Raw genomic sequence first — 120,525 nt, forward strand, 5'->3', positions numbered from 1 at the left:
GTGTCGGGGGCTGCTGCGCCGCGGGTCGCTCACCTCCCCTGTCCCCCTCCGCCGCCTCCTCCCGCCCCGACGTGCCCCCGCGGCAGCTCCGCTGGGCCGGGGGAGAGGCGAGCAGCACCCCTGCGCAGTGCTGCACCTGCAACTAACTTCCCTTTCCCCGTCCTCGGCACTCCCCTCTCTCCCTTTCCCCTCTTTTCCCTTCTCCTCGCCCATTCCCTTTCCCCTCTTTTCTTTTTCCCTCTCCCCTTCACTCTCTCTCTTTCCCTGGCCTTTCCTTTCTCCCCACCTTTTCCCTTTCCATCCATTTTCTTTTCGTATTCCCGACCCCTTCTCCCTTATCCCATTTTTTCCCTCTCCTCGCCATGCCGCCCCCCCCGCCCATGCAGCGCACCTCTCTCACACTCTCTCGTCCCCCAGGAATGCCATTCCCGTTCGGCCTTCGCACCTGGGGGCTGCCCAAAAGACCCTTTCTCCGCAGCCAGACGCGGGGCCCGCCCGTCCCGAGACGCGCCCCGGGGACGCACCAGCGATCCCCCACAGATCCTCTCTGCTCCCCGTTTTCCCAAAATTTTAATTATTTTCCCTCCAGCTTCTGCTATTTCCTGCACAGATTCTTAACGCGATGTGCGTGTAGCGGCGAATCCGGCACATACAAATAATAACAGTAACAATAATCAGACTAAAATGCCAGGAGGTAAATATGATTATCTGGGGCGCTTAACTGACCTGCTCCTCACTAAAAAAAAAATAATAATAAAAAAATTAAAACTGTAATCCCTCGCCGCTTCTGAACATCGCCTTTCTTTAAATCCCAGACGAGGGTAAAATGTGACCTGCTACAAAACGAGGGATCCGCGAAACGAAGCGATCTCGGCGGGAGCAGCCGCGGCAGAGCGCTGCCTGCCGGTCCCGCCGCCTCCGGCTCCCGGCGAGCTCCGCTCGGATTATTTATCTCTCCCTCTCTTCGCCCTCCCCCTCCCCGCCATCCCCTTAAAAAAAAAAAATTAAAAATTAAATAAATAAAATCTACGAGCTCAATCAGGCTAAAAGCTAAAGGACGAGGACTGCCAGCCCTTTGCGAGCCGGCGCTGCTCCCGGCGCCCTGGCGAGCCCGGCCACCTCTGCTTGGCTCCCGGGAACCGCCGGTTCCCTCCCGCCTCCTGCCTAACGAGAAACGGGCCCGGGGGTGCTCCGGCCGCCCCGACCGGGCTGGGGAAGGTGAGGAGAAATATTTTCTCCGTCCCCAGCCCCTCGGTGCCTCCCCCGCGGCCCGGAGCCGCTCGGGAGGGGGCTTGGCCGGCGTTTATTTTAATCTATTCTGGAGACAGGGGTAGGAAAAAATTGCCATGAATGGAATCTCCTTAATTTTACGGCCTTGGATTTTCTCCTAATTTATCGGTTTCGCTGTTAGGGTGGTCGCCGCTAGAATGCTCACGGCTGGGGCGGGGGAAATCGCCCGTCCGCCCCGCTGCCTCGGAGGGCAGCCCGTGGGTGCGAGGACAGTGGCGCCGAGCGGGCACGGGGGGCTCGCCTGGCCTTGGACCAGCCTCTCTTTGCCCCCACGGGGGAGGCCCCGTTACTCACCGCGGGGCCTCGGTGGCGGGGAGAAGCTTGGGGCGCCGCCGACAGCTTTCCCCACTCCCGGGGCCGTTTCGGCGGCGATGCGGCCCCGCTCCAGCCCCGTTGTCCCTGCGGCAGCGGCGAGGGGGCCCAGACGGGCAGAGCCAGCCCCGCTAAGCCGCAGCTCTGCCCGGCTGCCGCCGTGCGAGGTCTCCCGCCCGCCGTGCCGAGCCCCCGGGCCGCCGTGTCGCTCAGGGGAGGATGCTGCGGGTAAAGCACCGCACCTCGCCGGGCTGCTCGGGGCTGGAGAAGGGGTCCCCTCTCTCTGCCGGTTAGAGGAGGTGATTTTCTTGGCAGAAATATATATGATAACATTTTTCTTCCCTTCTCCTTTTCGGCAATGTCTTGCTCTGCTCGGAGCTCTCGCCTTGACCCTCTCCGTATAGGCAGAGCCCCAGTACCTGGGAGAGAATACCTTGTGCTCGGGGTATTTCCGTTTGTTTTTAGGCTTTGGGTTTTGCGGATTTAAAAAAAAAAAAAAAGGTTATTTTGTTGGGGTTTTTTTGGGGGGTAGGGTTTTTTTTGGCTTTCTTTTTGGCGCAATTTTAGCAGAATGCGTACAAAATGGCTCCTTGGCACAGCGCAAAGCACCAGCGAGCAGCCTGGGGAGGGATCGGCGGGAGCTGCCCTGGCTCCTGAGCTCCGGTGGCATCGCCCGAAGCCAGCCCGCTTCCTCTTCCCCTGGGCCACCCACGGGGGCGGCGGGACTCTCCTTCATCTGCACGAGAGAAAACAACCCACGGCGGCGGGCGGCCCGACGGGACGGGGAGGGACGGCGTGGCTCTGGCCATGGTGCTGCACCGGCCCCGGCCCTGCGGACCTTCCGCGCCCACCCGCGGGCAGGACGGCCCCGCTGCCCGCTCCCTCCTCGGGTGACCCCGGCGCCAGGCAAGGCGGGCGGCCCCGCCGGCCGCACCTCGGAAGAGCCCGGTCACCAGGCCGGCCCTGAATTATTTAACGTGATCGCCCAGGAACGAGTCCGCTGCCTTCCCCTCTTCTACGTCCCTCACGTCTGACGTCACTTTTCTTTAATTAGGAGAAGTTATTTTTAGCCAACCTGGAGTAACCCCCCACGCCTCGCAGCCTCGAGCTGCATCTTCTCCTAAGTGTTTTTCTGGGCTGGGTTGTTTTGTTTTTTTTTTTTTCTTTCCTCTCACCATCGGGCCCTGGCAAAGAAGCGGCAGCTCCCGACGGGCGTGAAGCAAACGAGTCGCTTTGTTTAGTAATTAAAAGCCGCCTCTGAGCAAGCCCCGGCGCCGAAAAGGCAAAGCGGCGGCGTCTCACCCCCGGCTGCTCTTTTATCTCCGGCCGTCGGGGCCGGGACCCAGGTGGGGATAGCCCCGGACCTTCCTCGCTCGGCGGGGCGAGGTGCTGCCCGTCCGGGGGCCGGGGGTGGAGGCACGTCGATGGGATCCGGCCAGGTGCAGGCTCTCAGGCCACCTGCATTGCTATGATTCAGGTTTCCTTAAGGCTGAGGCCTAAAATGCGTTTCACTTCCAGGGTGATACAAGGAAAAAAAAACCAAAACAAAACACAAAAACCAAACGACAAACCTCGAGGAAATAACCATTCGCGGGAAGGGAGGGAGCAGAAAGGAAGAATGAATGCGGGGAGAAAACAAAAAAAGAAAAGAAAAAAAAATAAGGAAAAAAAACGGAAAGAAAAAGAAAATGATAAAAAGGCAGGGATGAAATAAAATAAAATATCCTCTTTTTTTTTCTTTTTTTTTCTTTTTTTTTTTTTTTTTAGCAAAGAAAATGGATACAGCAAATGAAAAATGAAATATATCCTCCAGCACTAGAAGCCGGTGGCAGATCAGGGCATGAACAGCGGTAGCCCCGTTGCTGGTCCTCAGGGGTAAATCCGAGCAAGGGAGCAGGACGCCTCCCCCTCACCCCTAAAAACAGGCCCAGTAGCAGCACCCGCTGCACCGGGAGGATGAACTTCCTCGGGAGCTCGGGATTTCTCCCGCGGCCTAAAGCCTGGGTGTCCCGGGAGGCTCGGCCTCATCCGGGCGTTTTGTCCGGTGCCGCTTCTCCAACCGGCGAGAGGGGAGGTTGGGGGAAACTCGGTAGCCCCCCGGCAGCGCTCGGTCCCGGCTCCCCTCGTCCCGTCGGGGCTCAGCCTGCCCCGAGCCCCACTCCCGAGCTAAAACGTCCCGGACATCCAGGGAGAAGCTGCCGGAGCAAACGCGTCCCCGGCAGCAAAAGGTCCCCTGTGTCTCCCTCTCGTGCCCCGCGAAGGGTGAGCCGGGGCCAGGGAGCCACGCGGGGCCGTCCCTGTCCCGCGTGGTGCCGGCACCTGGAGGCGCCCAACTTCCCGGCGGGGACCGGCCCAACTTCGTATCCCCCCTCCCTCTCTCCCTGCCTCCCTCCTCCCCCTCCGGCAGCCGGTGTGTCCCCCCCCGGAGGAGACTCTGCCCCCGCGCCCTCCCGCCTCCCCGGGGCCGCCCCGCCGAGGCGGCGATGCCCGGCCGCGACACTCACTCTGCTGCCGTGCGGAGGGCAGGACGATGGTCCCCGGGAGAAGCGGGCGGCGGGGCCATTCCCCTCCCCGGGGCGGGCGGAGGGGCGGGCAGGGCTGCCCCCGGCCGAGCAGTGGCCCCCGTAACCCCCAGCCCCGGGCGCGGGCCGGCGGGGGCCGCGGAGGTGGCTCTGCCCCGGCTCCGTGCGTCTTCCCGGCTGCTGCCGGTGCCGGCTCTGGTCGCTGGCCGGGAGCTGCCGCCGCCGGCAGGCTCTGCCCGCACTGACGTCAGCCCGGCAGCCGCCTATTCACTCCAACCATGGCGGAGAGGAGGAGGAGGAGGGAGAGGGGGAGGGGAGGAGGCGGTGGGAGGGAGGGGGAGAGGAGGAGGACGGGAGGAAGGCGGCGGTGGCGGCGGGGGCTGGTGGCTGGCAGGCTCCGCCGAGCAGAAAGCGCAGCCCCTCCGCCTCACCCCTTAATTACCCCCCGAGGACGGGGCTGCGCGGGGAAGGGGGGCCGTGTACCCCCCTTCCCCCCGGTGAGCCCCTCTGCCTCCCGCTCCCCCGGGGCGGCCGTCGCTCACCTGGTCGCCCCACCGGGCACCCCACTCTTCCCTCGGCCCCGGGAAGCGCTTCTCCGGGGGGAGAGAGGGGGCAGCTCCCCTCACCCCCGCCACCCGAGCCCCCTCTTGGTGGTGCCCCCATCCCTTGAGGAGCGGACCCCGTGATGGCGGACAGGGAAAGGGCTGCGCCGCCCCTACCCTCCCCTGGCCCGGGCAGCTCCCACCGACCCCCGGCCGCCTTCCCGGCCCCGCACCGCTGTCCAAATGCTGAAAGGACCCGTGACTGCCCAGTCCGGCCCGGCCCGGCCCGGCCCGGCCCGGCCCGGCCCGGCCCGGCACGGCACGGCACGGCACGGCACGGCACGGCACGGCACGGCACGGCACAGCCCGCCTGCGGCCGTCGGGCAGAGCCAGGGCACAGACTGTCCTCGGGCCGCAGCCCCTGCCCTGGAAAGGGGGTCCCTCCTGGGGCCGTACCGGGCCGGGCCGGGCCGTGCCGGGCCGGGCCATGCCTTCTCCGACACGGATAGGCCGAGTCCGGAGCCCGGTTCGCCCCGACAGCCGCAGCGCAGCGCCCGGCGGCCGCAGCGAGCTGGGACCGGGGCCCGGGCACGCAGGTACCGCCGGCGCGTCCCCCTCCTCTCCCCTCCGTCTCTATCTTCCTTATCATCTTCACAGAATCACACACACACTGCACCGCCTGCAGCTTCTGCTGTAAGACTCAAAAAGCCCTCCCCAAAAAACCACAATCCCCCACACCCCAATCCCTCCTGGCACATCTTTACTTCGCTTCCGACCTCTCCTCTTCCTTCCTGCATTTAACCTGGCTCCTAATTTTTATCTCCAATTCACTCCACCGATGCCCCGGAGCGGCTCTGGGGAGTCTCTCGCCGCCCCGATGAACACACAGGGATCCCCAGACAGGATTTCTATGTAGGAAAAAATACACCGATCGAGCCCGAGAGATCTGCAACAGCCGAACACGCCGCCTCGCCTTTACATTCGTGTTTTTAAATTCCCCCGTTATTTTCCTTTTTTGCATCTGCGAGTTGCCACGAAAGGAAACACAACCCCAAATGCCACCGCCAGCAGAAATCGGAGCTTGTTGCCAAATTCCGTAGTATTTTATTTTAAAAGCAATTAACGCCATTTAAAAAAAAAAAAAAAAAGCGCGTCTTCTCCTCTTGCCGGGGAGTGTAAGAAATCCTTTTGCTCACCCAGAGTCGAAAACCTAATGGCATTGTCGTTAAACACGAAAAGGAGAATATTAAGAAATTGCAACACTCCCTCCCGAGAGCTCCCCCCCCTCCCAGTTTATTTGCCCTAATAATTAATTCACAAGAGCTTAACTTCGGTGTAACCCCGGCGGTCTTTTCATTAAAAAATCCCCGCGTTTCCTATTGAATTAGCTCTGCTCCATTGTCGCTGAAATGAAGACGCCAAACCAACTTTTACCCTGAGCATTTTCTCACCAGCCCAAAGAAAAGTCTCTCTCCTTTTTCTTTTCTCTGATTTTTTCTTTTTTTTTTCTTTTTCTTTCTTTTTCTTTCTTTTTTTTTTTTTTTTTAACTCAAGCACCCAGGCGATGGACGTGTCCTGCAATTTAACTACTTTCAAATTCTTTGTTCGGGTCCCACCGGGGCTCTATTGTCACCCTATTGAGAGAGCTTATTGCCAAGTCAAGCCTGAGCGAATTGAGACACGCACGGGAGGAGCCCCGGGGGCTGGGAGCGGGATCCGTGGGCTGCTCGGCCCGGGGGGACCCCGACCCAACCCCGAGGGAGCGGGCACAGCGCGGGGCAGGGGCTGCCGGCAGCCCTCGGGCCGGGATAACCGGCACCGATTGATTCCACAGGAGCCGCAGCCGCCAAAGCAGCTCCGGCCCCGCAGAGCCCGGTGGTTGGGATGGGGCAGCCCCGGGAATGGGCACTCCCCGGGACCAGGCTCCTTTGAACCCTCAAAGCATCCCCTGCAGCAGCGCCCTGCCTCAGGTACCACCGCGGCGGGCAGGAGAGGGACTTACCTCGGATGCCCGCGGTGCCGCCAGCTTCCCTCCTTCGCTGGTTCTCCCTTAATCCCGAAAAGGAGGGTCCTCCTCTACTCTCATCCCACCCCCGACCCCTCCACCTCGGAGCCGGCTCCCGCCTGTCTCCCGTCGCCCTCTTCAGCGCTCACTTTGGGAGCTCCGGGGCTCGCTTCCCGACCAGGGAGAGAGCTGGATGTCGGGGGTGCTTTTCTTTTCTCTTTTCCTTCTCTCTCTCCCGACTCCTCCCCAGCCTGGAAAAGGGGTTGAGAGCTGGAATAGGGGGGTACGAGCTTCACGGAAGGGTTATTTCAGGAGAAAAAAAGCTGAAAAAGCAGTGCTGGGCACGGATTCCCACGTAAGCCCGTACGTCACCTATAAAAATCGCCCGTTTCTCCCGTTTCTTGGCTTCGGGGGGGCAGCTGAGACATCTCTACCTGTGGAGGGCGGGGGTGAAACCCCATTAAAACCGGCACCCCGTTAAAAACGTCCTGCTCAAGCTGGGAGGGGAAAGCAGAACCGGGGGATGCTGGAAGGCAGGGGCCGCCTCTCTGCATCATCACCCTCTGCCCCGTGGTGATGTTTGGCCGCCCCCTGCTCCCCCAAAACACCCACCTGGAGCCCTTCTCAGCGTCTCGACGCCGGGGAGAGATGGAGGTTTACGGGATCCCCACGCCGATCGCACAGGGAGGGCCGCGGCGGGGACAGGGGGACACTGCGGCCATCACATCCCCCTCTTCGCCACGGTCCTCCTGTTGTGACCAACGGCGTCTCCGCCGTCTCCGTCGTGTCCCGGGGGAAGAGGAAGCCCTTGACCCCTGGCCCCGGGGGCAATGGGGTTAAACAAAGTCCCACCGCCCCATTATCCGACAGACATCATTGAGTTCCCGGCTGGGAGTGGGGTCTCCGAGAAGCAGGAGAGAAGTCGCAGCTCCCACCTCTGGTACCGGACCCCGACGGGGCACACCTGGATGGGGATGCTTCTCTGACAGACATAAAAACAAAAAACCTAGGGAATGAAAAAAAAAAAAAATACTGTACACATCCCATTCCGACTTATGCATTGCATCCAGCTCTGCTGAAACGGCGGATTTTTGAGGTTATTTCGGGTTGTTCACAGTGGTGATTTTTTTTTTTTTTTTTTTTTTTTATAGCGATGCGGTGCCTTGCCGAACCTTCCTGCCCGCACTCGGGTGAGGCACAGGCAGCCCCGGCCCGGTCCTGCCTGCGGACAAGGCAGCGGAGCTCGTTGTCATCAACCCTCCCCGAAGCGCTGCCGCGGGAAACATTTAGAGGAGAATTTATTTTTTTCTATTTACGCTTTGGAGAGAGGAGAAATTTGTTTGGTGGGGCGGGTTTGAATTTTTTAAAATTTCAATTTTTGCGAACACAATAAAAATAAGTAGATAAAAGACGTCAAATAAGAGAAATCGGTGTTAACACAATGCGTCGGAGGGGAGAACAAGTGCACCCGGCTCCTTTCCCAGAACCACCCCGGAGCCGGGGGTCCCTAAACCCTTCTTCCCTTCACTCCAGGGCAGCTCATGGCTCTTCCATCCCGGCCAGAGCACCCGCGGTCTTGGAGCATCTCTCCCCGCCGGCTGCGCACCCGGCGCCCCACCAAGCTCCCGCAGAAAGACCGGGAAACCTCAAATCCCCGGTATGGAGGTGGTCGAGGACAGGAGTCCCCTGTGGCTCCTGGCAGGCTCAGGCAAACCGGGTACCTCCTGCTGCTGGGTGAAACACGGCGAAGCACAACCCCCGATGGAATCTCAGGCTGGGGGGCAGCAGGGACTTTAGGGGCATCGAGAGGCTGTGAAACGCATTCAAAGCCTCAGAACCCTTCATCGCGCCCTGTGTGTGTGTGCGCGCGTTCCTCACATCCCACACCACTCCCATGCTGGCTCTGCCTTTTTGGAGAGCGGAGAGCAGCGGTTCCTCACCCTCCATCCCCCCAGTCCTGCATCCCCAAGAGGAGGGTGATGCGGAGCTGGAGTACCGGGGCGGAGGCGCACCCGGGGTTTGGAGCTTCGCAGGGGCCAGGAGGGGCGAAGGGGAGGTCACGGTGCTCGCTGCCCCTGCCCGGTGCCGCACGTGAAGCGGGGAGCGGGACGGGACCGGAGCGGTGTCCGCGCCCCGACGGCCCCGCGGGGCCCGGCCCGGCCCGGCCCGGCCCGGCCCACAGCGGCGGGGCCGCAGCGCCACCTGGCGGCTCGGCCCGGCCCGGCCCGGCCCGGCCCGGCACGGCACGGCCCGGCCCGGCCCGGCAATGTCAGCGCGGGGCTGGGCTCTGCCGGGAGCCACCGTCCCGGCCAGAACAGCTCCTGCGGCGTCCAGGGAGCCTGCACACACCTGTCCGGACCTTGGCAGCGCCTATTTACCTTCCTTGTCAACCTACATCCCACTCCTTGCACCCTGAATCCCCTGCACCCTGCATCCACCTGCTCTGCAGCTGGCATCCCATTCGCTGCACCTGTGACTTTTCCTCTGCACCCTACATCCTATTCCTAGCACTCTGCATCCCATTCCCTGCACCCTACATCCCCTTCTTAGCACCCTTCATGCCACTCCCTTCACCCTACATGACTTCCCTGCACCCCACATCCATATCCTGCACCCTACATCCCGTTCCTTGCACCCTGTATCCCTGCCCTCCATTCTGCATCCCATTCCCTGCATCTATGGCCTTTTCCTTCCCTTCAACCCGCATCCCCTTCCTGGCATCCAACACCCATTCCCACTACCCTACATCCCACTCCTTGCACCTGTGGCCTTTTCCCTGTACCCTGCATCCCATTCCCTGCACCCCGCATGCCATTCCTCACACCCTACATCCCATTCGTTGCACCCTGTATCCTATTCCCTGCATCTATGGCCTTTTCCTTCCCTTCAACCCGCATCCCCTTCCTTGCACCCAACACCCATTCCTACTACCCTACATCCCACTCCCTGCACCTGTGGCCTTTTCCCTGTACCCCTCATGCCATTCCTCGCACCCGACATCCCATTCCTTGCACCCTGCATCCTCCGTCCTGCACCCTGCACCCATTCCCTGCGCCTTACATCCCATGCCCTGCACCCTACACCCATTCCTTGCACCCTACACCCCATTATCCCACACCCTGCGCTCACGTTTGGCTCTCCAACCACTGCTCCACCCTCAACCCATCCATGAGGCTTGGTGCTTCCAACGTGACAAGCACCAGCGCGGTGCGTCCTGGCCCCGACACCGTGAGCATCCCAGCCTGCTCGCACGCAGCCGCTTCCCACCCCGCTCCACGGTCAGACGCGGGACCAAAAGGCTGCACCGCGGGTGCGGTGACGCCGGTACCGGGCCCGCGGGAGCCCCGAAGCCGCCGCGCGGGTGAGCGCATCAAAAACAGCGGCGCCGGCACAGCGCTCTCGGCGCGACCGCGGCAGGACTCGAACCTGCAATCTTCTGATCCGAAGTCAGACGCCTTATCCATTAGGCCACGCGGCCACCTCCACTGCCGCCTTCCCGCGTGCCTTACTGAGGGAATCCCGGAGGGCCGTGCCGTGTGCGGGAGGGGGGCGGGACGGGACGGGACGTCACAGCGGCCGGAAGCTCCCCCGGGCGCCCGGATTTGGATCTGCCCGGCGGTCCAGGCCCTTGCAGCCCGGTCCAGGTGGGAGCCGGGGGCAACTGAGGGGGAAAACATCTGTACGGGGGATAACATCTGTACGGGGATAGCATCTGCACGGGGGATAACATCTGTATGGGGGGTAGCTTCTGTATGGGGGGTAACATATGTATGGGGGAAAACATCTGCGCGGGGGATAGCATCTGCACGGGGGATAACATCTGTATGGGGGATAACATCTGTATGGGGGATAGCTTCTGTATGGGGGGTAACATATGTATGGGGGAAAACATCTGCGCGGGGGATAGCATCTGTACGGGGGAACACATCTGTACGGGGGATAACATCTGTGTGGGGGAACAACATCTGTATGGGGGGCACGGCTTTGTGGGGGAAAACACCGGTATGGGGGAAACCATCTGTTTGGGGGCACCGCTGTGTGGGGGAAAACGTCGGTATGGGGACACAGGTTTATGGGGGGCACGGCTGCATGGGGGCACGGCTGTACAGAGGGGTGCGGGACTGTACAGGACAATGCGTGCATGGCGGGGGTGGTGGCCGGTGCTGAGCTCACCCCTCGCCTTTTCTCCGCCCGCAGCTCCAGCTGCCCGTGCTGGGGCACGTCCCGGAGCAGGGATGGCGATGAGACGCGTGCCCTGGGTGCGCTCGCTGAGGGGATGCAGCCCCCAGCCCCGGCGATGCCACTCCAGCTCCTCGGCCAGCAGCCCGCTGCCGCAGGAGCCGAGCCAGGAGCCGGCCGCGGGCCAGCGGCGCATGAACCCCCTCAACATCCAGATGCTGTCCAGGACCCTCCACGAGCAGATCTTCCGGGGCGCCCGGGTGCGCTACTCGGCGGAGGAGGTCCAGCGGAGCGTGGAGCACCTGCAGCGCCACGAGCTGTGGGGCAAGGAGACCTCCACGCTGCCCGACGTGGACCTGCAGCTGCCCCGCATGTACGGGGACAACATCGACGAGCACTTTCGCCTCCTGGCGCAGAAGCAGAGCTTGCCCTACCTGGAGGCGGCCAACGAGCTGCTGCGCTGCGAGCTGCCCCCGCTGCCCGAGCAGTGGGCGTGGAAGCTGGGCTGGACCCGCTACGGCCCCGATGGGCGAGTGGAGGCTGTCGACTTCCCCGAGGAGCGGGCGCTGGTGTTGGATGTGGAGGTGTGCGTGGCTGATGGCCAGTGCCCGACGCTGGCCGTGGCGGTCTCGCCGCACGCCTGGTGAGATGCCGTGCCAGCAGCGACGCTGGGGTCACAGCAGGGGTGGGGAGGAGGCAGTTTTGAGAAGGATGGGGATGCTCCTGAGCGGAGCCTCTTCCTGCAATCCACTGCTGGCTTGCAGGAAAGACACAACAAAGCCCCAAAGCGTGGCTCTGGAATGTGGGATGTGTGTACTGCTTGGCAAGTGCAGCGCTCCCCAGGGTGGGTCAGCTCCCTCCCACAGGTGGGGTCCTGCTCAGCGCCCCATGGCACTGCAGGTGCTCTGTTTGTGACAGCTGCCGGTGCCACATGTCCCCCACAGGTACTCGTGGTGCAGCAGGCGACTGCTGGAGCAGCGTTACTCCTGGTCCAGCCACCTCACCCTGGCTGACCTCATTCCCCTGGAGAGCCCAGCAGGTGCCAGCTGTGCCAGCAAGCAGGACTGGATGGAGAGAGTGGTGGTGGGACACAATGTGGCCTTCGACCGGGCGTTCATCAAGGAGCAGTACTTTATCCAGGTAATCCATTGAGCCTTTGCTTTGTACTGGCAGCTGCAATTCCTTACCCACACAATCATTTGCATTGGGTCTTGAGGGTTATTTTGATAGATGCTGTTCTGCACAGGTACCCCAGGTTTGTGTTCACCTTGTTCTGCAGAGCAGGTTGAGGTTGGATCCCTTTAGAGGAAAATGTTCCTGCATCCTGTAAGGCTGCTGGAGGCTGCAGGGTGACAGCTGGGGAGGTGGCAGGAGCCTTTGAGTAGCTGACAGCCTGCACTGGGCATGCTTTTGGTTCTCAAAAGGGGAGTGTGGGAGGCAAAGTTTCCCTTAGCAAAAGCAGCTTGAGCAGAGGAATTGCAGCTCCTCCAGCATATCCCAAACCCTCACTTTTCTCCCACTGTGTTGTGTCCCAGGGCTCCAAGATGCGTTTCCTGGACACCATGAGCATGCACATGGCCATCTCGGGGCTGACAGGCTTCCAGCGCAGCCTCTGGATGGCTGCCAAGCACGGCAAGAGGAAGGGGCTGCAGCAGGTCAAGGAGCACATGAAGAAAACACGCAGCAAGACAGAGGGGCCAGCAGTGAGTGAGGGAGCTGAGCTGCTGGCAGCAGTGTGGGTGGCAGGGGACCGTGTGCTCCTGTGATGGGGCTGTTTGCTCTTGTACTGGCAGAGTGGGAGCTGTTGGAGCAGCTCTGCTGAGTGAAGCTCTCGCAGCACATTTCAGATAAGGTGGCCTTGGTTTAAACTGGAACAGCAGCATCCTCTACTCCTCCTGATCTTGGCTGCAGCTGGTCCTCCTCCCACACTGCCTGACCCCCCTGTTGTCCACAGATCACCTCGTGGGACTGGGTGCACGTCAGCAGCATCAACAACCTGGCCGATGTGCATGCACTCTACGTCGGGGGGGAGCCGCTGCAGAAGGAGGCACGGGAGACCTTTGTGAAGGGCACCATGGCTGACGTCAGGAGTCACTTCCAGGTGCCATTCCACCATCCTGACAGGCAGCAGGAGCTGGAGAGGGGAGCAGGGTGGTAGTAGCTGCTGGGGTAGTTTCTATTTTGCTGCCCTCTCTTGCAGCTTTGTGTGTGCATGGGGCTGTGACCTGCTCTGTGCTCCTGCAGCCCCCATGCCTTGCCCTGTGCTGGCAGAGGGGTGGCTGCTTTGCCTGCTCTCACCTGCTGCTGTCCTCAGGACCTGATGTCATACTGTGCCCGTGATGTCCAGGCTACCCATGAGGTGTTTCAAGAGCAGCTGCCACTGTTCATGGAGAGGTGAGAGCTGCCAAATTCTGGCTGGCATTGGCCAGGTGGCTGTGGGCTTGGTGGGCAGTGGGGAGGGTCACAGTCCCTCTGGACATGAGATGTGGCTCCTCTTGTCCTTAGGGTGTCCTGAACCTCTTTTCGGGAGGGACTTCAGACCCCTCCTGTGTAGGTGAGCAGGAATAAACAGCAGCACAGTGGCTGGGGAAGGTGAGCAGGCTTCCTGAGGCAGCCTGGAGCTATACAGTTTTGGGGTTGTTGCACAGGGCAGGCAGAAGATACAGAGATCATTACAGTTTAGGGGAAGAGCATCGAGGTTTGTGTGAGGCTGGGAAACTCTAGATGAAGACACATTCGTATCTATTGTAGTCTGGTGGTTCCAGGGCAAATCCTCTCTGGCAGATACCTAATTCTTTGCTGCTTTGGGGCCCAGGTGCCCCCACCCTGTGACATTTGCAGGGATGCTGGAGATGGGAGTGTCCTACCTGCCAGTCAATGGGAATTGGAAGAGGTACCTGAATGATGCTCAGGGCATTTACGAGGATCTGCAGAAGGAGATGAAGAAGTCCCTGATGAACCTGGCCAACGATGCCTGCCAGCTGCTGCACGAGCACAGGTGCCATGGGCTGGGGCTGCAGGTCCTGCTGGAAGGAGCTCAGGCACCAAGTGGTCCCTGGGGGGCTGTGGGTGGGTGTGGGGGACAGAAGCAAAGCTGTGGTGTGACAACCGTGTGTCATCAGGTACAAGGACGACCCTTGGCTCTGGGATCTTGAGTGGGACACACAGGAGTTTAAGCAAAAGAAGAATCCAGGGAAGAAGAAGAAGAAGAAAGGTCAGGATGGGAACAGCCAGGTCTCCCTGGCAGCAATGGATGCAGAAGAGTCAGCGCAGGAGTGGCAGGAGGGTGAGCACAGGTGATCCCTGGGGAGGAGGGATGCTCCAGGGCTGCCTCCCCAGGAGTGCCCAGACAAAGGGACAAAGTTTGTTGGAGCTGCAGGGTAAATCACTGCTGGCCTGTGTCCCATGCAGCTGCATGTGGTGGGGGAGTGGTTTGATGTCCCTGTCCCCAGAAGGGTGGCACAGAGGACCCTTTGCCAGACAGTCCTTCTTGCCCCACCAGACCCTGGTCCCCCCAGTGAGGATGAGGAGCTGAAAGTCCCTGCGAGCCAGCTCTGTCTGGAGCGCCTGAAGGAGACAGTTGCACTGCAACCCAAGAGACTCCAGCACCTGCCAGGCCACCCAGGGTGAGTTGGGGACCCTGGGTGTCCCCAGGGCTTGCCCTGCACTCTCTGACCCATCCCTGCTGCTCCCCAGCTGGTACCGCAAGCTGTGCCCACGCCTGGAGGAGGAGGGGTGGGTGCCTGGCCCCAGCCTCATCAGCCTGCAGATGAGGGTGACCCCGAAGCTGATGCGCCTGGCCTGGGATGGCTTCCCCCTCCATTACTCGGAAAAACATGGCTGGGGATACCTGGTGCCAGGACGGCAGGACAATTTGCCAGCAGCCCCTCTAGAGACCGATGGCCCCTCCTGCCCACACAGGTGAGGGGATGTAATGGGGTGCTGGGCTGGGAGCTGCCCCATGGGGATATCTGTGGGAGCTCCCTGGAGCCCTGGCACTGTGCCCAGGAGCTGCCCCAGAGCCTTAGGCCCTGTTGTGGATGCATCAGCCCTGCCCTCTCCTCTGCCAGGGTGATTGAGGACCTGTACAGGCAGCACTGCCTGGAGAAGGGCAAGGAGCAGCCCCCGAGGCTGGAGTCTGCTGTAGAGGACGAGCTGGTGATGGACAGCAGCACAATGTGGCAGAAGGTGAAGGAAGGGATGGAGGGTTCCCTGGTGGGAGGGAGGGGTGCGGCTGTGCTTCTTCCTGAGTGCATGCAGTAACCAGCCCTGTGTGCAGCTCCGAGTAAGAAATTCCCTTTAATAAGGGTTACTGGAGGATTGGTGTTTGATCTGGTTTCTCCCACGGTTCCTCTCTGCCGCAGATGGAAGAGCTGAGCCAGATTGAGGTGGATCCAGAGGAGAAAATGAGCAAAGCAGACCAGAGCCTGGTGCTGGTAAGGAGGGGTTTCCTGTGGAATGGGGTGGTGGATTGGTCTCTCTTTCCTTGATTTCCCCCTCCTGCCATGCCTGAAAATGTTCCTGGCATTGCTTCACTTTGCTCGTCGCAGGAGGAGATGGAAGAGCTGAGCAAGCAGCCAGAGATGAGGAGCCAGCCCTCGTTCCACCATGGCAATGGTCCCTACAACGATGTCAACATCCCTGGGTGCTGGTTCTTCAAGCTGCCTCACAAGGCAAGCTGGGGCTCCTGGGGCTCTTCCTGTCCCCACAGTGCTGCTGGGACCCACGTGATCTCATCCCGTGGGGTTGGGTGGGGGAAGTCCATCTCTGTAGCTGGGACAGGAGGATGCACAGAGCTTTGCTGATGTGGCGTGGTGGCTTGCTGAGCCCTGACACCTCTTCTGCTGCTAAAGGATGGGAACGACAACAACGTGGGAAGCCCTTTTGCCAAGGATTTCCTGCCCCAGATGGAGGACGGCACCCTGCGGGCTGCTGTGGGCCGCACCCACGGGACAAGAGCCCTCGAGATTAACAAAATGATCTCGTTTTGGAGGAACGCTCACAAGCGGATCAGGTGAGCAGCTGCTTTCATGGTGACACCCCTGCAGGTGGAGGCTGTGTTGAGACAGGGGAGTTTGTGTGGATGCACAGGGGAGCTCAGCATCTCACCTGCCATGTGTCCTCCCAGTTCCCAGATGGTGGTGTGGCTGAAGAAAGGGGAGCTGCCTCGTGTGGTGACCAGGTACGGGGCGGAATGATCCAAACCTGGACTGTTGTTCCCTTTACCCCGCGCCAGGAGGGCTCTTGCAGGATGATGCTCATTCTTGCCTCTGTCCCAGGCATCCTGACTATAATGAAGAGGACAGTTACGGAGCCATCCTGCCGCAGGTGGTGACTGCAGGCACTGTCACCCGCCGAGCAGTGGAGCCCACCTGGCTGACAGCCAGCAACGCCCGGGTATGGCCATGCTTGGATCCTTGCCAGGGGTGTTTTGGGGCTGCCTCTGTGTTTTGGACTGATGGGAGCTGCTTGGGTTGGAATAGGAGTTGGATATGGATGCTGGGATTTGGGGTGGCAGGGCCAGTGCTGGGGTGCTCTTGTTGATGTGCTTTGCTGTGGGAGAGGGGAAGGAGTTGGCAGAGGCTCTGGAGCTTGAGGATGTGGTGAAAGGGAAAGAAAGTACCAGTTTCTGTCCTTTCTCAAGCTCCCCTTCTTCTGTGCTGGAGTAACCGAGTGGGTGATGCTCCAACATGGGTTAAACCCGGTTTTGACATTGAGAAACAAAACTTAGGAGCACGGGGAGTGCTGTGCCAGCACACTGTGGCTGTAGGAGGAAGGCTGCTCCTGTGCCATGGAGGAGGAGAGGGATGTGCTGAGCTGAGCATCGTGTCCTGCAGGCCGACCGGGTGGGCAGTGAGCTGAAAGCCATGGTCCAGGTGCCACCCGGCTACTCCCTGGTGGGAGCAGACGTGGATTCCCAGGAGCTCTGGATCGCCGCCGTGCTCGGCGAGGCGCAGTTCGCCGGCATGCACGGTGAGCCGGGGCTGCGCCGCGGGGGAGCGGCTTTGCCGGCCAGGGCGGCGATCCCCCGGATCCCAGTCCTGATCCCGCGTGGTGCCCAACCTCCGCTGCGCTCCCGCAGGCTGCACGGCCTTCGGCTGGATGACTCTGCAGGGCAAGAAGAGCAACGCCACGGACCTGCACAGCAAGACGGCCGCCACCGTGGGCATCAGCCGGGAGCACGCCAAGGTATTCAACTACGGGCGCATCTACGGGGCGGGGCAGCCCTTTGCCGAGCGGCTGCTGATGCAGTTCAACCACCGGCTGACGCAGCAGCAGGCGCGCGAGAAGGCGCAGCAGATGTACGCCGTCACCAAGGGCATCCGCAGGTGGGTGCTGCCCGGGGACAGCGGGGACCCGGCTGCTGGCAGTGTGCCACGGGAGATGGGTTACTGGCTCTCCCCTCCAGGTTTCATCTCTCTGAGGAGGGGGAGTGGCTGGTGGCGAAGCTGGACTTGGCTGTGGACAGGGCGGAGGATGGATCGGTGTCGGCCCAGGATGTCCAGCGGCTCCAGAGAGAAGCCGTGAAGAGGTGAGATGGGCTGACCCTGCACGGCTGTGTGGCATTGGGATGTGGAGAGGGCTGCAGCCCGATGGGCAGTGGGCAGAGAAGGCAGATGGGGCTGGATAGTCTTGGTCCACCCTTCCTGCTGGGCCAGGGAGGTTTGATCTGGGGGGTCTCAGCCTCACCCACTCTCCCAGTGAACAATTAGCAGGGTCTCATCCTGCTGCCCCCAAACCAAGAGGGAGTGTTTGAGGATCTCAAATGGGGACCTGCAGCCCACTCCCACACTTCGAGCAAATCTCCCCTCTGCCCCACAGGTCCCGGAAGGGGAAGTGGAATGTGGTGGAGCACCGAGTGTGGGTTGGAGGCACCGAGTCTGAGATGTTCAACAAGCTGGAAAGCATTGCCTTATCCCCCTCCCCACAGACCCCAGTGCTGGGCTGTCACATCAGTAGGGCCCTGGAGCCTGCCATGGTCAAGGGGGAGGTAAGGATGTAGCTCTGGGCTGCTGAGATTTTGGCTTTACTCCTCCAAAATAAGTACCTGATGTTCAGCCCCTCTTAGATTGCTGGAGACCCACTAGGCTCTTGTAGCCATTCAGGAAACCCACTATTCCTTTATCTCCATGCCATCAAGAAAACTCAAGCACCCTGAGTTTAAGAGATTTCTCCCAGGAACTGTCCTGTAAGGGTACCGTGCCCTTGACTGCAGCGCTCTCTTACTGTCCATCTGTGTCTCCTTTCACCAGTTTGTGACCAGCAGAGTGAACTGGGTGGTGCAGAGCTCGGCTGTTGACTACCTGCACCTCATGCTCGTTGCCATGAAGTGGCTCTTTGAGGAGTTTGACATCAAGGGGCGCTTCTGCATCAGCATCCACGACGAGGTGCGGTACCTGGTGCAGCACCAGGATCGCTACCGGGCAGCCCTGGCCCTGCAGATCACCAACCTCCTCACAAGGTGAGATGTGATGGCTCTGGTGTCTCCTGGGGAGGGGCAGCAGTGACTCTGGAGAGGGACAGGCAAGCCCCAGGGGCTGGAGTTGGCTTTGCCGACAGCAAGCTGATACAGAGCAGTTTTCTTCTGCTCAGGGCAAGTTAGCAGCACTGGAGGCTGCAGTTCCTTCATGTGTGACTCAGGTGGCTATAAATGAACCTCGGCTTTGATTTCCAGGGATAATATACTGGCAAGAGGGGGATATCATCAGCTTCTGGCTCCTGCAGTGATGGGGCCATTCATTGGCTCTGCTGGGATGCAAGTGAATCGCCTCCTGCTCCTTTCAGGTCTGCAGCTGTCACATGGCAGCAGCCTTTGGGCTTGGTTGAGGAGCTGGGAGCCTGAACCTGTCCCATCCCTAGTCCCCTGCTGCCTTCAGGGGACAGCAAGGGGCACGGCTCATCTCTGTTGTGAGCACCAGCACTGTCGCCCCTCCCACAGCATTCTTGGGGTGTTCCTGCTGCTTCCCTGCCCCATGCAAAACTAAGCTCAGCCTAGAAAGCTCCTGACCTCAAAGGGCTCCTGTTGATCCAGCTGTGGCACAGGCAGCTTTGCCAAATCCCCCTCCCAGCACCGTGGGGTATTTGGTTACACGAGAGCTGGCCAAGGTGAGCTGTTTCTCCCGTGTGGAGGCAGGGATGCTGCAAACAGCCTTTCTGCAGCCGCAGCGGGGACAGGCACCCTGACGTTCCTGCCTTTGTGCCGGCTCCTGCGAGCACAGGGCTTCCTGCTGGGAAAATCCCGCATCTGCTCTGCCTGCCAGAGAGGATTAGCCAGCAGTGAGGGGCTGGATTCTTCCCTTCTCCCCAGGAGGCTCCATTACTTCCAAGGAGGCACCGTTACTGTTCCTCCCATGCCCACTTTAGCAATACTTGACTCTCTTGCTACCCAGGACTTAGAAAACATCTTGTCCCCCACCTGCCGAGTGATGTGGGTGCAGAGTACCTTGTGAGGGGTGTCTGGCCAGTGTTTGGTGAAACTGGCTGGTCAGAACTGAGTGTGACCAGGCCAAGGGTGATGTCCAGCACCGTCCCACCTGCTTTCTTGTTCTCCAGGTGCATGTTTGCCTACAAGCTGGGCCTGCAGGATCTGCCACAGTCAGTGGCTTTCTTCAGTGCGGTGGACATTGACCAGTGCTTAAGGAAAGAGGTGACCATGAACTGTGTGACGCCATCAAATCCCACGGGGATGGAGAAGTACGGCATCCCTCAAGGTGAGCGGTGTCTGTGCAAGCTGCCCCCTGTAATTGTCCCTGTGTGAGCCTTCCCAGCTTAAGCAGAGCACTTGGCCTAAGTAGTCATTCCCTGAGGGCCCCTCTGTTCAGCTGAGGCACCTCATAAGCCCCTTGGTTCCTGACCCATCATCTGACCTGCGGGGCAACCACCGTGCTGGAGCCTGCCCCTCTTTCCTCAGGCCTCGAGCAGTTTGTGCTGCTGCTTCCAAGTATTTGTGACAGTGATGAGCCAGGCCTGGCTCTGTTCTCCCATGCTATGTTTGCTTTGTGCCCCTCAGTGGAGCCCTCCTGTGCACTTTCAACACAACCCAAATTTAACTTCTCCTTCTCTGAAAGGATGCACCCTCAACAACCTTGGCTATTTTGCCCTGCAGACCCAAATCTTTCCATCCTTCATTCCTTTCCCTCCTTCCCTGCTCTCCCTTAGCCCAGCACAGCTCTTTTCAGAGAACTGCAGTGGTGTTGCTGGGTGCTTTCTCAGCAGTCCCAGGGCCTCAAGTCATCCCTGTCTGCACTCAATGTAACCCTCTAATTGCTGCAAGCAAACATTTAACTCGTGGCTGGGAAAGCAGCTCCTCCTCACTGTGCAGCAGCTCTTTCCCAGATAAGGGAAGAACCTGCCCTCAGATTTGTTCTCTCAGTCACTGCACACATCAGATGCTCCGCCCTTAAGTACCCTTTATTAAGAGTCTTACAGGCAAAGGGTGCTTTCAGAAACAGGATTTGTGCTCTGTAGGCAAAAAGGGCACTTTTCACCAAGAACAAGGCAAATTAAACAAGTGCATCGCAATCAGGCTCAGCAAAAACGTAACAGCAAAAACCAGTGTCAAAACCAGCCTGGGCAGAGGAAGCTGTGGCCTCTCGCTGCTCAGGAGCTGCACACAGCAGCTTCAGCTCCAAGGCAGAACAGCACACGTTCCCAGCTTCCTACTGCTGCTGGTTCCTTCACTGTCACCACGACCCAAAACAGAAGTTTGAATAAATTTAGGGCTTTCTGTGCTACATGCTCTGAACTAAAGCAAATCCCAAGCATCGCTGTCTTACGTTGCACAGTCTGAGTGTCCTGCAGGGAACTGACTGTCCCCTTGTGTTCCAGGGGAAGCACTGGATATATATCAGATAATTGAAATAACCAAAGGTTCGCTGGAGAAGCAGTGACGACACCAGAGTGCCAGGACAATTCTCCAGACAGCGTGCCAAAGCCTCACTGTCCTTTCAGAAGCAGATCTTTTGGCAGGGACTGATCCCAGTGGCTCCCTTTCCTTTTTGCTGTAAGAAGGGATGTTCCTGGGGAAGATCTTGTAGCAGCACATTTGAATAGCAGAGGCACTTCTGATGGCAGCAGCCAGCTGTGAAACCTGAGACAGGGGCCAGAGTCAGTCCCATGGACTCAAGGGAAGAAGTCATAAGTATTTGGCAAGAGAAGCAATAAACCATCATCTCTGGATCTGCAGCCTGCGACCAAGGCGAGTCCACCATGGAACAGGCACTGTGAGAGGAGGCAGCAGCAGCAACCCCCATTTATTTTTTTCTCTGTCTCTTCTTTTTGGGTTCCTGGTTCTCATCTGTCTGCTCCGCTGTGCTGCTCTGGAGAGGGGAGGGAGAGAGCAGCATCAGAGTGTGATTGTTTTTGTGTGAGTAGTCTAAGGAGTGTTTACCTAGAGCAAGAAGCCAGGTGTACAGAACAGGATTTAGCTTTTTTTTCCTCCCTAACATAAGGACCTGAAATGGAACTCCTGTCAGCCACTGAGACTTTCCCCATGGACCACCCACCTTCCTAATTCATGCTTAGACCACAGGCTACCAGTGGCACAGAACAGGGACTCTGTCCTGGGTTTTGGCTTGTTGAAACACTCAGGAAAATATGGACAGAAGCACCAATAAAAACCTGGACAATCAGCAGAGTAAACTGTTTATTTTTCTTAGCCAGCACAGGTGGCACTGCTGTCACTAGCACTACCTAGTAGAGATGGCTCTGAGAATGATGCCTTGCAGAATTTGCCCTGCCAGGTCTTTATCTACAAAAACCTGTATACAAAACCACTTTGCATCATTCTGCAAAGGTCTGATCCTGGCCAGGCAGTAGATCCTCATGTGTAATGCTGATAGACCTCTCTGCTTTCTGAGGCAAAGAACAAGGCCTAAGAACAGTTTCACTTCCCCAAGACTAGGGACACAGAGCTGGTACATGAAAATAAAAGGCCACTCAAGGCAGAGGGTTGGGGTGTAGGGGGTGTTCTGAGATAAACTGTTCACTCCTTCCTATCAGCTTAGTATTAAAGTGAGAGCTAACCCAGGGAAAACAAGCTGTCCTAACTTCACACATTCCTGCACAACTCACAGATACAGCTGGCTTCTAAAGAGGAGGATACCTATCAGTAAAAGCAGCTAAATGAATTCTGACCTGGTCATTGTGTGGCTCGTTCTCAGCATCCTCCGAGCTGCGCTCCTGCAGGGCACTGTCCAGCACGGACGCGTTGATGCGGAAATCCCGGGAGGTGCTTAACTTCATGTACTGCATCAGGTTCACCTGCAGCAACCAAGGGGGAAACAGGCAGGGAAAACATGAAGCCATGAGCATCTTAGCTTAGTGTTCTACCCTGTCTAGTCCTTTGCACAGCACTGGGAGAGTCTCTCACAGTAATAACGCAGGATTGAAGCACGAAGTGGGTGAAAAAGCACCTGCCCCATGCAGTGCAGGGGCCCATTTACATCTTCCTAAAAGCCAAGTGATTGCCAGTTACTCTCACTCTCATGTAGGACCTTGTTGTGGTACATTTCACGACACAGACCGGGAGAGAGCGAGGAAAGCTGGCACGAGGTGTGCGTGTTCCTGCTCCACCAGAAACCACAGGTCACAGGCAGGACTGATGTGGACATGGGCTGGCATCAGTGTGGCAACAATTCAGCAGTGTTGGGCCAGGAGCACGGGCAAGGGCTGAAAGGTCCTTACACCTTCCTAATTACAGAAGATGTCTGCTTTACATTACCTTTGACTTCTTGGAGAGGTGGATAAGGAACTTCTCATACTGCTCAATTGCAAAAATCAGGTTTGGGATTGGCTTGGTCTCCCGAAGCACCTTGGCCTGAAATGCAGAGAGGAGTGAGATGGGTCAGATTTGGGAGGGAACAGTGGCACTGTAGCCTGACATGGAAGACCATAACATTCCCAGTTTAGTGAAGAGTCTTCAGCAGCTTTGCTCTGTACCAGTGCTGCCCCAGCAAGCCTTGCCAGCTTTGTCACTAGTTTTAAACTGACTCCCAGGATGGTTCTGCAGTGAGGCTCTGCTGTGCATTGTTTTGTGCTCTGCCTGCAGCCCACAGCCCTGATATCCCTGCCAGCAGCTCCTCTGCTCCAGCTCCCCCAAGGCATCACAAGCACAGGCCATCCAGGCAAGGAGCACCCTGACATTTCACCACATTGTTGTCCTGCTTATTCACCACCACTGGTGCTCGTTCCCCATGGTGACAGAGGGGTAAAGGACATGCAGCATTTCAGCCCATTCCCATACACTCAGGGAAGAGCTAGGCAGATCATGCTTGTGGCTTTTAAACCCTTAACATCACAGGAATGTCTGGGACAGCTGAAGAGACAGAGGAAATGCTGTCTGGGAGCAGAGACAAAGGACATCAAGGACCAGGAACCTGCCAGCCTGTTCACTTGCTCCCAAACAAATAATCCAGTTGTTTTCAACTGCCTTACTTGAGTGGAATCCATTCCTTCTTTCATCTTTAAATGTACTGATAAAATTAAGAAACACTTAAAGAGGATGCAATATTGGTTCCAATAAATTAGCCCATATCTGTAATTTCATAGCTTACCCCAAATGGCAAAAATACCAGACAAGGCAACTATCCAGATTGACCTTTGTTTCATGTCCATGAGATTTTAAGATCCATTTAGTGAAGATGGCCCTTTTGTTATGTTTTTTTTTTTTGGTTGCATTGTTTGTTTGTGCTTTTTTAGACTTTTCTCTGAAGTTACAGTAGATTAAATTTGATTTTCACTTAAAGGCCCAAATGACAAATTGTCTGGTGATCTGTAAGAAGCCACCAGGTACCACAAGCCTCGAGGTACAATCCTGCAAATACAGCCCATGTTCTAATGGAGTGAGTCAGTCTTACCATGACTGTGGAGACTGCAGCAGCTTCATCCTCTTTCTTCTTCTTTTTCTTCTCTTCTAAAAAGCTTAAGCTCTCACTGTGGATGTTCTGAAGGAGGATGCCAAAAGATGTGTCATTAGAGGGTAAGCAGGGAAGAAATGCCAGCCAAGAAAGGCCAGAGAAGTCCTTGCTCTGGCCAGCTAACAGCATTACCAGCTAGGTAACAGAAAGGTAATGATACAAGGGTGGAATTTGGGATGATCTCAAAAAAAAAAATAAGGAAAGAAAAACTGATTTCATAATTCACACATTCAGAAATGTGAATGTGTGAGAAGTCCCCAGCAGTGATAGCTCTGCACACCCCAACACCTTCCCCAGTATGTTGTACAATTCCTGTGGTCCTCACACAAGTACCCAGTTCCTCTCCAGGCAGATAAATCCCAGCTTCAGCACCGCAGTCTTTGGCACCCACATTGCTTCACACTGTGATGACTGCAGTGCTGTTGACCTTTATTTGCCATTGTGGTTAACAGCAGTATTAATCTCATCGAAAAAAAAAACCCCACATGAACAGAGGGGAAAAAAACCAGCAAAAACCCAGCTCCCTCCCTGCTCAAGCAGAAATCAGCATGCTCAGTCTCAATGGTGCTGAAATGTCTTATACTATATTTGACAAAGTAAAGCTTGAACTGTAAGAAACTCAGGTCATGTCAAAAAGATGAATAATCCCCAAGGGTGCCCATGTACTGAAGCTGATACACCACTCAGCACCAGATAGACTGGCTGTGATTCTGCCAGTTAATTTAGGCCTTACCTGTACGTAAGTAATGAATGAGTAACACTGTGGGGTCAGATGGGAACCTGAGAGCTTGACCTGCAAAGGAGCAGAGAGAGAGGCTGGTGTTACTCCTAACTCAGGGCAATGAGCCATTTCCCCAGAAATTTGCTCACACTCACCAGCTTTTCCAGTCTTCCTGGAATCGTACTTGAGGTGCTGCGGCAAGCCTGGATGTACTGCAAGGAAAACACGAGTTCCTTCTAGGTGTGCTGTTCCCATCCTGTATCCAGGCAGAGCTCATACAATGGCACAGTGGGGAGGGCAGGATTGGCAGGATTTGCACAACTATCCTCCCCAGTGGCTTGCTACATCCAAGGTGCCATGTCTGCAATCCAGAGCTGTGAGAGGAGAGCTCTGGGGCAGTCACCACCTCGTATCAAAGGAGCTCCACAGGCCTGTGTTTCATGGCCCAGGTTCCTCCAGGTTCTGCTTCAGGGAAAGGGAATGAGTGGCAAGGGCAGGAGTGGTGAGCACTGTGAGAACACTGTGAGTGCCCTTCATTGTGCACACAGTTGTGTGGAGGAACCCACAGGACACGCTGGAAACAGCAACTCCAAGCCATGCAAAGCCAAATTCAGCTGGAGAGAAGCTTTCCTTTTATCTCCACTGGTACAACTATCACTGCTCAGAAAGGTCATAAAATTGAGGGCATGAAAGCCAACAGAACAAGGGCTCAACTCCTGCAAGGGACCAACAGCCCAGTCCCAACCCTAACTGCTGCCAGGGGTCACTGTGAGCTTGCTGCAGCAGATGGGGAGAAGGTTTTTAGCTCAGAGGCAGCCTGCTGTCAGCAGAGCACACTCACGTGTTTGATGAGGGAGGTGAGAATTGCGTATGTCTTGCTGAGGCTTCTCAGCAGTGTGTCCACACAGCTCCCTGCTGGGAGTGCAGTCTGCACCAGCTCATGATAGACTGTCAGCAGAGTTCCCAGCTGCAGAATTACACCTTTCTCCAGAGCCTGATTTTGATTTGATGCCTGAGAGGAGTCTTCTAGAAGAAAGAGATGAGTATCTGGTGAATGTGTGTCTAATGAATCCAGTTGTGCAGGTGGGAGGCACAAAAGCCCATCTTTGTGTCTGGTGTATAAAGCCCCAGTGGGGCAAGGGGAAAATAATAATAATGGAGGGATTTTGTGAGAACACCCTTATCTCACTTTGTTCATGTAGAACCAGCTCAAGGCAGAGTTTAACCTGCCCTCAGATGATGCTATCTCAAAATCCTCAAATATCTTTTTGCTGTCTTCATCGGTTTTTGACAAAGGTGTAACAGTAAGAACTGGACCACTTTCATTACCTGATGTGTCTGACCCCAGACTGGTGAGTTTCTTGATAAGCCAATCCACCTCTTCAAGGACCTTATCCACCTGACCCAGAACCAGCAGCTGAGACAGAAACCAATAACAAAACAGGTTTTTGGAGGAGTTTGGCACAACAGGAACCTGCAAGCTGCTCTGAGCACAGTAGCTCTGGACACTGCAGGTGTCTGTTCTGACTCACACAGACAGTGGGGGCTGCAGTCTTGGCATTCACTACGGCGAAATGGCAGCGGCCCTCCACTTCTATGTCCTGAGCAGAGGAGAGAAAACAAATTCTGGTGAGTAAAACTTTAACTGCTGTCACATAGTTTGCATCAGAGATGCACTCAAACCTGACAGCACTGTGTGATGAAGAGCTCAGCTACTCCTGCATCATACCTGATCTATGTCTCCCAGGCAGGCGTGGATGTCTTGTGCAAGTTCCCGCAGGAGACCGACAGGGCTCTTGTAGAGAACGTGGACACTGAAGAGCAGAGACAGCAAACCCTTGCAGCAAGAAATATCCTCTGTAGGGAAGAGAAAATAACACACTGCCAGGTGCAGTGCTTGCCTAGCTACTTAGGAACATCAGATATCCAGTGAGGGGAAGTCTCAGATTCAGTATGGATTTAACAGTAGGTGAAAATCCTATCAAAATACCGCAGCTATCAAAAATCCACCTAAAAGTGGGATTTAAAACATCAGGCATCCCATGTGAGAGTGCAAAGGCAAGTATGGCACACTGGAGCTCTTGGATCGTGGAAAAATGGTGACCAAAAGCACTGAGGAAGTGCAATACGAACCCTGGCAAGAGTACTGTCTTTCCAGAGATCCCAATCTGAGCCTAAATAACAAGGGAGAAAAGTCAAGTGAATGGCTTCCTTTCCTTCAGAAATGCTAAAAGATTTAGAGATGGAGTTCCTTCCCTAATACTTGTGCTTATAATCACAATGTTGTAGCAATCTGCCACAGAATGGGACCTGAATCTATCTTGACAGAGGTAAAACCAGGACAGACCCCAGCAGAGCATGTAAGGGTCTAATATCAGACCTGACACATCACATCTAAACATGCTCCTCAAAGCTTACTTACCAAGAGCATTTTCTTTGCAAACTTTGACTGTCCAAGTCAGGAACTGAAGGAACTATTTAAGAGGAGAAAAGATATCATGAGTTTGAAACAGAATTCAAAGCACAAAATAGTAACAAAAATTTAAGACAACGGATCACAGCAAAGGAAGATGAGTAGAGCACCCAGCCATGATCTGTGAAGTTCCACAAGGGACACTTAGCCTACTAACAGGTCAAAAGCTGAGACCCAGGACAGGGTAATGGCTATACATTCCCCTGGACAGAGTAACAGCTCCATTTAATTTAAGGTAAATGATGACTCCAGACTTCTGGCACAGTTAGTGCAGTTCCTAGCTTGTAAAATTGGGGCACTTTAGAAAATGACTCCTTGCGTGGAAGGAATTAGGCACTCAGCCAGTTTGGACTGGACACAAGTCTGCTGGCCTTTTTTGCCTCTATTCCCATGTGGAGGCCATACCACAACTAGGCCATGTTAGGAGTCCCTGCTCAGGAAAACAAATCATTCAGGTGTCCAAAAGCAGGATCAGAATGTGCAGGAGTGGGATGGCAAGGCAACTGCCTCTAAAGTGTCCTTGCAGGTGTGTGACAGGAGAACCCTTCCCAGTGTAACAAAACTGTCCCTTTGACCTGGTGGGGTCTGTGGGAGGAGGCAGGACACACATGTCAGAGCCCACAGATGCCAGCCCCATCTGATAATCTCCTTCCCACACATATGGCTATGACATGCATCCCAGCCACCACATGAAGGCTGAGGAGCACCTGCTGGGAGGCCGGATCCAGGAGTTTGGACAACGTGGAGAGAACGGTGATGAGTGACTGCGTTTCCTTGGCGTTGAAGTCATCTTCAGCACTGCTGAGTTGGTTCACCAGGGACCTCTGGTCATGGGAAGGAAAACAGTCCCTGAGTGTGAACACGTGTTGCAGAAGCAAATAACCAGAAGCTGTGGCAGATAAAGGGATCAGCAGCAAGGAGAATGACAGGGAGTACAAAAAGAGGACTCTTCTCAAGAACAAGTGCTGATTTTTGTTAGGAGTGCTTACATACAGGCCTGCACATGGTCAGTGTGACTTTTAGAATACTCAGGTAAGTTTATGCTGCACTGAAGAACTGAGAGTTCTGTAAATACACATGCACTTCCACCCAGCTCTGCAGGGCACCCTGAAGAAGCTTTCCTTAGGGATCAGAAACCTTGCTGAACTGCTAGTGAATCACTGCCACAGTTGCTATCACATACTCAGCCCTGTGGTCAAGCAACAGAGAGCTAGCAGTGTTTCCTGCCAGAATCCCAAAGGCTTTGGAACACTTGCAGCACACAGTGGTACTCACCTGAAACTGTCGGATCTGGAAGGCAGCTTTCTCTGTGACATTAATATCCGTTTCTTCTGCGTCACCATCAGTAATATCTGGCAGAGACAGAGAGGTGCAGAAAAAAAGCTAAATGCCAAGAGCAGAATACAGGATTTATTTCTAAAAGTGGGAAAGACTCCTCACAGCTAGAGGAGGAATACAGACTGCAGAACCACAGTGAGCAGAAAAATGTGTTAAAGGCAAACTTCAAATAGACAAATGCTATATCAGACCCCAGCTATCCTCTGTTGACAGACTGAGAGCTCTGTAAAGGCAGGTAAAATATATCTCTGGAACTTGTCTCTGGTATGAAAATCTATGCTACTAAGCCCACCTTGTTACAGAGAGACAAGAACCAGACCCATCTCTCCCTAGTGATGGATAAAGGGTGCTGGGTCCCTACGTGCCCACAGGTGGGCTGGAACCTGGAGAGTAGAAACCAGAGCAGAATTGTACCATGTGCCTACCCAGGGCTTGCAGAAACTGGGGGATCCTGGCAGAGTACAGCTGCTGCACCGTGTTGAAGATCCGCAGCAAACCTTCCAAGCACAGAAGAGAAATGCTTTTGCCCTTCTTCTTCCCCGATTCTTCAACAACGGTGGGAATTGAAGTGTACCTCCAAAGCAGAACCCTGTGGGATGGGAGATGAGATTTACTCCAGTAAAGCTGGCTGCACAGGACAGGAACTAGATTCTGCTCTTAGGATTGTATTTTTAATATAACTAAATTGGAAGGTCTTTTGCCTATAGGAAAAGGGTGGGGGAAGAGATCTTTTTAAGAAGATTTTATTTCAATGTCAGCAAAACAGCTACTGCATTCTTCCTGCACAGCTAAATAATTTAATTCTTTCCAGGTGCCAAGGGACCTTCCAATCTCATTTCAAGTCCATCTTTATACACTCATTTCTTCCACCCAGCTTTCCCTCTTTCTCAGACTACCCTGACCACTGGTGTCAAATCTGCCAGTGACAAAAAGAGCTTTTCTCGTGGCAGTTTGGATCTGTGAAATGTCAGAATTCACTACAGGGCTCTCTATAAATAAAACCAGAAAGGTAAAGGCAGGCAAAGCAAAGTAAAAGGCTGTGAGGAAAGCAAAATTGTTTGGCCCAAAGGAGACTTTTCTGTTTGTAGGCAAACATCTTTTTCCTGCTTCCCTAAGCCCACTTCTTCCCTTTTTTTGTTCCCTCTCCTTTCTTCTCATTAGTTCTGTTGCCTGCACAGATGATCTTATTCTGTTTCAATGTCCAATCACGCAAAACATGTAGCTCACATGTAGTCCTAATGACTGCAACAAAAATAGCCTCTATTATTTGGGGCGAGACACAAAACCAGCATTATGCATGGCAGGGGTAATTTGCATTTTGTGCTCTCTGCTGACTGGGCTCTGAAAAGACCCCATGCAGATATGACCTAGATTCCAAAAGACATTTACATGGTTCACATTCTTGGATTTCCAAAGGATTAGATGCATGAATGTCTTCAAGCATCTTGCAGAAGTCCTAAACAAATGCTTTCTAAAGCTTGGGTCCCTCATGCATCTGTTTTGTTCTGTAGCTCAAAGTGAATTTTAACTTTGCTGCATTCCAGAGGCCTCAAGAATCCAGCCTGTAATCATCTTACCTTCTCTGTGACAATGAGTGATGAACCAGAAGTCAGAAAGAGGCTGAAAATTTTTGATGGCATTTGGCTCTTCCAGACCAAGTTATTAGAGCTGTACCACTCCCTAGGGCACAGAAACTGTAGTGCCTCCAGTGTGATTTCTCAGGAGCACAGAAAGGCAGTGACTTCAACCCAGCAACAACAACTGTTTGACACAGTTAGGGACTGCATTCTTCTTTCAAAACCCTACCTGAGAATCAAAACTCCCCCAAACGCATTGCTGATGTCTCCACATGCCACACTGACTCACTGTGTGATTTTGCAGAGGTTCTGGAACATCTTCTCTGGATTTTGTCCATCTGGCCCGTCCGTTTGTCCCGTCTCCTCCAGCTGCTGCACCTTCTGCAGAGCGACGCTGACAGCGTAGCGCAGGAACTCCGTGCTGGAGCGCAGCACGGCCAGGCTCTCCTCGTGGCTCTGGGTATTGTCCCTGCAGGACCAGGAGAACTGTCAGAGAACTGGGGATGCACAGAAGAAGCTCAGGGATGGCCTAAGAGATTCAAAACTTAAATATGCATTTGCAAATAATATCACTGACTGAACTCAGGGTGGAAAAGACCCTTTGTTTTGGTAGCTTGTAGGGAAACACTCGGAGGATAGAGTTGCACCAGGTTTTCCAAGCACACTGACACATGGCTTGAATTAATGTCTGGCTCTGCTCCACAGAGGACTGGACACCTTCTCACCTGAACAGAGCTGTGAGCAGAGTAGAGACAAAACCCATGGACAGGAAGCTCCTTGCAGTTTTGTTGCTCAAGGCAGATTTGTTCTTTCCAGCTTTTTCCCTCAGGATTTCAGAGAGTTTGTTGTAACATGTAAACAGGCCTAGGACATCCTCAAACTTATTCTTACTGCAATAAAGTAGTAGAAAGCATTAATGGAGAAAATGCAGTCTTGGAGTTTCCCATTTGAAGCTTCAGCTGCCAAATTACACAACAACGGTGCCTAAATGATGAAACAAGGACCTATTACATCTCCTGGCCTCCCTCATGGTGTATACCTCACCCAATCCTCCTCAACCTGCTCTTCTACAAAATGTCAGATCCCATCTCCCACAACACATGATATTCAAAAGGAAAACACTCCCCAAGGCTCTGTGAGTGGCTGTGCCACGAGGCACTCACGCTCAGATCACTGATTCTGTGTTGGCACTACCATCCTGTGCCTGCAATGAGGCTGTACTCCAAAGAGCTGGGCAAATAATAGCACAGCTAGTGCTAGAGGGTAGGATTTAATGTTTTTACCTGAAATTCCCGATGTTGAAATTGTACTCAATCAGAACCTCACAAATTCCCATCACCTGAATGGCATAGATGTTATTTTTCACACCAACACCAGAAGACAGCGAAAAATCTGCTGATTTATCCTGAGAGGTAAAGGAAAAAAGTGAAAAATCTTTTCAAAACCTGACAAGAACTCGGCATCTTCTCCCACTGAGTCGAACTGAAAATCTGATTTACCAGTTCAAAGTCTTCCAACTCGCTCTTGATCATCCGTCGTGTGACAGATTCTAACATCTCTTCAAAGTTTTGCTCAAATCCCACACCCTCCTCCTCCTCCTCCTCGTCATCATCCTCAGCTCCTTGGCACAGGCGCACAGTGCTCTTGTACCAGGCGAGACAGTGCTGGATGCAGCAGAGCAGATGGGCCTGGAGGAAGCAGCCACACAGTCACACTCAGCCTTTGAGCTGGAGGTCACTGGCAGAAGTGGACAAGGGCCAGGCTGTTTTAGTGGGATGCAAAGAGCTGGAGCTGCCTTTGAAGCTGCTTTGAGTCTCAAGGATATGCCTCATTCCCAAATTGAGGGGATCACTAATCCCACATACAGCTGCCCATTTCCAGCTTCGGGCAGTGCTCTCTGCCCGAGCTTTTCTAGATGGGATGTAAAGACTTAACTCCCACTGCTCCCTCCACCCAGACACCTCAGGTGCTGAAGGAGATGGAAAGGGAATTTCCAAAGGGACTCTCACTCTAGCTGAAGTGTCTGCTCCCTTCCTGGGTGTGCTACTGCACACAAGCTTCCTTAGGGGGAAAAAAAAAACGATTAATTTGAATTTGTTCCCTTGGAAATCCAACAAATCATTGAGGTCTCATCTCCAGCAATTTCAAAGGAGCAAAACCAAAGGGCAAATCCTTCCCCCTGCTACACACACATACACACTGCACAACTGTTTTATGTGGAATTAAGTTAAAGGAGGGAAAAAAACCCCACAGGGTGAACTCAACAGAGGATAACAGAAGTACACTATTCCTAGAGCATTTTTCACACAGGTCCCCACAACCACGATGCTTGGGGAGCTCTAATAAATAGCCTGAGGCAGGAGTGAGATGCCCAGCTCTGTTGCCATTAAAAGAATTGCTCCAGGCTAGAAGAGGCTGAAGAAGCACAAGGTATTCAGCTCATGCAGCAGGACAACTAAAATGCTAGTAACAGATGAGCTTGCAGCTGTGGCCAGCCAATATAGCTCTTACCAGTGGTTCTTGCAGAAAGATTTGATCTCCTTGAGCCATAATACATCCCTCCAGTTTGAGTGGAGGCAGGAGGTCTGGCTGGGGCAAGTAATATTGCTTTATCTGTCACAGAAAACAAGAAATAAAAATAACCAGTTACTTGGTAACTGAGCCTCTTAAGATGCTTGAGAACAGAGTACAATAATCTTTGTACCCCATTCCAGAGAGCAAAACCTGGCACTGTGATAACAGGACTGCACAAGTACATGAGCCACGTCATCTGCTCTGCTGGTGATTAAAATCCCTTCTTGAGTTACTCCTGTACCTCTCAGCCAGGACACGTCACTGCCCTAAAACAACATCAGCTGACCACTTGCTGTTGTGTTGCCTCAACAAGTAACATCACTTGCACTCCACTGCAGTGTCACCCCTCCTTTAAACAGTGAGGATCAGTAGCTGCTGCTGCTGTAGAAAGTTACAGAGACATAACGATGCAGTAAAATTTTACACATTTACACCAACTTCCTATCAAGTGCCCTCTGCTACCCAAAAGCTGTCTTAGCTCTGTTCATGTTCCTTTCTCAGACCCTATACTGTCATGGGAAAGCTGGAATTAGTCAGCATGAACTCTATGGACGATTAAAGGGAAGAAAATTACTTGTCTCAAAGAAAGCACAGCCTGTCCAATGGATTGAGGAAATGTGATTGTCTTGTTGCCATGAGCAACACTGCTGGGGGATGAGTTAATCCTCCCAGATCCTACATGGACTTGGGTATTCTCCCGATGGGAGGACAGCAACATTAATTACTGTGTCAGCACACATCCTTGGGGAAGTATGGGATGGTAACTGCTGGGCACTGCTAAGGAACAGGGAGAGCACAAAGAACTTCTCTGGGCTCACACTTCCCACAGCACTGAAGAGCTGAAGGGTCGGAAAGGGCTCCAGGAGATCCTTCCTCTTCCACCCTTTGACAGGATATGAATCCTTCTCCAGACGTTTACCTAGTCTGCTCTCTCAGCATAGCAGGGGTTTGAACACCTCTTCAGGGAAGTGCCACAGCACTCAAACATGTTTGCAGTGTGAGGGAGAACGATTTCCCCAATATTTAACCTGAATTGTTTGCCATATTGGTTGAAGTGCAGAATTCTTAGAGTCCCTGCAGCCCCACCACGGAGCAGGACTTTACCTGGGACAACAGTGTTTCCATTATAGAGCTGGCCAGCTGGGAGTTCCTGCGAAGGACATCATAAAAACCCTGGAGACAGGAAGGAAGGACAGGTTGGCTGACACAGCAGAGAAAATGAACCACGGGCATAATAAGTTGGCGTCATAAGACAGCAACGACACCTTGGCACTGCAAGGAACCATGAGGAAGTTACAATGTGCTCAGTGTAAAACTCCATACCTGGCAAGGCAAAGGCACCACAGAAAGAAGGTATGAATCAGAAAGAGTATGAATTTCCTCACAGGGGCCCTCTCACAAGCTGTATCTCCCTAGCAGCAGTGGCAGCAAGCCCAGAGTGACTTTCACTGCTATTTAACACTAGCACAAGATCCAACTTCAAACTGTGAAATCCTGCTTCAAAGGCAAAACAAGCCAGTGGGGAAACTATAGGAGGCAACAAATCCTGCAGACTGAGAAAACTCAGTGGATGGATAAAGCAAGCACGAGTTTTCTAGCAACAGTGATGAACGCACCCAGAACTTGCAGCTCACCAAAGGTCAATCCAACCCAAGACAAGAAGGAAACAAAATCTCTCTGACCTGGACAGGCTTTTTTCCTCAAGGTGATAGTACACCACGGTTATAACACAACCTAAGATATGCACCCAAAAATGGCCCTTTAAAACAGGCCTGTCACAACAGACCTAAGGACAGCCAAGCTTTTAGAAACTTGGAAAGGAAGAGGAGAAAAGACAGATCCCTGATGCAGGCTCTAAGGAAGTTTCTCCATACTTTCCAGACAGGGTTTTCTTTGGAGCCCATAATTAACTCTCAACAGCTCCACATCTACCCAGTGCCTGTTGTACCACTCCTCCTCACTGGGCATCAAACACGCTTCCCATTCCCTAGGCCCTACCACAGCAAGACAGACTTTGACATATTTTGCTCTTAAACAACGCATGAGCTGAAGAAGATACATCAACGTGTCTTTGGGTTTGTAACAGTCAAAAAAAAAAAGCAGCAGAAGGATTGAAAACATGGTACACATGTCCCGTGAAGAACAAAACTGAGCTGAAGGGCTGTTTTTCACAATAACATGACTGTTATTTACCTGAGGCTAGAGAAGAATCAGACCACAGAAGAGCTTGTGGCTGTTTAAGAGACGGAGGAAACCATGTTTACCTCATATAACATGAGTCGAACGTCTGCTTGCTGGCTCAAACACCGCCTCAGGCTGCCCAGGATTTCTAGGCAGAAGGCCTCATTAGCTGCAGAATTATAGCAGGCATGAACATCTGCCTGGACCTGAGAAGGAACATTAGTCACGTTATACTGGTTACAACATCACTACACAGGAGCAAGGTGATAAGGGTCTGGCCCCTGAACAATCACTGAGATAGTCCTTGTGCTGCCAGGCTCCTCATCATTGTCATGGAGCAGTGGGAATGCTCCCCAGAACACTGGTGCTGTAAGAGAGAATAACTCCGAGAAGCAACATCTCCAGGCCAGCTTCTCTTTTGCACATTGCACTTCCCAAAGCTTTACTTCTGGGAAGGAAATTCCCTGCTGGATTTCCAGGGCTAATCCTTACTAAAGCTGTATTTCCATTCTGGGGGAACGCTCCCCTTTTGAGTTGTTTCAAACAGTGCATATTAGACACCAGACTGTCTCCCATGTCCACACAGGGACTGCAGAACAGCACTTACCTGAGTGGCACCAATGGCCTGGCTGCACTGGGAAGAGGACAGGCTGCCCAGAACCTTAAAATTTCTTAACAGGAGCAAGAAGCCAGCGACCGCAGCTTTACGAGCATCGAGCTGCCTGGGAATCGGGACAGGAAAGAGGGTTACATATGAAAACATGGAAGCAAGAAGCTCAGAAGCACATGAAATATCAACTCAGCAATGAAGAAAAGGCCACAAGTACAGAGTGACTGGGCCCCATACAACTGTATTTCCCAAAAGGGCAGTGCAGCCCCAAACAGTCAAGAGCTTGGCAGTTTGCTGGGAACTCCCTTACTCTACACTCTCACAATGTTCCATTTCCTTTCTGTCCTTACAGTGCTCACACTCAGGGAGTGCCCAGGCCAAGACACAAGTGTTAAATGTCCCTGGAAACTTAGGAGAGTCTCACAGACCTCAGAGTTGGAAAAATCCTAACAAAAACCTGGTGTTCACCTTTGCTCACAAACCCCCAGTCTTTCCCAAGACCGAGACCCTTGCTTTGAAAAATAATCCTAAATTTTGAATTCTATATTCATAACCAGGCAGCCACTGGCCAACAAAATCCAGTCTACAATCACAGCAGGATGGTTTGCTCAAAGCATGACCAAGACAACACCTTGTAAGGGATCAGAGGGAACGTGGCAGCTCAGCATTCTGATCAGTGCTTCCTTCCAGACCCTCCTTGGATGTACTCAGCTCTGCTAGACACATGCTGGAAGTGGTTTTCATTTTGCCTAGGTATTTGGAGTTCCCAACAGCTTTCTGAACTTGCAAAGCCCATTCATTCAGCTGGGGGTTGGGATTTGTGTCTCAGTTCAGTGGAGCTGTGACTGTACCACAGTTCTAGGCTAAAGGGACAGGAAATGTCATTATCTAGTTATGGGAAGAACACAGTAAGTAGATACTTAGCCAAAATAAAAAATACTTCTGCTCCAAAACCAGAAATGAGTTGTAGAATTTTTTTCAAAGAATCCCCTCCCCATCTTACCTGGAAAAGATAGCTTTTTGGAGAACAAGTATCAGGGAGTCCCTCACTGACATGCTGACTTTGAGCAGAGGCTGGAAAGGAAAATAACCTTTGGAGAGAAAAGCACTCAGGCATGCCAAGCCCTTGGGGCATATGAGCTCATCTTCCTCTGGCCCATCTGGCCCTACATTTTCAGTACTGTCGTCAGTACAGTAGGAGAACCAAAACATTTTAAAATAGACAAGAAAACCCATAGAGCTGTGGCAGTGAGACACCCTAGCAGGTTAGTGAGGACACAGTGCAAGGGTTTGGGAAAATAACTGTTATCCCCAGGTTGGACAAAGCAAGTAAAAGTTAAAACACCAGGGCAATATCCCAGCCCAGGCAAAGAGGAATACTGACATGGAGCTTGGAAGGAGAAAAATCAACGTGACAGCTACAGCTGTTCAGCTAAACACTGTAGACTTAGTTTTCTACAGGGTGCAGCATCTGGGCATCTTCCAGATGAAAGGTCAGCACAGAGCAGTTTTGGTCCCATGCCAACCCATGCCATATGCTTTTTGCTAGAGGGCACATGCAAATCCATGCTTGAAGAACAGCCCCATGCTACACTGAACAACCCACAGCAGAGAACGAAGGCTTATTTTATGAGGAGGGTTATCAGATCATGCATATAATTGTGGCCCAGAGCTGTCACTGGAACTAAACTAGCAAGGATATCCATGGAAAAATGCAAAGCTTTACCTGTACTGCCCGGAGGAGCCCTTGCACTGTGTCGATGGGCAGAAAGGACAAATTGTCAAAGGTCTCTGTGACTTTGGAGGATGAAGTCTGAAGCACGAGAGGAGCAGACACAACAATATTGGACAGCAAGTCTGAAAAATAAAAGGACAAAAATAACAGCTGATGCCAAGGGGCCAGAAAAGCCTGAGCAGAAGATGTCTGTAGAGCTAACAACTACAAACTAATCAAAGACCTTCCATTACACAGAGAGGTCACGATAAGATGAGCATCGAAAAACTGAGTCTACTGCAGGCACCAAGTGTTAAAAATGCTCCCAGCCCAGCTGAAGGGCCTCACCCCACCAGAGGGCACTGAGGTGTAAGGGAAGAGGCTGCAGCACTGACATCCCAGCAGCCCCAGTGGCTCCCAAGCCCAGGGACGAGGAGAAGGCAAGGCTGGGAATGTGGAACAGGCAACTGACTGATGATTCTGACTTTCTGTGCGTCAGCTGTTCCATGGCAACTGCCTGCAAACATATTTTTCACCTGTGATGAATACAAGGCAGTCTGATGCAGCTGATACCTCAGTCAGAGAAGGAACAACTGATTTTCTTGGCTTCAGGTCACTTCAGCAGGAGCTTCAGCAACCAAATCACATCCTGGGCTGCATCAAAAGCAGCTTGGCCAGCAGGTTGAGGGAGGAGATTCTCCTTCTCTACTCCACTCTGGTTAGAGCCCCCTTGGAGTACTGTGTCCAGCTCTGGGGTCCTCAGCACAAGCAGGACAGAGAGAGACCTGTTGGAGCAGGTCCAGAGGGGCACAAAAATGCTGAGAGGGCACCTCTGCTGCTGAGATGGGCTGAGAGAGTTGGGGCTGGTCAGCCTGGAGAAGCAAAGGCTTTGGGGAGACCTTGGTGTAGCCTTTTGGCACTCAAATGGGGTTTATAAGATGGGGACAGGCTTTTTATCAGTAGCTGTTGTGATAAGATTAGGGCTAACAGTTTTAAACTAAAAGAAGGTAGATTCAGAGATGATATAGAGAAGAAATTTTTTACAGTGAGGGTGGTGAAACATTGGCACAGGTTGCCCAGAGAGGTGGTGGGGGATGCCCCATCCCTGGAAACATTCAAGGTCAGGCTGGACGGGGCTCTGAGCAACCTGATCTAGTGGGAGATCTCCATGCTCATTACAGGGCAGTGGACTAGATGACCTTCAAAGGTCCCATCCAACCCAAACCCAGTTCTGTGATTTTATACTGTGTTTTGAGAAGCTATGTTGTGACTGTCCACAGAACAAGAGCACATTTTTCTCTCTTTCCTGTTACCTATGAAGTGGCTGACAGGAGATGCTGCTTTTGTGAGGACTCTGTTCAGGACCTGCTCAAGAATATCACTTCTGATGGGCTCATGAACCTGAATGTGAAAGAAAATAAATAAAAATCAAAACCTTTCAGATATTCCTGTACTTCACAGCACAGGCATTGTACAGTACAAAGCACATCCAGATCTGACAGGAAAGCAAGGATGGTCACCAGAAGTCCCCTTTCAGCTAAGTCCCCACAAACTGATTCAGATTTCATCCCACAACAATCAGAACCAGCACATCAGGGGACACACTGTACACTCAGGACATAATGGTGCCAGTCATCTATGGGATAAAAATTTACCAATTTGGTGAAGGTGAATGGGTTTCAATCCCACCTTGTCAGATTTTATCTGTACCTCTGAATTTCTCTACTTTCTCTACCTCTGCAGTTTCTTGGAAACTGCAATAGGGATTACACAAGTATCATGGACAGCTGGAACAGATTAGAATTAGATCTTCATGAGGATGGCCTCTTCTGGCTGGAAAGGGGCAAATAGGAGATGAAATCTAGTATTGTTTCCAAAACACTCACAAAGGATTCAGCAAGTAAGGTTTTGACACCATTTACCACAGAGAGTAAGAACAGAGTTATTCTCCCCTCGCCAAAAAAAAACTTCTCCAAAACAAACACTACCTTAAATGTTTCCAGCAGGATACTTGCTCCCAGTCTGCAAGCTTGCTGGGCTGGCATTTTTGAAAGGCCATAGCTGTTATCAGCAGCTTTTCCTCCAAAGGGCTTTTTGGGTTCATAGGATTCCATCAGGCTGAAGCCAAGATCCACCAGGCCCTGAGTAACGTGGTCCCAGCCAAATGCACTGAGGGAAACATTAAATGGACGAGGAAAGAAACAACTTAGTCACAGAAAAGTTTAGATTAGAGCTGTCTGAGGTAAAATCTTCTGCAGTCATTCCAGAGTCCAAAGCAGCAGTGAGAGACACTTGATGACAGCAGGGAAGATGACAACCCTCACAATCCTGTGATTGTCTTTAGGCTGAGCACACCTGTGCAGTCCTGGTTGTCCATCAGAATTCCTCTGCAGCCCAAAGGTTTCCTTGCCATGAGGAATGATGTGCACTCAGGCCTGATCTGAACATAACAGCAGGGTAAAGTTGGGATGCAAGAATATCCTACTGATCCCAAGATCTTCCAGTTGGAGAGAAAGAGAAGAGGAATGCCTCCCATCCAACTAAAGGGCAGCTGGTGACAGACCAGAGCTATCCCACAGGATGTGTAAAGGACTAACCGGTGAACCAGATTAAACAGTGAACCTATTCCTCATCCCTTGATCAGAACACAAACTACAGCCAGCAGCGTGACTCACATTGCAGATTAGGCCCTGATCAGTTTAGCCCTTTGTACCACCAGACCCTGAGATTTGAGGTAGAAGGAGCAGATTTATACAGCCGCATGTTGGGGTTTTTTTTTTAATTCATTAATATAAAACTGGGATAAAACCTTTGGATTTTGACACTGATCCCTGCTGGCACATGGTCAGAAGTATTTAGCATCCCAAAGTGTTTTAGCAAGGCTGAAACTCTCCCAAACTCCCAAACCTCATTGAATGTTCTGCAGCATGTGACAACAACTCACCTATTTTTCACCACTTCCAGAATGACAGCAGTTATATCATATTGTTGGGGAAACAAATCCTGCAGAAACTTGGAGGCCTGAAGGAACTGCAGGTCCTTGCAGCTTCTTGTGATTGATGTTTTCAAGAACTCAAATATCTGGAACATAAAATCATTAAGTGTGAGGAAATGATCTTTGAAATGGGACCTGTATAGTCTTGGGTATGTTCCAGTAAGAGCACCAGCCAGACACAAGTTCCAGTGCAGCCTGCCAAAAATCTTAACTCACTTCTTTGTCAGGACAAATACACCAGTCTCATTAAGTGCCTCAAGGAGGGTAACTTGCTGCCAGGTGCTCTTCATGTGGCCACCACAGAGCCAAAACATTAGAAAAATAAGACTGCTTTTCTTCTCATCCTACAATACCAACCCACAGGAATCACTGCTCTGGAAAACTGTGATATTGCTCTGGGGTCTTTTAGAGTGTTTAGTAAAGTACAGCATACCAATGATCTAATTACCCATGAGTATCCTGAAACCATTTTAAGCCTAATTCTGATGGGACTATGACCTTCCCATGCTTCCTTTCCTTTACAGGGAGTGCATGGAAGTACTCTGCAAGCTTATCAAGCACATACCTGCTCTTGCAGTCTGTGTTTTACAGCAACCGACAGCAGAAGAGCCACGCTGAAGGGACACAGTGCTCTACCAGGGTCCTTCTGTTGCTCAGTCTAGGAAACAGCAAGGAGCAGTGAGAAAGCTTGTTATCTTCAACTGAAACACACTGGAAATGCAGGAAGCCATCAGGCACATGTCTCTTCAAATGTATCACAGCACTCGCTAAAGAGAACGTGACTGCAGTCATAAAATTATTTAATCCCTTGTCCAGATAATAAACTAAGTTTTTAAACCCTGCTTCAATATCTTCAGGAACAGTGCCTGCTCCATCTTTGCCATACCTTCAGATGTCTAATTAGCTCCTCACCCAGGTCCTGGTCCAGGTTGATGACAGAAACAATGTGGAGAATAACGGTGCCTTCCACGTGGCGCAGCTGGTCCAGGGGCATTGTGGCTACCTCAAGGTCCAGTGACCTGTAAGTTTTACCAGAAAATTACGTGCCATCCAAAGCCAGGAATCACTCCTGATGGATCAAGGAGAATGTTCTTTTACAAGGTTTAACCATTCAAGGAGCCCTGGGCAGGACCTGTGTGACTACAAACACCCAGGAAATAAAGAAAGGGGGTGACAGAGCAAGAACTTACTGTGGAACTCTCTGTTCTTCCTTCTGTCTCTTATCCAGCTGATTGAAAAAATGGATGATTCCTTCCAAAACAGTCTTCTTACTGCCCTGCAAGGCAGGACATTACATTGAGCCATTGTAGTGCCTGCAGTGTCCCAGAGAACAGTACTCTATACCCACACCTATCACAAATCTCAGGGTATCCTTCAATTCCCCCCCAGAAATTGCTAAGGCAGGGGAGGGCTCCTGTGTGGCTCATTTCCAGATTTCCAGTTTGCATATTTCTTTTGACTGCACTTATTTCTTTCAACTGCATCATTGAAGAACTGGAAGAAACTCAAGCTCTCAAATGTTCTGATTGTCTTTTTTTTTTTTTTTTGAAGTTGCTATTAATTAGAAAGGATCCTTTATGTTTTAATCAATTGGGAAGGCTTTCAAACTCCTAACCTTAAATCTAACAATATATTTTGTCCAGTGGACCCAAATGACCCTCTGTAACACACATATAATTTGTCTTTGGACCTTTTTGGCATTGACTCGGTCACAAATGAAGCAAGCAAAAGAGCCAGATCACCCTGTCAAAGGGCAGAGATGTCCCTGGCAGTCTCTGCTCTGGAGAAGGGGACATTCCCAGTACAAGCGAGACTACAGCCCAGTAGACAATCATAGTGCATGAGCTATTATTATAGTGTGCAGATCACAGAGAGTGAGCAAAACCACACTAAAAAAACCCAATCCTCTCTGCTGCCTGCTAGGTCTGTGCTCATCCCTTATTTCCCAAAGGTTTGCTTCTTTTCCCACAAGGAAGACCAAGATCCCATCTTTCTCTGAGCACTCAGATTCTTCAGGCTAGAGGGAGTTAAAGGAAACAAAACCTACTGATGTCCTGTTGTGTCCCTACATCATGATTTGGGAACAATCAGAACCCCTGCCAAAATCCAGACTACAGATCAGTCTGGAGATTTTTTTTCCCGATGGTATAAACTTAAGGGAAATCCAGCTCCTGTAAGCTTTTACCTTTGCAGAAAGCAGCAGCAGCTGATAGACCAGAGGGGGAATTTCCTGCAGGTCTAATTTGGAGAACATCCTAAGGACCTTTTCCACCACAAACTGCAGCTCCTCTCCTGATAGTGGAATATCCCTGTTGAATCAAAGATTTTTTTACATTAATATATTGCTTATTTGCCAAGGTTCACTCACACATAGAATAAAAACCATGATGCCATTCCCAGATGTATTCTGTATCCAAAGGATCCAGTGTGGATGTTCATTGACCAATCATCCATGGGGCTGTGCTGGGTATGGTCAGACCCATACTACTTGTGAAATAGGACACAGACATGACCACAGCACAAGGCAGTGTTGATGCTGAAGGGAAAAAGAATTACCTGAACATGTTGGCAAGATGTATTACACACCGAGGATCCCACCTGGTAAAACAAAGATATGTTGGAAGATTGAGAGCAAGCAGGATTATCATCTAGCTCTTCCCTCCTACACAATTATTCAATGTCACCGTTTCCCTGTCACACTCTGATACTAAAATTAGAAGCCAGATTTCCACCAGAAATCATTAGCACCAACCTAACCACCCACATTTACACAGTTCTGAACTGCCCCAGCCCCTCTAATAACAAATACCAGAAAACAAATACAAGCACTTCCTGAGACCAGTTCATGCAAGAGTCTCACAGGATTTGGGAACAGGATGCTCCCCTGCCTTGCCAGCTAGGGAAGATGCTGTCACAGAGGGCACAGATTCAAGGATGACAGGACACATAGCTCATGGGGATGCCTTTTTCCAAGCACAATGTGAGACACAATGTTTTGCCACGTAACCAAGAGCTGGCAGATGCACGTACTTGCTGGAGCAGAGGGTATTTATCAGCTGTTTCTTAAACTCTTCCCCATTCAGTTCACCTGAAAAAGCAAGAGTCTTAGGAGCTGATTCCAGAGGAAGGGAGGACAAGCTGAAGAGAAGCAGCTGATAGGAGTTACCTTTCCCATAAGCCAGGTTCTCCTTTGAACTGGCCAGTGCAGTGAGAACAGTGGAAAACAGCTCCAAGGATTTCCCGTTGGTCAGGCTGCCACCTTTAATAACATCCACAAATAGGTTGGCAAGCTCGGCCAATGCGTGGCCTGGCAGCTGGCGGGCCTGGAGGAATGCAGAACAGGAGAGAGCCTGAGGCAGTGCACAGAATTCCACATACACATCCAAACTGTCACCAAAAACCAGCAGAAGACAGAATTTCTTACAGGGAAATGCTCCCTTTAAAGGAGAATTCAGCCCTGAGATCTCTGTTTTGTACTGTCCTTTGCAGAACAGAGCAATAAATCAAGGTGATGTGATTATAGGTTTAGAGTTTTGAGCCTAAGACTAAATATCTAAAGATAATCAAATTCACACACAGAGCCAATTCCAATACCAGCTAACTTAGTCTAGGGAAGCTCCGTGGAAAGGATACAACTAGTTTTCCTCAGTGGTTTAGGGAAATATCTCAATTTACATATTTAATTATACTCAGCAGAGCCCAGGAAAGCCAGCCCAAAGGAGCTTTACCTCCAGCATCAGCAGTCCTATGATTTCAGACACCTTGCCCAAATGCAGGTCCCCTGACTCCACTAGTGGGACGCAGTGCTTGTAAACCTGGAGTCTCCTGAGAACACCACTTCTCTGGGAACAGGGGGAGCCTTACAGCGAGCAAACAGAGGGACAAAAGAATGGGAAAAAAAGTTATGCAAGTAACAACGTGTTGCTAAACGACAGGAAATCAGCAGGGATAAACTGTCACCTGGCAGCAACTTCCTATTTTACATCTGACAAAACAAATAAAAAAACCCCAGAGCACAGGAAATGAGATACTTGGATAAAGCACTCAGCCACCCTGGTATCACATCCTGTAGTCCACTCAACCTGCCGCCGGAGACCAGGAAATGTCAAAATTTTGAGAAGAACCAGGTTGGCAATTAGTTCTCACCTGGCCAGCTCAGTCCTACTCCAAGGTACCTAAGGGCTCTCAAAAGCAAATCCCGCTTACCACGGGCTCATCACAGCTCTAGTCCAGTTTGCTATGTCCCCGCATGTACTTTTGGACGTCGTGCTTCCCTGTGACAGCAGGTTTTTTACCAAAAGCGACACTTCCCTGTGCTGCTGCGCACGGGCTGCACCCACCGGCCCCAGGCAGCCCCGGAGCGCAGCTCACACACCACCCACCTTTGAAGATCCCTCTCAGCAAAGCCGCCGTCTCCCTCCCCTTCAGCGCCTGCCTGGTCACCATGTCTCCCAGCTGCAAGAGAAGGGGACGCCGTCAGCAGCCCCCCGCCCGCGGAGCAGCCCCGGCGGCGCATCCCCGCTCCCCGCCCGGCCCCGCGGGCACCGCGCACCTCGCCCTCCGCCAGGCTCTGCAGGGCCTCCTGCAGCCGCTCGGGGCCCTCCTCGGCCGCCAGCGACAGGATGCGCTCGGCCATGGGGCCGCGGGGCCGCCCGGGACCGCCGGGCCGCAGCTCCGTGCCCCCGAAATTCCCGCCCGGAAGCGCCCGCGCGTCACCCCGGGAACAGCTCCCGCCCCCGGTGCGCGCTTCCCGCCCCGCCGCGCTGGGGGCCGCGGGTTCGAGTCCCGCGCGGGGCGGGCAGCGTCACCGAGTGACAGAATGACAGCGCGGGGCAGGAGGGAAGGCACCGCAGCGGGTCATCTGCTCCAACCTCCCTGCTCAAGCTGGGTCGTCCTAGAGCACATGGCTGGCACAGGACTGCAGCCAGATGGTTCTGGAATGCCGCCAGCGAGGGAGACTCCACGGCCTCTCTGGGCAGCCTGTTCCGGTGCGGGGGCACTGCGCAGTGAAGAAGTTAATGGAGTGGGGTGCAGGCACGTGGGGTGCAGGCACGTGGGATGGGCAGCCGGGGGTACCGGGGCATTTGGCACAAAGTGCCCATTCAGGGCCACCCCGCATCAGCAGCGAGTTGGAAGAAGCCCACCCACGTGGGCTTCGGATACATTCGAGTAAACCCCTTAATTCCGGGGGACGCGAGGGGTGGCCTTGAGCGTACCAGGAGGTGTAGCCCGTCTTTAAGCAGCAGGATTTGGCCAAAGGATCAGGTGCCAGCACAGCGTGGGAGCTTTCGAAAGCCCCGTGCTCACGTGGAGCGGGAGTTGATGCTGCTGAGCGAGGGGAGCGGGTTTGACATGGGAGGAGGGGGATAGCCAGACCTGGAAGAGAGATGCACTTAGGGCTCTGTCGCAATACATCAGGGTGGGTCCCCCTTGGGGCTGCCACCCCTTTCCTTGAGACCCATTCAGCCAGGACAAAACACTTGCTCTGTGATGCCAGGGGTTGTACATATGTCTGCAAAACTATTTCAACTGTGATGACCATGCTGGCCTGGATGCCCAGGTGGCCCGGGGATCACAGGTTCTCTCTGCCACCCCAACAGAGCATTATTGGGTGTATTTGGGAAAACCCCATGCTGATGATGTCCCCCTGTTATGCACTGTCATGTGCTGAGCTGCAGACAAAGGCCCAACGAGCTGTAGGAGGGAGCTGAGGGGAATGCAGCGGGGAATGGGGATGGGAGGGTCGGGGGTCTCCTCTGAAGAGCAGCGCACAGTGCCTCTGGCCACTGCGGCATTGCTCAGGGTTTTGGTACAGGTCCAGGTTTTCCCTCAGCAGCACCCCCTCCTTTCCTCTGGAGTCTCGTGCCTTCCTCCGCCTCCCTCCCTCACACTGGGATCTCAGCTCTGCTCGCAGGACAGCCCTGTGTGGAAACCAAATCCGTAAATCCCAGAGGCATTACAAAACATGCCTTGTGTAAGATCCTTCAGCCCTGCTCTGGTGCTTAGCCCGACCCTACCACCTCCCCAAAATCCCCATTGTGGTAAGAGCTTGGCCAAGCTCCTCTCCTGGGCTTGAGCACAGCTCCATCCTCACCACATCCTCACCCATCTCCCACAACCCTTGACCCAAAGAGCTCTCCTGCTCTATGTAGCTTCAGCATGCTGGGATGTCCCAGAAAACCCGTTTTGCCATCCTGCAGCACCCACATGTGGACTCAGCTTGGTTTCTGCCACATTTGGGGGTTCCCCTCGCTTATGGGTCTGTGGCATCACCGTGGTGGTGGAATGGCTTCCAGTTCCCAGAGCTCCAAGCAGGTAATTGTCACTTGAGGGCATTGTAGGAATTTTTTCCCGTATCTTTTTTTCTATTTTAAAAGCTGAAAGGGGCCTCGTATGGATGATGGTTTGGGAGGCGTCGTAGGGGAGGAGTTGGAGAGCCCCAGGACCATCCTCTGCCACAGACCCATCCCCGCAGCTGGACCCTGCCCACATGGCCAAATTCACAGCAGGACCTTGCCAAGGTTTTTGGGCCAGAAGCTGGCGAAGAGACCTGTCCTGCTCACCCCGGGGAGCAGGCCAGGATGGCAGGCTGCCCACCACCTGCCTCTGCCCCTGCCCCGTGCTAATGAGCGAGTTACACAACAAGGAGCTTTTATACTTTGTTAATCGGGTCCGGCATCCAGCCCGCCTCTCCACGCACGCTCCAGCTGGTGGTGGAGCCCCAGCTCCCTCCTTCCCTCTCCTCAGCTGCCTTTTGTAATGTTTTAATGGGGTTTCTTGCCTGGGCTGTGCTGACTTAATTACAAAGCTGCAGTGAGTTGATGCCTTGTGACGGTCTAATCCCAACCCGGTGACTCTACAAAGCTTTCGCCCAGCTCCTTTGCTGCTCCACTCCGGCCTCGCCATCCCTGCATCCATCTCGGCTCCGTGCACTGACCTGCGGACGGCTCAGCTTTTCCTCTTCCTGGTGAGTATCCAGGACTTTTTCCAACTCAAAGAACTGCGTTGAAGACCGTCATCCAGCCCTCGCTCAACCTGGCACCTCTGGAGCTTGAATTGGTTTTAGTGCCTGGAACAAGGGGACGCCTATCCCTTCCCCAGCAGGTGAAGAGGATGACCCTGGGAAATGGTTGAGCTGAAGCCAAGCATCCCTCACACAGCCTGAGCTCAGAGCTGGTGCTACAGCCAGGCAGGGGTAGATGCTGGAGGCAGGATGAAGGCAGCCCTCCTCCTCCTCATGGATGGGAACAAGGTGTTTCACCCAGACTGCGTTGGAAAGATGCTGAGAGGCTGATGGTCCAGCCTTGCAGTTGGTGGAGCAGTGAGACATGAGAGTTTGGGAAACACTTTGGAAATAATTATTTATTTTGGGAATATTATTTATTTTGGTAGTAGAAATTAAAAGGATGATCTGGCTGCCTGGCCAAAACTGGATGCTCACCTGTGCCCATGTGAAGGTGGTCTGACACAGAACAGTGCTGGGTGAGCGCAGGCTGAGATGCCCCCAGCCCAAAGAGGAAAGGCAGAGTAAGAAAAATGTAACAAGGCATCAGCTGATAAATACACAGATTTTTAAGCTGCTTTTGCAAACATCCCTGGTGTTTTTCCAGGCTGCTCAGCTTCCTCAGGCAGGCAGAGATGCAGGCAGCAGGTGATGGAGCTGAGGACTGGTTGGGGATGTCCTCTGGACATCCACTTCTGCCCCCACCTGAGCAAGATGGGCAGGGAATGGGGCATAGGGGGGCCGTGGAGACTATTTGGATCCATGCTGATTCCTCCTTCCCTCTGCCAGTGTCCTGCTGCTGACGGAGGACAGAGGACAACATGTCTGCAGTTGTGAGTACTGTCCCCACGCTTCCCCATCCTCTGGGCTCTGAGCATCCCCTCCTTGCAGCGCTGGGATGGGCTGCACAGGGTGCACCTTAGTCCAGGCAGCACACAGTCCCTCCCTATCCTACCGCACCCCCTTGGGTGCATGTGTGGAGCCTCTCCCCTTCCCTGTATCTCCCAAGGAGACTTGCAGTGGGGCTGGGAGCTGGGAGGCTGTCTGGGAAGCCCCCACATCCTCTCCTCCCCCCCAGACGGGCACATTCCGGATCGTGTCGGAGGAGGAGCAGGCCCTGCGCTCCAAGCTGGAGCGCCTCACCACCAAGGACCATGGCCCCGTCTTCGGGAGGTGTGAGAAGATCCCCCCACACACCCTGCAGAAGGTGAGGTGGCTGTGGGGAATGGGGGGCAGGTGCAGGCCGAGGTTCCTGCTCCTCAGGGGCCACAGGAGACCCTCGACTGGCTCTTGCCTTGGTGGGGGGGAATGCACTTACCAAAACGTCTCCAAGCTGGGGACCTGAGTGACCCTGCCCTCCCTATGCTGGGAAGCTGCAAGGAGCTTTCCTGTCCTCCCCCAGTTTTTTGGGTGCCTACACGACCCCCGGGGTGTTTTCGAAGACGTGCGTGGCATCACGGGGTCCCCTCTCTGCTCCCCCCAGGCAAAGGATGAGCTGAATGAGACGGAGGAGCAGAGGGAGGTGGCAGTGAAGGCGCTGCGGGAGCTGGTACAGGAGCGGGCGGGCGGCGAGGACGTTTGCCAGAAGGTGGCCGAGAAGGTGCAGGAGAAGGATGACTCCTTCTTGCTCCGCTTCATTCGTGCCCGCAAGTTCGATGTCCACAGGGCCTATGATCTGCTGAAAGGTGGGGAGGGGTCCTGGGCTGTGATGCTGGCTGAGGACAGGGGTACACATCCCCCAGCAGCTCCCAGTCCTGTGCTGATGCCTCCTAGCCCAGACTGGGCTCTGCTGGCAGAGCAGGACCCTGACATGGGAAGGGGATGAAGAGAGGGGATAAATAGAGAAAGTCAGGGTTTGAAGAGAGGGGATAAATAGAAAAAGTCAGGGTTGAGGGGCTTTGAAAGAGTTGGGATGGGGAAGGAAATAAATGAGGGTGACACCAGGCATCCTGCAACACCAGGACAGTCCCATTCCTTGCAAATTTACCCAAACAAAATGGAAAAAACCCTCACATTTGGTGGTGGCAGGCTGTTTCATTTGTGCAGCAAACCCAGCTGGCTGGGGCTGCATCCCCTTGAGACCCCTGTACATGCCCTACACTCCCCTCTCTGTACTCCTGTAAAGGAGCCAGTTCTGCACCCTCCTGATGCTTCTGTGCACGGTGCCTGGGGGGCTCTGCACCCCTGGGGCACCTCTGGGTCTGGGAACAGGTTGGGGTGCTTGTGGCACCCTCTCCCCACACTGAGAGTGACCCATAGGGATGGAGGGGGAGCAGAAGGGCAGCCTACAGGGTGGCTGCTGTCTGGAACCTGCCTGGCTCCAGCTCTGCTCTTTGTGTCAGCTTAGGGGATAATGAGTTGTAATTATCAGTGCTGGCTCCCAGACGAGCTCTTTTGCTTGCCTGCATTTTCCCAGGATGAAATTCCTTATTTTGTGCCTGCAGGGTGCCAAGGGAGGGGAGATGGGGGTTGTCACCCAAACAGGGAGGAAGGGAAGAAGGGAAATGAGGGGGAAAATTACTTTATCTACTTGTTGAGGTTGGAGAGAAAGTAGGTGTGGGAAGCTCCTGGCAAGGGATGGGATAACACCAAGCATGCTGGGCCTGGTGTGTTGCTGAGCTGCTTCTTCCTCCTTTGCTGGAGGAGAGCTGACCCACGTGGGCCACAGGCAGAGCTTTCCACAGCTCTGGGGCTCAGCGCTGACATCTCACCATCACCAGCCCATCCCAGCTTCCCGAGGCCGGGCGAGCAGCCACTGTTTTCCCCATTTCTGCCTCTCTCCAGGCTACGTGAACTTCCGCCAGCAGTACCCCGAGCTCTTCGACAACCTGAGCCCCGAGGCCGTGCGCAGCACCATCGAGGCCGGCTACCCCGGCATCCTGGCCAGCAGGGACAAGTACGGACGGGTGGTGATGCTCTTCAACATCGAGAACTGGGATTACGAGGAGATCACCTTCGATGAGGTGAGCCCAACTCAGGTGCTGCTCCCAGAGCAGAGTGGTCCTGCTTTTGGGCTCGTCCCGCTCGGCATGTCTGAGCACAGCATCCTTACACACACACGTGGATCTGTGCAGTCATACAGGTGGAAGCAAATCTGTAGCCCTTTGAATTTGTCCTTTGAGGGAGCCTGGGAGAGCATGGTCCACCCCAAAGGATGCGGTGCAGGGTGCAGGCTAAATTCGGGGTGTGTGTCCCCCAGCCCATGTAATATAGGCTGAAGAAAGGCATCACACCATTAAATCAAGGGCAGAGGAGGACACTGAGGCGTAGGGCATGGAAAGGGCCTCTTGGCAAAGAGGTCTCCAGGCAGGTAACTCACAGCTTCTCCCAGCTCCCTTTTCTGCTCAGCTCTGAATCTGGTCTCAGCGTATCACTGATGCAGATCTGATGCTCACGAGTTGAAAAGGGAATGTGGTGGTGGTTCAGCATCCCCCCTCCCTGCTCTGAAATCCAGGGGCTGGCTGTGACAAGCAGGCTGGAGTCAAGCCTGGACAATACTCCAAAGGACTCTTCCTGGGTACCCCCTAGGGCCTATGGGAGGTGAGACCTCATACAAGACCCTGCTGTCTCTCCTCTCCATTAGATCCTTCGTGCCTATTGTATTATCTTGGAGAAGCTGCTGGAAAATGAAGAGACCCAGATCAATGGGTTCTGCATCATCGAGAACTTTAAGGGCTTCACCATGCAGCAGGCGTCTGGGATCAAACCCTCCGAGCTCAAGAAGATGGTGGACATGCTGCAGGTGAGGTGGCAAAGTCTGCACCCAGCAGTGGCAGAGGGGGCCCTGGGGGAGCAGGGAGCTCAGAGAAGGGAGGTGGCAGGGCTAGCAGGGTTTGGGATTGCCACCACACTGGAACAATGAGAAAGTGTCACAGAGAGGCTGTTCCCCATCATCCTCTCCCTGCCTCGCCAGCTAACTGGCTTAATCCTGTAAAATGGATCCCATTTTTCCCACCTCATCTCCCTGCCTTCTCAAATGCCTGACCAGAAGCAGTACTACCACTCCTTGCAGCATCCTAGGGCATGGCCTGGAGGTCTTTCCTCATGAGCCTCTCAGCCCAGCCCAGTCCAGGTTGGATGGAGACTCACAGGCACTCCAGGATTTCTGCCCTTGGACCAGAGGCCAAAGACACTCTGCTCTTCCCAGGACAGCAGAGATGTGGTCCTTCTCATGGAGGGCAAGCAGTGAACTATCTGGGAGGTTCTTCAGCTCCCTGGTGCTCCTGAGGCTGGGATGGTTGATCCTTTGGGTCAGAACAGAAAGGGGCCATCAAATAGAGATGGGACAAGGAGAGCTGTGGCAGTGCTGGGATGTCCACTGCTGCCTGCTCAGATCTGGGGGGATAGCACCATCTGTAACCATCTGTGTCTGGGTTTGGGATCCTAGGACTCCTTCCCAGCACGGTTCAAGGCCGTCCACTTCATCCACCAGCCTTGGTACTTCACCACCACCTACAACGTGGTCAAACCGTTCCTGAAGAGCAAACTGCTGGAGAGGGTGAGTGTGGGAAAGGGATCTGCAGGCAAAGGCATCTCCTTGGGTGAAACAGAGCTGTTGGGAAGAGCTGAGGGTCACTCCCATCTCCCTCCAGGTCTTTGTGCACGGTGAGGAGCTGGAATCCTTCTACCAGGAGATCGACGCTGACATCTTGCCAGCAGACTTTGGTGGCAAGCTGCCCAAGTACGACGGCAAAGCAATCGCAGAGAAGCTCTTTGGGCCCCGCATCGAGTCCGAGGACACGGCTCTCTAAAGCGGGAGCCTGCTGCCCTCCCCTGTACCACAGCACCAGAGGTGGCCCTCTAACCCCAGCCACCTCCCTCCCGTAGCATTGGTTGAGTGACTGCTCGTGCTGAGGCGCTCCGGGCGCGCTGCTCCACGCCTGTCCCTCCCGTCCCCACTCCAGGCAGTGGCTGTCCCTCCCAGGCACAGCATCCTTCCCTCCGGAGCCGGTGGAGAAAGGAGGCCCTCTCCCACAGCATTTCCTGGAGCTGCGAGGGGAGGACAGGAGAATGTCTGCTCTGGGAAGGGAGAAATAAAGTGTTTAACAGCAGAGCTCTGTGGTCCCTTGTGGTAAGGCACAGGGGCACAGGTTTTTGGGCACTGGCTGCGTTGCTGGTTCTAAGGAGGCCAGGAGTGCCAGAGTTTGCTAGGAGACCCCTGTCCCCTCATCAGTGACTACACTTTGGCACAGGGGCCAAGGAACTGCCCATCTCCATCCTCCCTGCATTCCTGATCAAGCCCCACCCTTGCCTGAGAAAGGACCCCCAGTTCTTAGTTAACTGCTCTAACCAGGGAAGAGAAAACAGATGAAAACAAAAACCCAACCCAGGGGGCCAGGTGGAGCTGTCTGCCTAATTCCTGCTCAGGCAGGCAGGGAGGAGAACAGAAACTGCAGTAGCCGCTGAGACTAGGAGATGGATTTCAATCCCAAAACAACTGAAAGACAAGCAGAATGTACCCTCCTAAATCCTTCAAAGGCCTCAACACAGTTGTTTTCTCCTAGAACTGCACTGTGTAAGGGAGCTCAGTCAGGGAAGCCCCACCAAAAGTCACCATGGATGGTAGAGGAGGGTACCTGCGCAGCAAACAAGCTAATTACTGACACTAATTACACCTTGCTAATGTGGAATCAGCAGGACATGGGTGGGGAGGAGGGAGGCAGAAGTAGCTGTCCCAGGCAAGGCAGTCTGTTCTGGTTCATGAACCACGCATCTCCTCCAAGAAGCCCATCGGACACCCATTCCCAGACCATCTCCTCCCTTGGCCAGCAGCAGGGCTCAGAGAGGAGCATGTTCTCTGCCCAGGTTACCTTCTCCCTAAGCCTGGTCCCACAGTGTGTCCTGTCCCCCCTCCCAGCTCCACACGGGCCCCTTTCATCAGCCAGATCAGCCCCCCACCCAAAGCTGGCCGAGGAGGAGGGGGATGACAAGAGCCACATTCATCAGGGCACTGGCTGAGGCTCAAACCAAACAGGACATCGGCTCTGAAGCTTCAGAGGGAAGATGGGGCCTGTCTGGGGTTAGATCTGTTTGCTCCAGCCTCAGCAGCTTGGCAAGTCCATGCATGGCAAATCCCAAAGCCTGAGGCTGTGCCAACCTTGTGCAAGAGTCCAGAGACAGAGGAAAAAGCACCTCTCCACTTCTTTGGCTCTTTACTGCACCTGGAACCAGCCCAAGGAAACCATGTGTGACGACCCTGCAACCATCAGGCCAGTGCAAACACAACAGCACAGCTTGCCTGGGAGACGAGCAAGTGCAGCTTAGGAAACAGAAAAAGGGGAAAAAACCCCATCCACACAGACAGGAGTATCACACTGCTGCCTCTGGGATTTGGACCAGGACAGTCACAGCTCTTGGGAGGTGCTCATGGCAGCTCACCACTCCTGTGACAAACTGTCAGCTGGGAGCTTGTTTTGATGGAGAGACAGAGAACAGCACAGCAGAGCTGGCAGCTGAGAGACTGACCAAGGCAGGAAGGAGTTTGGAAGTGGATCTAACAGCTGATTCACAATGGCCAAGATACTAGAAATGAAGCCTAGTGTGTCTCTCACAGAGCACTGCCCATGGGGAAGAGCAGTGATGGGTCTCTGGCCCAGCCCAGTCCAGCTGCCCAAGCAGGGCACCAGGCCCAGTTACCCTCCACAACTCTCTCCCTCAGGCTGTAGATAATAAACCCCACATTGGTGAGTTGCTAGGGTCAGGTGAGTAGTGCTTTTGTATGCCCTGGGCTCAAAGATGTCCCTTGTCCTGGCCAGAGATGCTGGTTTGTGTTTCATCTGCCAGCAACTGCAAGATTAGGAAATCCACTTGTTCTCACATAAGGAAAAATAACAGATGTTCTACTCCACTGGCAAAAACAACTCTTTTTCAGGAGTTTCAGGGCAGGCATGTGCTTTTTTAAGTTGATGCTATGCCTGTGCTCCACCAGAGAGGTTTTTGATGCCACTTCTTGGCCAGAAGACAAAAAGCAACTAGGAAAGGCTTGAGCACCACAAGTGCTTGTATCACTTCCCCCCCCCCGGCCAGCTCCCCAAGCTGGGCCTCAGGGAAGACTGAGAGCCTCTGCCAACATATAGAACTTCACACACAGTCACTAGATGTAGCACTGACTTCAACAAGTCCTTTATTTTTAAATAAAGAAACCCCACTGAATCAAAGATAACAAAATTACATTTTGTTTTGCAATGACTTCCATTTTACACCACACAAGAACAAAAATTAAAGAAAAAAATCAAAGACAGTTTTATATATATTTATATATCATTTTAAAGGTAAACATCAGCAGATATAGAAAAATTGCATTGCTAGTTGCAAATCATCTCCCCTGCAGCTCTCAGCTTCAGAGAATCTGACTCAGAACATGGCAGCAGGGAGGGTGTCTCAGTATACAAGCTTCTTCAGGGCAGCATTTCGAGATAGTTACAGAACATAATTTTGCCAAATTGAAAATATTTTCATAGTCAACTGCTCACCAAGAACACTGGAAGTCACTCTGCCTGTTCTAACACAGCTGCATGAGAAAAACAAGGGCACAGGTCTCCTCTTCCCAAGCTCTTCACACACCTTTTTGGCTTGGAACTTTCAGAGAAAGAGGTTATGCTTTCTCTCAAGAAGAACATCTAGAGATCTGTCACTGGGAATTACAGTCAGGCTATCATGTAACACAGTGAGAAGATATGCCCCTTTGGAAAGTTGGTCACTTGGGCTAAGCAGTAGGATTTGGTTATATATCAAATACAAATGAGTTTTATTTGGCTTTTTTTTTATTTTAAAGACATTCCAGTTGGCAGGAACCATGAGAAGGGTCAACATCCCAGTAGAACTATAGTGGAGATCCTAGAAGAAAGTTCTGCATCTCCTCTCTGGTCATGCAAGAAAACTCTGATTACATTGGAAGCTTGTCAAAGCAAAGGGGCTTTCTGCCACCTTGTACAGATGTTCAGGATGACCCCAGAAACTCTTCCACCAAAGCACAGAAAGCTGGCAACCCCTTTGACTCACTGATGGCACTTGTGCCTAAGCTCCCCTAACAGCTGAGGAAGTCCAGGCCAGTGTCACTCCCACTCCCAGTGAGAAGGGGGTACAGTAACAGGGGACCCTCCCTCAGGCTGGTGCTGCTCTGAGGCATTCTAAGCTTGGAGAAGAATCATGAAGTCCTCACACCAAGGAAGGGCTGTTTGCTTTCCACCTAGAAGCCATGAAGGAAACACTGCTTTGAGTCACTGTGGCTCCAGCACCTTCCCAAATGAACGGACACGGTGTGTGCCTCAAGCCAGAAACAAGATGCTCTTTACAACAAATGACTTCTACAGGCAGCACAAGGCTCAGGCCTTCTCTGGTCTCACAAAAAAAGGTTGAAGAATTTCAATAAGCTCCAGACAAGCATAGTATTTCCAGAAAAACTTGGAAGCAATCCAGGTGACTAAACTGGCAATTAAGTCCTGAAGATGGTACTCTGCTCTTTCCTTTGAGATGTACCCACTTGAGCAATCTACCTCCAGCTATGCTGCTGGAGTGCTAATAGACACAAAACTTTGGGATTGCAGGATAACAAGTCACACATTAAGCAAAGCAAACCCTGCTTCTATGACTCAATTCCTACTGCTAGAGGAGCAGAGAGCTGAAAATGATCCACTGCTTATGTACATTGTTATTTTAAGCCTTGAAATAGACTGTAGCCAGTTGTAGGCTGCCCACAAAGGTCCTTTAAGCCAGCACTCAGTTGTACAGTGTTCATCACTGGTGTGTCTCAGAGTGTCTGAAAATCAATTTACCAAAAAGCAAAGTCTCAAAAGCTCTGACAGAGCTGTTACTGAAGTCTCTAGATATGCTGATGTCAAGGGAGGAGGAGGAAAAGGGCAAGGCACCACGTGTCAAAGGGCTGTGGTCTAGGAACTTGTGACAGACCCAGGACAGATGACACACAGGTAGCTTGGCTAAATTCAGTACTGGAGTTAATAGTTCCCAACATTTTTACATAATGCCCTGTCTTTGTAACCCATATCTTCATAATCAGGAACTGCAGAAAAACACTGAGGAAAAAGATTGCAGGGAAGTTCAAGTGTTTGCCTTTACAGTGCAACTACAACACTGCCAGACCCATCTGAAAACACCTTGATTTAAAAGCTAACAAAGGGACAATTAAAAATGCTGGCAGAGCTCTTGTAGTGGAAGGTGAAATTCCTTGTGTTCAGTCAGAGCAAGTCTGAGCTGCTTATTTACCATCTTCAGATATCTCCAGAAAAATGGCAAAGGTGATGGCTGGACCAGCCTAACCATCAAAGAGTAACAGTTCTGCATCTTGCTGTCTGATTGAGAGGGTCCTCGGGGTTTATGTTCAAGTGCTGCTTACATTCAGGGATGGGGAAAGATGAGACTACCTGTGGAAGAGCTCTCCTGATGATTTTTCTAATCCCAGTTTGAAACTAAGCAGAGCACATGTCAGATTCACCATGCTGTAATCCTGAATGGCTCTATCAGACCACACTGCAGTGATCTCCAAGCACACACTTCAGCAGCCTCATGTGTCTCAACAAGAGATGAAAGACTTCCCCTCTAAGACTGAAAAATTCAGATTACATTTAAGATTGAGTTGGCTGGGCAAATAAAGACCACCTGCCCACATCACAAGACTAGTATTACCTTATTTTGGGAGATAAGAGTATTTCAGATTAGGACTGGACAAAGTCCCATGTGTCACTAGGTATCAATTACCAATCATTGTCAGTAGCAAGATTTAACACATAATTGTAAGGCTTTTAGATAACATGAACTGCAGCTTAATTCTCTCCTCTCCTAGTTCCCCAAGACCTCTTTATGTGGTTGCTGCAAGTCTGACAAGCCTTGCTTTGAAAGAAGCATCAAATATGTTGAGATGGAGAGAACAGTTTTGGGTTTTTTTTAACACTGCTTCCACCTACAGGCTTAATAAGCTGAACCTCGAGCTCCAGAAACCTTGCACAAAAAAAGCCACAACAAAAGTTGTCCTTCCCCAAAGAAGCCAGAATCAGTCAAGTCACAAGTGATTTGAACAGTTTTAGATTCAAGTGCAAAAACAGGACAAAGGAGCAAGACAGACTCATGTTACTTCTGTAGCTGAGAGTTTCAGAAAGTCCACAGCATTGGCACTTCTGAAGTATGAAGGCTTGGGTTGTAGGGCAGGAAGGAGTATTCCTCAGAAAGGCTCTCCAAGTGTAAAGAAAAATCTCTATTTGACTGGACAAAGCTACAGCTCCTGCTGCTTTGAGAACTGCCCAGTTGCTCACCTCATTTTGGGAGACTTAGACACCTAAATTTATACTGTATCTATTTGATGTGTACAAGTGTTGTTTACACTCCACTTCTGCTGAAGTGAGAAGATATTTAAGTCATACCCAATGAATATTACATGAACACTACTTAAGCAAAAAACCTGAAATGTCTTTTATGATATACTTTAGTGATGCAGGATGAATAAGAGGATAACAACACAGAGACAAGATACCCATCAGCCAAGAATATCCTTGCTAACTGAAGCCCTAAAATAGTTCTTAAGGAACAGCCACAAGCACAGCCAAATCTTGCTGTAGCTTTACTTGGTTTTCATCTTCTCTTTGAAGAAAAAAAAGAAGCCCAGATTTACTAACTAGGAGAATGTGCAGATATCCACATTGTGGATCACAGGCCAAGGTGTTTGGCCTAAGGCAAATGAAAGAAATTTCCTGATATGGCAATGCACCTTTGCTACAATAGTTAATTATTGCTTTATTAAAATGAAACCCCACCTACTCAACCTACTGAAGTTCAGGGACAGGGCAGTCCAGAAGGCTTGTTCCCCTGGTTTGTTGTTACCAGACTGAAGTCTTGCAGCTTGTTTCACCCTTAAGCTATAAAATAAAGTGCCTGGAACACAGACCAAGGCTGAAGCAATAAAGTGCTGATGAGGGAAGTGTGACAGGAAAAGAACTTCACTGACACTGTGATAAAGAAATCCTAAGGATGAATTAATGACACTACAATATTGACAGAACAAACAGTAAAAAAAAAAAAAAAAAAAGATTTTTCTACAAGTTTCAGTCTCCAGATTGTCATGGGACAACTTTCCTTTAATAACCCATCTTGGCACAGAGCAAAACTGCCACTTGAGGGAAAAGCACAGGTGAGTAGCCAGCTTTCCTGCAAACAGCTTTCACACTTCACTTTGCACATTAAAACTAGAAGGGGATGTCTGGGTGTGGAAAAGAAATTCTAGTGAGAAAAAGCCCAGTGTCTTACTGGAGCCAGTAATCCTACAGCATTACACAGATCTGGAAGTAGTCAGCCATGCAAAGATGTCATTTCAGTTATACAGGGCTGGAGACATCCAGTTCCACATCAACTGTAAGGAAAGTCACGTGTCTCAAACCCACTTGATGCTCTGAAAGCTAATGGGAAGAATTTTGGTATTATTTACCCTGACATAAGGGGAGTAAATCTAAATAGGTACACCCTACCCCCCACCAACTAATCCCTAAGAGAGCACAATAGCTCTTCATGAAGTATTCTTTCAAACAGATTGAGCTCACAGAAAAATCCTGCAGATTCTTAATCATGGGTTACCACTTGGAAGCAAAAGCCAGCTTTAAAAAGCCCCAGGTCAAACAAAGAATCCAGTACTGAAAAGATAACAGTATTTAAAAAGAGGCAAAGATGACAAGAAGGTGACTGATCAGGTCCTGGAGTGAGAACATGTTTACATAGAAACATTAACTGGCATTACCAGGCTGCAGCTTTTCTCTACTTGGAGACCCAGCATAAAGCCACCCCAATCCACAGACAGCTCAAGCATGGAAAAGTTGAATATTTTTAAAGTGATTCACTTGTGCAAGTGCATTCCTAGGTACTAAAAGGCTTCCCTTGAGATGGTGCAAAGCTGACACTACACTTGCAGTCAAGCATCTGTTTTTCCAAGCCACACTGTAGTGGCTTACAGACTGAACTACTCACTGGCTTGTGGCTTGGTACAGGGATTTTCCAGCACCCAGACAGAACAGAGCATCAGTTATCTCATCATCTACACCTAAACAAATGCTGCAGATCAAGTTTTTGATCAGCAGGTAAAGAGACTTTGACATGTGAAACTTCTGCTATATTAAAGCGAGCAGTTTTAGCTCAGTAGCCCTGTAACAAGCTACAGTCAGCAAAACCCAATTCTTCAAGCAGAGCAGTAAATTACAAATCCACATGACTGGATATCCAAAGAGGTTCTGACCAGATGATAACCTCTGCTTTAACCCCATTTTGGAAAAAAACACGGTGATCAAACACCAGCCAGAGGATATCAAGGAGAATGGAAACCTGAAGCAGCAGGTGAGGGAACAAGATGTTCCCAAAGGGGGAGATATACTAAAGTGATCCAGAGTCTTTGGGTCGATTACTCCTGGCCAGACACAGCCTGCTCTGTGTCTGAGCAGTGAGGCTTTGTCTTCTCCCACTGGCAGATGGCATTGGCATACTGTACCACGAGCTTATCCATCCAGGTAAGAGGTTCTGGGAATAGCACTGACCCCTCAAAAAATCCCAGGTGGCCTCCATGAAGGGGCAGCACATGCATGACATTCTCTCTTTTCTCTGTAAAAGAAAAACAGGCAGAAAGTTCCAAAGGTTAACATCTTCAAGCTGAGAATGAAACCATCTTGAGTTGCCAGGACAAGAAGACTGCCCAAGAGTTGCTGCTGGCTGGGCCCTTACAGCAATACCTGTATTGCTGTAAGAATGGTCATTCTTTAACAAATGAACACCTTTAACTCACATCCACTGGAACCAGGACTGTTTGCATCGTGTCAAGCTGTGCTAAGCTCTGACAGTGTATCAGCCATCTTGTTACATGGACAGTGAAAAATTCCCTGTGCTTGCTTCTGTCTGAAAGCAGCTGTGGATGAACTCTCTGCTCACAGCCTCTGACCAGGAAAAGAATGAGCCCTGCTTCCCTCCCTGTGCACCCGCTATTTGTGTGATGAAGCAGCAGCAGCTCCCTCTTCTGAGCTTCTAAGGATAATTTACCTTTTTCCTTGTTCGAAGACAGAGCTCAACTCCTTTCAAGGGAGAGATCCCAGTTCAGTGCCAAGTGACACAGCCATGCATGCACTGTCCCCATTTCATCAGCAAAGGGGAGTGTTTACCTGTGCTTCATACAGACTGTCACCACCACCCATCTTCTTTTAAAGCCCAGCGAGCAATGAAGATGTGAGGAAACCTTTTTTCATCCAAGAATGTATGTAACCTGCTGGCTATCAAAACAAGCCAGAGCAGCAACAGGTGCTTGAAGGGACTCAAGTTCTTCCTGCTCAGGGTTAGCATTGTTAGTTTTAGCAATTGGTGACTTAAAGAGGCTTAGCACACCTCCTGCAGCATTACAGATGTAAGGAGGCAAGTCAAGCTGCTTTGAAATCAGGAATTGTGATGTGACAAGCAAGCTGTAGGCACACAAATGTACACAAAACACATAAGAAGGTGTAGCTACTGCTTCAGCATACCTGAAAGAGCTCTTGGAATTGATAGAAGACTCTCATGAACAAGAGGGTCATCAGCAGCATTAACCAACAGAAGAGGAACATAGATCTGCATCAGGAAACGTAACATAAAAAGGAAAAAACCAAAACAAAAATGGGTTGGTATTTGAATGTCAATCTAGCAACTGTAAAAGTGTCTTAGCTTAATTCAATTAAGATCTCTTATTAGAGATTAATATTAATTTATTTTTTTCACCCAACCTAATTGGAAGAAGGAGGCAGGGATGCACCAGAGCAAACACACTGAGTCCCTGTTCTTAGAATTGAAATAGCTACACCCTTTTTTTGCTCCACATTGCTTTGCACATCAGGCAGCTAGTGCCAGCTTTGTTATGGACACCTTGGTTAAAGTCCAGGAAACTCCCTTGGAACATCTCCATTCTCTGGGTCAGTGGAAAAAGGAGGAATTGATTAAATTCCACTTTGGCAAAACTTCGCTCAAGCATTTGAGTCTCTTCCACAGCACCCAGTCAGCCTTTCTTCCTTGAAGGTGCAGGCTGCACACCACCACCCATTTCCCACTTCATCCTCATACACTCAGACCATTCAGCTGAATGTGTGGTTTTATCTCCATCTCTTGGGTGCAACCACTTGCCAGAGCTATAAGCTCTTAAGAGCCCAGAGCATTTAGCCCCAGTGTTAGAGGCAGTAAGAACTGAAATCCCACTCCAATATACGGTGCCTGATTATTTCTGAAAATCCCAGCTAAGACATCTGCAGGTATCAACAACAGAAACCACCGAGTATTTTCTCTCCAGTGCAAGAGCAGTCTGCTGCAAGAGCTTACCCTGTGCAAGTACTGCAGGCAACTTTCCTCTTCGTAGTACTCCTTCAGTGAGCTGTAGCCATGGAATTTCCTGAAATAAAGTAGATTGTCATTAAAATCACCCTCGAGTGAGGACACATGCAGAAACAGGAGTGATGCCTCAATTTCCATAGACAACTTTTTAATACCCAGCATCTTTGCAAAACCCTTTGGCAGCACATGCCTTGATGCTTTCTGTGCCTTCTCAAATATTCTGAGAGCATGGGCAAGTCAAACATGCCAACTGAAGACCAGCAGCCTTCAGGGTGTTTCTTTTAAAGTACCCCACTTCGTTTAATTGTACACATGGACAAAAGAAAGTTAGGACCTTGTTCATCTTTCCCTAAAAGTCTCTTCAAATACAAACCCAGCACAGCTTATAAACCTCAGACTACTGGACAAGTTCCCCAGAATTCACTGTGGTTCCACTTCTTTGCCAAATCCCTTCACACCATCCCAAACCAAGAATTCAGCAAGCCTATACTCAAGTGCCTTTTTTTTTTTTAATAAAAGGGACAACACAGCTGTTAGTCCAAGCTAGAAAGGCCTCAGGGATGGGGGACAAGTAGGGAGATTTCCCTAGGAATGGCTTTTTTATAAGCAGCCAACGGTACTCCTAGTTTGCCAAAAGTGTCACAGCTTTTTAGCTAACAGTTTACAGTTTTATTTTGGAAAGGGGTCAATTCCTGATAGAGAACATGCCATGGTATGAACACTGCCACTTCAAGTGCTATGTTGATGTCAAGGGCACAGGCAGCACCAGGCTACTGCTTATTAAAGCAGAGACTTAATTAGGTGTTAGTATGACAAATAAAGGTCGCATTATCTCAGTCAGCCCTACTGTGTATTGAGAAAGCAGCAGCGTTTTACAGGGAGAAGGATTTTTTCAAACAGAGCTAAGGAAATCCATGAGCAGTTCTGAGCTGCTTTCCACATTCCCCTTTTTTGTTGCTAGAGCTTGGCAGCAGAGCTGGCCTCTTCCTACCTTAGTGAAGGCTGCAGGTTCAGGTGTTACCAATAAATAAATGCCTCCTGGATGATTTTCAAGAAGCTGTGACTGTAAATAGTAAGTTGTTTTTTTTGTTGGTTTTTTTTTCTCTGCTAAGTTTTCTTTAATGTGGAGGCAAGCAAGAATCTGAAGTTGTGTTCCCTGTATTTCAGCAGATTCCAACAGGCTCAGCAAGGGGCTTGCAAGAGCAACACTGGGAAGAGAGGGTACTTGGAGTGCTATACAGGAGCAGAGAATTGCCCTTCATACCTCATAACGTTATCATCGATCTGCATAAGTGATGTTGCTGTATAGAGCTTGCCCAGATCAGCATCTGACAGGCTTTGTGGCTTCTTCATGTTGTTATCTCCAAAAAGAACTTGCCTGGAAAGAGTAGCATCAAGAATTACATCCAAATAACATAAGGGCAGCAAAACCATGACCTGTTCAAGGACAACTGAGTTTACCAAATCTGACAAGATAAGATTAGAAGTGGGCTACATAAACATGAGGCTGTCTTGGGAGCAAGAACAGCTTATTTGTCCACTTACCTTTGCAGCAAGACATAACAAACCCTAGCAGCCTCCTCATAGGAAAAAATGCTTTCCCTTATACACTGAGAAACTGCATGGGGGGCCCCTCTTAAAACAATCTTCCCAGAACAGAGAACACTAAGGGTAATTGGAATAGAGGCTACATGTTAGGAGGGAGGGTTCTTTGGCTTCAGACCAAACCTGTGGGTGGTTTGGGTGAGAGCACCAACAATCCTGGGCATAGCATCTCCTTCACCATCTGGTTCTAAAGCCCCCCAGCACAGACTTTAGGCTACCTCACACACAGAAATGACTCAGGGTATTACCTTATCAGAAAGCTATTTACTATGGACACTTGTCACAATTAATTATTGCCCTCAGGGGAGGATGTGTTTCTTTACCAGAACAAACTTCTGCCCTAAGAACCAGAACAAAAGCCACAAGTTGGAAAGGGATTTTTATTCCCTTTGAGAGGCAGCTGCAGGGCAGAGCAGGAGGGAGGCTAGGTTTGATTTGAGGGAGTTAGAGCACAAGTGATTATGGAAAAAGTTTACTTAACACACTTGGCCTTCAAGCCAGCACTGGCTTTTTCTGGGTTAAGAATTTAAGTACCCTTTAATGGGATCTTACCTAACTTCAAATGTCAAATTTGGTCAAGTTGTCTAAATATTTGTAAACCTGGAATGAATTATGTGGATCATCCTACACTGGCTACCCTCCTCCTACAAGTGCTTTATACTGCAAAGGAGTGTAAACAAAGAACCTGAAGTCTGAAGTGACACATGCTCCTTCAGTGAAATAGGTCTTAGATGTTCCCCTCCTTTCCCCTCAGTCAGGCAACTTCCAATACATACAGATGAGGTACTTTCTTGCCTAGAAAGTACCACCCAGAGACCTTTTGGTGGGGAAAGCACCAACATTGAGCATGTCACCTGTTTAGCACACAAATTTCTTCGTTATGCAAGAGCCACGGAACAGCAGCAGCAGCACAGGGATCCTACAGTACACCTGCACTCCAGGAACAGCAATGTTGAGTGTTTTGCTGGCTACATGCTCTTTCTAGAGGAACAGCTAGAAGCCAGAGCTACAGGTTTGACTATTTGCTTGTTTGATAAGCAGCAGCTCCATACAGCAGACCTTGAAGGTTAGTCCTACCTCAGGTAGGTGGCAGAACAAGAGGCTCCTTCAATAGGGAATTCTTTGGCTAGAAGTGAAACAGATGCAGAATACTCCACTTTGAAGTCTAATTGCAATGTTTTCCTGTGCATGTCTTGTTTATTCATTAAGCAAGTTTCCCCATAACACAAAAAGACAACAAAGTCTTTCTTCTAACAAGACGACCAAAGCTTATTTGTCTATTTTACAGTATAATGAGATTGACATAAGCTCACCTTCTCTGTTGGTTCATCTAAAGACCCACCAAGGAACTTGTGCATAACCTCTCAGGAGTCCTATTTTAAAGGACCAGGCAGACAAATCCAATATAGCAATTGACCCAATCAATACTGTCAGTGTAAGTGATGTACTGCAGTACCTGTGAGAAAGGATGATCTTCTTCATGTTGTCTGCCATGAGGAAGTTATAAAATCTTCTACAATGATCCCACTGCATGAAGGTTTCCTGGGCCCTAGAAAAAACAGGGCAGAACAAACAAAGCTGTTAGTGGAGCTCTTGAAAGATCAGATTAATACACTGTTAACATCTTATGGCAGCCTGGGGGCTGTGTAAACAAACCTCCAGGCCTTCCCTGCCACAGCTTAACCTTTTCCAGGAAATGACTTCCACTCTGATGAAGTTTGTTAGTATCAGAAAACAGATCTGCAGTCTCATCTTGCACAATGCAATTAGTGGTTTTGATCAGAGCATTTAAGAGCCATCAATCAAGATCCACAACACTGACAAGAGGATTTTAGTATCCCTTTGCAGAAGTTGAATGTAATTTACATAATAGGACTTTCAAGGAAAGGGCTAAAACCTGTTGCTCAACAGTGCTGTCTATTGTGTAATATAGCTCTGCAGAGGAAATAATTTGTGCAGATGTTTCCAATATGTACAGATATTATTATTGTTTCACTTCATTGGCAGGAACTGTAGGAATAAATACTAGATGCAGCTGCAGTGGCATCTGAGTTGAAGCCTTTACCTATTCTCAAAGCAGCAGAGCACTTCACAGCTTATCTGTTGTTAAAACAGAATTTAAGCCACCCAGGGCTGTGTGAGCTCTGCCAGATACCAGCACTCCTTTGCTATGCAGGGTCATGGGCAGGTTAGAGCTTTACTCCTAGCAGGGTTTGCTGTTACTGAGGGAACATACTATCATTTACTGAGACTGAAGAATGCTGGGAGCAGCCTCAGCTACTGCTGAAAGTGGTAGGCTCTCCTACCACTTAAACATTAACATACCATGAGAACTACTGTAGATTTAACATGACCTTCCAAGCTATAGCCTGCAAGTCCCCTACTAGGCAAGAGCAAGCTGTTTTCTTGTAATTAGCCATGCTGGAGTATGGTTTGAAAAAAAAAAAATCCATTATCTTTTTATCTAGCCAGGCTATACCTACCACATTTATACCAGGGGCAGGGGAAAAAAGGAAGATAGAAATGTGCCTTTTCCTTTCTTCACAAAAGGTTTTCCAAGCAAACCCATTAAGTTATCACAAGATGTCTGAAGTTAAAGCTACTAGGCTGCCCTGCAGCTCCTGTGGTGTACAGCAGTACTCCTAATAGGAAGAGCTGCAAGCATCAAAAAAACCCAATACCACAGGCAGCTTCCAGTATTTTGAGGGCTGCCCAGGTTTCAGAGCTGAGGTCTCCCCCCACAGCCTGTAGCTATGGTGAAGATGCATTCCACAAGATCAAGAAGCAGAATCAAGCCTATGCAGGCAGAGATTAAGGAATGAGGAGACCTGTCCCTGTTTAGCCTCAGGGAACACATTCCCTAGACTCTGTGTTAATTCATTAAACTAAGAGTCTCATTCTTCTGGCAGATCCTGGTATTGCTGCTGCTCTGGAAAGGCAGATCCTCGGTTCACCTTGCTCACTAAAACCTTTTTCCTTCATTTATGAAAGTTATTTAGGGAATAAATGCTGGACAAGCTAATATAAAAAAAAAAAAAAGAATTGTAAACTAACTGGTCTTGTCTACCAGGGTAATCCACTTCCATGTAGCCCTGAAGGCTGAAGGCAGCTATTTTAACCTACCAGACCAAGGCTGGGAAGGCAGTGGCTTCACTGTTCTACCTGGAGGTGCTTTGTACCTCCTCCCTCCCAATTCTATAACCGGGGCACAAGGCCCTCCCTCCTCCTGTCTTTTGCTTGGTAGATGTTTTCTCCTAGCTCTTCAGCTAATTAGCACTTACAGCAGATGTAGATATGAGGAAGGGAGACACAAGACCTGGAAAGCCTTCCTGCTGGCTGTCCAGTAATACAGAGCAGATGCTCTGTGGCAGGAGGTTTGCTAGGAGATGTTTACCCAGCAGGTGGAGGCAAGAGCTCAATAATCCACACAACCCACACGATGGGGTGCATTAAACTCAGGGAAAAGAAAAAACACCCAGCCAGTTGTTTTTCCACACAAATATCCAAGTGAAGAATTGTTCATCAGGTTGTCTTTGCCATGCAAGCGTAACAGCATTACTCACAACATCATTTTGGAGATCAGGAATACAATATTGCATAATTGTAGAAGATGAACCAAGTGGACCTCAGCCAGATATTATCCCTGCAAACCCTGTCTGATGGTTGCAATTAAGGAGCTGGCTTCAAAAGGATGCTCTATGCCAGAACCCCAGGACAGCTAAGAACATTTTACTTGAAACAAAACAGAACAGCTGTTCCTGTACATCTGTTCAGATTTTAAGGGTGTGAACTAGCAGCAGATTATACACTTTTTTAGCAGTAGTCACATCTGACCTCAAAAGGGATTAGATAGCTGGAATTATTACATGCACATCAAGCTTTTACTCACATCTTAATGCTTCTGGAAAAGCTTTCTGCTTTTACCTGTAAGAACCTGATTCATAAAAGGTGTCTTCAGACTGCTGAATAACAAACTGGTCCCTCCACAGGCAGAGCATCATCAGCATCGAGAGTTCCAGCTACCTTGACCAGGCTGTGAGGCCAAATTCCACAGCAAGCCCCTCACAGACCTGCCACAGTTTCACCATTTATATCAGCCCAAAGGAGCTTGACCCAAATACCTGAGTCTCAACAGCCCCTTTTGCCTTGTAAATAGTCTCATGGCTCAAAACTGCAGGTAAATTACTGCACAGTCAGCTACACCTTAGTAATTGTCAGCATGTACAGACAGTAAAAACTGAAAAGAGCAGCTGAGGCAGTTATAGCATTTGAATCTCCATTAGCTGTGCATACCCAGAAAGGTTAAAGTACATTAGTCAAGTCCAGTTTTCAAGCAGCAGTGCTGTGCCTGGACCCTCCATCAACACATGCAAGTGAAGCCATCACAGCTCCTAAAGTGCCACAGCCTTGGCTTCCAGGTAGGGAGACAGGTTAATACTTTCAGACTTCAGGGCTGCAATACTTTTCCTCCCCACCTTCCCCACTCCTATAACACAGCTGCATGCACCTCTCCATCCCCTGATCAGCCCACAGCACTGTTTCAGTGACACACACTAAGAGGGGAGCATGGACTGACAGTGAATGTGCTGTGTCTTTCCAGTCTTCCCAGGTAAGAGCTGCCAGATGAAACTGCACACTGAAACCAAACAAGCTATTATGAACCACGGGATCTTTCTCACAGTGATGAGACAGTGTAAACTATTGCTTGCAAACTTGGCATCAGCTCAGCAGCTGGTCACGCTGCCCAGCCTGCCTGGTTAATTACACCAGGACTGCACAGGGAATGCCTCCTCTTAGGACACTACAGCTATGAGACAGCATCACATGCACAGTCCAGAAGCTGCCAGCATGTACCTGGCCAGGTACAGAAAACCTGTCTGCATTGCTGACAAAGTTTACTTGTGCTTGCAAATCAGCAAAGCTTCAGGCTCCTTCGGGAAGGTGCCATCCTACACACTCAGTGTGTCAGACCAGTTCAGTGCAAGAGAAACACCCATCTTCTTCACCTTGTCCTTCCAAAGATCTGCCCACTCCTGCACTCCCAGAAGAGACCAGCACAGAGAAGACTCCAGACCCACCTCAGTGCACTGTACCCCTGGCACACACTGACACAGCAGAGGACTCTCTCCTGGTTGGCCTGGCTCTCTCCCAGGTATTTGCACACTATGTTTCCACCCAGGCTGAAGCCCACGACAACCAGCTGGGTCTGAGGGTAGGTCTTCTTGATGTAATTCACCATGGCACCAAATTCCCAGGTGCATCCTAAAAAGAAGAACAAAGTTAAAAAACATCTAATATATTTCAATTCTCACTTGAAGCTTCAGTTGCGTGCTTTGAATTCAGCTTTCTTACCCTTTCTGACTTTTCAATAGCCTTAAGGTTTTAACAGCTCTGATTCACATGTGTTCAATACATCTGTGAGTCCTGTGGAGCTTAGCTCATGCTTAGTTCTGACAGAGTGCCAAAGCAAGATGAAATTTAGATGCTTAAAAATCACGGTGACAGTTAACGTGACAATCAAAACTCTTCCTTTCTAAAACAGCTTAAGAAGCAGAGTCCAGCAACTCTAGGCTTGACCTTACTATGCAGGAGCAGCACACATCATTACTTTCCTGAGGCAGTTCGCCACTTTTGAAGTGAAGTGGGGTATCTGGAATGCAGTTTGCTCCTTTGTTTTTAGCAAGGCCACCATGGATCCCAAAATCCATGCTGCTATCAGGAGGGGAAGAGAGTGGCTTGTCAGGAAGAGCTGCCAGCAGACTGCTGCAGAGCCCGACTGAGCAGGTGATCTCTGGAATCAGAGAGAAGGGTTTAAGCACAGACACATTCAGCCCTTTGTAACCAGTGAAGGGGTAAAGCTACTGCAGCTCCCTAAAAGACACGTGGGTATCCCCACATCAAGAGAATAGTTAAGTGCCTCTGTACAGATCTGTTCTGCTGTCAGTGAACACCCACCTGCATCCCACAGGCTGCAGGCACTGAGGGATCCGGTTTCTGGCAGTACTGGCATCCTCCAATTGTTTGACAGACTTGAAGGCCTCCACACAGGCAACAATCTGAGTACCTACAACTATTTCTTCTGCTTGTGAGTACAGGAAAAGGAAGTATGGAGAAGCAGCTGCAGTAGTGATGGCATCAGTACACTGGCATCAACTGTTTATGCAGCTCATTAACCTTCCCTTTGGATTTAAGGCTGCAAACCACAGAAGGCATCACACGGACAACACGAATAGAACTCCAGATGTTTCTTCCTGTCCAGAGTCAGAAACTCAGCTCTATCCTGTGGAACTTGTCCAGTGAGATAAACCCTAGCATTCCAGGATTCTACCCTGTACTAACCTAACACTGCTCCACTGTGCCCTCACCCCAGCTGTAGCATCCTCAGACATCAGACTCCAGCTTTACCTAGATCTGGAGTAAACTCTGAGCACCACAGTTTGTTTGCTTCAGTGGAACAGCAAGCTCCTGGCTGAGTGTTTCAGCAGGCTTTGGGCATTTCCTTGTGAACATTCTTAATGAGCAATCTTCAAGACAACAAATGCTGCACTGCTCTGGTTTCCTCTGGAAGAAGCCAAGGGTCAAAATACTTCAGTGTTTGACCTTTGTGATTTCAGGGCAGCTCAGGAATCCAATACTAGAATAGCAACAGGTCAAACTTGATATAGAGGCTGGGGTTCAGCAAATCCCAAATTTAGGCTACTTGCTCCTCAACAAGTATGCCTGGAATACAGCATAGCTGAAAGGGCACTGAGTTATTTGGGTAGGAGGCAGAGTAAAGTCTGCTCATGCTGGCACTTAACAAGCAACTCTGCCAAGTGATTTACTGTCTTGCTCAAAGGAAGTGCTAGGCATTCTTTGCCCTTTCCTAGGCTATAAAAGACTCAGAAGGGATGTCTCAAGAGATGCACTACAGAATAACACCCTTAGGCCTAGAGCAAAGCTCCATGAAAGCAAACTCAACTTTTAGCAAAATAACAAATGCTTTAACAAGGACAAATTTAGTTTTTAAGACATGGTAGTCTTGCAGCCATTAACAGCCTAGGGCCTCACTACAAATGAAGGTATTTGGTATTCCTGAAGTGTTTCCCAAAGAGGAATATATTTAATAATTCTAGAACAAGCAACAAAGCATTACAGCCTACTTGCCTGCTCGACTTGGCACCTCAAAGCACAATACCTCTATTTTGACAATTACCTGTTCAGGATAACTATTCTGTTATAATCCAAACTCTAAGCAGTAGCTTGGCTAACTTTAAAAAAACAAAACCTAACCCAAGCCTGCTCCACACACAATTGACAGATATAGATATTTACAGTGAAGAGGGAGAAGAGGGCTCAAGAGAGCTCAGGAACAAGCAGATTAGGTCACAGGCAAAGAGGGCCCATTCTACAAAGAGCACATTACTCACCAAGAGGGCAATTAACACTAACTGGAGTCACCCTTGACACAGTTTCAAATAATTTATTCCTTTTAATTTCTAGGTTAAGAATGACTTCCTTATACTCAAGGTGAGAGCCCAAAATCATGGCAATTGAGCACTACCACTTCTGCAGCTTTACTGTCATACTCTACAACTGTTGCTGTTGTGTTACATCTGGGGCAAATCCTCATGTGTTCCTCCTAGGATATAAATGTACTTTCTGGAAAGGCTGGTACAAACTCCTCTCAGGTTGCATCTTACAAAGCCTCAGAAATGGCATTTATCCTTCAGGGTCAGGTTTGTTTCACATTCCATGAAACTGGCAATTTCAGTATCTCTAAAATCATTTGAACAGGCTCTTGGTAGCCACAAAAACGTTTTTTTTTTCCCCAAAAAAGTTGTCTAACAAAAAACTGCCTCCTTGATGAGAATACATATGGTAAGAGCTGGCAGAAGAGACAAAAGTGAATTCAGTATTAGCCTGCCCTCTTCCTCCCATCTAAGCTCAGTTCAGTTCCCAAGAAACAGTACAAAACTGTTACCCTCATTGGGGTACAGCAGTTGTGTTATCCTGAAGGAGGCTGATCAAGCCCTAGAAACTCCACAAGTTTGCAGATAAGTTCCCCAGGTGCCACGAAGTACCTACCATATGTGAACATCCGTGGTGAAGTGAGCTCAATGTTTGGCAGGGCTCCCAAGTGATTGAGGACAGCACACCTGTACCCATTTTTTTGGGCATAGTCAACAAAGGTGCGGATGTACTGCTTCTCACTGTGGTTAGCAATCCCCGGGCAGATCACCATCGTGACATCATCTGTGCTCAGAGAGAGAGGGAAGTTAAGTAAATGTCACTTCATGCAAATTAAGAGAGTCAGAAGGTTTCCATTTCAGATCCGTGGGAAACCACCTACCACAAGCAAGCTAGAATTCCTACTAGTCTGCCAAAAATCCCGTATGGGACAGGAGACCAGCAGCTCTAGTGCTACAGATGTGAAAAAGTAATTCATGCTATGGGAGATGAACAGTTTTGAACTTCAGGGAAAGCTGTGCAAACAGTTCTACAGGCACTGCCTAGAGACCAAGAGTACATTCTTCCCTCCAAAGGACATTTTTGATGTTACACATGTTCTGCCTTCTGACAGCCTGTTCTGACTGTGACATGTGGAAGCTGTGGAGTCCAGCATTCCAAGTAGACTGGTTGCACTGTTTCCCCCTCATTTCCCTTCTCGAGCTAGGTGTAATAGAGATATTCCAAATGAAGCTTTGCTAAGCACAGACATTCTGATCACCTGACATTAGCCATCATCTACTTTGTGGCTAATCTAATGATATTTGATCTGCTGACACTGTTCACTAGTTTAACAAGATATCATTTCATCAACCAAGAAAGTAATTGCTGTAATTCAAGTAAGCACAGTAAATTACATTCAGGATTATCATATGCACTTCAAATTAACTGTAACTCTCATGTGCAAAGCTCCAACATTACCAGCTCTAGCCACTGAACTTTTATCTCATTAGAAAAGCACTGCTCAGATTCTCTTCAGCAATAAAGATAACAGTAACTGTTCCTGTGCAGCATTGTACCATGAAGATCCCAACTCTGACAGTTAAAAAAAAAGAAATCTGCTTTTTCTGAGGGCTCTATTCCTCATCTGTCCCCCAGAGCAGAGAATCAAGGTTAGCAGCCAGCAGCTGTTTGACTGACCTCCAGTGCAGTGCTCAGAGCATGGCTCAAAGAGATCAAAGGTGGCTGTTGCTCCATCTGGCATCGTGAGGTACTTGCGAAGTCCATATGGATGTGGTGATCTCACTCTCCCCATTTTTCCATAAAGAGCTGTCTGGATATGTCCACTCTTTCCCCAGATGAGGGGTGGAATGTACCTGAAAGGCAGGAATTTAATTACTTACCCCTGCTGTGTTAACGAGCCTTTGAGAACAGGTAAGCACTTCCATAAATCTCTCACCAGCTCCCAAATATAGTAACAAATATGGAATTGTTTTTGCTATGACTGAACTGGCAGCAGTGATCTTTGCAGCCTTATACAAGAGGAGAGACCAAAACGCTCTCAAAGCTAAAAAATCAGCACTGATAGCAGCAGCAGAAGCCAAACCCCACACATTCCCTATTATTGAGATGTTAGAGGAACAAATGCTTCTCACTGAATACACAGAGGCCTTGTGCCTTGGTGAGACTGGGACTGCATGTTGCCAACCAACCAAAGTGACCTCCAGAACTGTACAGTGCTGTAAATCTGTTTTAATTGAAACACTGAAGCCTCCTGGGTTGAGCCACATGAACCTGTGTAAGCACTTGACTGTACAAGTCAGTGGCAGAAACAGCAGGATTCACAGCAAGTTCTAGAAAATTGAAAGCCCCAAGACTTGCTGGTTGGGATCATTTTACACAGAACTGCTTTACTAAGTTAAGCAAAGAGCACAGTACAGATTGATTTTGCTGTTCAGAATTAGGTAAAAGTTGGGACAGTGTTAAAAGAACCAGTCAAAACTGGCCAAACTCCACTGAATAACAAATCCCTTCCAGTAAGAGGGGCAAGTCTACCAATTATTCATGCTCATCAAGGGTATATTAAAGCCGTGTAACAAAGCAGATTGTCTCTTTTCCTGGCTTACAGGCCATCAAAAAAGATGCACGAGAAACACAGCTATGAGCTGGAAAGCATTAAAGGCTTAGTTATCAATTTTTTTTTAGCACAAGCAGAGCTACAAGTGGTTTAACAGGAAACATACTGTGCCCTAGCACCACCAGCCTGTGGGCAAGTCACCTGGTCACTCAGCAAAGGAGACTGAGCCAATGCCTTGAAAAAGAGAGAGTTACATCAGCTCTGAACAGGAAAGCATGAATGATTTATTGTTGAGGAGAACAGCAGTCCCGGGAGACACATTTCCAGTTAAAGAACTGTGGTCTCTGGTGCACAGACCAGGCTATCCAGAAGAAGCTTGAGAGCTTCTGACAACACCTTGGATCCTGAGGGATTAGTAACTCCCTCCCTGCTGTGTTTAGGGCTTCCTGCAATTGTTCCTTCTGCCTTCTTGAGAGCACATGAAACAGAGATCATGTTCTTTTCTCTTCTAGAAGAAGAGAAGGAAACTAGGCAGCTCAAATTTACTAAAGCCCATAATCCACCAGAACGTGACAGAAACCCTACCTTTATGCTCTGACACTGCCTACTCATACAGCTGGACCTTTGCCCATGCCAGCTCTTATGTGTCATATCCGCAACTCCCTCCTCTCCCACACGCTCCTTAAAGAGACTTCCTATCAAATAAAAACTACTTAGGCTTGTTTAGCAAGACAAGGGCAGCAGTATGCTCTCTTTCTCCCCATTCTTTTCCCTCATTATGAGGGAGACTTCTTACAGTCAAAGCAACACAACAGTTTGCTGTAGTTTCACTCATTTTTCAAGTGCCCTTCCCAAAGAGATCCAAAATAGATTTCTGGAGAAGCAATAGTGCTTCAATAAAGGTGCAAAAGTTGCTCACAACCTTGTAAATGAGCCCTCAGTGCATTCTGGATTTGATCACTCAACTATAAAGATTTTCAAAGGATCCAGGCAAGGCCAGGAGCATCACACCCCTCTTCTGTTAGGGAGCATCCCTGCACTGGGTCTTGCCAGGCACAATACACAACTGTGCAGATTCCCATCAGTGACAGAGGCTGGACAAGCTCATCCTCTGCAATAGCTGCTAGAGCTGGAAAGTAGTCAGTGGGTCCATTCTCACAATCCAGAGTAAATATCCACTGGGATAGGGCTGTCAAACTAAACCAGGCTGCCCAAGAACTACACACGGTTCTGCTCAAGTCTCATACAGCTCAGTGCAGGGGCTTTGAACACAACTATTATGCCAGATGGAAGAGACACTGCTCTCCCAACATAAGGAAAAACAGCTGGCTTCACCCCAGTCTGGCTACTGATCTGAACTGGTGGTACATACTCCACACTAGACAGTCCCTGACTGGCTTCTTGTCTTTTTTTTTTCCCCCCTCAGACATCCTTTACTGATAGGGTTTGCTAGCACCTTCTAAGGGAAGCTGACAAATACAACCTATAATAAGAATTTTCAGCTCTTTTAGGAGACTCAGATGTCAACATTGCTTCATGGTTTCTAATCTTGGGGAGAACACGCATTGGAAAGTTTTGGTGATTCTGCTTCCATACAGTGCTTTTCAAATCAAAGACTATCTGAAAATCTTACCCTATAGGGCTAACAGGAAAGCAATTTGTCCAGCTACAGCAGCTAAGTTATATAGCTGATTACTGCTACCATGAAAAAATACCAAAACAAACCAAAAATCAAGGATCTCTGCAGACATCCTCATGTTTAACCTACAGTTCAGTTCCCAGCCATAGGTTACAGCCATCCACTGGAACAGATGCAGCAGCACATACCACAGGATGCTGTTAAGAGATTAAATCAGAATAGTCTTCAAAGCCTCACCACTACTGCCAGAGTTTAAACGAAGGCAAATGGTTTCAAGCACACTGCTTCCCACAGTCTGCCTCTTCAGGTCACTGATGGTTTCTCTGGGGAAAGAAACACCCAGACCTGTCTTTGCATAACCCAGCTGGAGGTCACCTAAGTACTGATCTGCAATAAATCAAACCTTTATACTGCTTTTACAGGCAAACAGCACATGCAGTTTCCTTGCCATGTTTTTTATTCAAGGCAGGAATCCCTTTCACTCCATCCATAATGATGGTCAAGTGACAACTACAGTTTCCAGTTTCCCTCAAAGCTAAAACTGTGTGAAGCCCTACGGACAAGGGAGCATTCACTGTGCTCCCTGCAGAATGCATAAGTGTTTGAGCATCCTATGGACCAAGTAAAATGCTCAGCTTATCTTTTATGATGCTAACTCCAGCCACCTGCTTAAGCATCACTGCCTGAAGCAAAGATGGCTTGTGTTAGTCACTCTGCATGTAACTACACTCTTTTAGACAAATATTCAAAAGCCAAGCTTCAGCATGAGTAATGTGCATAGTACTCTGATGCAGATATTTGTAAGTTCTACCAAGTCATTAAGTATATTTCTAGTTTGCACGCAAGTTTTAAAGCAGTTGAAGCTCTGAAATACATGCAAATGCTCAAGAAGAAGCTCGTTATCTAAAGCTTGCTATCTAAACTTTTTGTTTAGACCCATCAGCCTTTAAGCAACAGACTTGTGAGGCAAACCACATCCCTTAAGTATCCAGGCTCAGGAGACTGAACAGCACAACACTTCAACAGGGAAAGGTAAGAACGTTGCCCAGATAGCACAGAACTTGTATTATCAGCGAAAAACTAAGACAGATTAGAACTTACCTTATAAGATTGATGCAAAACCAAGCAGCTAATAAAGATACTACTTCTGTTTACCACAACAAGTTGTTAATCTAACCTACTACAAAGCCCCATAAAGCCTGTACAGTAAGAGTGATTCCTCTCTGTCACTGAATTCAGGTAAAATCTGTTCTCAGCTGAGGACAAGGTATCCTTACAATCTATAGCAGAATCAGACACATGATCTGCCTGTCAAACTATTTCTGTTGACCCTCCATTTTGCCAATGGACAAATCTATTTTTGAAACATTCATGTGACTTATGTCTTTCGATGAGACAAAGTCTACAAGAACTTCCAAGAGCAAGTACTGAGCCTAACAGCACAAGACTGTACAAGACTGAAGGATGGGACATCTTTTTACACAGGGTTGGTGTGGACTTTCAGCTTGCTTTTACTAAAATCATTCAAAAAGAAGAGAGCACAGGAAGAACTCTTCGGTCCCAAAGGTGCACAATACCACACTGGTGAGGGAGAAAACCTGCCAGGAATTGTGCAAAAGCCTTTACCCTCTGAAAGGACAGATCAGATTAGATAAATTTTATTTAAGCCTACTACACAGTTTCAGAGACATTTCTATCCTCAACCCAGCTGAAAAAACCTAACTACCCAGTGCTGATAGCAAGAGCTAGAACAGATTGTTTTGTAGTGAAGTCAACATTTCTCATGGCAAACAGCTGAAAAAAGATGCTTCTCCAAAACAATCATCCTGCAGACAGAAGAGCATGTACTCAGGGCATTCTTCTTGTGGTTTACCTTAAGAAAACAAGCACAGCAGGATGCAACACAGGGAAACAATGCAGACTGAGCAATTAAGTAGTATTCAGTCTAAGGAGCATTTGAGTATTGCCCTTCAGATTTTATGCTAAAACTGTAATTACTGCTAAATTTAACCATGTCTCTCAAAGAAGGGCCCTTCACTCAAAACCAGGTGGCTTCCCTCCAGCATTGATAACAAGTAGAAACAAGGAAAGTGTTCAAGGACAACAGATTTTCAACTCCTTCCTCTCTGTCTGCTATGACCTGAAGTTGTTCTGAAAAGCAGTGTACTGCAGAGGTTATTCCAGCACAGCATGGAGATGCTTCAGTTCATATTCCTCAGTGTCCTGTTCCAGAGAAGCTGCTCCCAGAGGTACAAAAGCCCGGGGATGTCTATAAGCAGCATTTCCACTGCTATGCAATTGTGGCTTATGGTGACAGGAGCTGAGCAGTGAACACGAGCCAGGAGGACCTCTTGCCAAGGCCTCCAAACAAGGACAATGACAGCATAACACAACAACCCAGACAAGCATGTACTGATGAAAAAATCCAAAAGAAAAGTTGTGTTGTACCAAAATCAGAGATTTTTATTTCTGTGAAACAAAAATGGCTTCTGAGTTTACTCCAGACCCAAAGGCTTTTAACTGACTCATTTCCCCATTTTGGTCAGTTGCAGTAGATAGCAGGCACTGAGTAATGATAAATATTTGAAGCAGTTATGTCTTCCAGTAACCAGCCCTGTAACTTCCAGTAACAGGAGGCAGACAGGAGAACAGGCCTGGGGATGGTAGTTACTTATTATGGAAGCTGTCTTACATGGCCCAACACGTACAGAGTTCATCACTCTTAGGTGGTTAAGTGAATTCACACCCATTTACATAAATCTGCTCAACAATGTTTGGGTTTGAGCTCCAAACCTGCATTTCAGCTGTGCAGCACTGCCTCACATCTTGATAGGTGGCTGCCCACAAGTGCTCCAGAACGAGACAATTCCTAGGTGTTTCCCAAAAATTTCTCCTAACATTTTAATATTTAAAACAATTCCAGCATGTGATTGTAGATTAAATTTAGTGGCTCTCAGGCAGTAATTATCATTTTAGAGCACATACATCATCCAGTATGCAGGAATTTAGGAAAGCAGCAGCTGTATAAGCAGCTCACACAAAGCACATAAAAACTGTGCTATTTTTATTAGCAGGCATCAGCATTCAGGTCCTCAAAGATCTGAAGTGGAAGTTCAGCAACAGGCTTATTTCTGGAGCATTGCTTCATTTCATCTGAGGAGATTAACACTTTAAACATTAACTCTTACATGTGCTATAGCACACTGGATACTGATGGTGAGAAAACAGAGCCTACAACTTGTCAGTGTCAGGACATTCTAAGAATTTTTACCTGCATTACAACAGGTAAGAGATTATTCTTTTCCCTTTACAGAGCAGTTTGGAGGTATTTAAAGAATGCTTTACAAAAGCAAGCTTGCTTTGAGCCTTGTCCTTTATTTGATGCTAGGGAATGCAATTTGAATTCCAATCAAGGAAACTCTCATAAAAGTCTGCAGGGTTCGACCCCCAACCCCAAATATGTAGAAAGCAGCTTTTTCTCCATCAGCTCAGCTAGACTGCTCAACGTGATGAGGACACAGCAGATACACAACAAAAAAAATTAAGCAAGTTATGGAACTTCCACATTCCCTGAGCCTTAAAAAAGAAATAAATGGAGCAGAAGTGTTTGTTTGCTGCCCACAGTACCTGTATGAAGTCAGAACTATTTAAAAATACAGACTGGCCTCCTTGACTAAACCACCTCCTTCACCACTTAAGAAGCTTTTATTTAGTAAAGAGCCCATCACACCCCTCCTCCCCCACCAGAGACTACAAGAAGTATTTTAGTCAAAACAAGGTATGAGGATTTACAGCACTTAGAATCCTCCTTGCTGATAAGAGCTGGAGAACACAAGGCTGCTGCCAGTGTCACAGCACCCACCAAAAACTCAGACCCCCGAGGGTGCTTCTCTGTAAGGTCAATGCTTCAATTTACCAACAGGGAGCTGCCATTCTTCTCTACCTTTCAGCATGTTCACCTGCCAAAGCTTCAGGGGTAGCACTGTTCTTCTAGTTTATTATTCTCCTGGAAGTGTTCCTCCCAGAGTAAAACACTAAGGAGTTGACAGGGATCAAACACTGCTTGCTATTAGGGGGAAGAAAAGAACACTGAAAAGCTTGAAGACAGCTTTTCTGACTACTCATCTCCTTGCATCTAAGGGAAAAGCAGTGACAGCGTAAAAGTCTTCTGGTACCAGGCAGCCTGCTCACCCAGCACAGGTTGGTGTGCAAACAAAGGATGAGAAGGATCTAGGCTGGATCTTTGACAGTGTTTACTAACAGGCTTGACAGTCATTTGCCTCAATCTTTGAGGAGCTTGCCTTTACTGATGATAAAAAGTGTGCAGACAGCAAGGATAATTATTTTCGATATGGATGACACGTGCCACATCTCTACAGAAATAAAGATACACACACTTTGTTAGAATAAACTGTAAGCAGCCACAAAAGTCTAGCCCAGTACAGCAAGCACTGGCCAAATTTATCCTCACAAATCAAAGAGCCAGCACTGCATTTCTACAGGAATAACAGCAGATGAAGGACTTTCTGTACCCTTCTGAAAGACAGGAAAAGGACACAGCTGCCACCAGCAGTTAGGCCCAAGTGCTCAAGGGCACCAATAGCTGTGCTGAATTGCAAGAGCTTCCATACAAGAAGCAGCAATTTGAATGGAAAAGGGTCTGATTATGCTACTCCACTTGGTAAGCCAAAGTACAGAGCTGGACAGGGTTGGAGGAATGGAAAAACAGGTAAAAGAACATGAGCTCTAGGAAGACAGATTCTCTTGCTTCCCAGTGTTTGGTGGGCATGTAGAAAGTTTCTGGCAGTTTACAGAACTGTAAAAAGCAGTACTAACATCTACAAGTACAAAGTACCTGGCACACAGCCATCTCAGGCAGTTTTACAATTCAAAGTTCTTAAATTATTCATCTACCACCACTTGGCTCACTGAATGACACCACAGCTACAATGCGCTGAATTAGGCCAGAGGTGAGGATTGTGCCATAAAGGGAAAATAAAGTCCAAAAGTGTTTACTCTAAGAATTTTTGAACACCTGCACAGATAGCAGAAGCAAGCAAAGTTATTCTTTCTCCCTGCCAGCCTGTTTTTCACAGCAGTGCCCTCACCCCTTCCTCCCTTAAGCAGGAGCTGAACAAACCAGGTCTGAAAGCCAGTTCACAGCCAGTCTGAAAGCTGTGAACATTCCTCTGTACAGAAGAATTGGTCTTATAACAGATCTGACAACAAACCCAGTACTGATATAACAGAAGGGATTGCTGGGCTACTTATTTTGCTTTCATGGTAGAATTTGAAAAGAGCTGCTTAATCAGCTTTCCTAGCACTCTGAATAATTAGCAAGTAATCAAAGCCTTGCAAGATTTTTTCGGTAGAGTATGGCACAAGCTGTTTTCACATAGCTTTTTCCTAATTATCCTACAAACTGTTTCATGCATAATTGCAGGAATTTAAATGTATTTGTTCCTGCTTAGTCTCCAGGTGACTTTCATGCCTAAAGACAGGATTTATCTGATTTTTTTTTAATTTCTATATTGAAAAAAGTCTGTGATAACAACACTAGAATAGTAAAAAGAAATAACCACATACACATCTTAAGAGCTGTCTGTCCTGTAAACTCTTCTAATTCCCCACAGCAATTATATTCCCAAGTCCTGTCTTCCTTAACAGAGATACAGAGGTAGGAGGACTTAACAGCTATCTATCAACACATTTTGTTCTAGTTTGTTTCAGCTGAGTTTGCTGCCTTTTGTCATGGAAGCCTTTCAGACAATATTTTGCCCAAGAACCAGGTATTGGAGATCACTGCTACAGTTTTCAGAGAAGCCAGCAAGCCTGAGCTCAGCTAATCCAGGGAAGGCAAACAACCCACGACTGCACACTATTAACACAACACCAGGGTTCTGCAAGCAGCTCATCACTCCTGCAATTAATGCACATCAGATGGCTAAATAGTGCTGGACACGTTCTGCATTTTCACTCTTTTGGGAATGCTTTGTTCTCCAACTGAAAGTCAAAAGACATGGCCCTAATACAGCAGTGCTAGGAGCCTGTGCTGTGAGCACAGAGCTGAAATAGCAGGAAAATGGACTCTGAATTAGCTGACAATCCCTTTCCAAAGGCTAGCCTGATACTAATATGCCTTCAAGGCTGGTAATCAGCACAGCTTCATGCTTGCTCCTTCATGTCATTCTGGAGTGCAACACTGAGATGGCAAGTCTCTAAAGTACCAAGTAACTCAAACCTCCTCACTGTATTTTTCAGGAAAGCAATTGCTTTGCAGTTAAGGCACTAGACATAATCAAGAATTCAAACACACTTATGTTACACCAACTTGGAGTGCAGCACAGAACCCTTTCTGGGTTCCAATTTCAACAGGTAATGCTTTGTTTCCTCTAGAAGTTTAGACCACATGGCCTAACATCTTATACCTTACGTAATCAAGACACCTAACACAGCGCTGCTAAAAGCCTCTCATCTCCCCTAAAATGACTATCCTTAAGTCAGCTTGACTTTTGAGATCCAAAAGGAAAGTTCATGCAGCTGCACTCGGCACTTACTATATAATTGATGTATTTAGAGCTTCTAAATAGGACTTGCAAGTTTTCAAAGTGATTGCAGAAGAGAAATACTGTAATCAAAGTCCTTGTCCCTCCAAAGCCTCACAAAATTGTACTAAATGCTTCCTATTATTGGCAAAGGTTCTTGGTGAAGTTAAGGGCAGCTGCACTGATTCTGGAGGTCTTGGAGTGGAAGATCAGGGACCAGTCTGCTCAAACACACAGCTGACATAAGGTCAATTTGAAAGTGTATTCAACAGGCTTAGAGCTGGCCTCTATGTCATTACTTTATTAAACTAGTTAGGATGTGCTCCACCAGTAATAAATTTCATTAGTTTTCAATCACCTTAACATACTTCAGATAAGAGCAGGCACTTTAAAACTAATAGCCAAGCCTGTCTTCATTATAAGGGCACTGACACACCATGAAAATGTCTCCTTCCTGTGAGCCCCAACAGATTCCTTCCCTAATAGAAAGGAGTACAAGAATATGAACAAGTGCTGACTGCACCCATCCCTCCCCCATTTCCACAGAGCTATGTAGTGCTGGTATAGCATATCAGCATATAGCTTCTGTAAAGATGAACAGTGATGACTTTTTCTATACATCTGTGGAAAATGCCACACAACAAGGCTTGGTCATAAATCCAGGTACCTGAGATAATAAAGAAATGCTTGACTTAGAAAAAATTTATTTTAGCAGGAGTATACCCTGACATCCATTTGAACCCATGTTTAAGAAATACATGAGGAAGAAGGGATAAGTGCAGCTCTTCTTCCTATAAGACAGGTCAACATGGAAAAAATATACTACTTACTCTTTGGTCAAAAGTGGGCAGGATTTGAGCAGAAAGCGAGCCAAAGCAGAGTCCTGGTAAATGAGTTCAGGAGGGGCAGTTGGGCTTTTTAAATTCAAGCAGCGAACAATAACATACAGAACAGCAGCAACTGCAGCTAGCTTCACCCCATCAAACACTGCTGGCAGCTCAGAGGTTTCCAATATTGCACTCATTTTCAGCCTGGAGATAAAAAAACAACATTAAAGCTTTTAGAAATATAGTGTTGGATACGAGTATCAACTGTCAGGTTAAACATACAATTGTGCAAACCAACTAAATTTGTTAAGTCAACACTGCCAGGAAATCCTAGCATATCAACTCAGACCAGCAACTTTTAAGCTGAAAGAAAATTTAGTTGGTGTTGTTCTAAACACCCTGACCAACAGAAGAAAAACTGGATGATCAGCTGTGAAGGAGATTTACTCCCAATCAGTGCTGCCCTAGAACTGCACCAGTGTCTCAGGTGTCAACCCCTGGTCTGCAGCCAGTCAATACATGCAGGTTTGACCTGACTACTCAGGTCAAACAGAAGCTGGGTAAAAACCAGGCTATAAAGGCACCTTGGCAGCTTTGGACAGGTGTTCCTTCGCAGCCAGACTTGAAACAGAGCACCTGAAAGAACGACTGTGTTAGTTCCTCAGCCTGAGTCTTGCAGTTCCACGAGAACACTGGTACTAAATCCTGCCTGCACTTCAGATGGTCACTATGTACTGGCATTTTCAGCATTTCTTTTAATTCACTGCAGTTCTGCAGCTGAAGGACTAGATTAATATCTAATCTTTCAAGGGCTTCAGAGTAAAGAAAGAAAAGCAAAGTATAAAAAAATATATCCTTCCAGGCTGAAATCAAATTCTTAAACTGATCCAGCTTATTTTGAACATATAATTCAAACAGCTGGCTGCATTTATTGTTGAAGGGACAAGTTTCTCCCTGGGTCTTTCCTAAGTCTTTCCTAACCCAAGTAAGATAAGTGACAAGCCAAGTCTTACCAATTTCAATTTTCTTCGAGCTAGAAAAAATTGCCAGTCCTCAGTAGACTTGTCACTGATCCACGTGCTGCCCGAGCTACCCTGTGACGGGAGGAAAAGCAAACTGATTATTACTGATAAAGCTGCATTTCTCAGCTGGAAAGGATGAACACAAATTTATAAAAAGGTCCCATCGCAGACATGGCAAGCTATTTGTGTAGTCAGTCATAGCCAAGTCCGATCCATCTGCATCAGAAATCTGTTGCCAGTGGACAGATTCCAGACGAGATCACTTGCCTAAAGCATATTAACTCAATTGCAGTGCAAATGCAACTTGATGAGCAGAGACTTCATCTCTGCAAGACAGTGAGACACTGTAGTCAGAAAACCTACCCAAATCTCTTCCTATTTAAACAACTAGGATTAGCAGGATACTCTTCTCAACTTTGTACAATATCTACACTGTTACTGAAGTGTGAAGCCAGTCTGAAAGAAGTTTCCTGCTACTTTTATTCAGGCTTAGCAAGGCAGCTCACTCCTACAGATGGAAGCCTGTAAACAGTCTCTGCTTGTTCCCACACTTGCTTTTTGAGATGTTACAACTTATCACACTTCAACACGGTGGGAGCCACAGGAAGCTCAGACACAGTCACCTAATTAATACTAGTGCACATGCAAGGAGGCTTGTTACAAGAAAATGATGATGCCAATAAAAGAGAAAGCTTTCAGCCTGTGACCATAGAAGTGTAAGGAATGCTTGCAATTAGAACTGCCTTACCACAGGCACAACAAATCGATGGGGAATCAGAGCTCCCAGGAAAAGCTCCAGCTCAGTCTGCTCTCTACCACAGCTGCTGCTTCCAAATGGAAAACACACCATCAGGACAGACCATACCAAAGCCTCGCTCTTCTTCATAGCAGGAGTAAAGAGCCTCAGAAGTACTTTTTGTACTCAGTGTAGCTACACCAAAACCCCTTGGAAGAAGACACGTGTAACATCAGCTATTGACTAAAACGTGCTGGAAAGCTGCAAGTTCCTGCCACCACAACCATCTGCCTAGCAGAACAGAGTGAGGGAAGCTGAGACATTTAATCTTGAACAGCTTTTCAGCTTCTATTTTCCAGTTCTGAGCTTCACAGTAGAAGGGAGAGGATGGGCCATAAAAAGCCATTTATTCTTCTACTCAGGAGATCGCATTGGCATCATGAGAGGAGTTCAAGTACCACATTCAGCTGCAGTGTGTTACCTCACATCTCTACCTGGCAAACTTTCACCAACACTACCATCAGTTCTGTAGGAGACCACAGGCAAATCACAGCAATGGCTTCACCAGGGAAGGTACAACTGGCAGAAGAGCAGACCAAGTTCCTCAACTCAAGGACAACCAGGTGCTCAAGTAAATCTTTGCCAGATCGAACTCCCAGGAGTTCTGTTGACATCTTCCTATCATTGTTTTATTCAGAAAATTAAGATACACTAATATCTGAGACCATGCTGACTACTGGATTTTAAGCTAGGTTGCTGTTTACAGTGTTCACCTTAGTGAACTTGCTAAAAATAAAACTGGGCACAATTAGTCATTAGGATTTTGTACTAGTGACTCAATATAGCTGATCCAATGAAACTATCTCTCCCTGAGAATGTTCTCTCCCATATAATCTTCAGATGACAAACACACCACATCTTTTCTGATACTTTTAGATCTCATGTTAGCCTGTCACTCCCTTAAAACAGCATTCCAGCTTGGCATTACTTTCAGAAAAGTCAGCTGTTGGTAGGCAGGATTATGCTTTGACACTTATGAACTAGTATTTTCCATTTTAGACAGTCTAAACACACATTCACTGAATTACGCACCTCAAACATGTGCTAGAGGTTCATGTATTTGTCAAAATCTGTACCCAAAAGCTCAGATCAGTCTGTAGATGTAACACAAAGCTGGCACCACTTCAAGTGCACAGCTTTCTGCAGTGATTATTTAAGCAATGGATCCAGTCCATGAAGACTCCATACCCCTTTGGATTCAGCTGTGTCACTTGAGGTACTCCCTCTAAAGTCTGGTATTTCTGAAGACCTAAACAAACCTGTCTCAGCCAGGGCAGATTTGCAAGGGCTGAGTCAAGGCACTTGGCTCTAAAATTTTAAGGGTTTAGCTTACTAAAATGGATTTGAGCTCTGCCTCTAATCACAGAGGACAAATGTCTCCCTCTTTAACCAGCTGGGATGAGGTCACCTTGCTTCTGTTTTGTTAAGCCCTTTTTGCATTAACCCAATAAACTTGTCTGTTTAAAAAAAAAAAAAAAAAAAAAAAGGAGGGATAGATAACCACAGGGTTGAGCCAGACAAATTTTAATCTAGAATCTCCTCTAACTGGGTCAGCATTAATCTAATTGGACAAACATTTGGCTTTTTCCATATAAAAACCACTGGATTCACTTCTGTCAGGCTAGGCTAAATTACCAAAAAGCATACCACTGGGAGCAATCAAGCCTTTCCACCCATCACAGCATTTGAGATCCACATTGAGGAACCCAAAGAAGTTGAAGCTCTTGGCCCCAAGGACGTTATTTTGAAACATCTTTTTTTTATAAAACTGTGCAATTAAATCCCTTACAGGCATGACAGCCCCAAAGACCAGCAGCCTTCTCAAGCCCAATTGTAACTGAGGGATAACTTTAAAATCAATCACTGGAAAGCAAGTGCTGGATTTGTGGTCTTTTCATTTGCCCTTTCATCACAAAAAGCTGGAAAATCATGTTATAGGAAACATTTCAGCATTACTGTTAACAGAGGGCACTTCATCTGTACAAGTATAATGATTAAAAAATCCCAAGTCTCACCCTTCCCAGACAGGAACAGACACAAGTACAACAAAAGCCAGTAGAGCTACAGCAAATTCTTTGTGTATCCTTTCAAAAACACTGGGTTTTTGGGAAAGACGTCAAAATATTTACTTGTACAGTAAGTGAATTCACAACTGTCAACAAATCCAAGAGCTGTATGCATTTCAGTTCCAGGTTTCCTGTGGAGAGGAAACTCTTCCAGGGACAAAAGTCACTTCACTGTGACTCAACAAGGCACGCACAGGATTTGGTAGCTACCGAGCTTTACAGCTCCTCCACCCATGGAAGCAGAGTCTGACTCTTCATACTGGAAAGCCAACATTAAAAAAGCAGAGATATTAAAGGAAGCTATTCCCATAGGATCCTCCCCCCTCAGGCCTTTTAACAAGCCACTGAAAGCCTGGCAGACTCTTATTTCACTGAAGCATTAGAAATGCTCTGGGCTAATGCAAAGATGCAGCTATATGGAACACAAAGAGCAAAGGCCTCTTTGAAAGGGGCTCCACTAACAAGATATTCTATTCTCCATTACATGGACTGAAGAATCTTGAAGGAATGCCATTTCCAGGAAGGGCAGCTTGGTACAAAAGCCTCATGGATGCCTCCCCACCCCTCAGCATTCTGGCTCACTGATGATCTCAGAGCTCAGATGGACACCAAAACACTGGAACATGCCTGGCCAACAGTGAGAGTCTAAAAATTCCCTTTCCTATTCTGTTACAGCTTACCAAGTAGTGTAATACTCTTGCTCACTAGGACTCAGAAGAGCCAAAGAGGCCATTTATGACAGATTTAAACAGGCAGACTTTGTTAACTAACATATCAGGCATTTCTTGGACTGGTTTCATGTATTTTAGTGTCTGGTTGGGAATAAAACTGTGAAAGCAAGCATATCAGACAAGAGGAAAGCAAAACCACCCTACTTTAAAAAGAGTTGTGCCTAGGCAGACTGGGATCAGAAATAAGGTGGGTTTTTTTCCAACCTCTTTGAAGGAGGAAGGCTGAAGTCAGTTCTTTATGGAATGTTTCCAGGAAATTAATCATCTTTAATATCAGCCAAAGCTAATGACTTCTGAAAGATACACTGTCACTATCAGGTAAGATATTTAGAACCATGTTATGGAGAAAGGAACTTTATTAAAGAAAGGGCAAAAAGTCAGAGCACTGCATAGCTTTTTTAAACAAAGACAACTTTTATGCCAGATTACTCAAATCTCACTCCAGGAAGTGCATGAAAGTGTTTCACTGCTGAGCTTTCAGTGGTTTAAATGCAGAGGGTGATGTTTAGGGACCATCTAGATGAGGATGAATACACTTGGGAAAGGCTCTGAAGCACATGTCCTCAAGGGAAAGGCTGCCAGACTAAGCACTGGAGGACAAGCCACACAAGTACAGAACCTGTGCAAGAGGAATCATGAAGAAAGCCTCAAGCTTTATTGCGCAGTTCCATATCCTTTTACCCAGCACTTGCATAAAAAAAAAAAGCCTTTGTTTTCATGGCAAAGCGTTAAGTCTAAACTGCTCTGTTCCCTGAAAATGACAGATATGAGTATTTTAGGGCCACACCAATACTATGCCTCATCAGCTTAAGCACAAAGGCAAGTCATAACACCACTTACCTCGAGACTGGCATCTACCCAGCCCAAGCTCACCCGGAGCAAAACCTCCCATTACCTTCAGTGTGGCTCAGAGGACACATCAGAAGGAAACGCTGCCATCTTGATGCATCACTCAGTACTTTTGGCCATTTAAAAGAGCCAGCTAAGTGTCAGACCTCAAAGCACAGAGGGTATAATTAAGAATTAGCTGAGCACTTAAGGCACTTAAGTTTAGGGTTAGATGTGGCCATGAGAGATAAAGTGCAGTCCTCAGGAGCCTGGCAAAGCCACCATGGGTTTGTGACAGATTTTATCTCCCAGTAAAGAGGGCACACTGACATGCCCTATCACCAGGATGCTTCAAAGAACAATATTTGGACAGCATATTGAAGTCCTCAGTGCAAATCCCTCCCTGTGCCAGGGCCATACCCAAGCCAGGATTTGGCTGGTTGGCAAGTACAGAAACAAACAAGTATTGTTTACACCCTGTTCCAAAAAAAATTCTTGGCTGGTGCCTTCACTGGAATTTGACCTTTTCATGAGTTACAATACTTGGCTCATACTAAATTTAGAGGTACTGTGAGGTTACAGGGATAAAGTTCATAGCACAAGGAACCATCAGCACAGTCAAAGACAGGTGCCTTGAACTAGAGCTTTTTACTTTGCCCTTGAGGAATTCTACTCCTTCAGAGCAGAAATCAAGCACCTCAGAGGGCTGGGTGTACATCACAAGGCAGGTTGCTTAAAAAAGCACCCAAGAATAAATCTATAGCAAACAGGGCCAAAGGCTCTCTAGCACTCTCACTTCTCCAAAAAGGTTAATTTACAGTCAAATGAGCCTTGAATTTAACTTCCTTCCAACTACAGGAACTGCCTTTGTTTCCCAACAATATCATTTTAAGTGATCAGAAATAGTTCTACTGCGGGAGAGGCAGCTTTTACATATGACCTAAGGTTGCTATGTAAACTCCTTGTTACATCACCTTATCTGGTTCCTGTTTGTCTCAAATGGATTGAAAACCCCTGCACTAGCTTCTATTGCACACACCTCATGAACATGATTAAACTAAGACAGGCCCAGACTCTGACTTCACAGAAATCGATTAACTGCAGTAATCAAATAATTACGTTTGCTTACATAACATGAGCCTTTCCTTTAAGATAAGGTGCAGGGACTTGGGACTGTCTCCCTAACCACTACCTTATGTAACTACAGGGTAAAGCTTCAGGTCCTTGTAGAAGAGATCAAGCTATCTTTTAGGTACAGAGAGAAATATTGGGTAACACCTTCACACAGTCCTACAGCATTAGCAGGTGTCCTTTGCCTACCATGTAACTCTGTCAGTGAGCAGCATAAAGCTCAAGGGAAGAAATGCAATAAACAGACTGTAGAGAACCCAACAAACCATGCTTAGTAGATGAGGGAGTGCTATTGGAATCAAGCCACAGAGAGCTAAGTGAGCTAATAAAAACTGCATTATAGACCAACCCTCCTCAAGGAAGTCTGCTCTATTCCTTCATTATATTTTGAAGCATCATATTGTTAAAGCCTCATTTATCCTCTGACTCCAACCCCTCCATTTCCATGCTGTCACAGAGCTCAGCTGAACACACTGGAGGAATAGCTCAAAGTCCAAGCACATCACAGCTTTTTACTCAGCTACAGGGTTGAGTAAGTGGGGAACGTGCTCCACACCAGATGAGCTGCACAGCAGGGAAAGACCACCTATAACAAGGCACAACACAGGTAAGAACTTTATTCAAGAATGGTCAGTTCAAGCAGTCTGAAAACACCTGTACTTGAACAGGATAAAAAGCTGAGGTGCCATTTCACTGAGGTCTTTAAACATCTTGCTTACTTTGTTCCCCTGATGAGCAGCTCCTCTCCACAGGGGAGCGGAAGATTTGCAGAGTCATTCTCTCACAGCCTGTCCATGGCAGACAGAAGGCTCACACCAGAGAAGGAGTAATGTAATTCATGCAAATACATTGAAAACGAAGCAAAAACGGTTCAGGACAGAAGAACTACACACAAAGAGACAGGGGCTGACCAACACACAGCTACTACCACTGATGAATACTCAGGTTCTCCCAGAATGCAACTAAAAGAGCGGTTTTGGAGCATTACAGCAGTCACCAGCAGCTCAGTGTCTTAAGGGCTACACTGCCCTCTCTGCTGCTGAATCAGAGTGACAGGCTAGGAGTATTACAGGCACGTGTTTGAGGACATTTTGTCCTTACCTCTTACAAGGAGGTTCACTGTAGATGACTGCGCACTGCTTATTTCACTTAGTACAGCCTTTCATATTCACATATGCTCAACCAACACTTCACAGAACTGGGTGTTCCAGATAAGGGAGAGCCAGGCTTGAACCCTCTCTGCACAACCTTTCTGGAACCTGCAGCTCTATACAAAAGCATCTTTGAGGATGCTTTGAGGTAAGTTTAGAAGCAGGACAAGCCACTCAACAGTGAGCCTCTCGGTAGCAGTCAGTCACTTGTCTCTTCCTATGAGGAGCCTGTACTATACTTTTTGAGTACTCGATGCCCTGAATAAGGCTGTAGCTCAGTTACTAGCAAATAATACATGACACATTTCAGAAAAGTTTGGTGTTTGCAGGGGCTCAACCCATATTAGCAGAGGAAGTTGTCAATGTAATTTATTTTAGCCAGACTGAACCCATGATAAGAAGAAATGAAAGCATTTCTCAACAGCAGATTGATAGGCAACTGCACTTCTTGGTCAGTCTAGAGATATAGATAAAAATCTGTTCTCTGCCATGTCTGGCACTGCCTTCCACTGCCATTACCTCTAACAGAGCACAGGCACAATGACGTTTCAAGCACCTGGTTTGTACTGAACTGCTTTGCAAAGCATTTTCAATTACTGCTGCCTGATATTGGCAGAGTAAGGCTGGCAGGCAGTCAGAGACAATCTTTATTATTAAGTCAACTGAGAGAGCTGAAGGAAAGATAAGCCTTTGGGTGTAGAAGCCTTTGGGTGTAGAAGCCTTCCTAGAGCCAGGAAAGGCTTAGATAGCTGCCTCACAGGGTACCATCGCTGCCACCCACATATGCTGGGCAAGCAGGACTTTGCTTCCCCACAAGAAGGACAACATGCCCTTGCACACTGAAATTAAATCAATTGAAATTAATCAGCTGAGTTTGATCAGACATTTAACTGCATATAAGCTTAAACTTTGCAAGATATTTAGGCAGAAGGGCAAATACTTACACAGATCGATTGATCTATTAAGCACATTAAGAACAGCAATTTGGAGCTGTAACACATCCTGAAACACTCTTCCAGAGAAACTCAGAAGTGTAGATGAAGACTCCAAAGTCCTAGCAAACTCGAATTGTTTAGGCTTTTGCTGAAAAGTTCAAGTAACCAGTTTCAGGCTGGTCTTTGCACCTTTCAGTAGGAATTACAAGCACCCAAGAACCCAGCACTTACCTGCCTACCAGAGACTAAAAAAATCCTGTTCTTGGTTAGCTTAATCCAAGTTCTGGTGCTGCCAGAGCTGGCAGTGTGAAAGCAGGGATGAAGCGGCAAGAGATATGGAAGAAGAAAGGTGAATAACAGGGCAATGTGAACCCAGTGGTACCCAGGCATTTCACTGCTCTAAACCCAACATTTCCTAATCCTACATCAAATCCCATCTGGAGTATAGCTGGAATTTAGTAGACTCAGATAATGTCTTCATATGCCTGTGTCAAGGTCAAAGGGAGTTATTTTGCCATCTTTTCTTCCCAGTGCCACATCCCAGAACAACTACTTCCATGTGTTAATCTCTGAGTTTTCACATGACAAGTTTAATAAAGCAGCTTTATGAAACACTAAGAGTTTAAGCCGCTATTCACTCCCTGAATAAAAAAATACAGCTTTTACAGGAAGAGAAGAAGGCATTAATTTTTAAGTTTAACTTCTTCAGAAACAGTTCTGCAAGATAGAAGGTTTTATCCACAAGCTCCACATCTTTTCCACACCTAAAAAAATACAGTCTGGCACAATCTTAGGTCAACCTCGTATTTTGTGCAGCTAATTCACTCAGTAACATAGAGGACCTCCCATTCAAAAGCAGCTATTTTTAAGAATAAGACAGGAGAATAGAAGAACTCAAACATTAGCTTTCATTTCTCTTTTCATAGCCTTCCTGTTCTTACTCTTGACTTTGAGACCAAAATAAGCAATGTGGAGAATAAGAAGAATGGCTGCATGTCCACTGATCTAAGAAGAGACAAGAGAAGCTATTGAAACTTCTCTTGTGATATGAGAACTAAACAAGCACCTCAGAGAGAAGGTGACACAGGAAAGATAAGAGAGCAACTAAAGACTAGCACTCAATAACAAAACTCCCTGCAGAGGAAATACACATTATCAAAGAAAGTCTAAAAATGAGATACCACAAATGCAAACAATTGGACTGAGTGTTCACCATACAGACACTATATCAGCAGGGACTAAAACATGTCAACCTAAGCAATATTATGAACGTGGCTGAGCATGATAATAATTGATAAATAAGGCATGTAAGATGAACACCCTGTACCAGTTAGCTGACTAATAAGCCAGGAACATTTGTTACAGAAGGATGCACCAGTACTGTGAAAGTCAAACAGCAATCTAAGAGGCAGACAGGAATCTTTAATACTTGTCAGACCAGTGACAGTTTTTCATCAACAATAAGAGGAAGCTGTTATGAATTCTCTGTGAGAACCTACATGAGAATGCAAGTACAGAATGCAATCCCTCCAGCCATAACTGCATGAATAAAGCTACTCCTGACATACCTCTGCAAGCACACTAGCATCAGGTGAGATCTCAGCAGCTGTAACTCATCAACTGCGATAGATACATCTACACATCCTGTGCTAGAGATCACAAGCTACACCTGAAGGTGCAGGATGGGGCAGAATCCCATCTTACAGGGTAACAAGCAGGTAGACAGCAGGCACCAGAAGGGAGTCTGAAGCTGATGCAAGCTGCTCCCAGCAGGGTCAGGACCTTGGAGCGTGAGCATCAGGGAAGAGCCTCGTTTAGCGGGAGCAGTGTGACCTGACAAGGGGCACAGTCCACCTGGCTCTAACTCACGCAGGGACCATCCTCTGGTCCGCACTCAGCTCTCGACCGCATCCACGTCGGGCTTCCCTCCCTGCGAGCACGGGGATGTGCTGCTCCCACCCCAGCTCGTGCCCTGCACAGCCTCGCACCCCCAGAGAGCCAAAGGGGAGGCTGTCACCGCACCGCCAGCTCCCAGAGCTTCCAACACCGGGGAGAACAGCGAGGGGACGGAACACTCACCGCCACAGCCCCACCGAGGGATATCCCCATCTCCCCATCTTCCCCCCCCCCCCCCCCCCAAGACACAAACACGCGGGGCCGGGCGTGCAGGCAGTGCACGGCTGGGTAGGGGACAGACCCGGCCGCGGGGCAGCCCCGCAGGCCTGCCGAGAAGAACGGGAAGGAGGCCCGGCCGTCCCCTGAGCCCTGCGGGAAGGGGCTCCCGGGCGCCCCCGCCTCACCTGCAGCCCCGGCCGGGCGCGCCGCCCCCGAGAGCTCCCGCCGCCGCTCCCGCCCGTCTGCCGCGGCCCCGCCGCCCGCTGCCCTTTAGCAGCCGCCCTCGCCGTCCCATTGGCCACCGCCGCGCCGCTTCCGCCCAGACCCGCGCGTCGATTGGCCAGGAGGAGAGCCGTGGGCGGGGCTCGCCGTCACGGATGCGCGGGTGCCATTGGCTGGCGGAGGAGCGGGGGGTGGGACGCCGCGGTTCCAGTGGCTCGGGCGCCTGTCAGTCAGGCAGAGGACGGTGATTGGCGGCGGCGGGCTGGGGGCGGGGCTGTCGGCGCCGGCGGGGAGCGCGGTGCCGCGGCCATGACAGAGCGGGGCCTGAGGGAGCAGCGGGGTGCTGAGGGCTGGGGACAGCTGCGGCTTCAGCCTCCGCCTCAGCTTCATTTTCAGTCCGCTGCACGCCGCCGGAGCTACCACCCGTGACGTGGGGGAGGCAGTCCGGGGAGCGGCTCCAGCTGAAGGACGTGGTTACTCCTTAGTGACATGGGGTTCGGTGGTCCTGAGGGTCAAAAACCGCTCCAGGCTGCCCATAAGCCGTGTAGTGTATCTGGTGTTGGATGCTGGTTACATGATGCTGCGTCGTTTAGAAACAGTATGTTAAAAATGGTGTCTGGGCCTTCAACGTGCTGGGTTTGTTTATCATGGGCCCACAGGCCACCTCTGTGGGGGAAACACTGGGAGCACCCTTGGGCTGTTTGACCTTTCCTGGTCCCTCAGAGTGCTCTGCATCGTCCCACCAAGTGGGGTGTGCGTCGGGAACAGCGAAATCCAGTCGGAGGTGGGTGGACCCTGACACATCTGGAAGGCGCTGGAGGAAAATAAATGATAAGATTAAAAACTGTCCACAATGCAATCTTTATAGACCACTTCTTTTGTATTCTTCCAAAAGAACGATGTGTTATGTTGCTAGTAGCATCAACCATTCTGAGCTGTGCTAATGGTTGCTTTATATAGCTGAATGGAAAAATCCTTCCTCTCATTTCAGATATTTTGTTTCCTCTGTTTGCCGGGTGTTGGAGCTTCCTACGTGGAGAAAGCTCTTAAGGAACAAGTCACATTTTCCAGGGCGCTGTGTACATGGAGAGATGAATAACTGCTGTAGCCTGAGTCACAGGGAAGGAGGGAGTTCTGGGTAAGGGCAGAGAGGAAAACTGGAGTGAAGGTGGCAGAATAAACAGCAACCACCTCTCCTCCACACTTGCTACAGGTGTGATCCCACACCACTCAAACACTTGTATTCCTTATCTTTTAAGCTTGTGAAAATACCCAGGGTTTGTGGTTGCTAAGTTTGTCAGCGGCTCAGCTGGGCTGAGGTTTGGTGTGTCTCAAGGCAGCTGAGTTATGCTTGTGATCAAGTTAACAGATAGGCTCAGCAGATAAACATCCGGTATCAGGCTCAACTAAGTATTTGAGGAATGTGTTTGAGTTTGATTACAGAAAATTGCAGTCCAATTGATTCCAGATGTACCTTAGCTCCTTCATCATCTGATCCAGGCAGGAAAAAACAGATCCAGGCAGGAAAGCATGCCTCAAACTGGAGCTGAGCCTCCAGGCAAGGCTTTTATTTTATGTCCTTGAGACTACTGGAGATTTCTCTGACCTGAGAGAAGCTCAGCTATTAGAAGAGAGCTTTGTTATGAACCTGTCACAAAACAAAGCAAACCTAACTAGCTGCTCATTTCTTGCTGAGGACAGGTGAACGCTGAAGAAGCGGCAGCACGAATTTACAGGTGGCTGTGGCAGTGGGAGCCAAAATCCCGAGCCATGTTTATTGCAAGAAGCGAAGTGATGGAAAAGGTGCTGTGTCCAGAAAGGGAGGGAAGAACCAGTGCCAGTCGTTGGTGTTTTACTCTGGGCAGTGTTGGGGGGTTCCAGCTGCACCTTGTGGTGTGGAAGCAGGGATGTCTGGGAGGGAGAAAGCACGTTTTGGGAATACAAATCTGACTTTGGGCTGTTGGTGAGCCATGGCTTGTGAAGGAAGCTGCCCTCCCTCTGAGTGTGTGGGGAGTTGCTCAGGCCGATGAGCTGGTGGGCTCTGCAGGGTTGGTGCTGGGAGCAGCCCTGTGTGCCCGTGTCGTGGGTGGAGTGCTCTGGCCAGGAGCCAGGAGCAAAGCTGTGCCACTCACAGTAAACAGGTCGTGCTCAGAAAATGCCATCTGAGCATGAGCCTGAACCATCCCCAAAGGAAGAATGCTGGAAAGAGCTGGGCTTCATTTCCAGCCTTGTAGGGGAGGGATTTAGCTGCTTCAGCCCAGCAGATATTTCTGCCTGCTATTATTGCTGAGAGGTGGGATGGGAGTGTCCAGGAACACCCCAATGCTTTGGAGACAGGAGGAACCCTCTGTGAGTAGTGTGGCTACTGCAAAAGGGTACAAATGTATGTGCTGGAAACTGAAAGCACAGGAAGAACGCAGCTTTGCCTTGTGCTTTGGGCAGGCAATTACCTCTGTAAAGAGAGGCCAAAAAAAGACTGATGAAAATTCCACCTTTTTAAATGCAGCAATTGGAAAGGTACCAGGCAAAGAGAACTCCACGTGCTGCTGAACCAGCCCGACACCCCCATACAACACTGTGGTGACAATCACCTTTTGTTCTTCACACCCCTCCCTCTTTTAGCTGTTGCTGCCACAAGGAACTCTGAATTCTTTTTCTGCTTCATTTCCCCTGGCCCATCTTTTCTCCTGCTCAGCAAACGTGCCTTGTGCTGAAGGACTCCTGCGGACTTTGCACCCCTGAGGAAACCTTTTTGCCAGAGGAAACATCAGGGTGTTCATCTCTGGAAATGTGTAGCAGGAGCAAAAAGGAAAACACCTCTTAGGCAGGGTTTGATTGCCAGCTGAAAAGAAGCGAAGTGCCTGTCAGTGACATGTGAGCACAGAAAAGCTTTGCAGATGGAAATAAAGGCAATGCTTTTTCCTCTCCTGCTCTGCCTTCCCTGCAGTGCCAGTGAGGCTTTGGCTCGTGGGCTGCAGAGCCGTGCTGTTCCAGAGCTTGTTGGATCTGGAGGCACAGTGCTCTTTGGACTCTTACATCTTTTCTGAAAATGGTGTCTAAAAGAGTAACGGGCATTTTGCATAGCTCTAAATAGACCAGCCTCTGTCCTGAGGACCTGGCAATGTACGGAGGCAAGTGCCAGGGATGGGAGAACTTCTGCATCATACAAACCAGCTGGGGAGGTGGCACGTGGCCCACCTGATCAGTATTTTTCCATCACATTCTCATTCAGCTGCTCCTTGCCAACTTCCAGCTCTGTCACGCTCCTCAAAAGCTTCTACTCTGGGTTTATTTAGCATGCTATTTATTTCCTAATTATAGAACTGAAGTGACTGACCTCAGCCCTGCTGGGTACTGCTGTCCACTTTTTTGTCACCTCTAGACCACAGGCTCTGGTCTCCTCTAATGGCTGAAGGCCATTGCTAGAGACTTTCTGACTCACTTTTTTTATTTTTCTCCCAAACCCAAGAGGGCTCAGACTGCTTATACAGAGAGCTTCACTGATCATTTCGGAGCAGATGGGCTATTGCATTCCCAAGTTCTTTAGGCCAAAAGAGAAATGCTGCTGAGCCGAGCACTTTACCAGGCTGTGTTCCGCTGCTTCTGTCCACAGATTCCCAGCAGCCAGCTCACTGCTTTTATCCCACATCCAGCCACAGCTGCTGGCTGGAGGAAGAGGTTTTGAAAACCACTCCCTGGCATCAGCAGTCCTGCTTTTGGTTGCTCCATGGCACTTGAACCCTGCCTGGCTCCACAAGCAGACTCAGTGGTCTAGGAGAAGGATCCATCTCTATCTCCCTGAAAGGAATCTGTGCCACAACACTACTGAATTTTCCAGGGAGTCTGGTTAGGTGAAATTCCTACCTTCAGAATACCTTCTGCACCAAAAGCTGCCAGGCTGAGCAGACGTGTTCCCTGCAGCCACCTCTAATGCCACCTCTTATTCACTTAGAGCTGTTTCTGCCCCTTTCACACATTTTGGTAACTGAAGATACAGCTGCAGGAGCCAGGTGGTGCTTTGGTGTGACACCTGTCCCTAAAGCCACCTGCACAAGCAGGGGGTTCTGTGCAGTGGAGGTGGCATCAGAGCAGCAGGTGTCAGGCAGGCAGTGAGAGCAGGGAGAGGAGGCGTCTCTGATGGAAAACAAGGTGGATTCAGACAAATGAATGTACTAGAGCCGTAAGGATGTATGAACTTCTCCTGGAGAGTTTCCAAGATGTCATACTGAATAAGGGAAACCACTGGTCTTCTGTTTAATCCCAAGTGGTCTGTCTGACATTTGCCACTGTAGTGTGTTCCTGAGGTTGGAGTCTGAAAAGACTGGGATTGTCCTGCCTCAGAAAGCTGGCAGAGAGTCTGCTAAGGCCACAGTTTTATTGGTTTTTTCAGTGGCTGCTTGTGAAATGCTTTCTGTGGAAAAGTTTCCGTAGAAGTCGTGGTGCCTGAGGAGAATGCAGGGTTGCAATCCTGCAAACTGAAATGCTCAGTGAAGCAAACAATGGGATTAGCACCCCCTTGTAAAAATCCAAATTTTATTATTGCCTGAGGAATGGGAAAGGGCCTTTTCCTAGAGAGCAGTATTTATGGAAATAAATGGAGTGGAGGCGGAAGCTAGTGCCTTGTGCCAAAATAGTGAGAACTGGGATAGATCTGGGAGGGAGAACAAAACGGTGTTTGGATAATGGTGAGTACAAAAGAAATGGTTACAGCTGTGATTTGGGAGAATGAGTGATGGTATTCAGGAGCAGAGAGCCAGAGCTCTGTTTCCTGGAGGTGTAGAAGGAAAGCAGGGGTGAGAGGAAACAGGCTTGATGCTGGTACAGGGAGGTGGGTTGTGAGTGAGGTTGTGGGTGAACCACGGGAGCATGGTTTGGGGGGGTGAATAGGTGGGGAGAAAGCTGCAAGGAGCAGTGGAGTGGCTGGGATGAAAGGCTAACCCAGAGCATCTCCATGTGCCTGATGGTTTCCTGAAGATGCACTGGCAGTCACAGCCAAGCGGGGAAGGTCTGCCACCACAGCCAGAGGTGAGCTGGGGGTGACCACCCTTCTCCATGCACAGGCACCTGGGAGGCTGCAGATCAGCATCCCAGGAAAACAAAGCAACTGCAGAGCTACTGTTATCCATTCCTCTGGCTGACCTTACCTGGCTTTGCAGGAGCAGCACTTCCCTTTGTACCACCTCTGAGTTAAAGTATTGCGTGGGCTGGAGGAAATAAATGGTGCTGCTGATGCTGTGTAATGACCCCTTCTCCAGGCTGATTCCACCTTGGTGCATTGCAGGCTCCACCTTGCAAAACTGATGTCTCAACTTTTGGGAAATGACGTCTTATTTGCCACACGTCTCCTCAGAGCAGACCAGCTTTAAGATCCTGACCTCCGGAGTTCCCGTGAAACCCACCCTGGGATTTGGCAGTAATGCTGCAGGAGGATTTTGTTGGAGTTACGCAGGGCTGGATGTGTAGGGAGCGTGGCAGGATGGGAGGATGCGTGGCTGAGTGATGATGGTGAAGGTCCTTCCTCCTTGCAGCTCAGGAAAGAGCTACCGCCCCGGCGAAGGCTAGAGGGTGCTGTGCTGCAGGGAATGGGTGTCCTCCTCCTTCCCTGCTCAGCATCCCTTCAGAGCCAGGTAAAAATTTGCAGGAAACACTGCCTCTGAGTTAAGGTGCTGACTGCAGTTATGAACAACTTCCAGGGCTTTTTTCAGACTAGAACAGTTCATTAGTTAATTATTTAGCACCCAGAAGGTGACATACAGAAAGGAAGGGTTGCTTTTCTCAGATGGGTGTAAAAGCAAAAAGAAGGGGACAGACAGGAGTAGGGAAAAGGAGTGAGAAAATGAGGAACGGATCAGAAGATAAGGAAGCTGATTGGAATAAAAGCAGAGAATAGAAGGGTAAAGAAAGAAAATAAAAGGATAAGGAAAGAAAATAGAAGATGAAACCAATGCAGAGAATCGCATTCACTGCTGTGTCCAATTAAGGGCTTCAGATCTGCTGAATGATGAAAGGGAGATTCGCTGGGGAGAAAAATAAAGGAGCACTTCTTGCTTGCGGCAGCTGAGGCTGCAAAGCCCCCGGGTGATGGGGCAGGATCAGCTCCTGTTTACCCAGCTGAGGTGTGGCTAATCCTGAGCACCGCAAAGAGCAGAGCTGAGGATTGAGAAGAGGCCGGGGGGGAGCACGGGAGACAGGGCTGTGTTTGTACAGCAGCTGACAGGCAGCTGCAAGACCAGGCAAAAACACGACATGCTCCCGAACAAGCAGCTCTGTGAGCCGAGGGCTGCTCCCTGGAAAGCCTGCCAGCAACCACAGGCAGCAGGAGCGAACGTGCCTCCTGCGTGGGGCTGCACGTGCTCCCCAAAACACAGCCCTGCCACCCCGGTGCTGCGGTTGGGGGTCACTGTCCTCACATCTGGCAGAGCTGCTCTCCCTGCCCGCCTGCAGCAGGTGAGGCAGATGTGCAGGCGTAGCTGGAGCAGGAGGAAGCACAGGTAGATATGTTCTTATAGTCTCAGGTCTTGCAGAAGACAACCTACCAAAAGTGAGAAGATGCAGGCATACAACAGAGGAGGAAGAGTGCAAATGAGCCCTGTTCACAGATAAAGGGACTGCACCTCCCTCTGGGCTGTGGGGAAGTTCTGGGGTTCCTTCAGGTGAGCAGCATGTACAGCACAGTGTCCATGAAATCAGCCACATCAGGTCCTGATGCAAGTGGCCCCTCTTCTGTTTTCTACCTCAGTCCTGAGGTGGGTTAGCAACCACTGAAAGAGAGCTTCCTAAACTGGACAAATATTACCACACAATCTCCTAAGAACTGTCCTGCTCCCACCACGCGCGTCAAAGGAGGTGCTGGAGCTGCATCCATAGATCCCTGAGGGACTTCAAGAGGTACAAACAAACCTGGCCCAGAACACAGATCAAAGGGAATGCTCTGGTAGGATGCAAAGCCCTGTTAGAAGCTAAGCGGGGCTGTTGAACCCACGTTTTCACTCTGTGTCTACTCTGGATGTCTGCAGTGAGAGCCACTGCTTTTGCTGCTGGGGCTGTCAGGGCAGCAGCCCCCTGCCAGCTGGGGACATGTAGGGACTCAGCACTGGAGCTGCAGCTGCTTAACTCTCTGAGAACACTGGGAGAATGCAGAATAGGTGGGATCTACTATTATTAACTGGGCCGTGGGGTAGGACAAGGAGGTGAGAGGGAACAGTGAAATGTGAAAATGCCTGGAGAGGGAGTTGATGGCAGAAGGCAAATGGGTTCATGCTCTAATAAAGGCTCTGTTGGAGGCTGGACAAAGTAGTTGGTGTGATGGGAGATCCCACTGAGAAGGAGGGGTGATTGCAGAGGACATATGGAGTATGACCGACTGAATGCATGTTGTAAAAATATGTTAGCATAAACTTCCTGGCAGGGAGGGAGAAACACTTGGGAGACTTTACAAGGATCACACACTTAAGCGCTAGGAAATATCACTTGGAGGAAATTTGTGAACCAGGTGGGGGAGATGGGTGCATACCCCTGCCCATCAGCCAACTCTTCTTTCTTCTAAGGAGGCCTTCGTTTCTCCAGACTCTGTGTATGGAAACTGTATGGAGACATCTGTGGCTGTGCAGGGCTATCAGCTGGCTCCTTGCCTGGAAGTTGTTGTCGCTGCTGAGAAAGGAGGTAGCACAGCCCCAGGCAGAGCGCTTGGGGAGGACACAGCTGCCCTGGCTGTCCCGTGGCATCCCCTGCTCCAGCCTTGTGTCCCCTTGGGTGCGTGCTGCCTCTGGGACTGGCTACGTGCGCTTCTCCATGGCGGGGCTGGACACCCTGAGCAGGCAACAGCCCGGTGAGACCGTGGCGATGGCTCTGGCAGATGTGTTTCATTGAGGACACATGTCTGGCTTGGAGCTTGTTTTCATTTCCTTTTGAGGGAAGGAGGAGCCTTGAAGAGGAGTAACTGAGTGGCTGAGCCGGCTCTCCTGGACACAGACCGCGGTGCCAAATGAGCTCTTGCTGCGGTTTCCACTGCGGCTCTGGAGGCTGCAGCCCAAGGGGCAGGAAGTGGTAGAGAGGGAGCTTCAGCTGGTGTGCCAGCAGTGCAGGATCGATCCAGGATGGAAGAGAGACTGAGTCATAAGGGGAATGCTCTGATGGGTCACGGAGTGAGGGGGATGTATGGCTCTTTGCCAGCACAGGAGCTCCTGCAGCAGCTCCAGCAGAAGGCATCAGTCACCATGAACTTCCTTCCAAGGCAGAGGTCCTACAGGAGCCAACATCCTGCATCAGTGGTCACCAGCCTCTCCACCTAGGGGCACAAATGGCTCCAGGTGGCCTCTGAGAGCTGCTTTAGCCTGTGTGAACCAAGGGGATAAGGAGCTGTTTTTGAGGTATGATCACCCTGGATTCCCCCACTGAGTCAGGTGTCCGTGTGAGAGAGATGAAGGTGTGCAGGATCTGGTGCTTTCGTGCTACATCAGCCATGGTTGTGGCTACTGAAGTGTGTTTTAGAAGGCCACAAATATGCTTCTCTCCAGGAAGAGGTGAATCCTAGAGCTGTGGCAGTTCTCCCCTTGCCTGCCAGGTTCTGGGGGATCAGAGCAAGTGGGACGTACGGAGAGGGTGGGACGGGCAGAGTTCAAACCTTCTCATTATGCTTTGAGATACAGAGATCAAAAGACAACTTTACAAATTAATAAGGCCTCCACCTGGGCAGAGCCTCTCCCGGCATGGATGGGCGGGAGGGGAGCGTGCAGTAATGAGCAAACTGCCTCTTCTCCACCAGCCGGTAGGACAGGTTCTGGGCTCTTGCAAACAAACCCTGTGGTCTAGCTCGTTAGAGTTCATTAGTACTGTTCCATATTCATATAGCATTAGTGCCATCAGGCCCCGTGTTTAATCAGACCGTGAGCTTGCCTTCAGCCCTGCAGGCCTTGGAGGACCTTCCATCAAGGATACACCAGAAGCACACGCACCAAATCAGTGGCTTGAGTACGCTTGAGTACGGAAGGGTCTTGTGAGTGTGATAACAGGGTGAGGATCAGAAACCTGCCATGGAAACCTGGTTTATCAGAGGAGCCTGCATAACAAAGCTATCAAGTACACAATTTAGTGCTTTGTGTCAAGGCAGGAGCTTGGGAAGAACTTCCTGAAAAAGAACAAAAGAGCCATGCCTTATCTTCCTGCGGCATCTGCTCGGTGCTCAGGCGCGGTCAGGCTGCTCGAAGCTTCTAATCCATCAGCGGTTTCGATTGTGCACTGTGGCTACGACGCTGTTACAGGCTGGTGCTCCCAAGCAACAGGCTACAGAGGGCAAGGCAAGCCTGGGATGTGGACTGTGCCCCATCTGTCCTGGGCAGCACTCTGAGATGAGCACCACAGGGAATCACCACCACACAGGGGTTTAATCCTGGCCTGAGATTGGTGCTAATCCATCATCACTGAGGAGACAAGTATTTCCCAGGGTAATTCTACCTGTAGCATGTACAAATGACCTTTGGAAGTGGTGCTGTTACCACTGACTGATGAGACAGTGTGTGTAAGAGGCCAAGCCTGCATGTCTAGCTTTTGGATGGACAAAATAAAGGGAGATATGTCCTTCCCTGGAGCCTCAGCAGCCCCTGGTTTCCCATCTGCCAAATGAAGATGAAGGCAACACCTTTTCTGCTGGAGATAAGCATGGATAAATCCTTAAAGACAGCAAAGGATTCAGAGAGGGGGGTTATATAAAGGTGCTTATATTAAGTACCTTACACAGACACACCAGCTCTAAGCTGGGTATAATCTTGTTTATTTAGGTTAGAGCAAAGGGCTTGAAGTTAAACTGGCTGGAATCTCATCTGAGCTCCGACAGGATCAGCCACGGGCAGTGGAGCAAAACCAGGGAATGGTGCTGCCCTTTGCCTTCTTCCTTTTAAATCAGAAAGTTTTAGATATCCTGAAGGGCACTCAGTAGCCTTATGGAGATTTCCATGCCCCAAGGATATTCAGTATCTAGGTTTTTTGATTATTCCTGAAGTTCCCAATTCCTAAACATTAGCATCCCTAAATGTACAGCCTGTGTTTAAAGAAACTGTTGCCCTTTTGGTGGAAAGGGCAGAGAGTGTGGAAGCCTTTTGTTCCTCAAAGAAACTAAACAGAGAAGTCTGGCTACATGCAAGGATCGTCCCAGCCAGTGGATACCTTCTGCAGCCATTGGAAACCACGTGCTGGTAGGCCAACGGGCAGTGACGCTGGCTGGGGCTGCAGGAGGTTAGAGATGCTGGCACAAGCCCTTGGTGATCCTGTTAGAGGGATTAAGAGCAGACTGGGGCTTAGTCCACTGCTTGGTGCCGCAGATCATTTCTCCTTCCCACTTGGAGTGGCTAACACATGTGGCAGGATGGGAGGCTTGATCCCACGCAACAGGAAACTTTCCCGGAGCCTGTGCTGTGGCCTGAACCACAGCTTTGAGCTCTAAAAAAGAGTGGTGCCTGCGAAGGATGGGGCTGGCTACCTCTGCCAGGGAATTTTTTTGGGCTCTCAAAACTGGGGTGAGAGAGGAAAACCATGTTGCAAGGAGTTCTGTGAGAGCATTTTGGGTGGGGAATCCCTCTGGGGTGTAACAGCTGACTTTTGAGATAGACCTAAGCCAGTGAACTCCTTTACAGAACAGATAGTTGAAACAATAGGAGCTGCTACCCAAAGAAAGATCCATGCAAGGGCTGAGCAGGACTTTGTTGGGGGTGGGGGGGCATCTTTGCTACCTGATGGTGGTGGGGAGAGGTCCTGTGAGCATCTGAGAGGGAGTGGAGGGAAGGAACATGAAACTGTACTGATACCAAAGTTGTCACTGCACATTGATCAGCCATGATACACACCCCGGTCAGTTTTATGGCAGATGAGGGCTTTATGCTTGGGCAAGGGATCAGCTGTGTATTGTTCATCTCTCTTGTTCACAGGAAAACACCTTTGTATAAGCTGGAAAATAAATAGGATTGCATCAGAGAAATGCATGGCCCCATCATCACCTATTTTCCTCTTTATCACCCCAGCTATGGGAACCAGGCTCTCTGCTATCAGCACAGCTTGGAAAGGGTTACGCACAGCAGAATCTGGCAGATCTCTGCGCAGAAGAAACCAAACCCAGTGGTAAATACTGCTATAGCAAGGCCTAAGTAGTCCCTGCAGAAGGGAGTGAAATTACGCCTGACCTTCGACCTACCCAACTCTTTCAAGTAGAGCCATCCCTTGCAAAAACTTGGCGGCCGTAGGAGCCTGGGTGTGGTGATTGCCTGTGGGAGCTGTCTCTGTTCCTTGTTTCTTCCCTGTCCTTGACAGGTTGTTACTCTCTCTTCTCTGCCTCCCATGTCCAGAGCTTCCCTCTGCCAGCTGGGACAGCAGAGACACTTCCCAACTGTAGTTTCTCATGGGATGCCCCTCTCCATTGCAGGTCTCCATTCAAAGAGCTGCTGGTACTTGCAAGAAGCACTGTCCCCGTGGAGAGCACTGCTCCATCTGGCCTCCACAACTCGCTTTTTCATATCCTTTCCCATGCACATTCCTCAGGACATTGGCCTTCATGCCTCTGGGGACAGGAGGAAAACATTTTGCTTTCTGTTTTTAGAGAGGCTGATGCTTTTTCTGCAGCTCCCTCTGGGTCTTGCATTCTCTCTGAGACTAATGCAAGCAGCAACCCCTCAAAAGACGGAACAAACACCCTTGTCCTAGTTGCTTGTGCACAGCCCTGGGAATCTTGCCCTGCACTTTCCTCCTCCTGACCTTGTTTTCATCGGAACACCACAGCAGTAATTACCCTGAGGTTGAAGGGTTATTCGAAAGCAAGTACTGTGTCTTGTGTGCTCCCTCCTTTCCAGCCATTGTTTCTCCCTACACTGGAGTTAAACTCTACCTGGAGTTTTTTTTGTGTTGTTACTAATTTAGGGAAACACCAGCAGCGAGGCTGGTGGGTGTGGGTGGGAATACGTGTCCAGTTCCATGCGTTTCTTGTTCTCTGGTGCTCTGAGAAGTCACCAGCATGCCGGGGCAGCTGGACCTGGCACTGGGTCTCTCCCTGGGGTGTCGTTCATAGTCTGAGTGCTCTCATGGGCTCTGGTTGACTGTGCCTGACAAAAGCATTAGCTGGACACTGGAGTGGAGGTGGGAAGACTGGTCAAAGTGCATGGCATGCAGCTGGACTGCCCAGCTCACGGATGGCTGCCGTGGCTGCACTGCCAAAGGCAGAAATGTAGCAACACTTGGACAGACTCAACACATAAATATGAGCGGCCCAAGTGTCTGACTGAGGTGGGTTAGTTAATGCTGAAATGGAGGGTTTTGCAAGAAGAGATAAAATCAGCTTCACGTTTAGGAGGAGGGTTTGGAGTGGATTTCCACTACAGGGTCAAGTGATCCAGCATTCCTGTGCTGTGCAGTGCTCTTTTCCAAAGAATTTGCTGCTGAATATGGATTTAGCCTGAATATGCTTTAGCCTTCCAGGGCTAAATATGTTTCTGCCTTCCAGGGCAGAGCTCCCCACAGGGCACCAGTTCCTTTCAAGAGCATGGCTGGGCTTTTCCAGTTCTTGGGCACAGCTCAAAAAGGAGCTAGTTTGTGGCCAAACCAGTGGAGCTGTGGTGTAGTGCTTTGGGCAGAAAGCTGTTATGTCACTCCCAATCCCTCTCATATATTCGCCTGACCTAGCTGCAAGCTGTTTTCCTTGATGCTACTTAGGAGGGACTTGGGAAAACCCCCTGTCACTGGCATACTGGATGACAAGGATGGCACAGGGCACTTGTGTTCCCTGTCCATCGGAGGGGAAGCCCTCTCCAGCTTTCATCCCACCCAGGGAGAGAGAAGTGGGGTTTCTGCTGCAAAACAGCTCTTCCTTCTGCCAAGTGCTGGCAGCCCCCAGTACATTCCAGTCCAACTCTGCACCCTCTGCCTGCCAGCCAGGGCTGGGAGCCATGGGCACTGCCAGCCTCAGGAAGTCCCTACCGGCCACCCGCGGGCCAAGATCTGGCGCGGCGTGAGCCAGCGGTTCCCCTCACTGGAGCATCAGCAGCGTGGCCGTGGTGGCTCTCACTTCCAGAGACACCTTTGCTGCCTTGTTCCCGGTACCCCCCGTGCTGCCTGCACCCTGGGGGCGCGCACCCTCGGCCGGGCTGTGCCCCGCCGGCGGGGCCGGTCCCGCCCCGGGGGCGGGCGGCGGAGCACGTGGGGCCGCGCCGGGCCGGGCTGAGTCACTGCCCGCCCCGAGCCCCGCGGCGGAGCCGAGCCGAGCCGAGCGGAGCGGAGCGGAGCGGAGCGGAGCGGCTCGCTGGGGAGCGCACGGCGCGGCTCGGGACGCAACATGAGGGCGGCGAGTTTGTTTCGGGTGCTGCTCGCCGTGTCGGTGGTGCTCTCGCTGCTGCTGGTCGTGTCCAGTGAGTGCCCGGGGAGAGGGGGTGCCGGGGAACCGGGCTGCCGGGGAACCGGGATCAGCAGTGCCGGGGAGCCGGGATTCCAGGCATCTGGTGTGCCGGGGAACCAGGGTGCAGGGGATCCGGGGTGCGGGGAAGCCTGGGTGCCAGGGAGGCTGGAATGCTGTGGATCCGGAGTGGTGGGGATTTGGAGTGCAGGGTTGCCCGGTGTGCAGGGATTCCGGGGCGCAGGGCAGTCCGAGGCGCAGGGGACCCAGAGTGCAGAGAATCTGGAGTGCAGGGCTGTCTGGTGTGCGGGGGATCTGCGGTGCAGGAGAGGGTGAGTTTCAGGGGATCCAGAATACAGGGGAGCCCGGAATGCTGGGGATGTGAAGTGCAAGGGATCCGGGCCGCAGGGGTTGTCCGGTGCGTAGGGGTTGTCTGGTGTGTAGGGGAACCCGAGATGCCAGGGATTCGCGGTGCCGGGGATCCGGGACGTAGAGCGAGAGGATCTGGGGTGCAGGGTGAGTGGGTCCAGGCTGCGGTGGGGGTTGCAGGGCACGCAGTGCGAGTGAGAGGGCGTGCAGCCCCAGGGCTGCTGCTGCGGGAGCGGAGGATCTCGGGTCCACGGCCCCGTCCCTGCTCCCGAGCCGGGAGTCTCTCAGCCGGGCTGTCCTGTGCTTTCAGGCTCAGATAAACCATGCTCGCAATGTAAACAGCGTCCCTGGGACCGCCTGGTACTGCGCGCCCAGCTGGCCTGGCCAGGGCAACCCCGGGGAGTAGCAGCTCCGTCATAACCCCGTGGGTCATACCTGGGGCACTTGGCTCCAAAAGGGATGGACGAGACCAAGGAAAAGGGGAGCAAAGCCTAAGTGCAGGCTGCAGGTCAGGGGACAAAGGGCAGCAGGAAGGGGTGAGGAAGGCCCTGTTTAAGTTTGCTCTTCCTGGGCAGCTGAGGTGCCCTTTTTGCCCTCCTGAGACCCGACTTCCCCCAGCCCTGCTGGGATGAGCTGTCCCAGTATTCAGAGGATGTTATTTTTGCCTTCCAGCCAGCCTGTGGGTTCATATAAGCAAACATTTCCAAAAGTGGTGGCTGATCTTTGTTGCCTTGGTTCCTGAGTGTTCAGCCCGTGACAGCTCTGTCCCTGACTGGAGAAAAATGTGTGTGTGGAGGATGGAGATGCTGAACAGCTCTGAAACCAGGCCTGAAACAGCCCAGAAACAGGAGCATCCAAAACTGCTTGCTACAGTGGAAAATGTGACCTGTGTGCCTCACTGCTAGGCAGGGGGCTGGCTACCAACACCCACCATGTAAGGGATTATTCCTGGGAGGGGATAAAAGGGAGTCCAGTTACTTGGAATAACTAAGGTATAAAACTCGGACCCCTCCTGCCCTGACCCTGGGAGGAGACCTTGCTGCTTTGCTGCCATGTTACACCCCAGACACTCCTGCGCTGGAGGCAGCACTGATGCTGGGGAGCACATGTTCCTTGACACTCTGTGCCTGGGGAAGCAGCCATCTCCCACTGTTGAACAGAAGTAGCTCTGTTTGTGCAGCCTTGACTGGCTGCCGGCAGAGATCCTTGGGATGGGGTGGCTGGATGTGCCCAAGACCTGCGGAGGGGTGGAGGGCAAAGGCATCCCTTGTATCAGCAGGAGCCCTCTCCTCCCATGCTGTAGCTCATGGCAGCGCATTGATGGAGTATGAGGTCATGCAGAACAGGCTGGGCAGCACAGGCAGTGACTTGAACTGGTGCCCAAGTTTTTCTGCCTCCCGAGGCTGGGCTAAGGGAACCACAGCATCCTTATGGAAACCTTCACCTGATGCTGGCCTGCCTGCCACCAGTGTGTATGCTACACATGTGGAGTGTCAGGAAGAGTAGGATTAACTCAAAGGAGTCCTGCTATTAAAGGACTAATGAGTAGGAGCTCACTGAGTAGTAGCTTAGGCAAATGAGAACTGCGTTGTTTGGTGTGGGTCTGGGCAGTAAGCCCACAGCTCACCAACTTGCACCTTGTCCAGGTCATGCAGGTAGTGAAGGGTTATTCCTAGGTCTCCATCAGCCCTTGTTCTGACTTCTGCAGCATGACAGAAATGCCTGGCATCAAGGGATGTGCTGTCCTGTTTGACGAGGAGTTACTGAGGAAATCTGGTCTAGGTTTATGGAGTGTTGCCGCCTTGCAGCTTTTAGACAGAGTAAATTGAGAGTGGGAGGAATTTCAGCCCAGCTCTTGTAATCTGATTCAGCCCTACAGTGGGGAGTAGAAGGCTGGAGGATGCAGTGGGTTGACATCATTCACTCCCCTCCTCAACCAGACAGGGTGGGGAAAAGAAGGAAAAGATCCAGAGTGGGTCTTTCCCATGGGCTGCAGTTATTCATTAACTGCTCTGGTGCGAGTCCTTTCCGTGAGATACAGTCCTTGAGGAAGGGACTGCTCCAGCCTGGAGTCATCTGTGGGCTGCAATATGGATATCTGCTCCCCCATGGTCCTCCACAGGCTTCAGGGAGATGAGTCTTCTCCATGGGCTGCAGTAGAATCTCCCTCCTGCACCTGGATCACTTCCTTCCCTTCCTTATTCTCTGCCGGGGGTGTCTGCAGGGCTGTTTCTCTCACATTTTTCTCACTCCTCTTCTACAGCTGCTGCACAGTGTTTTTTACTTAATCTTGGATATATTATCACAGAAGCAACCCTAGTGCTGGTGATGGGCACCAGCTTTGAGCAGCAGAGGGTCTGTTTTGGCATTGGCTGGGACTGGCTGTCTCCAGCATGGGAGCAGCCCCTGTTGTCTTCTTGCTGAGCCACCTTTGCAGCCCCCTGCCACTGCCACCTTGCCACATAAACCCCACACCATAGCACAAGCTGGAAGTGGATGAACAGGCAGGGAAGGTGGTGCAGCCCCACCAGCTCCTTGGGGGAACCTGCCTGTGAGCCAGGGCTGCCTTGGGAAAGTGATGGAGGTCTGGCAGGCGTCCTGCAGAGATGGACCTTGTGCTTCCTCCCTGCGTGACTCTGGGAACTGAGGCATGCGAGCTCCCCCTACAATGATTTTTTTTGTTGTTCTTACAAGTGCAAACTTACATTAGCAAAACCCAGCAACAGCACCAGCCTCGTTCCCTTGAATGATCCTGTCCTGCTCGTGCCCGAGTGAGCCCCAGCCTGACCACTCACGTTTCCCAGCCAAGTGTCAAAAACATTTAATGCACCAAAACCCTGGGTTTCCCCTGTCTTCACTTTCTCATATAGGGTCTGTTAAACCTCTTTTTTAATGTGCCAGGGCAGGGAAGGTCCTTGCTGCTGGTTATGCTCCCGGTCTCAACCATGCCTTTGAGTGCAGCCCTGTGCAAGGTCCAGCAGCCTGTCCCTGCCAGGTGCTCCCTTCCCTGTGGGATTTGCAGCAGACCAGTTCCTGCTGTTGGGCTGCGATGCCTTTGTGTGCATGGGGCTCTGGACCTTAGGGATGGTTTGCAGTGACACCTGGCTTTACTTCCAGGTGACTTCTGCGACGTGAACCACTGTCAGAATGGGGGCACCTGCCTGACTGGGATTAATGAGGCCCCCTTCTTCTGCATCTGCCCTGAGGGCTACGTTGGGATTGACTGCAATGAGACAGAGAAAGGTGAGGAGCTGACTCTTTCACAGGTGCTCCATGTCAGCCAGGAGCCTCGCAGAGAATTTGCCCTTGTCATGGCCCTGCACCACTGGCCCTGGGGTTCAGCCCTTCTGATGGCTGATGGACACACACAGCAGAGATCCAAGTAGGGATATAGTGACGGGATGCACTTGGGGGGAGTGCAATGTCTGTGGGGAGTGGAAGCCCACTGGATGCTCTTATTTTCCACCTGTGCCTATATTACTGTTCTTTTTCCCCTTCCTCAGGACCCTGCCACCCCAATCCTTGCCACAACAATGGTGAGTGCCAGCTGGTCCCAAACCGGGGTGACGTCTTCACCGACTACATCTGCAAGTGCCCTGCGGGGTACGATGGGGTGCACTGCCAGAACAGTGAGTACAGTGGTGGGGGGGCAGGGGGAGCTGCTTGTCTTCTAAGAGCTTGGGGACCCCTTGGGTGACAACTGGTGGGTGTGTGCTGCTGTGACTGTGGGCGGGGGCACCAGGCTCTGTCAGGGACCGTGGGCTGTTTTGGGGCTTGCAGGGTGGAGGGAAGGACTATGACGTGGGGACAGGTTGTGTCTGAATCTTGCTCTGCATCTCTGGAGGGACATGGTGCCTCAAGTAATAAAACAAGGGGTGCCTTGAGGCTCAGTCTGCTCTGTGCAGGTTCCCAGCCTTGATGTGACTGAGTGTCCTGGTGCACCTGCATGGCTGCACTCAGTGGGGACATGGCATAGACAGGTCTTTGGGTTAGAGCTTCAACCCGTGCCACCCTATTATCAGGGACCCTGCCATGGCCCTTGTTCAGGGGATGCCTCCCCCTCTTCCTGCTGCACTGAATGAGGGGTCTCCTCTCTGGGTCTGGGACTTGTTTTGGGATTACCTCCTGAGCTCCTCCTCTCTGTTCTAGACAAGAACGAGTGCTCCTCCCAACCTTGCAAAAATGGAGGCACCTGCCTGGACCTGGATGGTGACTACACCTGCAAGTGTCCTTCTCCGTTCTTGGGGAAGACCTGCCACGTCCGTAAGTCCTTGGCACCAACTGTACTGAATTCCCTTTCCCTGCCTGTTCCCTACTGTCTGTCCCTCATTGCCAGGAGAGATCTCACCAGCTGGTTTAGGGGCTCTGGAGGGCAGCTGTGTCTGCCCTTGATGCCAGCAGGCCTGGTCCTAATGGAGGGAACATCCTCGGGGAGGTGCTTTCTCCTCTCTGGAGGGCCCCAGGATGACCCTTTCTCCTCCAGACCTCTGTGCTGTGAGGGGGACTGATGGATGGTATGGTTTTGGCTAAGGGGTGAGGGGGAAGGGACACCCTGGGGACAGCCAGGTCCTAGGACTGGCATCCCTCTCCTGCTCTGTCCCCTGACAAGAAACAAATGACCCCTAGTTCTGCGCTCTGGTTGCTGTCTCTCTTTGATCCTGATCACCCCTCTGCCCCCAGGCTGTGCTGTTCTCCTGGGCATGGAAGGAGGAGCCATCTCTGATGCCCAGCTCTCAGCATCCTCTGTTTACTACGGCTTCCTTGGCCTCCAGCGCTGGGGGCCAGAGCTCGCCCGCCTCAACAACCACGGCATTGTCAATGCCTGGACCTCCAGCAACTACGACAAGAGCCCCTGGATCCAGGTACATGGGGCAGGACTGGGAGTGCCAGCACAGAGAGCAGCCTTGGTAGCCATGGCTGGTCTTGCAGTGCTACTGTCACAGATTTCACTGTTCCTGGTGGCAAATGTGGGGCTAAATTGCTGCAGCAAGCTGCCACCCGGAGGCATCTTGGGATGTGCCTGGAGGAGGCAAGTCTGTTGGAGGAAGGTGGGACCCAGGTTAATGATCCCCCTTGCTCTGCCCACCGTGGAATGCAAGGCTGGAAGGATGGAGGGCTTTCACCCCAGCACTCTAGGCAGCCCCTTTCCTTGTCCCAGCGCCCACCCTCCCACCCAGGCTTGGTGGTGCTGGTGGGTGCAAGGGCTGTGCACCCCATCCTCACTGCACCCTGCTCATCCTCTTCTCCCCTCCACAGGCCAACCTGCTGCGGAAGATGCGGCTGAGCGGGATCATCATGCAGGGCGCGCGCCGCGTGGGGCAGCAGGAGTTTGTCCGCGCCTACAAAGTCGCCTACAGCCTGGACGGGCGGGAGTTCACCTTCTTCAAGGATGAGAAGCAGGATGTGGACAAGGTGGGCTGCAATGCTCCATGTAGGGGATGTCCCAGCTCCCCCCATCCAGTGGTGCTGCAGGTTGGGGTGGCTGTGAGCTGCATCCCCACGTGTGGGAAAGTGCTTTTGACCTGGGGCAAAGCTGTGTTGGGAACCATCCTAGCAGTGAGATGGCACAGGCAGTTCTGGCACCGACCAGTACTCCCTGCCTCTGTTTAATTGACCATAATAAGCATAACCAAAGAAGCAGCACTGACTTATTTAGGTCATTCAGATATCTTTATCACTGACACGCTGTGGGAACTGGGCTTGGTCTGGGAGTGCTACTGAGCAGCTTGGGTGGCTCGGTGTTATATCTGCACCAAGCACCAGCTGACAGTGTGTCTCTCAAAGCAGGGATACTCATGGATTGCAGTGCTCTCCACTCCCAGTTCTTTATGGCAAGTGTCTCCTGCTGGCTTTCTGAGCATCCAGGGAGTGGTTGGGAGTACCTGCTTTGCTTTCAAAAAAATAGAAAAATTCCTCTTGTTTCTGCAGCAGCAGAAAAAGTGCATGAAAACATGATTTGATTCTATTTATTTTGTTAAAAAGTAAGAAGCGAGCCACCTCTGTGCTTACTGTGATTTGAGGAGCACTGTGGTAGTGGGAGGGAGTGGGTGTTGCTGCATGTGTGGCTCTGTGGGGGTGAGGTCGAAGCAGGGAGAGTTCCAAAGCTCTGTGGAGAGTGTTGGAGCTGCTGCAAGGTCCTGCACTGTTCCAGGGCACAAAAGCAAAGCCCAGCTTCCCCCTCTGTGCTCTTTTGCCGTTGGCAGTGCTGAGATCTCTCCGTCTCCTGTGCAAGGGATTTGATGCAGGAGACAGTGGGAGAGCTGGGGCACTGAGCCCTGCTCACTGTTGCAGGTTTTTGAGGGGAACATGGACTATGGCACCATGAAGACCAACATGTTCAACCCTCCCATCACGGCCCAGTTCATCCGCGTCTACCCCGTGATGTGCCGCCGTGCCTGCACGCTGCGCTTCGAGCTCATCGGCTGCGAGATGAACGGTAAATGCTGGTGCCTCTCCCATCCCCGGGGGCTGCAGAGCAGGGGGTGACACAGGGCAGGGCATCACCCCTTGGCCTGCTTCTAATCCCTCAGGACAAGGGGATTTGTTAGTGCTTGTTTTTCCTCACACTGATGCCTGGAAATACCCAGGGGTGCGTTTGGGGAGCACAAGCCGTTAATCCCATCGGCTCAGCCAGCTCTGAGCTGCATTCTCACGCTGCTAACACCTTCCCAAGCCAGGAGTTTTTACTGTGTCCCCTCCCCGTCTGAGCTGTGAACCCGCTGCTTTTCCTGCCGGAGAGCTTGAAAAGCAGCGGAGGATCAAAGTCCTCAGGGAAGTGTAAGGGATCGTTAGCCTGAGCCCTTTCCCTGTGCCTCCCGCATTCCTGCCCCGCGGCACATCCCTGGGAGCTGAGAGGGGCTCGCGTGTCGGTGTGGGAGTGGGATGCTGTGGGGGCTTGGGTCCTGTCCTGCTGCTGCGTGGGTGTGGTGCCATCTGTGCTTTTGGCTGGGGGTGTCTTTGCGTTGCTCTTTCCACGTCCTTCTCTGCCTCCTGCCAAAGCTTTCTATATTCCAGGGCTGTGCTGTGCTGTGGGGACATCACTCGTCCCTGCAGCAGGAGGCACTGTGAGCCAGGGAATAGCTGGGAGCTAAAAATCCCGGGAAAAGGCAGCCCTGCGCCTCTGCTGAGCATTTCCCTGCCTGGCCCTGATGCTGCTCTGGCAGTGGAAACATGAGAATGTGAGGATGGTTTCTGACAGGACTGAGGGGTTTTGCTTGTGACCGCGCTGTTGTCTCTTTCCTTTTCACTGCCTGTGTAAACTGTTGTGTTACAGTGTATTTCAACACGGCAGGTTGCTCGGAGCCTCTGGGCATGAAATCCCGCCTCATCTCCGACCAGCAGATCACAGCCTCCAGTGTCTTCAAGACCTGGGGCATCGATGCCTTTACCTGGCACCCTCATTACGCTCGCTTGGACATGACGGGCAAAACCAACGCCTGGACAGCCCTGCACAATGACCAGTCTGAGTGGCTGCAGGTGGGTCTCTGGTCTCTGTAACCTCATGTCTCCTCACCAGCTCCTCCAGCTATGTCCCTCCTGTTTCAGGGTAGCTGGGACAGCTGGGTTGGTGTGGCCACTTGCAGTGGGTCACAAAGTCCATCAATGCTATCCCCGAAGGGGGATCACAGGGGCAGGTCAGGATGGGACCACAGCCACTGGTTTTAACAGGAGTCCTGGAGCTCTGGGTCAGAACCAGTGCCCACAGGGACAAGGTCATGCCGTCTCTGCACCTTCTTGTGGGGTGCATCAAGCCTACAGCACCCCAGTTCTGCCTCACCCCCTGAAAAAATGCCATCCCAACCTGGGGTGACCGTCCCACCACCTTCTGGCTGCCCAGAACACCATGTTTCTGTTTTGCAGGAAAAAAATCAGGCCTGCTTTTCTCTTCCCAGTCTGGAATAGAAACAAATAGTTTTGAAATTTCCTTCTCAGTTTCCTTTCCTCCCCTGTTTTTATACTTTTCACATGATTCCATGACATAATAGGACAAAGCAGTTTAGATATTTGTCCCGCTTTTTATTTGGGAAATGATTAAAAGCAGCTGCCTCACAACTCTAAACCAGCTTATCGAGATGTTGGCTGATGACGGGGTTGGGATGACACGCTGAGTTGGACTGCTGCACCACAGACTGCCTGTGTATAGATTTACATGTACACTTAGGATTTACATGTATTGTGTAGCTAGAACTGCCCTCCATGAGCATGAAAGCAGAACTAAATTAATGAGGCTTTCAGCTCCTTTGGTGGTTTACCCTGTAACATTACAGCAGCAGTAAATACAGTGTGGCAGAGTAAAGAGAATGGAAGCTGTCTCACTTAGAACCCAAATGTCAGATTGTGTTGAAGTGCATATTTTCTCAGCCAGAATTGCTTTCCAGTGGAAATGCATTTCCTTTGTGAATCCTGTATTTTTTTGAGTTGAGGTTTTTTGCTGTCCTTCCCACACTGATGTTTCCGGCAGAAAATGTGGAGGTGGAAGGGGTGGGCAGGGGGCTGAGGTGGGTTTGTGCCCACTTTTGGTCTCTTTGAGGGATGCTGTGAGTGTTGAAGGATCAAATATTTCACAGTCGTGTTTTATGATGTGTCTGGCACTGGTGTGGGGGTCAAGTGGTGTTTTCTCCATTCTTCACCCCTGAGGGCCAGCTCTTCCTGACAGCCTCTGGAACATGCAGGGTGCTGTAGGGTGGGAGCACTGCTCCTGCAAGGAACTGTGACGAGCCTTGTCTCTGCCAGATTGACCTCCGGGATCAGAAGAAGGTGACAGGCATCATCACGCAAGGAGCCCGTGACTTTGGGCACATCCAGTATGTGGCAGCCTACAAGGTGGCCTACAGTGACAATGGCACGTCCTGGACCCTGTACCGGGATGCCCAGACAAACAGCACCAAGGTGGGTGTGGGGAGGACAAGGTGGCTTCTCTGGTGCTCAAGGATGCTGTGGTGGGGAGGGATGGGTGGTGGGAGTGAGGTCACAGAATCACAGCATTTGCTGAGTTGGAAGGTACCCACAAGGATCAGTGAGTCCAGCTCCTGATGCTGCCCAGGACACCCCAAGAGTCACACCACATGCCTGAGAGTGTTGTCCAAAGGCTTCTTGAACTCTGTCAGCTCGGTGCTGTGACCGCTGCTCTGGGGTCCTGGCAGCACTGACACCCACCTTTCTCCTCTAGATCTTCCATGGCAACAGTGACAACTACTCACACAAGAAGAACGTGTTCGATGTGCCCTTCTATGCCCGCTATGTCCGCATCCTGCCCGTGGCCTGGAACAACCGCATCACCCTGCGCGTGGAGCTGCTGGGCTGCGATGAGTAGGCACGGGGAGGAAGGACGGGGCTGCTCTTCCCCGCTGCCCAGCCTGCACCCTGCCTGCCCCTGCCCGCTCCTGCTCTGACTTCACACCCCCCTCTCCATGTCCCCACACTCAGGAGGCGGCCGAGAGGGCTCCCCTGCCCCGCATCAGTGCTGGGGCTGCAGCACTGCACTTTATGGGGCCCTTGTCGGTGGGATGTGGGGATGGCTCCTGCCCTTTTGCTGCTCCAGCTAGGGCTGAGACCCCCTCCTGAACTGGGGCTTTCTTGGGGACACCATCCTGCAAATGAGGCCTTGCTGGGGGACCCTGTCTTGCAACCAGGGATTGGCTTTATCTTCTCAGCTAAGCCTGGGGACAAATTTTCTCCTTCTTGCTTCTGTTTCCTGCAGAGAGGCTGCAGCCAGTGGCAGTCCCTTGCCTGAACTGGGTCTCAGGGCTCAGCAGTTTTCAGGGTCTTAGGGCAGGCTCCCCTGGCTTGCAACCTCCGACGTCCCTCCTGCTCCCTGCTTGTCTGCAAGCAGGGGCTGTGAAAATCCTCTGAAAAAACTCAGCTGTTGTCCCCTGCCCATTTTGCCAGGCCCTGAGTGTCCTTGCCTGCGATGTCAGCACCACATAGTGTGAGTGGAGTGATGACGCGGCTCCTGTCAAGAGGCACCAGATCCCCCCCTGATGGTGGCTCTACCTGCTGGGCACTCTGACAGGCACCACAGCAGGCGTTTTGGCAGGCACTGCCCATTCCCCTTCCTGGGATGCCAGCTCCAGCATCCTCCCAAGTCTCAGCATTGCCATCATCCCCATCTTACTGCAGTTTGGGGTGCCTGGATGTCCCTTGTCCTCAGAGCCCGGTGGTGACCAGGGGGACTACGATCTGGTAGCGGGGAGAGTTGGTTTGTAGCCACAAGGATGTGGAGAAAAGATGGGAAAGGTGGTAGTTAAACCACCCAAGTGCAGTGGGCAGAGCCGTGCCATGACCCTTTTTGTAACCTGATTTTTTTCCCTTTGCGTGGGGTGGAAGGGAGCCTCTTGCAATGTTCGAACCCTCGGGATTAGCAGTAGGAGATGAGTGAGACCCAGATGGGAGCACAGGCAGGCTGTCCTGGGCTGGCAGCAGTGCTTCCCCTGCCTGCTGGGATGTGAAGCGGCCGTGGGGCTGAGCTGGCAGTGGGTTCACTTTGGCAAGGGCTGAGGGAACCCGGGTGGGATGGCAGTGATGGCCCCACTCTGGGGTGTCTCTGACAGTATTAAAACCAGCTTAAACTTTGGGGGTATTGGCTTGTCTGCTCTGTGCCTCCCCGAAGGCCATCTCCCAAAGCCAGGCTGGTCTGGTGACCCTCCAGGATTCCCTCTGAGCCCCTCGACTCCTCCATTCCGGGGGATTGCCAGCTGCTGTGCTGAGCCCACACCTCTCCTGCCTTCACAGACCCTCTTAGCTCCCTTCCCTGTCTGAAAAACAGGGTATCTCAGGGCTTTGTGTGCATCTTTCCCACTGCCTCCACCCTGTCGCAGCTGCTGGAGACTCGCAGCTGGCCAGGCGCGGCGGGATGGGACGTGGGGAGGGGAAGCCTCTATCAGCACCCCACACCCTGTGTCTCCTCCTTTGGCTTTGATCCTGGAGCAAATCCCCCAGCTTGGAGCTAGATCAGCTCTTACACCCAAGCGCGCTCCCAGGGCTGGAGGGAGCTGTGAATTTTGTGAGGGATGCCTGTGGGGGTGTTCCCAGCAGAGCCCTCTTGGGGAGGGCTGGAGCATGGATGCTGCTGGAGCAGGATCTCCCTGCATTGAGGAGGTGATCCCATGTAGGGAAGGAGCACCGTGGTGAACAGGACAGACAAGCTTTGCTCATCTCCAGAATCTGCCACACTGGGCAGGGACTCCTGAGGCTGGCATGAGTGGCCAAGAGTCACCTATGTCCCACACAGCTCTCTGTCCCTGCAGCTCTGGACAATCTTCCTGCACCTCCCTGCTGCCAGCAGTGCCCTGCTCAACCAGGCACCTCCTCCTTGGGCCTTGCCTATGGGAGGTGGGCTCATGCCTGGCCCTGGGCACCAGAGGAGCTGGGGGTCTGCTTGTGGAGACCGGGCTGAATTCACTGTGACTGCAGCTGCTTGGTGACAAATAGCAGCCACAGCTAGAGCCAGGGATGGGGGGGACAGTCTGCCCGGCTCACCTCCAGACATGCCGCCCTTATCATCGGGAAGCTGAGGCAGAGATAAGAGCAGTTCGCTTCGAGTCCAGCCAAGACAGCCGCGAGCCAGGGATAGGGCAGAGGCTCCATGAGGAGGGTGATGGGAGCAGATGCTGCACGTCAGAGCAGGGGATGCATCCTCAGCCCCTGGCTGCTGCTTCCCCCTGCCCGTTGCTACCCCCCGAGCTCCTCTGATGGATGCTGAGCCCCTTCCCAGCCTTGTGGTATTTTCTTCATTCCCCAGAGCCCCAGGATGGGGGGACTGGAAGAGCCAGGGTGCCCTCCCCGCCATGCACAGCCCCTCACGGCTTGTCCCGATCCCTCGGATTCTCTTCCCGGACGCGGCTGGGTTGCTGGGACAGCAGGAAGGCCGGGATGGCCGGCATGCTGCGGCACCCTGCTGCCTGCTGACTCGGCTGCCGGCGCTGCCAGCTGCTGTGAGCTGGTTCCTCAGGAAGCAGCCGTCGGGGAGAGCATCCTCTCGCCGCCACCCGGAAAGCCCAGCACAGATCACAACCTCCTCCATCCCACCAGGAATGTGAGTGTTCCTGCTGGAATCATCCTGTGCAAGCAGCATTTCACGGACAAATCTCTGGTGAGGCCACAGCAGAGCTGTCAGGCGCTGGCTTTGAGGCGGGGAAGACAGGGATGACACTTTTATGGCTCCCGTTCAGCCAAATACTCAGCCAGCGCTAGACACGTGCCCTAAACATGTGCTCCCAGGTCAGAGCTACCCTGACCCTGCACAGCTTTGCTCAACCTGAAACCTGTGGTCACACCCAGGGTACCCCTCAGGGAATAAAAAACAAAAAGAGAGTGAGAGGTGGGAAGGAGTGAAGGAGATTCCTTCTTAATCAGGGACTGCTGGTGGCCAGATCCTTCCCCATGCCCCCTCCTCCCTAGGAGGAGATGGGAGAAATCACTGGCCACATCCTGACAAGAGTTGTGCCCTAAGGTGAGCCAGGAGCTGTTGCTGAAAAGAGGTGCCTGACAGCATCCCTGTCCCCTTCCCTGCTGCCACTCCCCTCCTCAGGCCGGGCAGAGGATGGCTGCTGCCAGGCGCCGCGGTGCAGGCAGTGCGGGCGGCACAGGACACTGTGGGGCTTGTTCCTCCGTTCTGGAACAATGGGATAGCCATGCCAGCGAGCAGCGTGCCCCGACAGGGCTGTCTGTTTTCTGCACAGCCCGGGGGTGGAGGGAACCATCCCAATTGCTGGGTCACTAGAACAACTTGGGCAAGCAGCTGCAGCTGGGCACAGATGGCCAGGGTGCAGCTGGGACACCATCCCACTACCTTCTCCGGCTGGGGAGGGCAGGGACCGTCGGCCAGGATGCGGGCAGTGCAGTGGCCCCATGCCGGAAGATGTAATTGTCCCTCCATTGTGGGCTGCGGGACAGGCTGCTCCGGGCCGGCGAGCAGGCGGCGTGCCCGGCCGTCACACTCCCGTGTCCCCGGGCAGCCCGGCTCCGCCGCGTGCCTCCTCGGGCAGCGCTGGCAGGGCTGGTGGATGTCCAGGGAAAAAGAGAACAAGGAAGAGCGGTGCCTCCAGACCCCGATTCCCACAGCCATCCCTGGTCGGGGCTTCCCACGGCGAGCACGGGCTGTCGTGCCGGCGCTGGGCGCAGATAACGCCGTTTCCTTGCTGGCTGCTCCCTATCAGCGCGGCGGCGACGGGCAGACAGGATCGCACCCCGAGCGCTCGGTGCTGGGCGCTGTCGGGAAGGGGTCCTGGCCCCCTTCACCCCGCAGCCAGCCTCGGGCCGTTTATTTTTACACGGGTTGTTTTCTTTCCGGCTTGAAGCCATCCTGCACGGCGGCAAGAGCTGGACCGGGGCCCCCGCGCCTCATTTCCTTGCCATAAAACAACAAAGTGGGGGGTGAAGCAGCGCTCTGGACTGGGACAGAGGGTCGATGGGTCAGGGCACACGCCGCATCGTGGTTCCTCTGTTTGGCCCCTCTGTCTATCCCCTGACCGGCATCCCCTGGCGGTGTCACCGCCGTGCTGCCCTTCCTGAGGACTCGACCTGGGGCTCTTGGAGCTGGGTCTGCATGTCTGTGTACCAGTGGGAGCTGGCATGGAGGGCATCGCCCAAGTTTAGGGATGATGTCCCCTCAGATGGGTGCAACTGGGCACCGCAGAGCTTTTGCCCTGGTTTCTGTGCCTCTGCTTTGTCCCCACAGCCCCAGGCAGAACCTGAAGAGGCTGAACCTCACAGCGCAGCTGTCTCTCCTGAATTCCAGAGCAGGCAGGCACTGCCTGCACATCCTGGGCACAGATCACTCCGTGCCGCAGCCCAACTGTCCTCAGCTGCTTGTGCCTGTGGTGCTCCTGGCACACGTGTGTTGGACACCACCTTTGTCTGGGGTCCGTGGCCAGTCCCCTCCAGTGGGAT

General features: G+C 50.6%; 5 protein-coding genes and 1 non-coding gene across 8 annotated transcripts; 3 read left to right on the forward strand and 3 right to left on the reverse strand.

Annotated features, from left to right (window-relative positions):
* Nucleotides 1-10,076: 10,076 nt before the first annotated feature.
* Nucleotides 10,077-10,149, reverse strand: TRNAR-UCG (transfer RNA arginine (anticodon UCG)). Its single transcript has one exon. It is a non-coding gene; the product is annotated as a tRNA-Arg (tRNA).
* A 110-nt stretch (nucleotides 10,150-10,259) lies between these two features.
* POLG (DNA polymerase gamma, catalytic subunit) lies at nucleotides 10,260-21,481 on the forward strand. The gene is made up of 23 exons (XM_069025549.1): nucleotides 10,260-10,315; nucleotides 10,869-11,493; nucleotides 11,795-11,990; nucleotides 12,386-12,553; nucleotides 12,805-12,951; nucleotides 13,165-13,244; nucleotides 13,666-13,848; nucleotides 13,973-14,136; nucleotides 14,353-14,476; nucleotides 14,547-14,771; nucleotides 14,921-15,038; nucleotides 15,215-15,286; nucleotides 15,401-15,523; nucleotides 15,704-15,864; nucleotides 15,979-16,032; nucleotides 16,130-16,247; nucleotides 16,688-16,823; nucleotides 16,933-17,179; nucleotides 17,260-17,382; nucleotides 17,673-17,841; nucleotides 18,104-18,312; nucleotides 19,404-19,561; nucleotides 20,679-21,481. Exons 2-23 carry the CDS (start codon nucleotides 10,907-10,909, stop codon nucleotides 20,738-20,740), a joined length of 3,624 nt encoding a protein of 1,207 aa, XP_068881650.1. The 5' UTR covers nucleotides 10,260-10,315; nucleotides 10,869-10,906; the 3' UTR covers nucleotides 20,741-21,481.
* Nucleotides 20,244-44,621, reverse strand: FANCI (FA complementation group I). Of its 2 annotated transcripts, none has more exons than XM_069025548.1 (37): nucleotides 44,503-44,621; nucleotides 44,333-44,405; nucleotides 43,679-43,809; nucleotides 43,117-43,273; nucleotides 42,981-43,038; nucleotides 42,507-42,548; nucleotides 42,136-42,259; nucleotides 41,141-41,226; nucleotides 40,837-40,969; nucleotides 40,516-40,608; nucleotides 39,900-40,036; nucleotides 38,944-39,124; nucleotides 38,269-38,356; nucleotides 36,968-37,098; nucleotides 36,245-36,315; nucleotides 35,239-35,353; nucleotides 34,715-34,837; nucleotides 33,555-33,623; nucleotides 32,388-32,489; nucleotides 31,376-31,564; nucleotides 31,160-31,281; nucleotides 30,602-30,766; nucleotides 30,166-30,345; nucleotides 28,725-28,888; nucleotides 28,237-28,313; nucleotides 27,669-27,785; nucleotides 26,911-26,962; nucleotides 26,218-26,345; nucleotides 26,021-26,089; nucleotides 25,818-25,905; nucleotides 25,330-25,511; nucleotides 24,644-24,700; nucleotides 24,501-24,560; nucleotides 23,708-23,794; nucleotides 22,573-22,668; nucleotides 21,987-22,112; nucleotides 20,244-21,169 (listed from the first exon to the last, which is right to left on the reverse strand). In XM_069025548.1, exons 1-37 carry the CDS (start codon nucleotides 44,584-44,586, stop codon nucleotides 21,104-21,106), a joined length of 4,023 nt encoding a protein of 1,340 aa, XP_068881649.1. In that variant the 5' UTR covers nucleotides 44,587-44,621; the 3' UTR covers nucleotides 20,244-21,103. The 2 variants fall into 2 exon arrangements, with proteins under 2 accessions (XP_068881649.1, XP_068881648.1); XM_069025547.1 differs by having other exon boundaries at nucleotides 25,330-25,514.
* Nucleotides 44,622-46,168: 1,547 nt separating this feature from the next.
* RLBP1 (retinaldehyde binding protein 1) lies at nucleotides 46,169-52,006 on the forward strand. The gene is made up of 8 exons (XM_069025778.1): nucleotides 46,169-46,917; nucleotides 47,743-47,786; nucleotides 48,032-48,160; nucleotides 48,437-48,638; nucleotides 49,738-49,916; nucleotides 50,537-50,695; nucleotides 51,341-51,451; nucleotides 51,546-52,006. Exons 2-8 carry the CDS (start codon nucleotides 47,775-47,777, stop codon nucleotides 51,702-51,704), a joined length of 951 nt encoding a protein of 316 aa, XP_068881879.1. The 5' UTR covers nucleotides 46,169-46,917; nucleotides 47,743-47,774; the 3' UTR covers nucleotides 51,705-52,006.
* A 2,041-nt stretch (nucleotides 52,007-54,047) lies between these two features.
* On the reverse strand, nucleotides 54,048-92,929 carry ABHD2 (abhydrolase domain containing 2, acylglycerol lipase). The gene is made up of 11 exons (XM_069026073.1): nucleotides 92,864-92,929; nucleotides 82,917-82,997; nucleotides 81,907-82,107; nucleotides 72,016-72,191; nucleotides 70,954-71,121; nucleotides 67,965-68,148; nucleotides 64,343-64,435; nucleotides 62,546-62,659; nucleotides 61,270-61,339; nucleotides 60,447-60,531; nucleotides 54,048-59,541 (listed from the first exon to the last, which is right to left on the reverse strand). Exons 3-11 carry the CDS (start codon nucleotides 82,098-82,100, stop codon nucleotides 59,345-59,347), a joined length of 1,281 nt encoding a protein of 426 aa, XP_068882174.1. The 5' UTR covers nucleotides 82,101-82,107; nucleotides 82,917-82,997; nucleotides 92,864-92,929; the 3' UTR covers nucleotides 54,048-59,344.
* Nucleotides 92,930-106,099: 13,170 nt separating this feature from the next.
* Nucleotides 106,100-117,207, forward strand: MFGE8 (milk fat globule EGF and factor V/VIII domain containing). Of its 2 annotated transcripts, none has more exons than XM_069025744.1 (10): nucleotides 106,100-106,282; nucleotides 109,753-109,878; nucleotides 110,139-110,264; nucleotides 110,785-110,898; nucleotides 111,316-111,497; nucleotides 111,892-112,047; nucleotides 112,927-113,071; nucleotides 113,927-114,111; nucleotides 115,369-115,524; nucleotides 115,805-117,207. In XM_069025744.1, the coding sequence occupies exons 1-10, from the start codon at nucleotides 106,210-106,212 to the stop codon at nucleotides 115,946-115,948; spliced, it is 1,407 nt and encodes a 468-aa protein (XP_068881845.1). In that variant the 5' UTR covers nucleotides 106,100-106,209; the 3' UTR covers nucleotides 115,949-117,207. The 2 variants fall into 2 exon arrangements, with proteins under 2 accessions (XP_068881845.1, XP_068881846.1); XM_069025745.1 differs by having other exon boundaries at nucleotides 106,109-106,282; nucleotides 113,909-114,111.
* The last annotated feature ends 3,318 nt before the right edge of the window (nucleotides 117,208-120,525 follow it).

This window comes from Aphelocoma coerulescens, chromosome 10 (genome assembly GCF_041296385.1).
Source record: "Aphelocoma coerulescens isolate FSJ_1873_10779 chromosome 10, UR_Acoe_1.0, whole genome shotgun sequence".
NCBI lineage: Eukaryota > Metazoa > Chordata > Aves > Passeriformes > Corvidae > Aphelocoma > Aphelocoma coerulescens.

Coding starts and splice junctions, on each gene's coding strand:
- MFGE8 (XM_069025745.1), top strand. CDS start 106,210: ATGAGGGCGGCGAGTTTGTTTCGGGTGCTGCTCGCCGTGTCGGTGGTG. Junction 110,265..110,784: donor TGGGGTGCACTGCCAGAACA/GTGAGTACAGTG, acceptor TCTCTGTTCTAG/ACAAGAACGAGTGCTCCTCC. Junction 110,899..111,315: donor GGGGAAGACCTGCCACGTCC/GTAAGTCCTTGG, acceptor CTCTGCCCCCAG/GCTGTGCTGTTCTCCTGGGC.
- RLBP1 (XM_069025778.1), top strand. Junction 48,639..49,737: donor GGCCTATGATCTGCTGAAAG/GTGGGGAGGGGT, acceptor GCCTCTCTCCAG/GCTACGTGAACTTCCGCCAG. Junction 50,696..51,340: donor AGATGGTGGACATGCTGCAG/GTGAGGTGGCAA, acceptor TTGGGATCCTAG/GACTCCTTCCCAGCACGGTT.
- POLG (XM_069025549.1), top strand. CDS start 10,907: ATGGCGATGAGACGCGTGCCCTGGGTGCGCTCGCTGAGGGGATGCAGC. Junction 17,842..18,103: donor CTGCCATGGTCAAGGGGGAG/GTAAGGATGTAG, acceptor TCCTTTCACCAG/TTTGTGACCAGCAGAGTGAA. Junction 18,313..19,403: donor ATCACCAACCTCCTCACAAG/GTGAGATGTGAT, acceptor CTTGTTCTCCAG/GTGCATGTTTGCCTACAAGC.
- FANCI (XM_069025547.1), bottom strand. CDS start 44,586: ATGGCCGAGCGCATCCTGTCGCTGGCGGCCGAGGAGGGCCCCGAGCGG. Junction 44,406..44,502: donor AGAGCCTGGCGGAGGGCGAG/GTGCGCGGTGCC, acceptor CTTCTCTTGCAG/CTGGGAGACATGGTGACCAG. Junction 39,125..39,899: donor CTGGAAGTGGTGAAAAATAG/GTGAGTTGTTGT, acceptor TGTTTCCCTCAG/TGCATTTGGCTGGGACCACG.
- ABHD2 (XM_069026073.1), bottom strand. CDS start 82,100: ATGAGTGCAATATTGGAAACCTCTGAGCTGCCAGCAGTGTTTGATGGG. Junction 68,149..70,953: donor ACCACGGATGTTCACATATG/GTAGGTACTTCG, acceptor TCTTCTTTTTAG/GATGCACCTGGGAATTTGGT. Junction 59,542..60,446: donor AATTCCAAGAGCTCTTTCAG/GTATGCTGAAGC, acceptor TTTCTTTTACAG/AGAAAAGAGAGAATGTCATG.